Source organism: Tasmannia lanceolata, unplaced genomic scaffold, assembly GCF_043159265.1.
Source record: "Tasmannia lanceolata isolate RefF3 unplaced genomic scaffold, GAP_Taslan_0.1 ptg000015l, whole genome shotgun sequence".
Taxonomy (NCBI): Eukaryota; Viridiplantae; Streptophyta; class Magnoliopsida; order Canellales; family Winteraceae; genus Tasmannia; species Tasmannia lanceolata.
Genome location: NW_027518692.1, coordinates 39,574,181 through 39,718,359, shown reverse-complemented (window position 1 = coordinate 39,718,359; position 144,179 = coordinate 39,574,181). Strand labels below are relative to the sequence as shown.

Here is a 144,179-nt window from a genome sequence, read left to right as displayed (position 1 = left end):
ATGTGGGAAATGTATGGAAAACATGTGGGAAATGTATGGAAAATATTTTGCAAAAATCACACCCAAGAAAATTGTGGAGTACATACTAAAGGGGAAAACAAAAAAATCAATAGTAATTATAAATGCATGTATTTAAGCATAAAAACTTGTGGAAATTTGAAATTAGTTAATTCTTAATTTATAAATACACAAAAATTTGAAAACTCAAACACTAATGAAAATACAAATTAAAAAATTAAGGTAACAAGATAAAAAATAACTAAAATATAAACAAAAACATTTTAAGTCTATTTCTCTCGCATTTTGAAAGTGCTTCCCGTATGCATGGGAAGCATTTCCTACATGCTTCACTTGCGGCTCCTTTATGTTTCATGTGTCTATTGACGCTTCTGTGTCATTTCCCAAACATTTCTAATGTATTTCCAAAGACGTTTCTAAATGCATTTTCCCATTTCTCGTTTTCCTTCTTCTTCTTTTTCATGTTTTACGTTTCCGTTTCATGTTTCTCTTGCCGAATTCGTTTTGCAGTCTAATAACTATGAAATAAACCTTATTGTTCTAGACATCCGTGTCAACACATGTTACTAGGTGTTTGATCTTGTTAAGCTATTATGAATAGTTGCTTGCTTATGCAATGTTTTCTAGGTGTGTATTGTTCTCATTATAGTATTTCCTTTTTTTTTTAATGGTTCATTATATTCTTAAAGTTTTATCTTAAACCTCTATCGTTTCCATGGATTTTCATAAACTTGCATGATATTTACATGATTTCCATTGACTTCCATAAACTTAGCCGAAGCACTGCCACTTCAGTGGGGAACACAGTCTGGGTAGAAACTACAGTTTGATTCCTTGCTTCCCAAGAGCTCGCCTCATCAAATTTAAACTTTCCTAGTGAAGACCATCATCCTAGTCCTATGAATTTATGATTTCCGATGATCACTCCTGGAAGCTCATAGTGATCTCCCATTCTTTAAAGACCCATTATCATATCTATAATATGAATAGGCTATTTGTGTTTGTGTTTTCGTGAAATCAGAAAAAATCTAGTGGATGTTGGATGCTTAGTTAGGCTCTAAAACCTATATTTTAAGGCTCAATATAGTGGCCATAGTCGAGACCCTTATTTAACCTTCAAATTTCAGCTTTTTTGGCTTTCTATCAAAGCTGGCGGATGCTGGATGCTTAGTTAGGCTCTAGAACCTATATTTGAAGGCTCAATATAGCGGCCATAGTCAAGACTTAATGCCAGCCTTCAAATTTCATCCTTTTTGTCTCAGCCTTGTTGGAAAGCTGCTATGGTTCAAGAGATGCATGTTCTCAAGAGTAATCAAACCTTTGATCTTGCTTCTCTACGTCCTAGAAAGAAGGTGGTTGGGTGTTGAAATGCCCTAAAACTTGAGTTATCACTAACAAAGAGTGATTAAGAGCATTAATCATGCTTAGAGTGATCAAAGTGTAACTTATTAACTAATAAAGTATGAGAGGATATTTTGGTAAATTCATCGAGGGACGTGTGTGTCATTACCATGAAAGAACAAGGGTAAATTGGTGAATTCAACACAAAGGACAAACAAGCAATTCACAGCTGGTGGACCAGCTGTCAAGCTCTCTTCAGAGGAGCTTGCAATCAAAACAAGAAAAAGGAGAAATATTCAAAAGAAAATCATGGAAAAAATAGAAAAGAAAGAGAGAGAGAAGGAAAAGATGGAGGATTTTGATCAATCTCTAAGGTAAGAACAAGTTCTTGACAAGATTATGCTGGGAGGATAGAAGAAGAGAAGAAATAGTGAAAGAAACATCATAGGTAAATAAGAAATTTTGTGTAAAAATGTATTTTGTGCTTTAAATCTGAACTTTCATGTTTCTGAAATTTTCTGGCTATATTTGGCCGGAAAGTTCAACATGAAAGTTGTAGATATTTTTCCGCAGATCGAAATTCATATAATTTTTGCAAGATTTGGTTAAGCTTTGAGTGAGTTATATTAATTTAAGAATATCTAAAAAGAGAGTTTAAAATGGTGTTTTTCATGTTTTCCGGCCATCTTCGATGAGATTTCTTCGGATGTCTAAACATAAAAGTTTTAGATAATAATAAAATGAACGTCTTTCATGAGATTTCGTCGGATGTCTAAACTAATTTTCTTTTTTTATCTTGCTGTGGGAGCCAGTTTTTTCCAAAATTGGGTGTTTACACTTGCATGTATGTTTTTTGTCAGGCTCTCAGATGTGTATATATGATTCAATTTGATTATTTAGTTTTTCGCTCTAGATATTGATTTATATTTCTGTACCATTGATTTCTGATCTGATGTGATTCAGTTTCCGATTGGCCTTGCACGCGTGCGAGGTTCGCCCTAGCGCGTGCGGCGCCTACCACGTGTCCCGAGGGTCTTGGGGCGTGACAGGGGTCACTGGGTTTATACCATCAAGTATAACTCTAATGGGTCTACTGAGCGATATGGGGCTCATTTGGTGGCGTTGAGTTCACTCAATCCTTCGACCTTAATTTTAATAAGGCATATGCTCCGGTTTCGAAGAAGAATTCTACATGTATATTTCTGTCTCCTGTTGCTTTACATTACCGTCTTCCCCATCAACTCGATATGAAGAAAGCCTTCCTACATGGTGATCTCCAACAAGATATCTATATGGCTCATCTTCCTGATCTTCCTCTTGAGGGAGAGAAAGGACTTGTTTGCAGGCTTCGTAAAGCATTCCATGGTCCTAACTCCTAAACAATCTCCTAGAGCTTGGTTTGAAAAGTTCACCAATGCCATTCTTGCCGAGGGGTACACCAGAAGCACATTAGGTCATACATTAGTTGCGAAAAAGGATGAGCTGGTTATTATCCTTATTGAATATGTTGATGGTATTTTTGTTACAAGCAATGATAACCAAGATACTGCCAAGCTAAAACTTCACTTGGAGGTGGCCAGGTAGGCTTTGATATCAAAGATTTGAGACCGTTGAAGTACTTTCTGGGTATTGAGGTTGCCACATTTAGGGTATACCTATATATCATAGAGGAAATACACTTTGGACCTTCTAGATGAGACTGGCGTGTTAGGGGCTGGACTGACTATATCCCCTATGGAACAAAGTCTACATATGAGTGCAGAAGAGGGTGAGCCTCTTAAGGATGAAGACATATATATTGGCTTGTTGAAAAACTGATTTACTTTACCATGACTTACCCATACATATCCTACCAGTGGTTTCATGCACTATCCTAAGACTAGTTATCTTGAGGGTGTATGCATGATTCTTCGCTATCTACAGTCTAGTCTTGGGAAGGGGATAGTTTACAAAAATCATGATCACTCAAAGGTGGAGATATTTATTGACGTAGATTGGTTGGATTTTAGATGACATGAGATCTATCTCAGGCTATTTTTCCTTTGTGGATGAAAATTTAGTCTTGTGGAAGAGCAAAAAGCAGAATGTGCATCCTAGATCTAGTGCTTAAGCTGAGTATAGAGAGCTATGGCTAATAGCCCTTATGAGGTATTATGGATTTGCACTTTATTGGTTTCGTTAGCCAACCCCGTTAATCATGAAAGAACTAAGCACATAAAAGTTGATTGTCATTTTATTCATGAGAAAGTGGCTTCAAAAGTTGTTGTCACTTTTTTGAAGACTCAAGAACATTCAGCAAATCTTCTAACAAAGGCTCTTGGGAAAGCTAGACTATGTGAACTTGTATCCTTGTTGGGCATGGTGAATATCTATGCTCCAACTTTATGGGGAGTATCAGAGTTAGAAGTACAAGTGTGCAAATTACATTTATGATAGTTTAATGAATATCCATATCTTTGTTCTTTGACGTAGAGGTCGGAGGTTCAATCCCAACTTACCTATCAAAAAAAAAAAAAAGAATATCCATATTGTCTTTTTCTGATGTCAATGGCATGCTGTCCTTTATATCTATCTTGGTAATCCCTTAATATATGAATCATGTGTATGGCTTTCACAACACAACACTTTTGCTGAAGTTCCTTCTATTTCTCCTCCTTTTCTACCCTTCTTCGGTATCTCTTCTTCCTTCTTGCTTCCATAACAAAACTAACTCGTCCCATTTGAACTGTTGAAAAAGGCATCAGACCTATGCCTTGAGGCAAGGCATAGGAAAAACACCTCTTACACGGGTTATATAGACAGTACTCATATTTTGTTGAAATTAACTAGATTTTAAAATGATATTAGTAAAATGGTCGGTCTAAAATACTTGTGTTTCACATTAGTTTTTGCTATTGTTCTTATACTTTTCTGTTTTTTTTTTTTTTTCAACTATAAAATTTTAAACTTTTTAAAAATTCTGTTGCAACTTTTCCAAAATGGAACACAGAAATGGCGGAACACCACAACATTTTTTAGAAGAAGAATAAGAACGTCCATCAGAAAGGAATTGACAACCAAGATCTGAAAGTCCTGAATAGTTTTTTAGAATTGAAAAGCGAAAGAAAATAAAAATAAACTAAAAAATTAAGGTGTATACTTTTTTCTAAAAATGTTTATTGAATCATAATATTTGGAAACAGATCATACATAGTATTTAGAACCAACTCATACGATTTGCATAGTGATTCTTACTTTATGATTCAACTTTCCTTAATGTATTATTAATATTTTTTTCGATGGGCAAAGTGGGTTTTGGCAGGACCCCAACCAGACGTTCAATAAATAAATAAGAGGTTACAATCTGAGATAACAGACTCCCATGGAGTCTTTGAGTACAATTTCCTGAAGGGGGATGGGGATGGAGATGGGGTGAGTGGGAATGGATTATTATCATGAGGAAATAAATTTGGCCGATAATTGAGTAATAAATTGCAAGAATTCGACAGTATTGTCATAAATGAAATGAAGTATTTCTTGACCATTTGAATCTGTCAATATATTTAATAAGTTCTGCATTATTGAAACTAACATATTAATTATTTTTCTCTTGACTAATAGGCTAGAGACCTACTGGCACTGGAAAATTGCAATTGCGTCTACATTACATGCTTAACTTATTTATCTGCATTTCCTTTTTTTTTTAACGGCAATTTATCTTCATTACTTTCATGTGCATAGATATAACAAGAGAGAAGAAGACTTTCCATCCTTGAAAGAATACAATGATTACTTGGAAGAAGTGGAGGACATGGGTAAGTCTAACTTTCCTACTATGTTACCTGATATTCCAGACATAATAGTGGTTATTGAGAAGCCCAATTTGCTTTGCTCTCCAGTATTCAACTTAATTGAAGGTATAGATGTTGCTGCTATTGAAGCAAAAATTAAAATTTATGAAAAAGAAAATGCTGAGCAGATAATCAACGCTCAAGCTCGTAAGGTACTTTCTTTGAAAGGTCTCTATTTTATATGCTTCTTTTTTAAGTTCAATGAAGGTTTCACATTGTTAACCCCTGTTATCTGTTTTATCATCATCATATTACACGTTATAAGCTGTAACTCTACTAAACTGGTCTTAGTGGGTTCTAAGCTGTTTTTAGCTCAAGAGGAAGTCTAAATGGAAGGGCGCCCTTCCAAAAATCAGATGAAAGGGCAACCCCATTGGTTACTCATCAGCGAAGTGCATTTATGACAGCACCGGAAATTGTAAAATAAATGCAGTTTGGTGATGAGTAACCAATGGGGGCGCCCTTTCATCTGATATTTGGAAGGGTGCCCTTCAGTTTAGACTCTCTCTTAGCTCAATATTCCAAGTCTGTTATTTTAAATACAGTAATATTGCTTGTACAGGCTGAAGATCTTGCGGCAGCACTTAAGGCAAGTAAGGGAAAGCCTGAACAGATTGATTCTATTGATGGGGTGAGTTCAATGGTGATTTATTATTTTTGTCTGTGTACCATTAAGAATTAACGAAATGTGCGGTATGATTCTGCTTTTGAGCTCCTTTAATGTTCGAAGACAGTGATACAAACTCTATTACTTATTCATGGACTCAATAACTAGAACTTGCTCAAATGTGAGAGTATGTATACAATTCCATTCTTGTTCTGATATTCACTCTCCTTTTTATTTTTAACTTCTTCCAGTAGTTGTTACAAATCCCAGTAAGCTGTCAACTGCCGATGAGAGAAATTTAAAATATGTGGGAATGCATTTCATTTGTTGGGTCCCTCTACCATTGCCTTTCGCCATGTTAGAAGATCGGCTAATGAAGTAGCCGATAGTCTCGCAAGAGAGGGGGTGACTAAGTAGTCGTTAGAACTGTTTGATTTCTTGCCACCCTAACTTGGCTCCTCTTTTTGGTTATTTTTATTTGCTCCTGTCTCCTCTTTTCTGTCTTTGTATTGTCCATCTCAGTCCTTGTTGCTTTTAATAAAATTGCTGCCATTCAAAAAAAAAAGAAAAGATGTACATGTAGGAAGGATCCAAAGCTTTATCGGAAGATGTACATGTGAAAACATGTTCGGAAACCATGAGTTGTTTTTTCCATGGAACATTAGCTTACCAATGGTGAGGGAGGGCAGGAGATGGAGAGACCTGAGAGGGCATGAGTGAGCAGGGGTTAGAAAAGGCTGAAAACATTGGAAAAAAAAACTCCATTCATTTTTTTCCTATTTTTTCTTGTAAACGTAGGAAGGTTCTTGCAATTTGTAGTGTTTAATTTGTGAATATTTGTGTTGTAGGCTGTTGGACAAAGCTCTCAAGCAGGTGTTGGTGGTGGGCAAGGGCAATATGCACCCGCCATAGCTGGGGGTGCATTCACACAACCGCGACCCACAGGCATTGTACCGCAGGCACAACCTGTTCCGGTTGGAGGTGTGTTTGACATGATGGGTTATGCACCGGAGGATGAAGAAGCACAGAAACTGCGGGCCGAGAGAGGCGGAAGGGCTGGTGGGTGGACGGTGAATCTGAGCCGGAAGAGGGCATTGGAAGAAGCTTTTGGTAGCATGTGGGTATGATTTCTCATTTCTCAACAGTGTCTTCCTCAGTTGCTGGTCCATCACAGCCGTAGCATGTTCGTGTGGGGATTCAATGCTTAATCTTGTGGTTGTGGTAGCTGCGAGATTGTGCCAGAATATCCAGTTCCACACCCTTCGACAAAAGGAGACTGTTTCAAGCATTTTTTCTAAATTAAATTGGTCAGTATTATTTTCAGATCATGATCAAACTGATGAGATCTCTGTTGGATGGAGGACTCAATATTGTCTCCTGTAAGATCAATGATCCTGATCACTACACCCAGATGTTGAGTTGTTGATGGGCTCCACAATTAGGTTCTTGATCTTAGATGAGTAGTGACTAGTGACTGTTAGAAAAATGTTTGGGCAGGGGTCAGAAAAAAATTCAGAAATATGCATATTGATCGAAAAAAGATGGGAGGAATACATGTTCTTCTTTGTTTAAAACATGTATATTTATTGTGATATACCTATGTTTTTATATTTTCGAAATAAAATAACATTAAATTGGTGGAATAATTGTGCATATTGTTATTCTGTTTAAAACACGTATATTTATTATTTGGATTTGCTTGGCAATTTTGTGGAAATCCATTTTGCAGCTCACATTGGCAGGAGAGAACAGCCACACAAGCTAACATTTTAGCAGATTTTGTCTTATTCTTTTAATCCATCCGAAATTCCAAATGCCTTTCTGTGAAATAGCCTAACAAATGCCTTTATTACCATATATTTTTTAAATGAAATAAAATTAAAATTTTGGAATAATGGTTAAGTGCATGTGTTTATTAGAATAGTCAATAATTATGGATTTCTCAAATTTTACAAACTATTTTTTAATTTTGCGTTTAACTCGAAAATATTGTCTATACTAATGGTAAAAAAAATCTTATGAACTGTGGTAGATTCCCCTCCTCCCCATCCCATTTCGGAACTAGCTTGGCTTGATCAGTTTTTTTTTTTTTTATTCTTCTTCTTTTCGGAAGTACTTCCAAGAGCAGTTGGCTCTGTTAAAGACGGAATGAGAAGTGGGGTGGTTAGCGAGGTTTGCTGGCAGGGGTGCAACTTGGGTCTGGTTGGGTTTTTTTTTTTTTAACCTGAAATGTATCTAAGAAGTAGGGTCGGCACCTTAAATTTTATTAATAATAGAAAAACATAAGAGGGGCCGTGCCTCAAAACCCCCAACAGAGTAAAACTTAAATAGACTGAAAAGGGCTATAGAGTAAAAAGGCTAGAGTGAAAGCCGCCACAAAGTGGGCCATCGAAGAAGGCAGAAGTGAAAGTGTGGTGAAGTGTTATGGTCCTGAGTGGGTTTTTCTTAGATATGGGACTGGGTGGGACCTAGCCTGGCAGGGACATGTTTAAAAGGCCTAGCCTAACACAATCCATATAGTCCTGAAGCTTTTGGTGCATTGGTTAAGTACCTAACATAAAGTTAGATAGCTTTCACGAGATCATTCATCAATGGGAACATGAAATCAATCTCAGGGAAAATAGCAATCAATTGAAGCTTGTCAAAAGAAGAAGAAGAAGAAGTGCATACAACGGACATGAATTTTGGTTCAGTCATCAGTAGTTTCTCCAATCGAAAGAAAATGCGAATGTTGGCTGGGGGTGAATATTCAGAAGGCTTCCAACCTCTCTGGCATTGGGGTCTTAATTACCTGTAGTATCTGGACCACTTCAGCCATGGATGGTCTACTTGAAGGTATCTGAGAAGTACAGACCAAACCCAACTTGAGAACAGGCAACACTTCCTCCTCAGGGTACTCACTCATTCTCGAATCCACGCAATCCAACACATTCCCTTCTTCCAAATGTACCCTAACATGATCAGTCAATATAAACACCTCATCATCCCCACACTCCATTGGCCTTCTCCCTGTCACAAGCTCCAGAATCATCACTCCAAACGCGTAGACATCGCATTTTTCATTAATCCTTAAGCTCTGACAAGCTAATTCCGGTGCAACAGAGCCGGTCTGAAACCTAGTACTAAAAACATGCTTGTCTAGCTTTAGTAGAAGCCTTGCCAATCCGAAATCCGATATCATTGCATTGTAGTTCTCATCCAACAGGATATTACTTGGCTTTATGTTGTGATGTATGATCGGTGGACTGAATGATTGATGCAGATGGGTGAGGCCTTTTGCCGTCCCAAGTGCAATCTTAAACCGGTGGGCCCAAGAAAAAGGTGTAGATTCCGGCCTCTCATGAAGTTTGGCGTGTAAACTTCCTGTGGGAGCATAATCTGATATCAAGAACTTCAATTGAGGAGTCCAATAGTAACCCTTGAGTGTTAACAAATTTGGGTGCTTAACTTTCCCTAGAATTTGAACTTCTTTGTCAAAAATTTCTTGATTTTGAAGTATATTAGATGTTATGAGCTTCTTAATGACCACAATCCTCCCTCCCACAGATGTTTTGTAGACTGTTCCGAAGGCTCCTCTACCTATCTCAGAGGCCTTGTTGAGTAGCAATTCAGCATTGTTGATCCAATCTTCATATCTCAAGTCACTTCTCGGGCCGAAGAGAACGAGCTTCCCCATGGATGGGACCCGCGATCTTGGAGAACTTGAGCACATACTTTCCATTGCATTGTTGACAAATGCTAACCTCCTTCGAGCGGAAAAATTCAGTAGGGTGATCACTACAACCCCAATAACTATGAAAACAGAGGCAGAGATTGCAAGAATTGAAGAAATGCTGAGGAAGGTTGTGTGTCTGGTTTTTATGGAATTAGACTCAGATACTAAATTACCACCATTATTTCCCTTGCCATAAGCATATGGGTTGAGGACTAATGGTTTCGGAACGTTCATCTTACAGGGCCCTGTCAAGATTGGCGAGCAGAGGCCTAGATTTCCTTGTAATGAACTTTGATCTAAGCTTGGAAATATGCCTTCAATGGGAAGCCTGCCTGTGAGTCTGTTGTAGGAAATATTAACGGCAAGAAGATTATCCAAACTACCCAGCTGTTTTGGAATCTCTCCACTCAAATTGTTGAATTCCAATTTCAGAATCTTGAGCTTCTTTAAATTTGCTATGGCATTTGGAATGAATCCACTCAGGCTGTTATGAGACAAGCTCCTGCAATTGTAACAGCAGATTCAAGTAAACAATCTAAAGCATGATCATGAATCTGCTACTTCTCATCTGGAAAGAAAATTCTAAAGACCACCCAAATTTTTTGAATTGAATGAGATTATGTTTATAGCATAGTTGCCAGAGTGGGAAGCGAGTGCGAGAAGTGATGCAGGAAGCGAATGAGGGAAACGATGTATTTAGAAAAGTGAAAATGCGTGAAGCGAAAAGGTGGCTATGTCACGGGAGTGGCTCGGAGAGTAGTAGAATAAGAAATCAAAAGAGAGGAGACAAGCATTTGATTTGTCTAGAAGAATAGTTGAATAGTGGTAGGTTGGTAGTTGTGTTTGGTAGCGTGGCAATTCTCTCGGAGGTTGTGTGAAAAAGTAGGGGTGTCATTACCAAAAAAAGAAAGAGTGTGAACAGAGAGATAGGGAAGAGAGAGAACGAGAGAAAGATAGAAATGACAAGACCTTTCCACTATTCTTCTACCAAAATTTAACATTTTGGTAGAATTTGGTTGAAAGATGAGTGGAGGGGACATTAGTGCCCCATGGGCTTCAAGAGTGCAAAAAAGCAATAATGATGTCTGGAACATGCTGAGGAGTCAAATGGAACTTCAATGCAATATTGGCAACAAAACAAGGAATCGTCATTCATTGGAATTTAAAATTCCTATGAATGCCTAAAATTTCAATGAATGCCAAGCGTTTGTGCAACCAAACATAAAGAGAAAATGTGCAAGAAATGTCATTGAAAGTCAACATTGAGCATGCAAGAAACTTCATTCGAAGTGAACAAGAAGTACATAGAAAGAGTAGGATTGTAATAAGCTAGGGAGGAAGGGTTAATATAGTTATGGATTACAGGTAGAAAAGAAAACTTCCCAACTAATTAGAATCACAAATTTTAGGGAATTACAATTTCACATATTTTATTCATGTATACTTAATGTTATATTTTTGGAAAAAGATCCACATAATTTTCATTTGAAACTTAAAAAGAATTTTCAAGTTTTGAAGACGCTTTTTTTATGTACACTTCTTCAGCATTATCAAAAGGAGAAAATATACTTCTAGGAAGAAATAATCACCTAAATAGGAAGCACACTCTTAATTAAGAGGAAACGCGTAGGAAGTGTGCTTCCCCTAAATTTGGGAAGCCATAAAAACTTAGCTTCCGAAGTGAATGTCTAAGGAAGCGAGCTTCCCATCCAACTAGGAAGTTTACGATTACTATGGTTTATAGTCAGTGGAACTTACAGTAAGAACAGAGCAGAACAATTTCCGATCTCTTCTGGTATCGATCCAGTTAAAGAATTTCCATCCAATTGTAGGACAGTTAGGCTATTGGAGTTGCATAAATCATCTGGAATCGATCCATATAACCCACTGTTGCGAAGATCCAACACTGAAAGGTTTCGAAAATATCCGAGTTCCGAAGGCAACTTCAACTGTAGATTATTCCAGGATAGGTTCAAGTTTCTCAAATTGAAACAGTGACCCATCTCATGAGGCATTTCCCCGGTAAGATTATTTTTAGACAAATCCAGCAAACGAAGTGACTCGAACAGTTGGGTCGAACCAGATGGTATTGGACCGCTGAGCCCATTTGACGATAAATCGAGCTCTTCTAGTGCAAGATCAAACAGGCATTGTGGGATGGTTCCATTGAGACCATTGCCCCTCAATCTGATCACAGAAAGCCCAGTACAGTAAACAAGTGTTGTGGGAATATCTCCCACCAGTTTGTTGTGGGATAAGATCAAATAATTCAGCGATTTCAGATCACCCAGTGAAGAGGGTAGCTTCCCCGTGAATTCGTTGTTCTCAAAATCAATGAATTGGAGACTATTCATGTCACCAATCCATGGTGGGAAGTCACCCATCAATCTGTTATTTGATGAACTGATGGTTGTCAAAGCATTAAGCTTCTGCATTGAATTGGGCAAGGTTCCTGTGAACAAATTATTGCTAAAATCCAAGTTTTTCAAATGGGTGCACAATCCAAGATCTGTGGGTAATGGTCCTGAGAACTGATTTCCCTGTAAGTAGAGCTCCTTCAAGTATTTTAGACCTGCAATTCCTTCAGGAATAGAACCAGAGAACGCATTGTGCGAAAGGTCTAATGTAGTAAGCTTTGTCAGTAACCAAATTCCATTTCTGAAATTGGGATTACCAGAGAGATTATTATCAGACAGATTAAGACCGCCCAAGAAGCTGCATTTTTGAAGTGTAGTAGGAATGGGTCCTTCAAAGTAATTACCAGCTAAAGAAATGAACTGAAGTGAAGAATATTTCTTGAAAAGTTGTTCTGGGATTGGTCCAGAGAGAGAATTCTCTGAAAAATCAAGGAATTTGATGGAGGTCATGTTGTGAAGATCATCTGGGATCCGCCCAGAAAGGATGTTATGGCTAAGATTCAGTGTTTGAAGGCCGGAGATGAATGCTAATTCGGGGAGAATTTCGCCTGAGAAATTGTTTTGGGAAAGAGATAGGAACTCTAAATTTTGCAATCTTGCGAGGCCTTTTCCGATCTTTCCCGACAAGCCAAGACCGTCGAGGGAAAGTTGAGAGACTCGGCCGTTGATCGGGTTGCACTTAATGTATTTCCATGAACATGGGGCGGTGTCATCTTCCTTCCATGAACTTAGAGAAGAAGTGGGGTCTGAAAGTTCTGATTTGAAGCATATCAGACCCAAAACATCATCATTGAGTTGCACTGGAAGGTGTGTGCCTTTGCAAACTTGAAGAGAAGAAGCCATGAGGATGATAAAGAAGATGGATACCCATGAAGGCAATAAGAAGAAGAAAAGCCCACAAGAAGCCATATCCACAACCAGTCACTCACTCTCTCACTCTCATCTAAAATTCTCCATTTTATTTTTTCTACAGCAAAGGAAAAGCCATTACACCATGGATTGTTGCAGTGTTGCAATGCTACAGCAAAGGACAATCCATATCACACCTTCAAACGCAATGCTTCAACAAACAGTTTGGTTTTTGTGAATGATGGGTCTTCTTCTAACATTTTGTTTTCTTCCTTGAACATTATCACCAATTTGTGACCACCACGCTCTAGAAAGTAGAAAGCCAGTCCATTCAAAAATTACCATCATTGTGCCATCAAAGGACGACATAATGTGGTTCATTTTTTCCTTCACCTTCAGTTCCATATGTTGCCTCCATATGTTGCCTAAGAGTCTCTGTAAAATCCTTGGAAGGGTCCAAAACTTCGGCTACCCCTACTTGTACTACTACTATCTATATTTATCTACAGGACCATTCGTACTCCCTAGTTTCGAAATTTCTACCCATCTTTGTTTTCCCCATGGAAAACAGCCCAAACATGATTGCATTGTACAAAGTTCAATCGAAAATTAGCCCAACTTGTGCCATATGTAAAGAAGCAAAAGCCAAAAAACACACTGATTAGATGACCCTAGACATCAAACAACGGTTTTCTTCCTCTTTGAATGTGAATCATTGTTTTTTAATGATCATTTATCTATTTTTTATTGTTTTATGAAGTGTATTTTTCAATCTTTTTGCCTCGTAAAAAAAATCATATATAAGCCCATCTAGCCCCCAATTTGAAGGGTAATTTTTAACATTCTTAGCATTTTGAAGGCCCCAATTTGAAGGGTAATTTTTAACATTCTTAGCATTTTGAAGGCCCCAATTTGAAGGGTAATTTTTAACATTCTTAGCATTTTGAATTATTACTTTTTCTCAATCACAAGATGTATACTGCAATAAATTTGATGTTCTAAGCAATAAAATGTGTCTTTTTCTATAGCAAAGACAAAGCCATACACACCATAGAATGTCACCACCTCGAAGCTCAAAAGGAAAAGGATGAGAAAAAGCTCAAAAAAATTCTACAGATTTAAAAAAAAAAACAATAGCAAAAGGCAGGAGTGTACATACAATTTTTTAAAATTTTGGATGGGTAAGATCATGTATTTAAAGCTTCCAAATTTAAAAGAGAATTACATATGTTATACTTGGAAAATAAAGGAGAATTTGCTGATACACAATCGAGATATTATTCTAATAAGATAAAAAGGTCATTTTATAGGATTATTTAACCCTCACCCTCACCTATATAATCATACATATATAGTTATTTTGAGGCTACTGATATCTACACAACCATGTTTTGATAGTGGGACAACTCACCTTGTAATAGCCTATTGAGAGCTTTTTGGGAATTGTAATAGCCTCTGATAGCTGGTTAAACAATGTATTACAATGTGAGTTTGCCTCATTATCAAAACATGGTTCTTGTGGACATAATTAGCCTATTTTAAAACTGTTTTACCTGTATGAATAGTAAATACAAGTAGAGTTTTATTCTACTATTTAAGGGAAGATGCTATTTTCAACCCTTTTTTCCAGCAGCTTCCTCATTTTTTGTTCATTTTGTCTTGAAAATAATTAAATTTCTACACCTTTTATTTGACATTTCCCGATGAAATTACTAGTGGAAATGTTATTGTTCATTTTTTTTAATATATTTATTTCTTCTTTATTTCCACCTCATTCCCATCTATTCCCAAGTCCTTTTATTTGTCATTTTGCAAAATAACACCACTCGAATGGCACGCCTTTATTCATCAGCCTGCTAAAGGGGTGACACCGTCCTGCCAGGTTAGAAATAAACCTCCGGATGTATGCAAGCCGACCTTGCTCTTCAAGTCGTGGAGAGATCCCATTCTTCTTTCTTTGCTTGTCATTTTTTAGAATAAAAAAAACAAGAAATTACAAAACTTGTGAGAAAGGTTGGAAATATTATTTCTCTTAATATTAACTAGCGAAGTAAAGATATATAATCTATAAATTAATTTACCACAATTTATCATGCTGCCCATAAATTCCTGATGAACTTTTATGTCATAACGCGCAGAAGTCGTCGTGCTGCCCGTGATTTGTGTAGGCCCCCTTGATTTCCGCCGGAAGAAAAAGGGAACTGGCTAATGACAAGTGGAGTGGACGAGATGAAATCACGCTAAGGCCCTGTTCGTTTCAGATTATGACAACCGATTGTCAGCCCTAAACCTATTATTGGACTCAAATTTAACTGTAATTTTGGGTCCAATAATGGGTTTTGGGATTGCAAGAATTTTTTAGAAAATTTTGGAAAGGAAAAAATATTTCTAAAATTTCCTATTTTATTTGCACACAAAAAAATAACTTGAAATAACCCAATTGAATTTTATTTAAAGGGACCTTGTTGGATTTATGATGATATCCCTCTAAATTAACCCTAATAATAATATCATTTCCCTCTAAACCATGGAAAGAATAAATTTCTCCGTAACTTTTCAATACAAACACGGCTAGGGGTGTAAACGAGCCGAGCCGAGCCGAGTTTGGCCAGGCTCGGCTCGGCTCAAAAGCTCGGCTCGGTCAAGCTCGGCCAGGCTCGCGAGCCTTACCAAGCTCGGGTTATATTAAGTTCACACCCCTCATCTTCCCTGGACAGCCCTATCTAGTGTAATTTGACTACTTTTTTTACACTATGGGGGGTGGTCCAAGTAACAAATAGGGTTCCAAAAATGAAGTGACATATTTTGCCTCCCCCTTTCACTCCCTGGACAACCCTTTTAGTGTATATATTAATATATAATATATGTATTTAAATATATTAAATTCTTAACGAGCCGAGCCGAGTCGGGCCTAAATCGGGCTCGGCTTGGCTCGTTAAGGATTCGAACCGAGCTCGAGCGAGCTTCCGAGCCCGAGCCAAAATTGACACCCTTAAACACGGCCCGAAGGACATCTTTTGTTGTGGGAGAAGGGGAGAGAGAAAAAATGTGAAGCATTTTGAGTTTTGACGCGGGCGTTGTGAGTAAAACAAGATTGGGTGCAAACAAGGACTAAAGGACTCAATAAGATCCAAATAGGGTTCACGGATTGCTTGGACCCTAGCGTAAAAGGAGCTGTGGGTCCCTGCAATCTTTGTTTCTATTCTCCATTTCATATCTGTCATTCATACGCATTGTTCCCCACTTAGAGCCAAAAAGAAGAGAAAAGGTTCACTCGCACCCATAGCTCTTGTAGACTTGTAGTTATGGGTTTTGGTGGTCCACAACGCACCATCCCTGTTGTATTGCATGGTAGGGATGCAACTTGGGTCGGGCTCAACCCGGACCCAAACCGACAGGTTCAAACCCGATTTTGGCTCAGGTTGGGTTGGCATTTCCTTGGGTTGGGTTGGAAAAACCCAAACCCGTCCGCCATTTTTTTGGTAGGTAACCTGGGATTGAACCTACAACCTCAAGGTTGAGAAACAAAGTCTCAACCAATTAAGCTACAAGCCCAACCCTAATTTTTATCACCATTTTAATTCTTCTTCTTTTTTGAATTTTTTCTTTGTTTTAGCCATGGCCATCCTTAACCCAACCCGACTCAACATGACCCAACTTGAAAAAAAAAAAAAGGATTAGACAGATTGAGTTAGGGTTAAGAAATACGGATTAGACAGATTGAGTTGGAGTTAAGAAATTTAGAACCAGTTTGGGTTAGGATTGACCCTGCTTAGGTCTGGGGACGCTATCTTGGATTGAGCTAGGGTTGACCTCAACCCAACCCAAATCGGCCCAAGTTGCACCATAACTACATGATATTTACATGGGCTTTTGGGGGACCCAAATGTTGGAAAGCTCTCTCTCCCCAAACAAGAAGTCAACAACGGTTTAGACCTTTTAACAATGTATCGCAAATATTGAGGCCCCAACATAATAAAACCATCTCCATAGGATGATCCTAACCCTGGATTTATAGACATAAAGACGCAATATATAAGCTTTTTTTACGCATCAGCGAGTTACCTAATATGTCTAATGGAATCAAATTGATTCCTACTTCATGCATTTTATCTCCTGTATCAGTTTTAGAGGGGTCATAGAAAGAAAACCCATTTCATAATATAATGAGAGTTTCTGGAGTATTGGGTGTTGCGCTGCTGTGTGCTATCACAGCAAATAAGTGCAAATGCATTATTCGAAGATTGTGGTGGTGTAAATACATTCCGTGAAGGATCATCCTATGGAGATGATTTTCGGGGAAAAGCATGTTTACGTTAGGACCTGACAAATGAACATTTAGGATCTTCGAACGACATGGGCAGCAGCGAAGTTTCCAAATTGTGTTTGAATGCAGCTGCACGTATTTTTTAAATAGAGAGGGCCCGCCTTCTTCAAAGATATAAACTACTCAGCTGTCGGGCCCCCAAAATTCATCTCCATAGGATGATCCTAACCTTCCGATCATTAGAGATTTCTATTTGGTGTAATCAGTCTACATATTAGAGGGTTAGGATCATCCTATGGAAATGATTTTTGGGGGACAATCTATTTACATTTGGTCCAACCTATTGAATAGTTTTCGAACAAGGTTGGCACGCTTGTATTTAAAATAATAATAATAATATGCCATCTAAGCGCACAAAATATACAGCGGGCCCACATGCGCATACCCACATTTAAAAAAAAAAAAATACAATGAATTCAAAGATCTAAAGGACCTAGATTTTATATGGTGCGATCTAAAAGACGTAGATTTTGTATGGTGCCCGAGCAAGAAGAACAATATTTTTTGAAAGGTAGAGTGCGGCCCACTTCAAAGGATGATCCAAATCGTTCATTTGTTGGGCTATCTGAAAGTATAAAAGAGTAGAAGGGAGTGGGAAAGAAATAAGTAGAAGAAAATATAATGGACGATAATAGCATATGAGATTGCAAACAGAACTTGAGCAGGTAATGCCTCACTAGAATTCATGTCACAGAACGTGATAATGAGGCCGTTCAAAAAAAAAAAGATGAAAGTGATGGCGAGAAGAAGATTGTCACAAAAATGTGAGAGAAAATAAGATAGAATTGAGGAACTACCCATATGTAATATGGGGGATAGTGGATGAGTATTCCGGGGGTCTCATGTCTATTGGAAGATGCTAGTAGTTAAGTAGCTTTTCTTTTATTTTTATTTTTGTGTGTCTGTGTGTGAGTTTTTCCAGAAAATTGGTATATTCGTGTTCAGTATGCCAAACTGTTCATTTATTGATGTCCGGGTCATCATGCACTTGAGCTACATGAGCTGGTCAAGTGCCCAGTGTTTCTTCATCCAACAGTGCCCAATGATTGTTGTATGCAAAGTAAAACTTCGAAGTCTTCATTATTATATTAGCCATTGAGGCATGAGGCACATAATTGTGGAAGGGGACTTAGCGAATGCAATCAGTTGGGCATCAAATGCTTCAAGGGGCCCTTGGAGGATTCAAGGGTTAATTGCGGAAATTTTGGATCTAATACGAATCTTGGAGCCCAGGATTGAATATCGAAGGAGATCAGCTAATGAGGCAGCAGACGTCTAAGCAAATGAAGGAGTATCCAAGGAAAGCATGTTGATTGTTGTTTCTTGAGATTATCTAATGTGGTTGGTAGGCTCTGTAATTGATTTAAGTTCCACTTCTATGTACTTTGGTGTGGGACATCTTGTCCCTACGCTAATTATTAATGAAATTGTCATCTTTCAAAAAAATTATATTAGCCATTGAAATGTTTGTGATGCAGGAGCAGCCATAAAGAAAAATAAGGGGATCAAGATGGATTTAGTGGTGTCATTGTTTTATTTACATTAATAGTGGTGGTTTCTAACTGAATTTTATTATGATTTGTGTGGGTTTCGAGTTAGGCCTGTTTGGGAAGCGTGAACAATGATTTTTTGCTTTTTAATTGAGTTTTAGGTTTCTATTTGGCTAATATTCGGAAAGTGTTTTATTTATCATTCCTAGGGGCTTTATAATTTCGTATTGGAATTTAGATAGGCTTAGTAGGTTTTTGGGACTTGGGAGAGGGTGGGGATATAAAAAAATTATGAATAGGTAGAAACATATAATAAGGGGCGACGGGGGATAATAAAGGGTTGAGTTGAGGTTTAATGAGGGATATTATAAAGTTATCAGCTGAAATTATAGGCATTTCTCATTTTTTACAAATTTAAGCTATTGACGTTTTTCTCTTTATTGGACTGATTTAGAGCTGATGAAAGTTGAGCGATTGCCAACAAGATTTAAAGATCCACAATGAGTATATGGAAAGCTTGTGTACATCAGGCCATATGATGAAGAGAACTCAACTCAACTCAACTCAACTAAGCCTTTGTCCCAAACTAGTATGATGAAGAGAACTACTTGGAAAATTTCAAATGAACCCGTCAATGGTAATTTAGCATGGATGAAGAATATGTGGGAGAGGATGAAGATTGTACTGATGATGGAGCCTCAATAGTAGCTATGCAGGTTACATTCAACATCTAGAATTTTTTAGGACTATAGGAATCAAAATTTTTGAACAAATTCATCAAAGAGATTTGAATCCATTGTTCACAATGATTATATGAGCTTCATGAAAGGATCCATGAACAAAAACTTCCCAAGCATATGCATGAACAATTTGTAAATGTAAAGAGACCTAATTCATAGTACAAATAAAGTCAATATTTAGAAAATCTCGCAATATTATCATGATATTTCAATAAGACAAAAAAAAAACGACAATAGGACGAGATTTTCAGAATATTGCAAGGGTTTATTTGCACAAAATGATCATGATACTACCAATGTTATCCATGTTACATGGATTGTTCTAAATGGGCGAAGAATCCGTGTCGGACACGTCTCAGATTCCAATACTTTAGGTATCTTTGACTTTGAGACACTTCTAGATCGCTTTTATCTGTTTTTTCCGAATATTACTACCACAACTATACAATTACCGTGTATATAGAGTTTTAAAGTACTGGCGAAGAGGGAGAAGAATTGACCGGACTAAAAGACTCAACTCAGCTATTACGTTCGAAGGAACCCACTCTAATAGTAAGTTTCTTAAATGAAATAAAATATTATATTTACTTAATGTATTAAAATTTTCAATATATTACTTGCTATAGCAATATTATTATGTACAAAAAAATTGAGAATTGATTAAAATATTTTGGTGAATCCACAAATCGTTCTTTATGAGGTTTGCCAAATTCGACACTCGATATCCGTGTCGGATTCCGACACTCGTATCCGTACTGATGCAACATAGATTGCTATGGTTTTTAGTGAGTTTTCTTCTTTTCTAAAAATTCTTACACTTTGTGTTAAACATTTTAAATTGTGTTTAGATATATTAATCTTTTATTTTCCAAAAATAGACAAAGAAAAAGCAGAAAGTGATTAAAATCTAGCAAGAAATACACTTGTTGAGAAATCCCCAAGACAGAAATTTGTGCCCGTATTGGGCTAAAAATGCCTCATTAGATGAAAGGGATTCTCATGGTATCTACCGTGAAACTTAAAGATAATCGATCTCATAGGATCATCAAATCACCAGAGTACATATCTTTTTTCTTTTTTCCCTTTACGCGATTAATCAACCTAGATGCCTCTCCAATCAGGTGGAATTGAAGCAACACAAATTCAAGTGTCCTCAAACTGCATACTAGAAGCGCCCTTTGAGAAGATGGAAAAGAGCAGCAGTTCCAAATGTTCATGAATTATATTTTTTTGGGCATCACTAAAAAAGGAATGTTTTTTTTTTGAATGGTACTAAAAAAAATGAATGATGGTGGTTTTTAAGGAATCTTCAGGATATGATGATATATATTCTAAATATCAGAGGGAGGGGATCTGATCTTGTCAAGGTAAATGGGTGTCTGATGGTTCCCCTAGTTGGAATTCTTGGGCCATTGAATTTAATTTCCCTTCAAAATTATCATTTTCTGTTAGAAATGGGTTGAATAACCATTTTGGCTCGATAAGGTGCACTGAGCTTTCCGATTCAATATTTCCAAACTTATTCGTCAAAAATAATTCAATCCAAGAGCCTCAATTGTTGATTACGATGATAGAGAGGGCCCAGACATGTCACACCTATATTAAGAGAGCGCATGTCAATAAGAATCTCCAATGAGTTTATCTTGTTATCTAAAAGGTTAAAGAAACATTATTTCTCGCCTAGAGATCACTGATATGAGTTACTTGGTCCCTAGAGCAATGTGGGAAGTTTTCAATTAAGCATTTAGTACTCTTTCATTTGTGAACATCCCGAGTGGTTCCAAGTTCCCCAACATTTGAAACACTGTAGCTTCTCCTAGGTTTATCGTTTTCATGTGGTGTGTCCTGCATGGGAAGATCCTTACTGGTGGCTTATGGAAAATATCTTCTCCTCACGCCTTAGGATAATCTAGAAACTATTGTTTATTCAATGGGAACGGTAAAAATCTTGGTACGTTCAGTGACTGGGTCATTAATAAAGTTTTCAAGCGTGCATCAACAACCATATTTTTCAAGCATTGTTGTTATCATATAATTAATGATTGAATCTAAATTAGAAATGCCTCCTCTTAGGTGGTTTAAACTTAACTTAGTAATGCCTCCCTCCCTCTCGACAAGACATCCCTAGGTGTGGTCAATCCATCCCCTTAGGTGGTTTAAACTTAACTTGAACAGAAATAGCAAAGCTTCCTTTAGAGACAATGTTGATATTCATAGAGTGGGCATTAGAGCTTCTTTTCCGGTTTTGACGAATGAATTGTTCTGGCTGTGCAGGTCCCAGTGGCTAGAGTGATGCGACTAAGGCGAAAGTTAGGGAAATTAGGAGCGAGATTAAACTCGATCTTAGTATATCCGACAAAAAATAGGGTTAAAGAGGATTCCTTCCTGGAAGTTTAGACATTATTTTAGAGAGACGGACATTTTACTGCAGTATTACTGTTCCATCTATCATATTCATTGCAAGGGAAATTATATGATTAATTCTTCAACTAATTTCAATGTATAATGTACAAGCTTATTGATGTCTTTTTTTGGGTGTCATTCTTTTCTAGGCTCAGCTGACCTCGTGTTTCCTGCTTCTATTAATATAATGTGTCCAAAAAACACATTAAAGCAATGTGTATCATATAGGGGAACCCCTAACCTCATATCCATTGCAAAGGAAATGATCCGGCTGATTCTTTAGTTAATTTCAGTGTATCGTGTACAAACTTATTGGTGTAGCATGAACTGCCAATTTTGTAGTTTTATTGCTTTTTCTATTTTCTGCCGTATCTTTATATATATATATATATATATATATATATATATAGAGAGAGAGAGAGAGAGAGAGAGGAAAAGGATTGTGAGCTTGAAGCTCATATAGCTTATTTGAGCTTGAGGGCCCAAACACATGGGTCCCACATTTTTTGTGGTGATCCAAACCATTCATTTGCAAGGCCCCATCATAGATAGGGTGTGTACCAAAAATCAGCTCCATTGGATCATCCTAACCCCTCCAAAAGCGGAGGGCAAAAATGGGCAGATTTGTGGCAAACGGTGTCTGTCCATTTTGCCCTCTACTTTTGGATGGGTTAGGAGGATCCTAAGGAGCAGATTTTTTGTACACACCCTATCTTTGTAAGGGCCTTTCAAATGAATGCTTTGGATCATCCTAACAATGTAGGCCCACATGTGTTTGGACCCTCAAGCTCATATAAGCTATATGAGCTTCAAGCTCACAATCCTTTTCCTCATATATATATGTCCATGATAATGGACGTACACCATAGATACGTCATACATGCAATCATCAACTATGAAACTACTATTAATGCAACAGATCCTTTTATAAAGAACAGCATTTGAATACCCTCATTGTATATCTGCACACACTTTGTCAGGCAATGCACACAAATTCCAGTCAAGTAATGCCTTAATTCACCATGTTGCTCTTCAGCAATTTTAATATCAAACCATTATTCCGGAATTGTGACCATATTTGTCATGTCTCTCTTCGACGATCTGACAGTATAATTCAACAATGTATTGCTTCTTACTTTTATCGTTATTTCACTCTCTAGCAATTGACTAACTAATTCAACAAGTCATTACTTCTTACTTTCTATTCCTCTAAGAACTACCCTCACCTGGAATCATTGCCAACTAAGTTTACAATGGCTAATCTACATGTTAATTACGTTGTTGTAATATGCCCATTGAACATTTCACCAATCAGGTTGTTCTACCATTCCCATACTGCACTCACATCCAAAGATATGTTACTTTGACACCTATGCTCCAATTCAAACTTGAACTACTAAAGACAAACTTAAGACAATAATGATATTAGGAACCATAATTTTAGCAGCTACTAACAGACAACATTTTCACGGGTGAGATAACCTTTCCAAAATCAATATAACATCATAGAAAAAAAATATTACTAAAAATCTGACAACCGCTCCAAGGAATATCGCACATCCAAAATCAATATCATATCCGAGGAAAAATATTTCTAAAAAACCAGCCAGACATTCCAAGGAATATTGCACATCCAAAACCAATATCATATCATAGGAAAACTATTTCTAAGCTTCAAACATACAACACGATTTCATCCCAGATTACCATTATACAAATACAATGCTAAGTAAACCTAAAAATACAGGAACTAAACAAAAAGATATTAACAAAATGACTTAGATTGAAATGAACCTAAAAAATATCTCATCTGCTATATAAAGAAACAGACGTGTAACTACTTAAATTATAAGAAGATAATACAAATACCCCAATCCTCCTCTTAGTAAGTTCCCCTGCTGTTGTTCAGAATCGAACCAAGCGTCCCCAAAACTGCGAAAGCAAGAAGTGGGCTAACATCCAATGTATCGAAAATCGGAGGGATAATGTTTCTGAACAAATTCAAATACGGATCGCACAAATCACGAATCGCTGACAAAGGTTGACGATCCCATGGGATGTTTGGAAACCAACTGAGCAAAACCCTAACCATTAAAACCCCACTGTAAATGTCTAACCATTTTGACATTCCTGATGCGACTACAGTTAAGGGAGTGTTCAAGTCCCCACTGGGGCGGTCACGGAGAGCCGCGAAGAACAAAGGGCCGATGGTGCAAACTAGGTTTTCCTTTAGGGTTTGGATCTTTGTTAGTTCTTCTGGTGTGGGTTTGAATCCAATTGCCCTAATTTTGACGGAGGCTTTTTGAATTGCATTGAGAAAGAGCTTAGAAAGAGAGAAGGCGAGTGAGAAAATAGAGGAGACGGTGCGGGTGGAATCAGCTATTAGGGTTTTGGAATTAGGGTTTGGTATTGTGGGGGCGGAAGAGGAGGCTGAAACTCTAAATTTGGGAGTTTGGATGGAGGGTTTGGTTATGCGGGGAGGAGTTAAATTGAGAGATGGAATTAGGGTTTGGTTCTTGTTGAAGTAGAGGGCAGTGCGGATGTTTGTTCTGGTTGGAGAGAAGCTAGGGTTAGGGTTAGGATTAGGGTTTTGAAAGAAGAGGGTGGTTTGAGAAGCAACGAGAATCGCCATTTTCTCTGTGGGCGAATGCCTGTCGTTTCGAGAGAGAACGAAAAAGGAGTCGTCTTTCTCAAAGAAGAAAAGGGATAAGAAAAAACTGAAAAATGCGAGTTTTAAATTTTTAACGGTGTCTGAACGTATTGGGCCCATTTTATTCGATGATCCCAACCATCCATTTGGTGGGCCCCAACATAATTCCAAAAACCATCTCAGGATGATCTATTTAAGACTCCATAAGCAGAGATTTCTTATGATAATAGGCCACTGGTGTTAACCAGCTGTTAAAGGTTGTCACAATTCACCTTGTTTTGAAAATTTCACCAATTCACCTTGTCTTTGGTAATTGCACTAATTCACCTTGTCTTTTACTATTTAACCAGCTGTTAAAGGTTGTCACAATTTGCACAAAGCTCTTAGAAGCCAATTAAAAAAGAAAAGACAAGATGAAAGGGTCAGTTGTTTTAATGTGGGCTTTCGTGTATATATATATATATATATATATATGAGGAAAGTGAAGCTACACCGCCGGTGTAGCTAACTTAGCTACACCGCCGGCTTAAAATACAATAGGCCCACATTGTTTTGGTGATCCAAAGAATTCATTTGATTGGCCCTCACATAGATAGGGTGTCCACCAAAAATCAGCTCCATAGGATCATCCCAACCCTACGATTTGTGGAGGCAAAAATGAACGTATAAAAACCTTCACAAATTTGTCCATTTTTGCCTCCACAGTTTGAAGGGTTGGGATGATCCTATGGAGCTGATTTTTGGTGGACACCCTATCTATGTGAGGGCCAATCAAATGAATGGTTTGGATCACCAAAACAATGTGGGCCCATTGTATTTTAAGCCGGCGGTGTAGCTAAGTTAGCTACACCGGCGGTGTAGCTTCACTTTCCTCATATATATATATATATATATATATATATATATATATATATATATAAGTTAGCTACGATTTGTAGCTTCACAAATCGTAGGGTTGGGATGATCCTATGGAGCTGATTTTTGGTGGACACCCTATCTATGTGAGGGCCAATCAAATGAATTCTTTGGACCACCAAAACAATGTGGGCCCATTGTATTTTAAGCTGGCGGTGTAGCTTCACTTTCCTCTATATATATATATATATATATATATATATATATATATATATGAGGAAAAGGATTGTGAGCTTGAGCGTTGAAACATATTCGTGAGCTTGAGCTCAAAAACCATTGAGGCCCACATTGTTAGGATGATCCAAAGCATTCACTAGAAAGGGCCTTACATAGATAGGGTGTGTACAAAAAATCAGCTCCATAGGATCATCCTAACCCATCCATTTGTGGAGGTCAAAATGGACAGACCACAAATCTGCCCATTTTTGCCCTCCACTTTTGGAGGGGTTAATATATATAGAGGAATATGTTCGTGCGCTCAAGCTCTATTAAGGAATGGTGCGCTTGAGTGCACCAATCACATGAGTCCCACAATTTCTGTGAGGATCCAAACCATTCATTTGCAAGGGCTTATCATAGATAGGGTGTGTACCAAAAATCAGCTCCATTGAATCATGCTAACCCCTCCAAAAGTGGAGGGCAAAAATGGGCAGATTTGTGGTCTGTCCCTTTTGACCTCCACAAATGGATGGGTTAGGATGATCCTATTGAGCTGTTTTTTTGTACACACCCTATCTATGTAAGGCCCTTTCTAGTGAATGCTTTGAATCATCCTAACAATGTGGGCCTCAATGGTTTTTGAGTTCAAGCTCACGAATATGTTCCAACGCTCAAGCTCACAATCATTTTCCTCATATATATATATATGAGAAAAGTGTTTCTAAGCACATGCTCAAAAACACATATGGCCCACATTTTTTGGGGGATCCAAAGCATTCATTTGGAAGGCCCTTCCATGGATAGGGTGTGTACCAAAAATCAGCCATATAATCATCCTAACCCAATCAAAGTTGGAGTGGAAAATGGACAGACACTGCGTGTCCATGTTTCTGCCCATTTTCCCCTCCACAAATGGCAGGGTTAGGATGATCATATAAGTCTGATTTTTAGGATCAGGAATAACCAGAATCATGAATCAACATCCTTCTCTGATTCTGCCCTATCCATGCCAATTCCAATTCCCCATTCCGGCAATCCAACTGCATCCCTAGGGTGATTGTAAAGTGCAGGAAAATTAAGGGCACATTTGGTTGGCTGGCACGAATTTTTTTTCATAGTAAACTAGTGTCTCAAATAGTGAGAGAGGTGTAGGGCAGGTTAAGTGGCTTAAGATGAGGAAACAAAAAACTATACTCAAAATCGGATCTACCCTCTCAAATCTCTCTCCTTCTACCACCAACCCTACGTCTCTCACCATTTACAAACACTAAGGGCGTGTTAGGCAACCATTATTAAATGAGGTTTTCCGCTTTCATAGGTGCGAAGAATGCAAGAAACGAAAACCCACAAAAGGTGTTAAGCAATCACGACCCGCCAGGCCCATTTTCACCAAATTTGCTTTTAGCACCCTTGAGCCCCATTCATTTTAGATTGTGACAACAACCAGTTGAGAGCGCCAAACCTTTTGGACTCAAAATTTAACCTCCAATAATCAGTTTGGGGCTCTCAATCCGTTGACAGTCTCAAACAAACAGGGCCTAAAAGATGGGATTCTGCATAGCGACTAGGAGTTAGTTCTGCAAATTCTCATCAATCAGTTTCAGCCTGATTTTGTAGGAGGGAATGAGAATCATTCCCGAACACGCCCTAATTTATCATGAAAAAAAAATCTTGGTTGCCAGACATAGCCTAAGGGGCCGTTTGGATACGGGGATTTATAATCTTGGATTTCTTAAAAATCCTAGATGGGAGACAAGAGAAGGAGACAGTCTGTTTCACTTCTCTTTAGAATGTTGGATTTTAAGTAAGAAATCCAGGTTTTAGAAATCTCTCCCCCATCCTGAGATTTCTAAAACCTGGAAACATGGGATGTTCTCCTTCTCTCTTGCTGATGGAAAGAAGGGCGAGAGAAATCATAAACGACGGATGGTCTCCTCCTTTTGTCTCTCATCTACGATTTTGAGGAAATCTAAGATTCTAAAATCGGCGTATCCAAAGAGGGGTGTTTGCTATTCCTAACACCCTAAACAGACCCGTCTTAGAAAGTGTATGTAGATCCTTAGTTGCCTAGAAAATGATGGAACATCTGATCAGACTGCACGGCTTTGTCATATGGTTAAAGAGTTGAAGCTGCAACCTTTCAGTCCAGTGTCAAGCATTTTTTATTTATAAAATGGCATTCAAACTCCTTTATTTTGACAATGCTACTCTTCACATCACTAACACTATTTTGATAGAAGAGTAAAACAAAGCTTAGTGTCATCATTGAAAAAGGGAGTATGGAATCTTTTGACATTTTCCAACTATTCTACAGCAATTTTTAGATTTTAATTTACTAAAAACTACAAGTGCTGTATTTTCAGCACAATTAATCACAGTACTTGTTGATGAATTTATTGTTCAAACCGACAATGCCGCTTCAATCTCTAAAATTACAAAAGAAAAAAAAAAGGAATAATAAATAAATAATCTATACTATTTAATACAGAAAAAAGGCATGAAGAACCTTGAGCAAGAAAAGACCATCTCTGAATTGAATCTTCTTCTGGTCTTCTTTTCCATGGAAAAGAAAACTATTGTTGAATCTTGAGAACGGGGAACAGGATAACATCCCGGATACTAGCAGAGTTTGTCAGAAGCATCACTAACCTATCAATCCCCAAACCCTGCAATTTTTCACCACCTTTGGAGTATGATTCATAAATTAAAGAGATAAACACTACAATTTCATATCAAGTAAAGTGCTCTTCAACTAGTACTCTAAGCAAATCATATTGCTATGTGCATGCATATCCTCACTAGTCAATCCTGACAATAGGATTGTATACAACTAGTAAAACCATGTAATTAGTTTCCATTAAAATATCCAATCAGAAGCCTATGCTCCCGAATCTCCACTGAAGATATGTACAGCGAGCCAAAGGCGGAGAAACAATAATAAGAAATAGAATCCAACCTCATGAACTCATAATCAGATGAATCCATGTCAGTACAATAAATTCTCCCTTAAGATTAAGTTCAGGTTTGAAAATTAGATTGATTCATATAGACTACCATAGATTTACCTTGTGAAACTGAAAATTAACGTGGCAGACATTTTTTAAGTTTCCCATAGAAAGATAAGCAATCAAGAGAAATGATATCAGCACAACCATGTTTTGTTATTTGTACTAATGCATCTTGTCTTTTAGTAATTAAAGAGCTGTAAAAAGGTTATTACAGATCCCAAAAATCTCTTACAAGCCAATTAAAAAGAAAAGATAAGCTAGGACTGTGCAATTATTAAAACATGGTTGTGCTGAATTAGAATCCATCCTAATGAGCCCTAATCAGAGGAACCTGTGTCAGTACAATAAATTCTCCTCTAAGATTATGCTCAGGTTTGAAAATTAGATCTACATAACCATGCTCACTGAGCTTGTTTAAGAAATACAATATGCCTGATCTCTTGCTCTAGGTTCTCTTATTTTGTCTCTTACATTGATGATTCCTCAAGAGCAACATAGATTACCTTATCAAAGTGAAAATTAAAGCAGCAAACATTTTTAAGTTTCCCATAGAATGATAAGCAATCAATTTGATAAAAAAAACAATGTTTTGCACTACGATAATGTAGGAACATACATTGCATTATTTGCTAAAATTATTTGCAAGAACATGGCAGTGAGTTTTAGATGTCTTGTTCATAATGTTCCTCAACAAAATGGGGTAACAAAGTAGAAGAATTGTCACTTAAGTTACACGAGCTTTTTTTAGGAATTAGTCTGTTTCCATGTTCTTGTCGATTGGGGAAGTTCCAACATAGATGGGTTACTTAGGTGTCCATACATTTGTAGGAATTAGTCTGTTTCCATATTCTTGTAGATTGGGGAAGTTCCAACATAAATGGTCTACTTAGCTTTCCATACTGAAGGAAGGAATCTTGAAAAAGCTTAAAAGTAGTAATCATCCTCATGAGTCCCGCTCCTGCTCCTGCTCCTGATCCGTGATTCATTGCTCCTTAGGAAGGAGCAACCAAGGAACTTCAACTCTTCAAGAACCCCACGCTATTACTCCACCTGTCCTGCCATCACGATCTGCTCCTATTACTCCATCCGTCCCACCGTCACCAAAATTTTGAAAGATGCATACAAAGATGGTTATAAATTACTGTTTTATGATGCAATTGACTTTAGAAAGATAAATAAGAAAAATATTACAAAACGCTCCCATGGCATTTCCAGCCTTTGGACTCTTCTAGACCCCCACGCTTCCCCTCCCCGCCCTCACTTCGTGCTTTTAAGTGAAAAAAATAGTTCATTTCTGGAAGGTTAAGTATAGAAGCTGAGTATCAGGCAATAACATCACTTGTAGATGGTTTACCTTAAATCTTCCATCCGAGATACAAGTCTCCACTAGAGCTCCTATGAAATTGTATTGTGATTATCAGGAAATAATGAATATTGCCTCAAATCTTGAACCTCATGAAAGGACTAAACATAGTGAGCTGTATTATAACTTCGTCAAGGAGAGGGAAACATCCAAAGATATTAGTACTCCCTAGTTGAAGATCAATATGCAGATATTTTTCCTAAGGTAGTTAGAAAAAGAAGATAATTTAGATTCTCTTTCTAAGATAGGAATGTTTGACATCTATGCACCAACTTGAGAATGAGTTATGAGAAAGTTATTTTCTTTCTTTTTTTTCTTTTTACTTACGGAGGCACATCCTGATCTTTCAAATGCCATTTTTTTGTCCCAATGACAACTCTTCATCTTATCTAAATAACTTTCTCCACCTCCTTTCTTCACTTATTCATCGGGTTTAATCTAGAGGCCTCCAAGATGATTTATAATGCCCAGGGTAGGAACAATCGAGAGTATTTGACGCTTTCAAAAAGGGAAAAAATAAAAGTCATCGGTGAGCTTGATTGTCACCAACAAAGAGAGGATGGTGAGAGAGTAGCCATAGAAGGATAAAAAAAATAGGAAAGGAGGGAAAAGAGGCCATGAGAGTATATGAACAAAAATAGAGGACGGAAAGTAGAGAAATGAAGCGAGACAAAAGGGATAACACAAGAAAGACGGAGAAGAGATCTACCTAACAAATTAAATAGGGAAGGAGAAGGCCTAGGATTTTAAATTTGAGAAAAATGGGTTTTGGAGATTCAAATGGATAAGAAGTATGTTCTTTTTTTAAAAAAATAGTGGGGTTTTCAGACATTTATCATGGAAAGGGGTTAGCATGCACCTTTTCTTTCTAAAATGAACCTAACTTTAGTGAGGGGGTTCTGTCCTTGAGTTTTAAAGGCTCCTAACTAATATTAAATCCTTACACATCACAGGCCCTAGTAGATTTTGTTTAAGTTGGTTGGGTATAGCAAACAACCGAAGCTTTCCAGCCCCCTCAACCTTCCTTCCTATCAGTCCAAGAGATGTCAATAATCTAGAAGGGACGTAAGTCTTAAGTGGGTTGTACAAAAGGAAGATGGATAAGAAATTAGATCAAAGAGATAAGTCTAGCGAATTCGTGAGTTTAAGTATGGAGGCTTAAGTATACAGAAAATGAGACTTTGGATAAACAATTTGGAGAAAAATTAAGGTTTTAGAGGTGAGATGAAGAACAAATCTGATTTTGAAGAGAGAGGAAGAAAAATAGGGATTTAGATGGTAGGAAGAGACCGAATAGAGTAAAGAAGAACAAAGTGGCAAGGGAATGGAAATACCCCTTTAGAATGATAAATTTTAGCCTAGCATCCACTTTGATAGATCTCCTGTTCAGATATAACAGAGATTTAATGTGAAAGTGAGAGATGACGAGAAACAAAACAAGAGGGAGAAATTATGTTCTCATTAATTTTTGAAATTTTTGTATAAATAAAATATACAATACATCACAAATGACTAAAATACCCTCACATACACTCGAATTCTCTAACAATTAAAACTCCTTTTTAAGCCTCCACTGTTATCCGAGAAAGGTAATTTCATGCCCTCAATGGATTTTGATTCTTTGAGAGTGGAAGAGTTTGATCCAATCTAGAAAATTTGTAAATAAAATTCAAAAATTTTGATTTCTTTTTCAAGACTAGTGGGGGACATTTCATATGGCTGTAAAGAAATGAACAAAAAATGGATTTTTATTATAGGATAACAACATAAAGCTTGAAGAAAATTTCCGAATGAACAACGTCCAACTTGGTCGATGCAACCCTAAGAAGTTACAAACATTGTCACTTAAATTTTTGCGAAGATTATTGATTATCACGAGTCCAAAGGTGAAATATGTAACGAGCACTTTTCTTTATGTGTTATAATCACACCCTAATTAAAAACCACTTAAGCTTTTAAATAATGGCACCCTTTTTAGAAACCTTAAACCATATTGATAATGACACTCCTTTGTTTAAGTTAAAATCAAAAGGGCTCTTTCAAATAGGTATATGAGTTAGATTAGGAAACCCCTAATAAAAAAATAACCACGATTTGGGGGTTTTTATAAAAAACCAAAATCGTGGGTCCATTCCCACTTAACGCATGAAATAGCATGTGTGTGTGTGTGTGTGTGTGTGTGTGTGTGTGTGAGAGAGAGAGAGAGAGAGAGAGAGAGAGAGAGAGAGAGAGAGAGAGAGAGAGAGTTAGAGAGAGAGAGATCCGAGACCGAAAAGAGAAAAAGAGAGAGAAGGGAAGAGGAAGAAAGAAAAGGAGAAAAAGGAAAGAAATGGAAGAGAGAGAAAAGAGAGGGAGAAGAGGAGAAGAGATTTGGGTTACAAATAGGTTTTTCTTTTCCAAGTAAGTGATCCGACCCTTATTTTTTATTAATTTAGGGTAAGTAACCCATGTTGTATTTCGAATTAGATGATCTAATTAGGGTTTTGTGATTTTAATTGTCTATCTAAAAATAAAGAAGATTGCTTTTAAAATTCTTTTTCGAAATCTAGTGCCCTAATTTGCTTTCTATGTAATTATACATGTATAAAGTGCAGATTTTCATGTATTTTCGCACAAAGTAAAGTGTTGATTTATTGTATTTTTCGCACTAAATTAATGCATGTTTTTTGGTATTTTTCCTATGAATATAGTTGCAGATTTTTCAATAACTATGGTAATATATGTTGCTGATTTTTCAGTGTTTTAGGGTAAAAATAGTTGCAGATTTTTCAATAATTATGGCAATATATGTTGCTGATTTTTTTATAATTAGGGCAGTTAAAGTTGCTGATTTTCTCAGTATTTTAGATCAAAATAATTGCTGATTTTTCACCGAAATAGTTGCAGAATTTATGGTATTTTTTATTTTTATTTAAAATATATATATATATATATATATATATATATATATATAGGGGAAATGTTTTCTCCGCGATACCTCAGATAAGTTATCTGAGCAAGAGCTCAAAAAAACATATGCACCCACATTGTTTGGATGATCCAAAGCATTCATTTGGATAGTCCAAAGATAGATAGAGTGTGCACAAAAAATCTGCTCCACAGGATTATCCTAATCGTTCGATTTGTGGAGGTTAAAGTGGATGGGTATAAACCTCCACAAATCTGTCCATTTTTAACCTCCAAAAATCGAAGGGTTAGGATGATCCTATGGAGCTGATTTTTTGGGCACACCCTATCAAATGAATGCTTTGGATCATCCAAACAATGTGGGCCCACATGATTTTTTGAGCTCTTGCTCAGATAACTTATCTGAGGTATCGCGCAGAAACGTTTCCCCATATATGTATTATGTGTATAAAAAAATAGGATTTTTGAGGAACTGTAATGAGAGTAGTTTGGGCTAATAAATAGGACGTAGACCATAAGTAATATAAACATAGGTGGGAAGGGCAGGGGGGGGCAGGGTGGCTAAATAATAATATTGATAAAATTGGAAAATTAACATGTTTTAAAGAACCTTAGAAAGAGAATTGACACCGTTTACTCATTAAATTGGAGTTCAGGACCATAGCCTTCGAGATCATCGTCAGGACTTCTTTCTGTCACTTACACTTACAAAGAAACTCAAGGCAAGTGATAGTTGGCTCATTCTATAAAAGCATTTTCGTCGGTTGATATTATAATTCAACAACATACATTCTTTCGTTGTACATGTTTAGTTGCCAAAAGTGAAATTTGAGACCGATCTGTGATGATTCTTGATCATATGTATATATGTGGGTCTTCCAATATTACTTCGTAATACTAAGGCCTATATATATATATATATATATATATATATATATATATATATAGTAAACTTTCCACATGCGACGGTGTGTGAGAACAAAATAATTAAATATAACACTGTATATACATATGATGAATTTTCTTTGAGATAGTAATGTGATGAGACCTTTGGATTCACATCTCCTTTGCCATGTTATGTTTCATTCATATGATGTTCGCCTTATTAGTTATATTACTTTGCCATGACCTGCATGGTATTCTTTCTTCTCTTATTTTTATGACTTGCGGATATCATGCTTTCTCTTTTAACGATTCTTACATTCACCTCCATGCTTTGATTATCTATTTGTTTCGTACATGGATCGTGTTATAATACAATCTCAGTAAACAACTAATTATTGTATGAGTCCACTATAGGATTCTGTTCAGTTTTCTGACTCCATTGCCTCTCCCAGGTAACATTGAAGAGAAAGAAGACGGTGCCTTTGCAAATGAACGACTTTGAACCACAGTAGGACGGGGAGTGAGCAACAGGTTTTGTGAATGACAATGTCGTCATCCCACCGGTTGAAAATCTTAGTTTGAGTTATTTGAATTCAGTTAGACATTTACTTATGAATTTAGACATTTTATTTAGGGTAGTTGAACATTGTAATAGACCTTTAAAATTTTATGGAATAAGATTGCTTATGTTAGTTCTTTTATTTGAATGCTTCTCAAGTATTATGATATAAAAAAAATTCCTTGTGTTTTTACTTGTCTTTTTCCTATAGCGACCCGAATTGGGTCGTTACAAAATATAAATGAATAAGACATCAATCAAAGGTCTATGGTTTCAAAAGATTACTCATGGAAGTTGAACTACTATAAGTTGTTGACACTAAGGGTATGTTTTTTCCAACCTAGGGGAAACTAATACAAGCAAAATGCATCCAAAACATCAAGCTAACATTAATAGTAAGCATTGCAAAGCTCTATTCGTCACGAAAAATTGGCAAACTCAATTATAATAATTAATAGTGGTTTTTAGTTTTAAATTTTTAGGCAATGTTTAAGCAGGTTTTGGTGGACCCTGTGTAATGAAAACGTAAATAGAGCTTTCAGAAAAACAGTATGTAAAACAATTTCAATTTTTATTATGGGTTGCTACTTGCTACAAAATAAAACTGAGCTCCATTTAGGATTAAACTAGGTTTTAAGGGTTTTGAGCTTATATGTGCATGAAGTTTTGTTAGTTTTCAGGAGGTAAATGAATAGTTATGGAGTATCCCTTTTTGTTTTTGGTTTAACATATGCTGGCCATATTTCGATAAAATATACTATCAATTTATCTCTCTATAGCATTATTTGTAAAGATCTATTGGATTGTTTGTGTGCTTGATCAATTCACTAGCAAATTTGATACTTCGGTCGACTCCTATCAGTTTAGTTGCATCAGATACTTCTGTAGTGCATAAGTTAAATTAGTTGCAAAGAGTAGAAAGAAAAGAGAGAAAATGGCAGTTAGAATCCTTCCAATATGAAAACTTCTAAACCTCGGAGAGGAGAATTCCAATCCCAGAGGCTAAAATTAGGTGCGTAAATATTGACTTCAAATCTCATTGCAAAGTCTTCTATAAGGAAAAAAAAAAAGAGTTCAAATCTACTACCTACAAAATACCAAAACTGCACAAAATCAATTAAGAGACACAGAAAAGTGTGGTAAAAAAACTAATAGCGCAAAAAAAAATCAAGATCAAATCTCATTACTGCCTACAAAATACCAAAACTGCACAAAATCAATTAAGAGACACAGGAAAGTGTGGTAAAAAACTAACAGTGCTGAAAAATCAATATGCAAATAGATAAATCAAATAAAACCATAAAAAACTAAAATAACATAATAGTGTATTTAGCAAAGAATATATTATATAAGAAGAAACTATGTCACTCCGTGCACATAAAACATCATGGGTGCCACGAAAACACACAAAAAATAAATTACATGATATTAATGGAGATATCAGACCATCATCTGACTACAGAGATGGACAGATAAAGAGAACAATAAAGAAAAAGAACCCACTTAGAGATTGACTCTACTTCCATTTATGAAAATTACTAAAAAACATTAATTTGGGAAAGACTTGCATGCTTGATGTTCAATTGGTTAGTGCTAATTGTCAGCATGGACAGAGAGAGAGAGAGAGAGTCTTTCAGTTTTTGTAATGATAAATTAATTAGTATATATTATATGGGGAAAAGGGAATTGTTCAAGGTAGCACAATAATAGAAACTGATATGATTGCATCATTGATCCCAGTTTAGGTAGTGTCAAAACGAATGATGTCACATTCACATGGTACTTGTAGGAGCTGAGCTTATATGGCACAGAAGGGGTGCATGATTTGGCAAAACAACGATTCATGATACAAGGGAAGCTACGTATAAATGCTAGGGATCTCAACGAGGGTGTGTATTCTGTAGGAGAGTAATGTACATACTAGCCTAAACTTGAGAAAAATGCCCTCAAATTGTAGAAGGCTCCACAAGACATGCATATTAGCTTGCCACATAAGAAAGTATGTTTAACCAAGGTCGCTTACCCTTTACAAGACAAGCATGCTTGAAAAAAGTTTTCAAGCCCAGCCAAATTACCCATGCAGCAATAGTTGAATAAGTTATCCGAAAGAGTAACTACGAATTTCTACAGATGCAACTTGATGTCTACTTGCTATTTGAAGCTAGTCACATCCACAATGTAAGAAAACAAATAATCATACCATTCCTGAAGCTGGTGGCATTCCATACTCCAAAGCTGTTAGAAAGTCCTCATCTAGAGTTACTTCATAGGATTCATCATCGCCTTTATTTCCCTTTGCAGAATCTGTTTCTGAACCAACTGAGGTTCTCTTGGCATTATGTTGTTTTATTTGCTCTTCCAGCCGTGCTCTCTGCAATATAAATGCTTGCAAGTTTGTTAGTAAAGCTGCATCAATAAAACACGATAACATCAATTTATCTGATTAGTGACAAAAGTATTGGGATTCTTTTCAATGTTAAGAAATGCACAAAGATAGAAAAATGCATGCGTAGAGCTCTTGATGGTACATAAGTATTGGGATTCTTTTCATGGTAAGAAATGAACAACGAGCACTTTTGGTAAATATCTGAAATGTGAAATGACTGAGTTTGAGAAATGAAAAGATGCCGAAGCTAATCATAAATGTGAAAGCAAATTAATCAGAAAATTCAAATAAATGAAACGAGATTACATGAGATGCTAACGAAAACAAGCATCCCGAGTTAGATTATTGGAAGACTATTGTTGAAGAAGAGAGAAGAGAAGAGAAAAATGAAGGAAAAGAGATTGAGTTGGAGACTTCTCCCCCTCACTTATGTATTTATATAAAGAGGGAAGTTACAATGACCACTATGCCCTTGGGCAACATATACACACATAAAACACATCTAACACTCCCCCTCAAGTTAGAATGTAAATATTGAGCATTCCAAGCTTGGTACAAATATCACTAAGTCTAGCCTTGCTTAGGGGCTTAGTGAGAACATCAACAAGTCGGTCTACCGATCGAGTGAAAGTAGTGCATATATCTCTCCGCTAAATCCTGTGACGTATGAAGTGACAGTCCACCTCTATACGCTTCGTACGCTCATGGAAGACCGGATTGGTAGCAATGTGGATAGCGGCCTTGTTGTCACAGTATAGCTGAGCAGGGGATGAGGAAGGAAATCCGATTTCAGACAGAAGTGATCGTAGCCAGATAAACTCACTGCCAGTATGTGACATGGCTCTATACTCAGCTTCAGCACTAGACTTGGCTACAACATTGTGCTTCTTACTGCGCCAGAACACTAGGTTACCTCCCACAAAGGTACAATAGCCAGTAGTGAAGCGTTCATCTGCTGGAGAGCCTGCCCAATCAGCATCACTGCATCACTCAATTCTCTGATGGCCATGTCTTTTGAAAAGCAGCCCTTTCCCTGTGGCGCTTTTCAAATATCGAAGAATCTGACTCACAGCTGCTAAGTGGGATGTACGAGGAGCGCTCATAAACTGGCTAACAACTCCCACAGCATAAGAAATATCAGGTCGAGTCACCGGTATATGAGCTTCCCCACAAGTCTCTTATATCTACCAGGGTCATGTAACAAGTCACCTTCTTCTGGATGGAGCTTTGTATTTGGGTCCATGGGGGTAGTGGCTGGTTTCATACCCGACGACCCTGTCTCATTTAGAAGATCCAACACATACTTCCTCTGTGAGAAAGAGAGAGAGACTAGTATCAGAGTACGCTACATCAATCCCTAAAAAGTATCGAAGACGGCCAAGATCTTTTGTGGAGAACTCTTTATGCAGAAAAGTCTTCAACTGCTGAATACCAACTGTGTCACTCCCTGTGATAATAATGTCATCCACATACACTATAAGAAGGACATGACTAGCAACTGACTGATAGCTGAAAACTGAATGATCAACTGCACACTGCCTCATGTCATATCTCATGAGGGCCTCACTGAACAGTCCAAACCAGGCTCAAGGAGATTGCTTGAGACCATACAAGGATTTGCGAAGCCGACATACTGAGGAGGACATCTCCCCCTAAGCAACATAACCAGACGGTTGCTCCATATACACCTCCTCAACCAAATCACCATGGAGTAAGGCATTTTTGACGTCTAGCTGATATAATGGCCAGCCATGATTGACTGCAAGAAAAATAAAAACGCGCACTGATGGAATCTTAGCAATAGGAGAGAAGGTCTCACGGTAGTCAATCCCATAGGTCTGCATATACCCTTTGGCAACCAAGTGCGCCTTAAGGCGCTCAACCGTCCCATCTGGAAAATATTTGATGGCATACACCCATCAACAGCCAACAGGAGGAGCACCAGGAGGAGGGGAAACTATATCCCAAGTATGATTGGCCTGGAGAGCGGCCATCTCACTGTCCATAGCAGCACACTACCAGGGTGAGTAAGAGCCTCCTGCACAGACTTAGGCAAAGAAACAAAAGACAAAGAAGAGATAAAAGTACGAAATGACGGGATAAGATGATCATAAGAAACATAAGATCAAATAGGATGAGCAGTAGTGCGAAAACGAGTGCGGGAGGCAATAGGGGCATCTACAGCTACATCAGAAGGAGAAGAAGATACCTGAGAGGTAGAAGTCGGAAGCTCCGACTGAAGAGCCGACGCCTCGAGAGGAGGTGGAGTAGGGGCTGCTCGTGGACGTCGTTGATAGAATCTCGTAATAACAAGCGGAAGAGGAACGACTGAAACCGGAGGAGGAGAGTCCGAGAAAGGTGGAAGTACATGGAGATCTAAAGAAGGAAGAGGTGGGGAAACCAGGTCGGAAAGAACCGGAACAGGAAGAGGAAGACATAAAGGAGACGAAGGAGGTCCAGGTGCAGGAGGAGAGAAAAAGGGAAGAGACTCAAAGAACGTAACATCTGCAAAAACAAAAAGGCGACGAAGGATAGGGTTGTAACATTTGTAACCTTTCTGGGTACGAGAGTACCCCAGAAAGACACAGCCCGTGGGTCTAACTTATCCAAACCCGGGGTAAGTTTGTGAACAAAGGAGACGCAACCAAATACCCGTGGAGTAAGGGGAAAGGGGTCACCCTGAGGGTGTAGAACCGAGAAGGGAGACCGACCATCGAGAACTGAAGAGGGAAGACGGTTGGCTAAGAAAGAAGCTGTAAGTATAGCGTCGCTACAATACAATTTAGGAACATGCATCTGAAATAGTATGGTGCGAGCCATATCCAGTAAATATCTCAACTTCCTCTCAGCATTATCGTTCTGTTGGGAGGTGTAAGCACAAGAGGAATGATGGAAGATGCCATGAGAGGCGAGGAAATCCTGAAGAGCATGGGAGGTGTACTCCCTAGCATTATATGCGCGTAAACATTTAATAGGAAAAGAATAATGGGTAAAAATCTCAGCATAAAAGTGTGAACAACAGTAAAGACTTCATATCTATCTTTTAATAAATACAACCATGTCATTCGGGAATAATCATCCACAAAAACAATAAAGTATCTGTAGCCAACAAGAGAGGTGGTCTTCGAGGGACCCCATACATCGGATGAACTAACTCAAAAGGACTGGACTCTACAAACAAGTCGAGAGGGAAAAGACACACGATGGTGTTTCCCGAGTTCACATGACTCGCACTGAAAGGGCTGAAGCGAAGAAGAGATAACAGAAGTCTGCTGGAGTCGCTGAAGAGACGGATGACCAAGACGGCAATGCCACTGGTAGGCGTCTACCGAAGTATGCAAAATAGTGGGCAGTGGTGTGCACTGAAAGCTGGTAGAGACCATCCACCTCACATCCCGAGCCAATTGTCCTCCCAGGAGAGAGGTCCTGAAACACAGTAAGAAGGGGAAAATGAGACATAGCAATTATGGGCTTTAGTAATCTGACTAACAAAAAGTAAGTTAAAAGGGGACTTGGGAACACAAAGGACAAAAGATGAGGTGAAGCCCTAATGGGGAGTAAGAATCCCAACCCCAGAGATGGGAGCTGTAGTATCAGCTAGAGTAACAGACCGAAACAGGTTGTGAAAAGGACGAAAAGAACTAAGTGAGGAGGAGTTACCAGTCAAGTGATTGGAGGCCCCAGAATCAATAATCCAGGGACTCGACCGAGCAGCAAGAGTAGTAGGTTATCTACCTGCCTGTGCAAAACCAGCAGTGGGTGGATGGCTGCTCAGGCGAAGGCGCTACAACTCCTCATAGTCTGCCATGGTAAGGTATCACTCGGGACGGCGGATGGAGCACTGCCAAGGATGGAAGGAGGCGTTGAAGCGTCAATGGGATCAGATGTAGCAAGGTGGGCCGATCGAGGGGGGAGGAGCTCTAGATGAAGAATGTAGCAAATATCAACATGATGGCCCTCCCGTCGACAATGAGTGCAGTAAGAACGGCCTAGACCACCAGAGCCTCTTCCACTAGCAAAATCAAGGCCACCGCCACCATGGCCAACTTGGCCACCACCACAGCCAGACCGAAAGCTACCATCAGAGGCAACGAGGGCGGATCCCTCTATAGGAAGAACAATAGAAGAGCCAACTGGGGCGCACTGCTGGGCTCGTGAATAGATCTCAGTAAGAGAAGGAAGAGACCCTGATCAAAGTAGCTGCTGGCGAAAAGGCAAGAAGTCTGGACCCAAGGAGTGGAGGTAATGAATAGCCCGGAGTTGGTCTCGCTGACGAGCGAGGACCTTGACATCAGAGCTAAGAGGCATGAAGGCATCCAACTAATGGCAAAGAGAGACGAAGCGGCTGTAGTGGGAGGGAGAGTCATCCCCATGCTCAAGCCGAATCCACTCGGAATAAGTAGCAAAGACGCGTGTGAGGTTATCAACTCCGGAGTAAATGAGAGCAGTGTGATCCAAACAGCCTTGGCTGAGGACAGACTCATCATCGGTCGTGCAACAGCAGGAACCATACTCTGCCAGAGGAGAGTGCGGATCATAGCATCATCCTGTCACCAGCGGTCAGAAGATGGATCTGAAGGAGGAGGATCGCACTCAATAAGGGACATTCAACCCTTAGCAAGAAGGTATGTCTCGACAGTCCGGCGCCCACTGAGATAATTAGAGCCATCGAGTTTTTCAAAGGTCATCTAAGGAAAAGACTGGTCCAAGGAGGGAGAATAAGAAGAAGGGGTGTAGCTAGACAAAGGAGACGTGGGTAAAGTGGAGACATTGTCAGTAGGATATGGGCTGACAGGAGGATCCAAAACAACAGGAAGATCCATTAGGACAGAAAAGAAATAGAGAGAGACTCGTAACCACCACAGCAAGGTCGGATAGAAGAAGATAGATCACAGGATGGAATCTGCGTGGAGACCGCGGCCCCGATAGAAATACATATGAGAAGGATAGCGAGAGCACTAGCAAACAAATATGAATAGGTGCTCGGAGAAAACATCGGAGCCACGGAGATAGAGAAAGAGGCTAACAAAGGGAATTTAGGCCATGAGAAGGGAGAAAAAAAAGGAGAGAAGATAAGGGTTTAGGGTATGAACTGAATAAAAAGAAGGGGTGGCAAGGTGAGGGAGGAGGGAGGTGGCGGGAAGGTTGAAGAGCTGCTAGGGTGAGAGGAAGTTGCGGGTGGGGGGCTAGGGGTGAAGAGGCAGGAGCGGGTGCGGTGGGCGAATGAGAAAGGAGGTGGTGAGTGGGCTGGGAAGGAATATGAAATAACCAAATGTGAAATCAAAACAATAAGAAATAACATAAAATGTTTTACATGAGATATCAATGTAGATGAGCATACACAAATTGTGACAAGAAAAGTCGGGATGAACCATTAAAAAAAATAGAGTACAGATAAGGGAATGAAAAAGAGGGGAGTACTGAATTTATTTCTTTAGTTAAATTAAATAAATAGGACAAAACCTACTGCCAGGTGACAGTTCTCTCCTGAAAAAGTGAGCCGTGAAATGGCTTTTTGCGAAATTGCCTAATAAATCCCTATGTATAAATATCTATCTATCTATCTGTCTCTATACATATATATATATAGAATCTGCTAGGGACTTTTGAAGAAAGGTATTTTGATAAAGGATCTGCTAGGGACTTTTGCAGAAAGGCATTTTGAGGTTGACTGTTTCATGAGAGAGCAACCACACAGGCTCCCTTTTCAGCGGATTTTGTCTTATTCATTTAATTCATCTGAGGTGGCTGCTCTCGTGCAACAGCCAGCCGCGAAATGCCTTTCCGCAAGAATCCCTAGCAAATCCCTATATGTATATATGAGAATAGAGTTCCTGAGGTTAACCTCATATAAGCTTATATGAGGTGGCACTCACAAAACATAATGCGCCCACTTTGTTTGGATGATCCAAACCATTCATTTGCAAGGCCCCATCATAGATAGGGTGTGTACCAAAAATCAGCTCCATTGGATCATCCTAACCCCTCCAAAAGTGGAGGCAAAAATGAGCAGATTTATGGGCAAAAAGTGTCTATCCATTTTGCCCTCCACTTTTGGATGGGTTAGGATGATCCAATGGAGCTGATTTTTTGTACACACCCTATCTATGATGGGGCCTTTCAAATGAATGCTTTGGATCATCCTAACAATGTGGGCCCCTTATGTTTTGTGAGCGCCACCTCATATAAGCTATATGAGGTTAACCTCAGGAACCCTTTTTTCTCTCTCTCTCTCTCTCTCTCTCTCTCTCTCTCTCTCTCTCTCTCTCTCTATATATATATATATATATATATATATATATATATATATGAATTACGTATGAAAACCTAATTGTATTTGTGCTTATTCTAGCATAACCAAAATCGGAATTTAAAACCTTGATAAAAATCTATCCTGCAATCAAAAAATTCCTTAATATTCCAAAATGAGCCTCAAATGTGCTATAGACTATAGTTCCTCTCTTCTGAAAACCATTGCCCCTCACTCAGGCTAACTCTCTTGTTCTTTTTTCTTGCAATTGCTTAGAATATCATCTCTTTTTTAAGTTCTTTTGAATGAAAGCTGGTTAAGCAATCGGGTAGAGAACATCAATTGTCAAGCCGTACATTGAGGATTTTTTTTTTATATGAAGGTCACTTAAACACTTCAAAACAATATTTCGCCAAGACACCATTTTGAATGGTTTCTTCTACCATAGTAAGCTTCCTATTAATTTCCAATTAAGCGGAAGCAAATTAGATTCAACTGTAGGTAAGTAAGGATTCAATTGAAAATATTTTTTGCAATAAGCTAGGGGAAATAGTCGTGAATATGAAAGGTACACTCTAATTTTTTATCACCTTAAATAGAGTTTAGTGTGTCAAAGCTAGAAGCTTTATGTGACAATGAAATACCCGGCTCGTAAATGTAGCTCTGGAAAACTTGAAAATCTCTTTGGCCTACATTTTATAGTGATGATGTGCCCTTGGAATACTTAAGCTGCTTTGTCAACCGATATACGAGTGATCGTGCACTTTTCTCGCAACGGAGAATGGATGGAAGCTGAGAATTCCATTTGGAAGCTTCCGTAAATTCCTGATTCCTGAATGGGATTTTGGCCAAAAATCATGAAGCAAAAGCAGCCATTTCACCCAGTTCCGAGAATCCGTGCCCCGTCCAATTCTACCACTAAGAATCAGGAACTGAGAATGGTTGCCAACCACACCCTTAATTGTCCAAGTGCAACTCAATAGGTCCTATAAGAACCATCTAATGTGAATAGGATGCAGAAAGGCTTAAGAGTGGTAACCCTGCAGGACACTTGGTGGCACTAAAGCTCAAATAACTACACAAGTATCCATCCAATAATAGTACAGGGATGGACATGGAGTGTGGCATAACAAAATGGACTAATAATTAACTTAACAGACTTACAAGAAAAGTGTTGGCCTCATAATTCAAATAGGGAGCTATACCAAGGTTAAGATGTGTGAGCTGGGGATATTATTAGTAAGGTTCAGATAGGGAAGTGTACCTTTTGAAAGTAAACCTAAAATTGATTATAAATCATTACAAGCATTGTCGGAAAAGAAATACATTCAGGAAGACGTTGAAAAGGATTATACAGTTTAACAACTTTCCGGTACTCTTTTAGTCATATATTTGATAAAATAAATATGTTTTGGATTATCAATCAATGAAATATTTGTAATTTGGATATATTGTCATAATTCAATAAATATCCGATTCATTACTTACGGAGTTAATTTAGAATTAAGTTACTGAAGGGGTTCACTTAGTCTACTGGTATGAAGGTTACTTAATTCACAAAAGTTAACTAGAATTTAATTGAACAGGTTTACCTAGTCCACAGTACTTTTAACCACGGAAGTTAAGTAGCTATTCACTTGTGTCTGCTAGATTCATGGAGTAAAATGACTTTATCACTATGAATCACTAGGCTATCAGATAATATCACGTGCATTACACTGAAAGTTGTTGCAATTTTATAACCACCCTCGGATGCAACGAAAAGGTAAGATAGAGTAGAACATAATTTTAAATTCCGGCCGAAATATTTCGGTTTCGGCGACAAACCGAAACCGAAAGTACATTGAATCGGATTTTTACAGGATTTCCCCGAAATTTTCCCGAAATATCGCCGAAATCCAAAATTTCGTTTTTCAACCTTATTTAACAAATTCCGACCGAAATGTTAAAGACATCCACCAACTCAACTCAACTCAACACAACAAAGCCTTCGTCCCAAACTAGTTGAGGTCGGCTAAATGAATCCTTTAGAAAAATTTCATGAAGAAGGTGAAAGGAATCTGCCCCGGCTCTAATCATGGCTCTAGTTGGGTTCTTCTACGTGGATCATTTTCTTCCATTCTATCCTATCCAAGGTCATGTTCTGTGTTATGTTCCTAGCCATCAAGTCTTTCCTCACTGTTTCTACCCAAGTCGTTTTTGGTCTGCCCCGACCTCTTTTTACTCCATCAATTTGGCACGAGTCGCCTTTTCTCACTGGAGCATCAAAAGGCCTACGTTGGATATGCCCAAACCATCTTAAACGGTGCTCTCTCATCTTCTCCTCAATTGGTGCCACCCCCACCTTTTTACGAATGTCTTCATTTTTAATTCTATCTAACCTTGTATGGCCGCACATCCATCTAAGCATTCGCATCTCTGCTACACTCATCTTATGCACATGCTGCTTCTTGGTGGCCCAACATTCTGAGCCGTACAGCATGGCTGGCCTCACAGCTGTCTTATAAAACTTTCCCTTCAACTTGGTAGGGATTTTACGGTCGCACAAAACTCCTGAGGCAAGCTTCCACTTAAACCAACCTGCTCTTATTCTATGGGTAACATCATCTTCAATCTCTCCTTCCTTATGTAGAATTGAACCAAGATAGCGAAAGATATGCCTCTTAGGTACCTCCTGTCCGGTCATATTTACTACATCCTCGTCCCGCCTCCTTACATTACTAAAGACATCCACCAAAATTTTAAAAAAAAAAAAAAAACACTGAAATTTAAAGATTTCCACCGAAATTACAGAAATTTCCACGGAAAAGGCCAAAATTTCCACCAAAATTTTATACATTTCGGTGGAAATTAAAAAAAAACGAAATTTCATCAAAGTTATACACGATTTCGGCCGAAATTTCCACCGAAACCGAAATATTCCGGTTTCCGTGGTGGCCGAAACCGACATTTAAAACCTTGGGGTTGAATATCATCCAAAATCACAACTGATTACTGAAGAGAGAAAGGTCTGTACAGCCTTTTCCCCACATGATTGAAGTATGTTCTCTAGGAATATCCATACATCATTCCAAGTTGACATTTTTTAGGCTATTAAGTCAATTAGATACAATAACTAACTCCAAATTTCAGCTTAAGATTCATTATGAGTTATGATGTTTAGTCAAGTTATACTTCTGTCACGTTTTAATATGATGTATTGTATGATTTTCAAATTTGCTTTGATTATAACACTTTCTACCCAGATATCAAATTGATGCAGCTCTTGAAGCAAGGAAAGCTTGTTCCATCACTGTCAGAAGAGTACTTTTAATAGTACAGGTATGTGCATGGGTCAGGAGCAGAAGTCTTCAAAATTGATACTATTTGCACCAATTCTCAAAGTTAACCATGGCCTGGACTAGGTTTTGGACTTTCACAAATTATGATACACTAGATTGGTTGACTATATCAAACTTAGCTTTAACCAACTTAGTCCCACAATTTGGAATCACCACTTAATTAGAGATGAAGTGCGAAGTAGATCCTTATGTTTAGTATTTATGAAGAGATTCAAGTAAAATTTAACAAAGGAGTGCAACCTAATAAAAAAAACCATTACTTTAGAGCTTACCTGATCCAGGGGATCTGTCAATTCAGAGAATGCATTGGCAAGTTCACGACCACAAATGAATAGTTCAAATCGTTCTGTCAAGCCTACATGCCTACAATGAAAGGTTTGGGATCAGAATAATGGAAGTTTCACCACTCAAGAAAAGCCTTATACAATGTTTGGTATGTATGTAATTTAGTAAATCACCTAAACTTCCATCTTCGGACAATTGGATTGGTTCTGGTAAAAATTCAAATGCATAAGAAAATTTGAAATTTTAGACATCGTCATAACAACATAACATATGAAAACGTGGTTTTGGATGATTCCAATATGTATCTACGCTCCCTCCCTCACTGACAAACCCAACCTACTCCTATTAATCTGGTTCCATGGGAAAAACAAACTATTTGAGAATGGGTGTTTTACTACAAATTTCATTTACTTGTATCTATGATGGCATTGTAATTATCCTGTAAGTAGTGAGGATGACATTTATATATATATCTTAATGGGTTGATATATCCTTCATATTGTATTATTGCAGTGTATATAGGAACGCAACTAATGGAAGTGCGGAAAAGATGAAATAAATTTTGTGGCATAAAGAAAAGAAAAGGAAAGTAAACAACGGTGTACAACAAAAAGATTCCAAAATGAAATGAAGAAACCACCGACAAAAAAAAAAGAAAAAAGAAAAGAATAAAAAAACATCAGATCATTGCAAAATATGTTCAACATTCAACATGATATAATACCATAGCTACAGAACCAAATTTAACAAGAAATCTGCCTTTGAGTTGCCTTCCGTTTGAAGATGAGGCATGAGTACCTCCCAAGCAAAACAACATCAAAACAATTTGTGACTTCCTAGATCTCTAAGAAATAAGAGAACTCTCAATAGGTAAACCAAAGGCAATATTTGAGCACATGTCCAAAACTTTTCCCATTTGCATCCTTAGAAGAGGAATCTTCCCTCATGGGTACCGTTCCCGCTCGGACCAGAGATTCGGCGCTCCTTAGGAAGGAGCTTCAAGGGAGTGCGACCCGAAGAGACAGAAACCGCTCCCATGACGCTCCTAACGTCTCCTATTACTTCATCAGTCCCACCATCACCAACTTTCCTTGCATCAAACTCCTCCAACTCTTCAAAGCACTTCATTGGAGCAAGCAAAAAAGCATCTTTACAAGGCACGAGGAAAGAGAGGCACGGAAATAAAGATGGTTAGAAATTCCTGCATTTTGACGTACTTTAATTTTGAAAGATATATATAGGAAGATAGTTAGAAATTACTATTCTTTTGATGTACTTGAATTTTGAAAGAAATAAAGAAAAAATATTACATACATGCTCCCATGGCGCTCCCAAACTTAGACTCTTCTAGACCCCAACTTCCCCGCCCCCTCATCAGCACCCGCTTCGTGCTTCTAAGTTTGCGTCATTGGAAGAAGCTTCACACCATCACATAGTTCCTCTGATGGATTGTAGTGTATCATGTAAGTAGTGATGATGATACTTATAGATCTTTAACAAAACCAAATTTACTGAGTGACTCCCAAGCAAGACAACATCAAAACAATTTGTGACTACCTAGATATCTTAACTGCCTTTGAGTTGCCTTCCATTTGAATAAGAGGCCTGCGTACCTCCCAAGTAAGAAAACATCATAACAATTTGTGACTACCTAGATATCTAAGAAATAAGACTCTTATTAAGTCAACCAAAGGCAATATTTGAGCACATGTTTAAAACTTTTCCCGTTTGCATCATTTGAAGAAGCTTTACACCATCGCATAGTTTTTTTTTTTTTTTTTGAAAGGTGGTAATTTCATTAAAACAGACCGAGATGGTCCAACAAAAATGCGTTCCTATGATGTGATTTTGTACTTTAAATAAAGATATGTTCCAGCAAAGATACTTTCCTATAATTTCATTGAAACTATACACCATCGCATAGTTTGTACTCTAAATTTCATTTGTCCATTCCTAATATGCGATTGCAGTGTATCTTTTAAGTAGTGATGATGGTATTTATATATCTTTATGGGTCTATAGATCTTCAGATTGTAACACTACTAATGGACACACCTATCTTAATGTGGAAGTGAGGCCACTCTCTGTGAGATTAGGTTGATCTGTCTCCTCTCTCTCTCTCTCACACACACACACACTCAAGGTTTTAAATTTTGGTTTCGGTTTCGGTTGCCACAGAAATGGGAGCGTTTCGGCTTCGGATGGAAATTTCGGTGGAAATCCTTAACATCACAGAAACGTATAGAAACACATGCAAATGATTTAAGTTTAAGATGAAACTTCAGGAAATGCTAGAAAAAACACAAATATATAGAAACCATCACATAAGCAAGACAACCATCCATAGGGATTTAACAACATCGAACGCCTAGTGACATGTGTTGTCGCAAAAGTTCGAAAACTCAGTATATACCACATTTCACATGTAATTCATATTCATATACATACCTATACAAAATACATACAGCATATTTCACATGCAATTCATACAAATAAAATTATGTAATACATGTTAGAATGGAGAATGGATAACAGAAGTGAGGAGGAAGAAGAAGAGTGAGAGAGAAGATGATGAGATTCTCCACTAAGGAGCTCTCCCATGTAATGATGTATATAGAGACCAAAATAGGGCAACATAGTACAAAGACTATAATACCCCTCACTTATACACGTAATGACCAAAATGCCCTTACACTCTTCAACACTCCCCCTCAAGCTGGAGTGTATATACTATGGAACTCCAGCTTGCTACAAAGAAAACTACAACCAACAACTAAAACAGACCATACAACAGAAAAGGTACAATAAGCTCATACACAGCCACAGTAAATAGAATGGCATGCTCAATGGCCACCAAAGATAACAGCTCCCCCCGAATCAGCACGACGGCGAGAGCGATCACAACAGGGCCTCCCCCTAAATCAAAGCACGACGAACAAATCCGCATACCAACGAGCAATGGAGGCGCCTCGGCAGGAAATAACAATGATCCTCGAACAAAATAAGCACGCCAAAGGCGCGCACACGAGCAACGACGAAGCACCACGAGTAGATATCAGCTGAACAACACATCGTCATGAGAAGAACCACCAACCAACGACGATCAACCAACCAACAGGGCGATATAAAGATTAGCCCACCACAACAACCAACCAACGACGGCCACATAGCACGTCGCCCGGAAGAAACAACAACAAGGCCAAAAGCAACGCTAACGATAGGGCATATAGCCCCAACAACGCCAAGGCCGAAAGCAACGCTAACGACCGGACATATAGCCCCAACAACGACAAGACCGAAAGCAATACTAACGACTGAGCATATAGCCCCAACAAATGGATTGCAACGCAAACCACTGCAACCACAACAAAGGCGTAAAACTACGCCTAGCAACTACACTCACTATGTAGAAGCATCAACAACATGACTCGCAAAGCGAGTCCACCAACAACCAACAACCAACCACAACAACCAACAACAAACCAACCAACCCAACCAATGAACCAACCAAGAACCAACATCCAACTACAACCAACCAAACACTAACCAATCACCAACAACAAGCCAACCAACTCAACCAACGATGATAACAAACCGACCACAACCAACTAACCAACAACTAAACAACAACCACTATGATATCAACCACGATCAATCCAACCGACAAACCAACAACAAAGGCACAAACACAACCAACCAACAATGAACACACACCAACAAACAACCAAACAACCCTTGTCCACCAACAAACCAACAACCAAACAACCAACTAAAAGACTACTAACAAAGACAACACCAAGACAACAAGAAGCCAACACCAACACCTATATACTAACACAACTACATGATAACACTCCCCCTCAATTACCTCTTAAAAAAACACTCCCCCTCAAGTTGAAGATCGAATGCCTTCAACTTGCAACGAGGAAAAAAAAAGGACTTTCAACGTACGACACCTCTCCTAGAAAATTTATCAAACACTTAGTGTGCACCTTTGACATCAACACAAAGGATTTTCAAGGCTAGACACCTCTCTTAGACAATTAATCAAACACTTGGTGCGCACCTTTGACATCAACACAAAAGACATAGAAAACTATGGAAAGAACAAGACAACAACAAAACAAGGATGCAACACACTCCATCCATGGAACTACATGAGGGCTACAACACTCCCCCTCAAGTTGAGGCCGAAGGCCTTCAACTTGCAATAAAAAGACAACCTTAAACACTCAATATCCCTCTTGGACATTTTAACAAACACTTGCGTGGGCCTTTGATATAAGTACAAACGCCATAAGAAACAACGAATATAGAGGGATAGAACAAGAATTGGGATGGAGTAGAAGGGGGATGGGACTCAAAACATGAAAGAAAGAAAGAAATGATTTAAACCATAAAGAGAGGATAAAGAAACTAGAAAGAACCCAACAAGGAGATTTAGGGATTGAGAACTAAAAAAGAGAGAGATTTATGGATTTGGGACAAAAGAAAGAACAAGAAAGGAGCTTATGAATAAAAAAAAGGAAAAAAAAAATAATAGATAAAAGGGGAATCTTCTTTGGTTTTTTGTTCTTTTCTTTTTTTATTTTTTTTCTTTGAGAAATGGATGGATCTACAAATGGTACTGACAAGAGGATAGCGGTTCACAAGGTTGGGGTTTGAAGGTTATGGAGTTAGGGTTTAGAGAGGAGAAACCAAAAAAATGATTTTGGGTTTTACGGCAAATGAGAGGAGATGAGAATGGTTTAGGGTTTGGCGTAAGACGAGACGAGACGAGGGAGAGATGGCAGCGAGAGAGACGAGAGAGATGAAGATTGAAACTTGAAACTCTTCTTCTTCTTTCTTCCCTAAGGATCTTACTATTATACCATGTTACAAACTTACCGACTTCTCCAACTCCAAAAGCTAAGTTGTTGGAGAAAGGCATAATGTAACTTTTATACTTTAACATGTTAGAAACGTACCGACTTATCCAAAAGCTTAAGCTGTTGGAGAAAGGCATTATTTATCTTTGTACTTTAACACTCCCATGCACGTGTGGCCCACTTGGATGGTCCCACTTTGAGCTGACCATCGCATGTGGATTTTTGCTATCCGGGAGTTTTGAACTCGAGACCTTTGGCTCTGATACCATGTTAGAATGGAGAATGGATAAGAGAAGTAATAAGAAGAAGAGAGTGAGGGAGAAGATGGTGAGATTCTCCACTAAGGAGCTCTCCCATGTAATGATGTATATAGATCCTAAAATAGGGCAACATAATACAAAGACTACAATAACCCTCACTTATACACGTAATGACCAAAATGCCCTTACACTCTTCAACAATACATTGATATAGTATACCACAATACATTTATGATTTTGGTTTCGATATGCACTTCGGTTTCGAATGTGTTTGGGTGGGGATGGAAATGAAAACATTTTGGTCGTTTCGTGTCAGTTTCCGTGAAATTTAAAGTCATGCATACATTGTCTCTCACTGGAAAGATGAAATAAATTCTAAATAACAAAACGGGGGCAAAAAGAAACAGATACATACAATAAACTCTTAATTCAAGGTGTAAATAGAGAATCCGATGAAGGCATTGTTAAGGAACACATTTCTTTGGGAAGGATTGCTACCTTCTATGTGGTTTAGCCAGTGGAGATATCTCAATAGGATAGTCTAGAACAAAAGTAGGCTGAACAAGCCTTGGCTCAACAATAGTCTCAAACACCTAGTTTAAGATAGAAAACAAAGTTAACAAAGCAGCATATTTGAAAACAATAGTCTCAAACACCTAGATTAAGATAGAAAATAAAGCTAAGAAAGCAGCATATTTGAGCTAATCATGCTGGCATCACCAAATGGACAAGAAATTAAAAGATAACAATCAGCATATAATATCGTAAATAAATGTGGTGTATTTCAAGCAATCGGCTTTGAAATAGCATATGAAAATTGGATAACTAATTGAAATTTTTGTTTTGAAACTTTTAGTTAATATAACATGGATATAATAAAAACATATAAGAAAAAACAAAATGATAATTTCAATATGACAATGCCCTGTAGTGACGAAGAATCTACACATCAAAAAAGTTAACATAATCTGATAAATTAGCATGGAAGGAGTTACAGATAAAGGAAATGCCAAAAAAATTCTGTTATAAACTGCTTGAAAGATGGAAAGAGACAAAAAACATTTAAAAGGCATCTATGTGGCTGAAAACAGATTATTTGGGTCTACAAGCATGTATTTGATGAAGTAAAGTAAAATCACTTGAAGCAATTGCAGAAAAAGAAACGGAGGTACCTCTAAAATGCATGAAATTGTGAAATAAAAGAACACTGTAGTAATGGAAGGCAGAAAAACCAGAAAATAAAAAAGACAAAAAGTAAGTTCGTGAAGCATTCAAATACCTCAATCTTGCCCAAAATGGGTCTACAAAACATGCAGCAAAAGAAATAAAAAAACTTAGGAGAAAAGTTGTATCCTCAATCAAACTTCAAAATGCCTTAAATACGAACGTAGTTTGATCTGTAAAATGAGGCTTTGATCCTTGTTAGCTGGATCTGGATTTCGAGTGCCAAATAATCGAAATGCCCTTTTCCCCAGCATGTAAAAAGCCACAAATCTTGGATTTCTTTTTCTTGATCTTCCCCATCCTCACAGTTGATAAAAGAAGCACCATCCTTGTTCAGATGATCATTGCCTGCAAGATCTAAATCATCCTTCTCCACCTGATTTGGCCACACATCCACACCATCCTATTGTTTCTTATCAACTTTAACCCATCTCGACCCAGCTTGCATTGGTCCCTGTCATGGCCAATCTTGAAGCACTGTTTGCAATATATAGGGAGGTTTTCATATATTACCTACCGACACATTCCTTTGTTATTAGAAATCCCCACCCCAACACTATCAGGCAGATTCAACAATAGATCAACCCCCACAAACAGCCTTGCTACATCGATTCTCGTCCCCTGAATCATGCCAGTGGATATGTAGCAAATTTCCGATCAGACCCTGATGGATTTGATCATATCTTCATTGTAAAAAAATAGAGGCAAGGCAGACAGAGAAATCAAACAAGGGACCAGTGACGATTCATGGCCTGCCTAAAAAACTGGACTCCATCTCATGAATCTGAAGAGATAGCCATCAATATAGCATAAATATTTCAACCAAACTGTTAGGAAGTCTCTTTTGTTGATAGAAGTAGGTAGATGTCTCTGATCAAAAGAGCTAATCACGAAATCATCATGGAGATGGATACACTTCCTCATCTTCCCTTTAATCGCAAACATATGAGGTCCATCGTAAGAGCATTTGGCAATGGTTGCCAATCTGAAAGGATCCTCTCCTTTTCAGATTTCTTCATAGCTGAAGAACACCATCGGTTCACCAAGAGTTTCTTAACCCAAATCTACACCTCATGGAGGAACAAATGTGTTGTCAACAGCTACATAGCTTAACCCCAGATAGGGGAGACTCCTTTGGAGGATCCATGGACAAACGGACAAGAAAGCAGATCCAAAACGAAGAAGATTGAAAGGAACCTTAGACTTCCAACGCCTTTTTCCTTTTGCTACCACCTAAATCAAGACGCCCAAATCTACACTTAAAAAGTCATTATCTATCAAAGAAAATAATAGACAAAACCATAGTTTCCAGTGCAGCAAGCGAAGGCTCACGGCAAGGTGAGACGCAGTTAGTGTGAATGGTCGGGGAAGGACGATGGGAAGCAATAGGGGAAAGCAATGGGGAAGTGTGAAGGGAAGCAACGCGAAAGATAAATAACGCCTTTCTCCAACACCTTAAGCTTTTGGAGAAGTTGGTAAGTTAACATGGCATCAGAGCCGAAGGTCTCAAGTCCAAACCTCCCGGATAGCAAATATCCACATGCGATGGTTGGCCCAAAGTGGGACCCCATGTGCCACGTGTTTGCCAAGTGGGCCATACATGCGGGGGAGTGTTAAAGTATAAAAGATAAATAACGCCTTTCTCCAACAGCTTAAGCTTTTGGAGAAGTTGGTAAGTTAACAGGCATGATATAATTTCTGAATTTTTAAATTTGGCAAAAACCCCCATCATTTGGAAGTTACGATTATGACCCCGACCGAAATGACCAAGGTCGGATTTTGTATTAGAACCGGAAAGTTGACTTTTCATCCTTTTAGACTTGGCTCTTGAAAATATTTTTAATAAGGGTTTTACTAACAGGTGCCCTTAGGGCACTCGTTAAGGTGCATTGGGAAAGGAATTTTACATGTGTTTTGATGAAAATGACTCGAAACATTTGTAAAATTTTCAAACGATGTGAAAAATGATTGAAAAATATTTGAAAAATGACTCAAAACATTTGTAAAATTCCTTTCTCAATGCACCTTAACGTAAGGGCACTCGTTAGCAAAACCATATTAATAAATCCAAATGGGGGGTATTTCCCTATTTACGTGTAAATCTTAAAGTAAATGGACATCTACTTAAATGACTTTACAGGTAAATACCCCGTTCCCTGTATTACTCGTGTTCTTTATTAGAGAACTAAAGAGGTAAAAGGAAGAGAAGAATGGAATGAAATCCTGAACAATTCCAAAAAGCCTGAAATGTGAATCCCTAAGGACCCGAAACGCCCTTCCCCAAACACGGAAACTGGTTTCCCAGTGTTGAATAATGTATCAGGGTAGTTTAGACATTACTTGTAGTAGTTAGGGGTATTGTAGTCATTATACTTTGTTGCCCTAGTTTGGGCCTATATATACATCATATTCATGAGGAGCTCCCTAGTGGAGACTCTCCATCCTTCACTCCTCAACATGGTATCAGAGCAAAGATTCTAAGAAAGAGGAAAGAAAAAAGAGTCCATCTCTCTCTCTCTCTCTCTCTCTCTCTCTCTCTCTCTCTCTCTCTCTCTCTCTCTAAGCCACTAAATCCAGTTTTGGGTTACCTCAAACCCCAAATCTCAATCCAACTCTCTCCCTTTCGAAGAAATCTTCTTCCCAAATTCCTTTTTGGCTCTCCACTCAAAACTCTCAATCCCAACTCACAATCCCAAATCCCCTTCTGGGCCATACTTTCTGCCACCATCCCATTTGGGGAAGCCAAATGGCTCCCAATACACCCAATCTCACCTCCAAATCTCTGTTTTTCTCTCTTTTCTATATTGTTTGGCTTCTATTCTTTTGTATTTGTGTAGATCTACTTCCCAAAAAACGTGTTGTGTGGTTTTCTTGTTCTTGTCTTGTTGTCATCTCTTTGTTTTTCTCTCTCTTTCTTTGCTTTCATGGCCTTTGGGTTGTTCTTCAAGTCGCACACCAAGTGTTCGATGAAATGTCTGAGGGAGTAGTGGTGCCTTGATTGTCTTCTTTTAGTTGCAAGTTGAAGGTATTTGACCTTCAACTTGAGGGGGAGTGTTCTTATGATGTTCTCATGTAGTTCTTTGTGCCTTTTCTTGGTGGAGTGTTGTTATGTTATTGTCTTCTTGGGGACTGTTGCTATGTTGTTATGTTGTCTTTTCTTGAGGGAGAGTATTATCGTCTTCTTTATGTCTTCTCTTTATGTTATTTGTTCGTCCCCTTGGTGATTATTATCTTCTTTCTTGTTTTCATGTCTTGTTTTTATGTCTTTTCGTGTTGTCTGGCTTTATACCATATTTCTTCGTTTGTCTTGATATTGTCCTCCTTGTCTTGTCATCTCCGGGCTCATGTAGTTTCGCTCGAGAGGAAGTGTTATTGTGCTTCCTAGTCGGTCTTTGTCTTCTTGGTTTTATGCCTTATCCCCTCTTTTCCGAGCGATGGCGTCCCCATCGTTGGTCGGCTCCTTTTTCAGGCGACGATGTTCATGCCGTCGACCTTGTCTCCAGACGATAGTTTCCCCATCGTTGGTTGGTTATCTTCTCCCTCCTTTTCCGGGCGATAGCTTCCATATCCATCGTTGGTCGGCTCTCTTACAGGCGACGGTCTTTTCCCGTCGACCTCTCTTTTTCGGACGATAGTTTCCCCATCGTTAATCGGCTCTTTTCAAGCGACGATGTTCGTGCCATCGACCTAGTCTCCAAACAATGGTTTCCCCATCGTTGGTTAGTCTATCTTTTCCCTCATTTTCTTCTTGTCTTCAGGCGATGATGTTCATGCTATCGACCTTGTCACAGACGATGGTTTCCCCATCGTTGGTTGGTTATCTTCTCTATCTCTTCTTCTCTCCAAGCGACGGTTTCCTCGTTGACCTTGCCTCCGATAGTTTCCCCATCAGTGGTTATCTTCTATTGGCGTGGTGCTGCTTAGCTGGTGTTCCTGCTCGTGGAGTTTCGCCATTGCTCACATGCACACATTTGGTGTGCCTTTTTTGCTCGATGGATTGTTGTTATTCCCCTGCCGATGTGCACAGTTCAATCCTTTGTGGTTCTAGACTTATATACCGGGTTCTCATCCAGAAGGAGACCCGGTTGTGACTGCTCTCGTCGTAGTGCTACCTCAGGGGGAGTTGTTCCTTTTTTGTGGCCGCTGATCTCGAGGACCGTACTCTCATGGTGGCTATTATCTTTTGTTATGCCTTCCTTATGTATTCACCACACCAGCTTGATGAGTGTTATACCAAGCTGGCTGTGTGTATGAGATTATGTACTTTTTATTATTTTTAGTTGTTTGTTGTAGTTTTCTTTGTACCAAGCTGGACTTCCATATCATATACACTTTAGCCTGAGGGGGAGAGTTTTTTTTTTTTTTTTTTTTTGAACGGTAGCAGGTTTCATTAATAATAGGCGAACTGAGTAAGTACACCCCAAGGAAAAACATTAGAAACCAAAAATACAAAGCAAAAGAAGAAAAAATTACACCCCACTTGTGGAGGAAGGAAATCAAAGAGCTCTAGACTCTGTTTGTCCACTCCCTCCTTAGCTAATCTATCTGCACTTCCATTTGCCGATCTTCTTACATGCATGAAAGGTAAGGAAACACCATTCATCCTATCACGGATCTCATCAAAAAATTGTGTGAATCTCCAAGTGGAGGTAGGAGAGCCTCTAAGCTATCTGATGACATTAAGATTCTCTCCCTCTACTATTACTTTACCCAGGAGATCCCTATGAAGTTGAAGAATCCCCTGGTGAGCAGCTCTAACTTCTGCTTCGCTCGCATCTGTTACCCCAATAGATCCAAAAAAGGCCCAAATGACTTCACACCCTTGTAATCCCTTAGAATACCACCTATACCTACTGGCCCCGGATTTCCCATACTAGCCCCATCAAAATTGAGCTTTAGCAAACCTTGAGATGGAACCTACCACTATTGCACGATAGAGGGTCTATTCTCTGTACTGAAACAAATCTCCTTCCACCCCTCCCATAATGAATAAGCAGGAACAAATTGAAACAAGGTAAGGGATTTAGCCCAAGCTATAGTTAAAGCGGTGACTTTGATAAAGAGAAAGTGTGATGGTTTAGAGACCCCCTCAAAAACTCCAGCATTCCTTTCTTTCCATAGAGACCAAAGAACTTTCCCTCTTTTCTTCCATGGGACCACTGACCAATTTTCGAATAACCCTTCAATTGTGAATGGGAATACCCATGAGATACCAAATCTGGACAGGATGCCACTCCACACCTCTCTGACCACACTGCAATGCATAAAAATATGATCCACAGATTCCCCAGCCGCTATGCATAGTGCACAATGGTCAACTATCAACATCCTGCGACCTCTATGAAAGTCCATCGTCTGGATCCAGTTTCGCAGAGCAGCCCAACTGAAAGTACAAACACTTGGCAGGGCTTGGATCTTCCAAACCTTAGCTTCAATAGGAGACACAAGACTAGGCACCAGATGATTGTAGAAAGATTTAGCTAAAAAGACCCCGGTAGAATCCCAAATCCATACTCTCTTATCCACCCCTGGGAAACTGATGTAGCAACCCTCAAGCATTTCCAACAATCTTCCCACTGAATTCAATTCCCTGTCAAAGAAATTCCTTCTAAAAGTCGGCTTCAAGATTACCCTCCCGCCTTATCTCTCAAAAGACTCCTTTACCATGGCATCCTTACAGGCAGCAGCTACAAACAGATTCGAGAAAATCTCTTTTAGAGGAACAAGAGAGCACCAACTCACATGCCAAAAACTAATTATGTCGCCCGATTAAACTCTGTATCTGATTCCTTGATTAAAGCTATGACTTATTTGCATTATATCCCGTCAAATAGTTGCTCCTTTTTTGCTAAAAGAATCTTTAGGTTTCCAATTACCAGGCTCTGCTCCATACTTGTTCATAATTACCTTTGCCCATAATGTGATTGCTCTTTCCCAAACCTCCACGGCCATTTTCCCAGCAAAGACTGGTTAACTACCTTTATCTTTCTAATGCCCAAACCACCACCTTTGATAGATCTACAAACATCATCCCACCTTACTAATGGAATTCCTTTTTTCCTTCCTTCCGACCCTCCTCCCCACAAAAATCTCTTTTGAATCTTTTCTACGCATTTCAAAACACTTCTAGGGCATTTGAACAAAGACAACTGGTAAATCGGAATATTCGACAAAACAGCTTGAGGGGGAGTGTTGAATAATGTATTAGGGTTGTTTAGACATTACTTGTAGTAGTTGGGGGTATTGTGGTCATTGTACATTGTTGCCCTAGTTTGGGCCTATATATACATCATATTCATGAGGAGCTCCCTAGTGGAGACTCTCCATCCTTCCCTCATCTTATTCTTCCTATCCTCTAACCATAATCTCATTTCTAACACCCAAGAAATGGGAAGCGTGCTTCCCCACATTTTGGGAATCGTTCCGTTTCCCGTTGCAGAAACGCACTTCCCAAGAAGTTGGATAAAACATTATACTGGTAGTGTCACTAAATTATATTAAAATGTATTAGATCCTATGACATTGTTTTTAGTTTGCATCTCGCACAAAGATGTGATGAGTCTAAATGAGGGATGAGTCCTGGCTCAAACATTAATCTGTCGATGACCATGAAGAGTCTAAAAGTGGCAGCAAGGCGAAGTTTTTGAATCAAAGGTAAGCCAAAAGAAGCAATGGATATATTTTATTCATAACATCTCAGGTTCAAATATCCACACTAGCAAGAGATCGAAATATTGATGACTAAGGTGCAGCTATTGGAGGGGGTTGAGCCTCTAGCTCAATTGGTAAAGACGTATGTTCTTTCACCTTGAGGTCGGGGGTTCGATCCCAGTTTACCAATAAAAAAACTATTGTTTAGTTACTTGTACATTTCAGGAGTCCTTAGATGAACAACAATGTAATTCTATAAATGTTGTCTAGTAGCTGTGCAGCTTCAGCATGTTTGAGCAGTGTAAATAATAATGCAGACACACAGTAACCATAGCCCACTTAACCTAGTTGCAGGTATAGATGTATAGTACTCTTTCAGGAAAAAGCAAGCATACATTGGAACTAATATTGACAAAGAAAGTACCTAGTCCAGGAGTAATATGATATATGCAACATTAAAATAGAGAGGAGATTGAACTAAGATGAACAAAAATTGAAGCACGTTACCTTAAAAATTACTGAAAATGCAATGATCAAGAAGTGTTACCTCATTAAGGACATGGCCTACAGATGGGCATGTTTCAATGGAAAAGTTATCCTTGTTGTCCTGATCATTCCCAAGTATCTTAAAAGCAATATCTTTAGCGGCTTTGACATCGGTGCCCAGATCACTAAAGTTGACTCCAGTGGCTTCTTTGACCAGATTATGCATGGTTTCTCTCCTCCATGGTCTTTCAAGACATATTTCCGTTCCCTGAAAGTCAAACAATAGGGTCCAGTTTAACAGGTGACAAGCACAGAACATCCCAGATTTTCAGATACATAGAAGAATTAACCATAATGTTATGACAATTAAAGCTTTATGGAGTAATATTAGTGAAATTGAACTCTTAATCATATTATTGCTTGTGTGTTTCTGAAGTATACTGATCTGTGCTGTCGACATTAAGAAGCCATCATAAGCCATGCACTTGAAAATAAGCTCGTATGTTGTTTGTATTTAGTGATATCATGTCCCAAGCCTGGCCCATGACAGCTCTATGACTTACTACTGAACCATATAGGCATTCATTCATTCCCACATACATCAGTACTTAACTCATGTATAATGAAAAACAGATGCACTTGACGAGCTAGTACCCACAGTAATATCTCCACATTACGAACATAGGTATATAACTATATATAGTACATATACAAGGACCGGATGGCAAAGAAGGTATAACTCAAGCATAAAAGCAATCATTTTATTTCAGGACTCAAAATTACAAAGAAATTAAAAATAATGGGACCCCTCCCTCATGTGTGTGTGCGTGGGTGTGTCGGGGGGAGGAGGGATTTGCTAGGGACCATCACAGAAGACATTTCATGGCTGGGCTGTTGCATGTGAGAGCAGCCACCTCAAGCGCACAACCATGCTTTTGATAATGGGACGACTCACTAGTAATTTGATATGCATTGAATTATAATACATGTGTGATAGTGCATACAACTAGGTTTTTGATGTTGTTAAACCATTATGGGTTTTTTTTTTTTTTTTTTTTTTTTTTGCTTATGTGATCATTTTTAGTGTGTAGTTGTGCTTATTCTAAGCCCTTATCTTTTTACGCTAGTTATGGATGAGCTTACGGAGGGTATCCAGGATGAGGTGTCGTGGTGTATGTCATTTGCAGATGACATAGTATTAAGTGACGAAACCAAAGCAGGAGTAAATGCTAAGTTAGAGTTATGGAGAACTACTTTGGAATCCAAAGGTTTTAGACTGAGTACGACTGAGACAGAGTATATGGAGTGCAACTTTAGTAATGTAAGGAGGCGGGACGATGATGTAGTAAATATGACTGGACAGGAGGTACCTAAGAGGGATATCTTTCACTATCTTGGTTCAATTCTACATAAGGAAGGAGAGACTGAAGAGGATGTTAGCCATAGAATAAGAGCAGGTTGGTTGAATTGGAAGCTCGTCTCAGGAGTTCTATGTGACCGTAAAATCCCTACCAAGTTGAAGGGAAAGTTTTATAAGACAGTTGTGAGGCCAGCAATGGTTGTACGGCTCAGAATGTTGGGCCACCAAGAAGCAGCATGTGTATAAGATGAGTGTAGCAGAGATGCGAATGCTTAGATGGATGTGCGGCCACATAAGGTAGATAGAATTCAAAATGAAGACATTCGTAAAAAGGTGGGGGTGGCACTAATTGAGGAGAAGATGAGAGAGCACCGCCTAAGATGGTTTGGACATATCCAACGTAGGCCTTTGGATGCTCCGGTGAGAAGAGGCGACGTGCCAAGTTGATGGAGTAAAAAGAGGTCGGGGCAGACCGAAAACAACTTGGGTAGAAACAGTGAGGAAAGACTTGATAGCTAGGAATATAACAGAGAAGATGACCTTGGATAGGATAGAATGGAAGAAAATGATCCATGTAGAAGAACCCAACTAGAGCCAGGATTAGAGCCGGGTAGATTCCTTTCACCTTCTTCATGAAATTTTTCTAAAGGATTCATTTAGCCGACCCCAACTAGTTTGGGACAAAGGCTTTGTTAAGTTGAGTTGAGTTGAGTTGTGCTTATTCTAGCACTTTGAGAAGTTTCATCTTAAATGTCTATCATGTGCATACGTTTTCATAATTTTACAAGATTTCCACCAAAATTTTCATTTGAATTAGAAATGTTTACAATTCTATGCCAACCAAAACCAAAATTTAAAATATTGTACTGGGCTGGTCCACATATAGATCGACAATCCACTAGTGGCCGTCACAGATTTGTTAGAGGTAAACTTATTATTGGAAGAGAATGAAGCAATCTAATTTTCATAAGATTGAGTACAGAAGCATAACATCGCCCCAAAGCACGACAAGCTTATGAGGTTCTTTTGCTTCAAACTCTTCTTGTGGTGATGGGGGTGGACGTGAAGTACCTATGAAGTTACACTGTGACGGTCAAACATGGATTCGCATCACTTCTAGGCTAGTGTTTCAAAAGAGAACCTAGAATATTAAAGTGGGCTTCCATTCTGTATGAGAGAAGGACTACAAAGATGATTAATGTTCTATATGTCATCTGAAAAAGATCTTGCAAACATTTTCATAAGGATTCATGGGATTCCTTGCAAGTTGGGAGCATCATTGCCTTCTATGCTCCACCAAATTGTGTTGGTTTATATCATTTTAAGTTAAACGACTGACTGGAAAGAAATAGTATGATATTGTTTTCAGTAACACAACTTGCCAATTGTATGGGCATCTTGGAAAGAAGATGGGCAACGTTGATCAGGTAGGCAGCCACTAGTCACACCATTATGTGTCCCACCATGATCAAATGATCGACCCACTAATCATCACCTTGATCAAGAAGTTCCGAAGTCCAGTCAAGAAGTCTTACAATCATCTCTATATTATCACGGTGAGGACCAAAGAGCACAGTTTTATAATTCCACCGACATGTCGATTTCGGCTCGACTTTCTTGGGGACCAAAACTCAGACCGTCAAAGTTGGACCAAAGTTCGAAGATCGATTCCTTGCAGTGCACCGACATAACTAAAAATCCCATATATCCAGGAAATATTAATGTCATTGCAATAATAAAAAGGGTAAGTTGAAAAATAAAAGAAATAGCATGATCATCAACTTCCAAAACATTTGAAATATTTTTTTTAAAGGTAAAACATGTGAAATATCTATTGTTAGAATGAAACTTATTGTTCCAAATATGCACATCGTACATTACTAAGTGTTCGATCTTGTTAAACAATTATGGATGGTTGCCTTACGTGATTGAACACCGTAGGACATCAGCGAATGAAATGGCGGATCAACTTGCTAAAGGAGGTGTAGTACGAGATGAAATGCTTATTACCTTTTCAGCTGCAGCACTTGTTCAAGGTTCTCCACAGCCTTCTTAGGCCGGTTTTTTATACTCTAAATTACATGTAAATCCATCAGGATTGTTCTCTGTGTATTTGGGGACACCTTGTCCCCGTGGATGTATCTTCTTGGTTTTGGTTAATGAAATGTCAACTTTCAACTCAACTCAACAAAGCCTTTGTCCCAAACTAGTTGGGGTCGGTTAAATGAATCCTTTAGAAAAAATTTATAAAGAAGGTACAAGGAATCTACCCGGCTCTAATCCTGGTTCTAGTTGGGTTCTTCTACGTGGATCATTTTCTTCCATTCTATCATATCCAAGGTCATGTTCTCTGTTATGTTCCTAGCTATCAAGTCTTTCCCCAATGTTTCTACCAAAGTTGTTTTCGGTCTGCCCCTACCACTTTTTACTCCATCAATTTGGCACGAGTCGCCTCTTCTCACCGGAGCATCCAAAGGCCTACGTTGGATATGTCCAACCCATCTTAAGCGGTGCTCTCTCATCTTCTCATCAATTGGAGCCACCCCCACCTTTTTACGAATGTTTTCATTTTTAATTCTATCTAGCCTTGTGTGGCCGCACATCCATCTAAGCATTCGCATCTCCGCTACACTCATCTTATGCACATGCTGCTTCTTCGTGGCCCAACATTCTAAGCCGTACAGCATAGCTGGCCTCACAGATGTCTTATAAAACTTTCCCTTCAACTTGGTAGGGATTTTACAGTCGCACAGAACTCCAAATGTCATCTTTCAAAAACAAAAACAAAAAAAGGGTGTGTATTTGTGCTTATTCTAGTATTTCCTGAAATTACATATTAAATTTCCATCACTTTCATAGACTTACATGATTTTTATTGGATTTCCATGGACTTCCATATACTTCCACAAAGTACTTCCACTTCTGTGGGGACTGAAGTTCATACCAAAACTGACATTTGAAACCTTGTCAAAGAGTGGTGGGCAAAAGTCGTGGGAGCCCATCTAGGGCACAGATATTTTACCAAAAATGATGATACACCACGTCTCCTAGCCCAACTCCTTTTGTTAATGTGATTGTTGGGGATATGTTTCTCTTGTTATTTTGTAACCCATTTAAGGGAATAAAGAAGAGAGTTGGTTGTGTGGGCCTCAACATCTTTTCTTTTCTTATTTCTTCATGTAGATGTATCTAGGAAGAGACAACATGGAGATATTCCTTGTGCTCATAACTAAGAAGCACTCCGTTTAACATCAAGGAATATCAAAGATGAGAGGTTGAAGCTGTCATATCAGATCAAATATTGTTTCTGAAATGGGTACACTCTGAGATAAAGAAAAGGATTTTGTGAGTTCAGAACTCAAAATAACTTCACTCCATAGCTTTGTTGGCTAGTAACAAACAAAAATCTTCTCCACATAGAAGGTATAAGAAATGCTACAAACTTTAGCTTCACTTGAAATAGGGTAAGTTGGAAAACATAAGTATTCTTTGGAGGGAAATAAGCATTATCTAAGAAAACTTCACCGTCATTATAATTTACAGTTCATTTGCCATCACATTAGTTATAATTTGATAACTGAAAATTACACTTAAAATAATGTTTTCGAGCACTACTTAAACTGAACACTCAAAAATATAAAACCTAAATAAGTAGGGAATAATTCAACGCCATAAACAAGAACCAGATGCATATATCTTACTATCTAATTATCATTTTTGCACCATCACACCACCATACAAATAGGGTGCCACAACTAAAGTTGTTCCTACGCATTCACCCAGATGACCTAGGACAAACTATCTGCTGTTCTGCATGAGAAATAATAAGATTGGAATCAAAACATGATATAAACACCATACATATAAAAAAGGATATGTTCTTAAATTCTAATCAGCATATGATGCATTTATACCACTAAAGCTTCTGGCTCTGAACATTTGTTATCTGAAAGAGAAGTGTATCAACGTTTTGAAAGAAAGGCATAAATTAACATATTTCAGCACTTTTTTACCTGATAATCAATAGTAAGCTTCCCATGAACTGCCAGAGCACATTTGGTAACAATTTCCTCCGCCATGTCCATCATGCTATGATAGTCCGAAAATGCTTCATACATCTAAACCTTACGCTAAGATTAGTAGTGATCAGGGTGTTTGTCATTGAAAAAAAAAAAATTGGGCCTTAAGAAATAACATAAATATAGCACACAGTAATCTCAGTACGGAAATAAAAATAAAAACAAATGTTACCTCAATAGTCGTAAATTCGGGATTGTGGCGAGTGGAAATGCCTTCATTTCTAAATATCCGGCCCATCTCGTAAACTTTTTCAAACCCCCCAACCTGTCACTTGCAAATATGAGACGTTACAAAAAGATATCTATCAACACTAGAAACTCATGGCAGTAAAATACTGCAGAATATTACATCAAAAACCCCCCTGGAGATTTGATAGATGGTTCGACGAACTGTTCGATTGCTTTAAAAATAATTTGAGGTTGTGTTTCATCGTGTGCAGTGTTCTGCTAATCAGGTGCCGGATGGTTTAGCTAAAGTAGGATTTTCCAAGGACTCTCTAGCACTCTTTGATTCTCTCCCGCTGCGATCCCATATTTTTGTATTGTTATGTGATGTTCTCTCTTTTCTATGTTGTACTCTGACCATCTCGGTCTCTCTTTTAATATATAAAGCTATCATTTTCAAAAAAAAACATATGGTGGGGATAAAGGACGGTCGTGATAATACTATCCAACTGCATCGATACAAATGTATGAATCAGTGTTTTCAAAGGCATTCAAGGCACCTTCAAGAGTGAGGCAAGGCACACCAAAAACACCTCAAGGTGCATAGAAAAAAATTAACACCATAATGGCGTAGTCCCATGGGCAAAGGTGTAAAAAAATGTTTCAAGGCGTACATGCCTTTCCTTCATCAATTTTTCATTGTCCTCGTCAGATATAAATTTAGGAATGATATCCATAGTTTTAAATTTCCCCCTGACCCTGGCACAAAACGATCAAAATATTTCCGCTTTCCTCCCCACCAAAACAGATAATGAAACCGAAGTGCATATCAAAACCAAAAATCGTAAGTGTATTGGAGGCATGTTGTATCATTATGTGTCATATATGTACTTATTTATATGAATTGAATGTGGAATGTAATATATGTACATATTTATATGAATTGCATCTGAAATGTGGTATTTATTAAGTTAAAATACATGTGAACAACATATGTCACTAGGTGTTCGATGTTGTTAAACCATTATGGACAGTTGGCTTGCTCATGCTGTAGTTTCTATGTGTGTATTGGTGCTCATTCTAGCATTTCCTTAAGTTTTATTTTAAAATTCTATCATTTGAATAAGTTTCCAAGCGTTTCTGTGATTTTATAGGATTTCCATCGGAATTTCCATCTGAAACCAAACCGTTTCTTTTCCGTGGCAACCAAGAGACCTGTCTCGAACCTAAGCATTATGAGCATGCCAATAAGAAGGAAATTTTATTTTGTCGATAGCAAGTACCCGTTTGCTTTGTAAATACTGGTGTCAATATCTATAAGACGTGATGCTGACTAACAAATCATACATCCTAAAAGTAGCCATGTTTAATTGTGATCTACTTTCTTAGTTTTACAAGCCACCCAAAACCAAATCGTTTCTTTTCCGTGGAGACCAAGAGACCTGTCTCGAACCTAAGCATTCTTATGAGCATGCCAATAAGTAGGAAATTTCCAATCAAAAAAAAAAGTAGTAAATTTCATTTTGTCGATAGCAAGTACTCATTTGATTTGTAAATGCTGGTGTCAATATCTATAAGACGTGATGCTGCCTAAAAATCATACATCCTAAAAGTGGCCATGTTTAATTATGATCTACTTAGTTTTACAAGCCGCGGACCACACAGTACACTTCACTCCACCTATTCAATTGTTATACCACCCATTTGGAAGCACAATATATTTTGTCATATTTTTCATATCCATCAAAAGTAAAAAAAATATAAATTTTGCAAAAACGAAGGCACATAACAAAATTGAAGTGTGCGTTTGCAACAAGAAAATGTGACATAAATAATTGCTTCCATTTGCAGTTTCTTACATTTTGAAATGAAAAGGTATAACATAAAAGTATTGTAGTGTGCGTCCAAATGGGAGAAAGTGGTAACAACAAACCATGGAGAAATCATTAAAAACAAAAAAAACAAACAAACAAACCATGGAGAAAAGGATTCGATAGGAAAACATCCGTAAATGTTGAGGCAATAGACAAACTTACCAGCATCCTCTTTAAGTGGAGCTCTGTCGCGATTCTCAAATAAAGATACCTTCTAAGTGAGTTATGGTACGTAACAAATGGTCTAGCTTCTGCACCACCAACAGCTCCCTAGATGACAAAATACCCATCTCCTTAAGATGAATACATATTGTATGCAAGTCATAGCTAGTTAACGCAAACATATAGTTGTCTCAACTATAAGAATATACAGAAGCGTAAAAAAATAAAAAAAATAAAAAAAGAATATACAGAAGCACTTCCATGTTAGGATTGAATGGAAGACAATGATGGCTTTTTAAAAAAACAAATAAAATCCACATGCTCATTGGTCATTATAGTCATATACTCTAAAAAATGTATCTCTGAGTACAACAATAAAATTAACTATAATTACCGTACAGGAAATTTGATTTGAAATCCAAGCATCATTCATATACAACCAAGAAACGAGGAGAAAGTTCAGATACTGAAAGAGAAGCAAAGGCAACCATCCGCCGAGAAGAGAGGGACTCCAGACAACAAAAATACCAAGACCAAAAGTCAATGCAAAAAGAAAAATGAAAAAATAGTCAGTATTTTAATATGGTTCAGGTGCTTCAGCCATTGTGTTTGTTTATAAATATGTGTATGGTGAGAAGTGAAACCCCATTTAATGAGGACCTAGTACTCAAGGTTCTGAAATCGGAATCGAATCGTAAATCGTAATAGGGTTCGAACCCTATCAAATCGTAAATCGGATCATATTGAAATGAATTCCATATTAAAATCACAATGAGTTCTCAAAATCCAAAACAAACAGAACCTAAATAATTTAAACATGGGAAAAGAGAAAGGGGATGGGAGGGGGGGCTGTTAAATCATTTGATAGATTTCCATAACAAGGCCCTGTTTGGTTTGGATTAAAACCCATATGCCCCATATTAAGTATGTTAATTATATGAAGATTATAGTTCTCAAAATCTAAAAGAAAAAGGGCCTAAATCATTTAAATGATTTCCATATTGAAATCACAATCAGCTCTCAAAATACAAAACAAGCCTAAATCATTGAAATCACAATCAGTTCATAAAATTCAAAATAAACAGAAAAAAAAAAATCATTAAAAAGGGAGAAAAAACACCCCGGAATAGACAAAAATAACTTGGAAAAAGATATGCTGAAGCAACCATCAAATGTCCCTATTTGTTTTGGATTTTGAGAATCGATTGTGACTCCAATCATTTTTCAGAATACATAACAAACAGCACCCAGATCGTTGTTCAAATAGGAAAAAAACGCTGCAACAGAAGAAAAAAACTGCGTCCGGTATTGGTAATAAGTGGGAAGGATGAGAAGCAGAAGAAGGAAAGAAGAGGAGAAGAATAGAGTTAGGGTTTTCTTTACTTGTTTTTAGGTTATAAGTTGGGGCGAGGGGTTTATATACGATTTATTTCTAATCGTAAAGGGACGATCACAGAAAAATAAGCAAAAAAAAAAAAATAGAATCATAAAAATCGCACTCGAATCGTACGATTCAATTTTAAATTGCACATTTTTTACGGAAAATGATTTCTCCTTCCGATTTGAATCGGTCAGCCCTCGATTCGATTTGAATCGTACGATTTTAACAACTATACTAGAACTAAAGGAGGCCTTGAGCAGTTCTCTACCGCCAGTAATCAACCAGCACTCTTGCTTGAAATTGGAGGCATTCGGCGGAGCCCATGAGCTCCAATCATACTCGATGGTAAGAACATATCCCTCGGTAGCAGTCGCAGCAAGTGCACTTGCAGATAGATTATTGGAATTTTCCCCATAGGTTTTTTATGCCCAAAGTGCAACACTTCCTTCTCTAGAGATGTTATGTTTCGTCGCCTTTGCAGCCTAGCTAACATAAAAACTACCTCCCATCCACAACTACCATTCTTATTGGATCAAAAAATAAATGCCATAACTGACCTTTTAGGAACTATGCATGAATGAAGTTGTTTCATAGCCCTCTGGAATGAGTGGAGAAGTATGTGTGGCATGGCGGACACGTATCATGACTTGGTGGGGCCCCAAATATGGCACTTTTGCTTGGATTCGACACAAGTAGGCTACTGGGTAATGTCATGGGGAATGGGGATGGATAGCATAGAACGGATATGTAAGCCACTTCTAGTGTATGTAGGGGGCGATCCTGTTGTAGCCGTTTAGGGGACAACTTATTCCTTATTTGGCAGTTTTTGGAATAATAAATGTCAATTTTATTTAAAAAAAAAAATAGCCGATTAGCCCTCTTCTTACTCTCATTCTAAAGATACCTATAAACTTCACATGACGCTTCCAGACACGTTCAAGAGGTACACCTGGAGAAAGGCGCATAAGACAAGCAATGATGCACACACAAAAAAGAATGCAAGACCTGTGAGAGGCGTACGCCTTGGGGCGTAAGGGGTATTGAGGCGCACTAAGGTGTACGCCTTCAACGTGTTTTGGGGGCATATAATACCCATTACATGAATCAAAAAAAATTATTGCTTGATTTTCAAGAGATTTAAAGAAATCCTGATTTCCTCATTACTCCCCAATCATTCAACAAAATCAATATCAATCACGTCCGATGAATTTAGTGGTGGATTTGTTGGTTATTGACCATTTATTCGAAAGGTGAGTAAATATCCCTATTTTCTACCTTTTTCAATTCTACCTACAGTCCTTAGATTTTTTATTTTTTACTTTACTTTGCATTTGTTGTTTGTCGAGTATTTTGGATTTGTGGAGTTGTGAGATGGCTGAGAAAAGAGATTTTGCATATATGTATGCACGTGAAAAGTCGAGGATCATCTTAGGGGATATTATATACGAGTTTTGTGATTAAAGACACAAGGGGGTATTAACCGCCTCAAAGATCACTGGCGATAACAAATCATGCACCAACTGTCCTGTTGTGCAGGTATCTTGTATTCTGGCAGAGATTTCATCACCAAGGTTTCAAGTTTCAGTTTCAACATGTGTTTCGATCATGATGGAAATGGAAACATGCCGGTTTCAGATGGAATGTTGGTTTCAGATGGAATGTCGGTGGAAAGAGTGTAAAATCATAGATATGTATGAAAACATAGGCAAATGATGGACATTTAAGATGAAACTTCAAGTGATATAATAAGCACAAATAATTACTAAAAACCCATCACATCAGTGAAAACACACACAATGGTTTAACAACATCGAACACCATTACAAATACTTGATACAATGTTTAGGAACGTTGTGGTGAAGTCAGCCATAATGTCGTAGGATTGGCTAGAAACATTTTACAACGCCAAACATTACCACATACCATGAAAATGGCATTGACACCCTTCAATTATAAAGATGTAGCACTGAGCATCATAGTGGCCTCAGAACTTTCAACCAATTATGTTACTCCATAATTCACTCATTAAAATCTCAGAAAAAAAAACTGTCAATAAGTATTTACGGTTTAAAAAAAAACGGTGAATAATTATTTAGGGAACTTCCTAGCTGGAGATATATGACAATTGTTACCTAGATTTATTATGATTTCCATAAGGGCCTTTTCTACTTCTAAGGAAGGGTTCAGAAAATCTATTCACCACATCATAAGGCCATTATTGGCTTTGTTCACAGTTCTTCTAAAGCATTTATGTTTGAAAAGACTAGAAGTTGAATAAGGCTTGTTTAGGATCAAAAAAAAGTTCCTTTCCATAATAAAAGCACCATCTCCGGGAGAGCAAAACTAATATATTTATCACTTTATTGCAGTTAATGGTTCAGTTTTACCTAGGAAAACACTAAATGGAAAATGGTAAACTATAGGTGAAGCAATACATTCAAAACCACTTCAGATGAAGAAGGATCATGAATCAGCCCATGCAACTGAAGAAGACTGATCAATTGATTTTGATATAACAACATCTATACATGTGGAATAGATAAACAAAAAAATGTTTTCTGACATTTAGATTGTAGACGACACAAATATACATAACATTTAGATTGTAGACGATACAAATATACATAGCAGTATTCAGCAAGTTGGTAATGCTAGGAAAGCCATTTTTAGAAATCCCACGAGTCAATCACTGATGAGTGAGTTGATTCAGTTTTTGCCCTACCAAATCAATGAAAAAAATGATTTGGCTCAGCTGATTCAATAAAAAACCCATCACATCAACACTGGCTCGCCCTAGTCGAATCACTTTTACCTTTGGCAAGTTTTTGTCTGAGTACAAGTTTCTAAACATTGGATGTATTGCTGTAAAGAGTAGAAACAGTTCATCAAGTATGAGAAAGAGTAGATGCAAGAAATAATGTCGATGAAATTGGCAAACCTGAAGAACTGGACTGTCAACTTCGGTAAACTTTAACGATTCCATCGTTTTTCGTATCTCCGACACAATCTAAATGAACAATGGAGAAAGTTAGCACAAAATGCTACAAATGTAAAAAATAAGTATAAAATGAAATAATGAAACCAATAAAAAATATAGACCAAGAGTTCCAGATGAGTGGTTGACCATTAGTTAACTATAACTTCGATCACATCGTACTGTTTTCCAATCGGAATACAGACATGTAGGTTGATTAATATGTATGTCTCGGCTGAGATTGGTGTTATCTTTTTTTTAACCTGGAAAAGAATGTGGCCCCAGGGCAGACATCAAAATATTATAGATAATAGGAAGGAGCCAAGAGGAGGACTGACTAATTTACCTAGAGAAAAACAGAAGGGGAAATACAAAGGCCTAAAAAACAAACAAAAATCTTGGGGAGTCCCGTCTCCCGCCCTTACTCTCCAAGCCCTGAAGAATGAGAGATAACAAGGCAAACAAGGCCTGAGCACCTACTCACAGCCTGGAGATCGTCACGAAGAAAGTATCCTGAAGACTTCCCCAACCGGGTTCTGACACCAGAAATCTGCCCACCTCTAGGCGAACTGTGATTGATTTCTGAAAGGAGGCCTGGTGAGGGCTTTTCAGGTTCCTCGATGAATATATCTTCCAACAGGATCCTGCCCGACAGCATGGCCTAGTCATGGGCTCTGTCACATCGGGTGGGGCTCCCCCTACTCTCCCACGAAGAGGGTCGGGAGTAGCTAGTTTGGATGAGAGAATAAAGGATATTCTGGATAGATCGAGGACAGAAATTGGTGTTATCTTCCTGCCCCAACTAGTGAATGTGTCGCTGCATGTCGTATAGCTAGCGTGCTGCCCTTATTTGTGACTTATTGTGCAGAAGCTAGTTACCCGCCTATTCAACGAGTGTGCCTCATTAATTTGTGAGGATTGGGTTGTTGTGTTGTCCCATGTGGACTGTGGTGATGCTTTGTGTGTGTGTTTCTTCGGACTATTGTGTAGCCTTTATGAGCGCTATTGTGGGATATTTTGTAGGCTTTTGTGTGGGTTGTGGTAAGAGTATCATTTGGTTCATGAGCAGAGGTGATTGTAGAAGAGGATGTGGTCTTACTGGTAGGGTACATGGTCCTGAGTTGGGGGAGATCGTGATAGTAGTAGATGTGCAGAGTTTCATGTGATGTCTGAAATTGGGTGCAAATTGATGTGGTTAAGGGTGTCAATTTCGGCTCGGGCTCGGAAGCTCGCTCGAGCTCGGCTCGAAAAAAGCTCGGCTCGAGGTCGGCTCGAATCCTTAACGAGCCGAGCCGAGCCGGCTTGCTAGGCTCGTTAAGCTTAACGAGCCGAGCCCGAATTAGGCCAGGCTCGGCTCGGCTCGGCTCGTTAAGGCTCGTCAAGAAAAACCCGTATAAAAGTATTCCAAATATAATATAAATAGTCGTAAATATAATATAAATATAATACAGCTGTAGGTATAATCATGACTTTTTTTCTGTAATCATGACTTTTTTCCGTAATTGTAATAACTTCCTACCTTTTAGTTGTATTTTTTTTGTAATTGTCATAACTCTCTACCATTTTTTGGTAATTTTTCATTTAAAACTTTATACATTCACTGCTATTTTACTTTTTCTCGTAATGATTACTTTTTTTATTATTATTTCGCTTTGCTGTGATAATCCAAACCGTCCATTTGATATATATTCGAGAATATAACCCAAGCTCGATAGGCTCGCGAGCGGCTCGCGAGCCCAGCCGAACCTGACCGAGCCGAGCCTGGTTCGAGCCCGAGCCGAGCCCGAGCCTAGCCTTTGAGCTTAACGAGCCGAGCCGAGCCTGGCCAAGCTCGGCTCGGCTCGGCTCGTTTACACCCCTAGATGTGGTTGAAGACTTTTATCAAAGAGATGTGTTCCACTGTTGACAAGCACAATGAAGTGAATTTCGCATTGTTCTTGAGCAGGTCAAATGCAACCTAATATCTATTCTGTTTGTGATGTCATAGGATCAGCTAGTGGACATGTTTACGAAGGATCTTGATCGAAGTTAGTTTAGTAATGTGTTCCAAGCTGAGCATGGATGACATCTATGCTCTAGCTTGAATGGGGTTAAGAGTTAAGTTAGTTTAGGCTAATTTATGTTTATATTTTGGTATAATTCTGTTTTTAACTGTACATTTTATTTACATTATTAGGATGTGACCCATCATTAATTGGCTCCTTGGCATTTTATGTAATATGTAAACTTTATAATTATAGGGGGTGGGTCTGTAGCTCAATTGGCCTGAGGCTTTATAGTTTATACCTCAACCTTGAGGTCGTAGGTTCAACCCCAACTTACATACCGAAAAAGAGAAATTTAGATCAGAATATACAAGTAGTCATGGGGTAGAATTTGAATCTCCACATCTCCCACGAATTCTATCGCCTTTCTTTTATTGATCTTCTCTCTTCTTTCATAGGAAGTGCTTGTGGATGGATTATTAAAAGTTCAGCAGTTCTATAGATACACTCTCAAGGAGGAGAAATAGGCATGGACAAAAGAGGGTTTGATCCAATCTTCTTGTCACACATGGAGTCCAACAATGAATAAATAACTAAAAAGGATAAAGCTGTGCTTCTAGAGGACACATCATGGATGGACATAGGATTGTGGAGGAAGTAGGATTAGATGAGAAAGGTGTCAAGCTCAAGAACTTGACGCAAACAAAAGTAAATTTTCAATTCATAAAGGATCATGCTAACAATACTATTTTTAATTCACTAGGAATAAAATGGAAGAGGAAGATGGTCACTTGTAATTATAAATTCAAATTAAAAGGCAGATAGCAATTATATTACAACCTTAGCTCTTGTTCGAAATACATCAGCAACCTCAGGATTTGCTATCATGTCTAAGTATCTGAAAAATCAAATAAAAACAGAATAAGTTATCAAAATAGGAAAAATAAAAATGACTATACTCAAACTAAAGAACACAAAATTTTTACATCAAATCTAAAACAAAAAATAGATAAAAAAAGGAGAGGGAGAGAGAGAGAGAGAGAGAGAGAGAGAGAGAGAGATTGAAATGATGGTATACATAATTTCATGAACATTAAAGCAAGATTTAGAATGGGCAAATAAACGTCACACAACTTGATCATTATAATCCCGATTTTGAATTTCCACTGAAACCGACACAAAACGACTCCACAGAAACGCATACCGAAACAAAAAACCAAAACCGTAAGTGTATTAGTGGTATACTACACCAATATGTGTTGCATAATTATATTCATATGAATTGCATGTTAAATATGATGTATGTAGTAAGCATAAATATTAATAAAAATCACATGTGAAATGTGGTATGTACTAAATCGTGGGATGTTAGATGTTGTTAAACTATTATTTTGGGTTGTTCCGCTTATGTAATGGTTTTTTAGTGTATATTTGTGCTTATTTAGCATTTCCTGAAGTTTCATCTAAAATGTCCATCATTTGCATATGTCTCCATGTGTTTTCGTGATTTTATAGGAAATTTAACAAAAATTTCATCCAAAACTAACATGTTTCCATTTCCATCATGACCGAAACAAATACCGAAAACCATGATAGTAATATGAAGGCATAAAATGTCTAGCGATTGACTTCTTGGGCAAGTCTTGACCATACTTAACTTCAAACTATCAATTAAATACCACTAAGAATGCAAGATAGAGTTAATAATCCGTTTGCATTTTTCAATACATAACAAATCATACTAGAAGACAGTTTTGAGCCTAGAGAGTATAGCTACATGGACAGTGGGACCTCACGGGTCACCTAAAAATTCAAAAAAAAAAAAAAAAAAAAAAACTATTTATTTATACATTGTGGAACAGCGAGAACCATTTGGGGCCAGATCCTCATAAGATTTGGCACTGCATGAGTATTCCCGCTCTGCTTATCCCAGCTTCTTGATAGTTGAGTGTTGGGAGTTTGTGCCTTGGCCTCCTAGGGTCGGTTCCTTTTTCAATAAGAAGAGGGGTGTAGGAAGACAACCGGACACGCGCAAAAAGAAAAAAAGCAACTCGTCTCCAAGCTGATTGCAATGCTAGAAAGCTACGACTCGTCCGGGGATTCTTCCTTTTCAGATGAAGGGGAGCCCCATGACCTCAAAGGAAAAAGGAAAGGTGCCCGAGACGAGGGCCTGGGTATAGGTGAAAAGCAAGCTTTCAAGAGAGTGGGCTACAATAAGAAGAGGAGGCCTCGAAGGGGGAAGTGGCCATAGAATACCTGAAACTTCAATGGAAGAAGCTTCAGAAGGAGGCCAAAGAAAAGGAGAAAGAGATCGAAGAGCTCACTGGAAAGAAATCGATAGAAGAGTGTTGTATACCAGTCTACGAATTACCAAACTTCAAGAAAGCTTTGGAAGGGGAAAGAAAAGCTTTAGACACTGAGTCTAAAAGAGATGATCTCCAAATGGAAGAGACAAGTGAGAGCCACTACAAGGGGTCGGCCCTCCCTCGAGATTCCTTGGATGCAGACCTTAGTGGCAAAATTAAGTCGTGCTTATTTAGGGTTGAGCAAGGCTCTGAGGAGGAGGCAAAAGTGAGCCCAGGGGAAGAGGAAAAGGCTATGTCAGAGGAGTTTGAGGAGATGTAAAAGGTGAGAAGTGCCTTGGGGATTGGTTTCAAAGAAAATGTGGAGAAGACCTAGAAAATGTTCTTGGAAATTGAGAAGAGGGATGAGATAGAAAAAAGGGGAAAACGTCGGGACGTGGTAGTAAAGAGCTTAAGGCTCTTATGGAGTGATAAGGAATTTTGGGTCTTTCAACTTTTTCGTGGGTGGTGGTGTGAATAGAAGTGCATGGGGTTTTTTGTTGTTTTGTGTGTTGGCTGTTATTATAGGCTTGGTGACGAACCTCGCTGGGAGGTAAATTAGGAAAATAGATTTTGGTAATCTATCTGATGTTCTGGATATAGGAGTCAATTATGAGGTTGACAGGGCTGTGCGTTACTGCTATCCAAGAGGTTCTGGATATAGGAGTCAATTATGAGGTTGACAGGGCTGTGCATTACTGCTATCCAAGAGGTGCTTGAGGGACCTTGGTCCTTCACTGCTCGTGATCTTTCTTGATCCCTCGATGATCAACATATGATGTTATCAAATGGTCTGGAATTTTCTAATGCTGGGTGTGTTGGTGGAGATAGTTCCGAGTGGTACTGACTTTAGGGGCTCTAAATCTAGGAATGGATACAACTCCAATATCTCTACTGGAGGAGCATTTTGAGGTTACAATTGGGAGTTTCAAGATGATGGTGCTTTACTTTTTCTTTTTCTTTTTTATGGGCATTGGAGCACCCTTTGGGTGCGTTTGAATTGTTGGAATCGGTATCGGTATTTGATACCAATTTACGCGATTCCGCCATTTGGCTACGTTTTCCGAATGTAATGGTAAACGATATTTGATACCGGACGGAAAAAACTAGGGAATAATCGGCGTGTTTTGTTACCCGCACAAGGGGGTGGTATTCTGATTCCCGGAATGAGAAAGGCGTCAACCCAGATAAGGTGGTCTCTCTCTCTCTCTCTCTCTCTCTCTCTCTCTCTCTCTCTCTCTCTCTCTCTCTCTCTCTCTCTCCATTCTGAAATTCTAATCACTTCTGCCATGGATGTTAACATGGATTTGAACATGGATCGCCTTGCTCTCATCAACGTTTCTTCTGAGGTCGATTGTCTCAACGCTTCTCCTTCCTGCTCCTTCGAAAATCTGCAATCTTATGGTACTGTTACAATGATGCCGATCTAGGGTTTGGTCCTATATGACAGATAACGTTTTCGTTGTTTGTGAAGATTTAGGGTTTCTGTGTTTTCATTGCTGCTTCAGCTGATGTGTATGTCATGGTTCTGATTGTCACTGATGATTAGCACTTGTTTCAATTGATTGTTATAATTTCTTTTATGATTTCTTTTCCTTTTGATTAATTCCCGATGGTCAATGGAGGAAAATTTCTTGGTGTTCTGTTTGGCATTTAGATGGCATATCCCAATTTCCCCATTCTGCTATTTAGATTGAAAGTTCAGTAGAAGGCAAGAGAAATGCCCAGTGGCTTGCTTGCAAAGGTGTTTATGAACCAGTTTGCTTCGATTCCCCATCTCAAGCAATCTGTCAAATTTCAAGAGATGAAGATGCGTCTGCTTTTCTCCTGAGATACCCTAATTTTTCATAATGCCTAAAAAATAATACAAGACAAATTATAAAAGCAAGTGTTATTAATTGTTAAAAAATTTGATTCCATTCCAACGATGTTGTCACGTTACCAAACGCTAGAATCGGAATCACTATTAATTCCCTAGATAAATTCAAGTACATACACAAACGCTAGAATCGGAGTCCTTATCCGTTTACAGAGGGAATTTGAATTGGATTGGAATGTGATACCAACACCAATTCCCGATTCCGGCAATCCAAATTCACCCTTTTTGGTATCCTTTGTTATTATGTAAAAGGGTGGGACTTCTTGTCCCCAACTCTTGTAAATCTTCTGACTACGAATAGATTTGCCAATTTTCAAAAGAAAAAATCTCAACATATATCAAACACAACTTTCTCATGCATATAGGGAAAAAGCAATGTTCTTAAAAATGAACTCACCGCTGACGATAGCGCTTATCCACATCAGTTAGGCCATGATATTTATCGGGTAATGGGAGAAGGGATTTTGTAAGGATTTTAAAAGATTGGACGAGAACAGAAAGCTCCCCTGAAAAAGCAAAAAAAAAAATGAAAATTGTTAATCCAAAAACTCAGGCAACAAAAGAAAATCATATTATCTTATAGCAATGAATCTCCATAAGAAACAATTTATCAGGTTCACATTAAGATAAAATAAAAATAAGTGGAATAGCATATCCAGTTATGAATACAATTAATGATGGTACAAAAGAAGCAGATGACAGGCTACAATATTAATATTGATCATCAAAATATTCTCTCACACCTTTCTCAGTCCTCTTCATAGATCCCCTTGCACCTAGTATATCACCAATATCAACTAGCCTCTTCAACTGATCAAATTGATCAGGTAGAAGCCTCTCTTCCTCGCAGTAGAGCTAGAATGAGGTAGGTAGACATTAGTATAGTGCCTTGCTAAATAGAAAAGGTGCATAATATATTCCAAATATTACAATTTCCGAGAGCTGGAGAAATTTTTTTACCGGCGTTAAGCAAATTCAAAATTGCAAAAGTCAATCAATCAAGAGAAATGAAATCATCCAAAATTTGTAAGATTGCATGCGGACAAATGAGCTCCTAACAATGTGAGGTAAAATCAAAATTCCAAATTCCAACAGCCAACAAAACAACATAAGCCAAACAAACAACTAAGAAATCCAGATACTAAAGAGCAAGAACTGCTTAATGTGCATGAGTCTTTTCAAATGGATTCATAGAATTTGGTTATTAGCTACTACATGTGGCAGTAGCTATTCTCATCAATGTCCCAGTTTCTTTGAGCCAGATGTTCAAACAGAAGGAAAATCGCAACAAGCAATTAATTTAATAGATCATAGAGAATCATATTTCATTCAGCATTAAGGGTGTTATGAAAGAACAAAATGCTAAGAACTATTAATCATCAGAACTCTAAATGATTGGCTGAAACAAACTTGCTTATGCAGGAATCTCATCCCTAAAAGGCATTGTATATTTATAAATTTTAGCTCAATATTATATATGATACCATAAAACAATACTCTCTTTTTTTAACAAATGAAGCTTTATTAATCGAAAAACACCAAGCTAGCCAAGACTGGTGAAAGCAAAACAAAAAAGAACAGCTGAAAAAACAAGTCTACAATCTTTGCATCTCATGTCAAATCTTCAAACCCGAGCAATAAACCCCAAAAATTAGCCAACAAATTGACAGAATTGTTTCATTCCCTATGAATATGAGAGGAGCACATGGGATCCTGCAAAATATCAAACATCTCCCTAACATAACATCTGAATCCTTGATGCTTCGTTTGGTTGCCATTGGGTTTTTATTTTCCACGAAGTTTGTTGGAGAATAGCTGCCACGTAGGACAAATTCCTTTTTTGGTTGCCAAAATAGCATTGGACTTCCCTTTTACTCCCTTGGATGTCTCCCATATAATAATTGCTTGTCTGGTGACATGGACTCCTTGTCCCCTCTTTATGACTTTTGGTTGAATTTTCTAGGGAATTGTGCTCTCTCTCTTCCTTCTCTCTCTCCTCTCTCCCTATATTGGTAATGACACCCCTAGTTATTCTCCTACTCTCAGAGTATATGCCGTGCAACCAAACACTACTTACACTATTCTCCGAGTTAATTCTAGACAGATCAAAATGCTTGCCTCCTCCCTTTTGACTTCATAATCCACTACTCTCCGAGCCATCCCGAGCAACCAAAGCACGGAGGAGGACTCCTCGCTAAGCCCCTGGAATATGTTGAGGGAGTCGCCTTCCACCCACAGCTTTGCCACGCCCAACTGAGGGACAAGCTTCACACCACACAAAACCACCCACACTTCCTCCTCAGCCACATCACAATCACCACATGAGCCTGTGTAAAATATGACAATCCTGGTATTAAGATTAGAAAACATAGCCTCAATGCCCACCATTCAAGTAGTAGAATTACTCCGGGTAGGAAGTTTACTGCTGCCATAAAAAATCATCGTAATTCATCATCACTTAGTCGGGGGAGCCCAAACCTCAGGGGTACTGATGAGGAGGGAGGGGGGAAGAACTTTGCGGTAATCTGCATCCAATTGCTTATAATGTCTTGGACCACGACGCCAGTAAACCACTTAGCTTTAGAAGTGTTATGACACTTCAACAATGACCTAATTAATTATTCTACCAAGAAGATTAGATTTATATTTGAATATCAGCTCGTTTCTATTCTTCAACATGATCCATAATGTTGATGGAAAGAATTTTCAACAAACATTCAAGAATTGCCCATCAGTATGTGCCACCAGAACAAAGAGAGTTCATGGACGAAAATGTTGATATGTCAAGACATGCATTAAATGGGCTGCAGAAGTAACTGAATTACTAGATGTGTGGGATTCTCCAGAGGTCATCCACAAAAATATGCAATCACAGGAGTCACATGTACGCCTCTTATTTAGTTGGTCCCATGGTCCCTAGAAGGATTTTACCACAAATAACGAACCACAATAATGTTGTTGCACTGGAAGAAGTAGGGCAGGTCCAAATATTGGGGGACCTTGAGCCATCATGGGTGCCAGCCAATGAATAATATAATTTAATAGAGAATATGCCAGTACACTCCAGGGACCAAACGCGTTCATCAGGATACTCAACAATAGGGGAATAATGATCACCAACCAATGTGAATATCCTACAGAAATCATTGGAGATTCTCAGGAACATCCCTGCACACAGAAGCGGTGTAATAAGCCTACGGGAGCTCTCAACATCAATGTAATCGGCAATCAAGGCCCCTGAGTCGTTGGCATGAGCATTTAGGTTACGGAAGGATGTGACGAGTGCTTCTCCACACCAATTGACCAACCAAAAGAAAGTATTCACACCAGTGCCCACACAGAAAGAAAGGTGAGAAGAGAATGTACGATATTCAAATATCCAAGATTTGGCCATGGGAGATCCGTCGGCCACCCACTCTTCAACCCCAAGACAAGGTTTCCAATTTCAGTTTCAGTCTCCACGAAAAATGGAAACGTTTCAGTTTCAGTGGGAAATTTGGGTGAAAATCTTGTAAAATCACGAAAATATAAGAAAACATATGCAAATTAGAAAATTTAAAGATGAAACTTCAGGAAATGCTATGATAAGCACATATACACACTTGGAAACGAATTAAATGCACAAAACCAATATATATATATATGGGAAAGGTGTGCGTACTCGGTCGAGTAGATAAGCTTATCTACTCGGTCGGGTTAAAAACAGTGGGGGCCCACATTTTTGGGGTGATCCAAACCATTCATTTGAAAGGCCCTTACCTAGATAGGGTGTCCACAAAAAATCAGCCCCATAGGATTATCCTAACCCATCCAACAGTGGAGGGAAAAATGGGCAGATTTGTGGACAAGCTGTGTTTGTCCATTTTTCCCCATTTTCCCCTCCACTGTTGCATGGGTTAGGATGATCCTATGGGGCCGATTTTTTGTGGACACCCTATCTAGGTAAGGGCCTTTCAAATGAATGGTTTGGATCACCCCAAAAATGTGGGCCCCCACTGTTTTTAACTCAACCGAGTAGATAAGCTTATCTACTCGACCGAGTACGCACACCTTTCCCTATATATATATATGAGGAAAGTGAAGCTACACCGCCGGCTTAAAATACAATTGGCCCACATTGTTTTGGTGATCCAAAGAATTCATTTGATTGGCCCTCACATAGATAGGGTGTCCACCAAAAATCAGCTCCATAGGATCATCCCAACCCTTCAAACTGTGGAGGCAAAAATGGACAAATTTGTGAAGGTTTTTACACGTTCATTTTTGCCTCCACAAATCGTAGGGTTGGGATGATCCTATGGAGCTGATTTTTGGTGGACACCCTATCTATGTGAGGGCCAATCAAATGAATTCTTTGGATCACCAAAACAATGTGGGCCCATTGTATTTTAAGCCGGCGGTGTAGCTAAGTTAGCTACACCGGCGGTGTAGCTTCACTTTCCTCTATATATATATATATATATATATATATATATATATATATATATATATATATATATATATATAATGGTTTAAAATCATCGAACACCTAGTGACATGTGTTGTTGTGCAGGTCTGATAATCTAGTACATACCAAATTTCACTTATAATTCATATAAATATTTATACGCCATATTTCACAATCAATTCATATAAATATAATTATGTAATACATTCTGATATAACATACCACTATTACACTTACGATTTTGGTATATGCACTTCGGTCGTTTCGGTTTTGGTGGGGATGGAAACGGAAACATTTCAATCGTTTCATGTCAGTTTCGGTGGAAATTAAAAACCATGGCCAAAGGCACATTCCAACTTTTTTCACACTTGGAGTATATCATCTTAGCCCATAGCTCCTCTCTGTTGGTGAGACGTCAGTCCGTCACCATCACTATTTAGCCAGAAGGGTCGCATATTGGGTTCTAATAATTTTTATGTTGATACCACCATCCGACTTTGGTTTATACACTCTCTGCCAATCAACCAGGCAAAACCTCTTAAAGGTGGTATCAGCATTCCACAAGAACTTACAATAGACCTTGTTGGTCCTCCCCGTCACAGAAGGAATTCTATGACAAAGACGATTTCAATGTACCTATCAATTTCCTCAACCTACATACCTTACCTCGTCATAGAAGGAATTCTATGAGGGAGACTGTTTCAACCTACCTATCAATTTCCTCATCCTACATACCTTACCACAACTTTGATGAATTAATGATTTGAGAACACATATTTCTCCCCTATCTCTCTTCTTGTTCCTTCCCTCTTCCTCTATTCTTCCTCCTCTCTTCCTCCCTTATTCTTATTCTTCTGCTATTATTGTTCTTATCTCCCCCTTCTTCTTCCATTTTCCCCTCTATCTTCTATTTCTCCTCCCCTGGGCCACATCAGATCTTTTCCGAAAAAAGGGGGCTAAAATTTTAGGGAGAAATCCCCAACATTCCCACAATAAATCTCGGAAATGCATGAGATAAAATATGACCATTTTCTGCGAAAGATCCTTTGCTAAGAAATTATTGATCGCTTCGCCAAAAATCTACCAAGAGAAACTTTTGAAGCACTGGAGCCAAAAACAGAATTTTTTCTCGAATTTTCAATGTGAACTCAACGAAAACACGACAACGCAACCTCAGACAATCACCAAAAATTACTCATAAATCACATAATCTATGTGATCAAGAGTCTAGGGTTGGTCAAAAGTCCGGTCGTACGAGTGCTGAAATTAGTCAGAGGGCCCTATGATGATACCTAAAAGTTCAAAACTCGAACTTACAGGAGCAGCGGTCCTATTGTCGTAGGATGAATGATTGAAGATCCGTGGATATGTAGCTTTAATACCAACTGACGTAGGACAGAAGGTTGATCAATGATAAAGGTCCATGAAAGGTTCTTGAATTATTGAAAAGTATCTGGAAAGTTCTTGAAAAGGTTTACAAAAAGGGTCAAGGGAGTTAAGATTTGATAAGGAATAGGTAAAGAACATAAAGAAATGGCAAAGATCGATCAAGATTGGTTATATGGGGGGAGATTGATAAATTTTGGTTCTCGAGCAGTTTGGTGGTTTATAGGTTTTGTAAGGGAAGAGATCATGGAGTGGTTTGGGTTGAAAGGGACATGGAAGGAGGAAATGGGAAGGGGAAAGGGGATGAGGAAGGAAAAAAGGGAAGGTAGAAGAAAATGTGGAAAAGGGGAAAGGTAAAGTCAAAAGAGAATGTGGAAAAGGGAAAATAGGAAGCTGAAAGAGAATGAGGAAAAGGGAAGGTGAAAGAATGTGGAAAAGGGTGAAGGCAAAGAGTAGATTGGTACAAACACATGGATTCGTTGGTAATTTTGGAGAAACTTTAGGAGCTCAATGTATCAATCTTCAGGTTTTAAAGAACTACAACCAAACCCCAAACAGATTAAGCGTTCAAAAGGCCAATGGCTGTCGGTGAATCAAAATATCAAATCCAAATGCGATGAAAAGCATAAACAATCTGATCTCACCGGTGGATATGCGCATCGGCCTCAAACCTCGCGTGAAGGATGCCAAGAGAAGTGGCAGAACAGCCGGAAAGTCGTTCAATCGAAGTAGATAGCCGTCGTCACTAACATATAGAGCCGAGGAGGGGAAAATATGATGTAGAGATGATCGTGCAAACCCAAGACAGCAAGGAATAGATGAGGATCAAGAGGAATAGATGAGGATCAAGAAGAGAGAAGAAACAAAGAGAAAGATAGGGAAAAGGGGAATGTTGTGATGAATAGTCCCTAAATCAATCTATAAGAGTACCTAAAAGCTGACGGGACAGCATGAAGTGATGGAGATCTTAGAAGAACGAAGCGGGGGCGGGGGCGGGGAAGCGTGGGGTCTAGAAGAGTCTAAGCTTGGGAGCGCCATGGGAGCGTGTATGTAATATTTTATTTATATATCTTTCAAAATTCAAGTACATCAAAAAATAATAGTTTCTAACCATTTTCATATGTATCTTTCAAAATTTAAGTACATCAAAAAGCAGTAATTTCTAACTATCTTCACCATTTTCATTTACGTGTACTCGTTCCTCGCGCTTTCTGAAGATGCGCAAGCCTTTGTGCTTGCTCCAAGGAAGTACTTTGAAGAGTTGGAGAAGTTTGATGTAAGGAAATTGGAGATGGTGGGACTTATGGAGTAATAGAAGCAGGTGGGAGCGTCGTGGGAGCGTCATGGGAGTGGTTCCTATCTCTTTGGGGTCGCGGTCCCTGGAAGCTCCTTTCTAAGGAGCGCCGAATCGAGGTTCCGAAGTGGGAGCGGCACCCCGAGGGAAGATTCCTACTTCTAAGATGGAGATAATCAAGAAGAAAAGGGAAAAGAGATGTAGAAGAATAATGGGGGAAAGAGGGGGAGAAGAAGGGGAGAAAGGAGGGCTGGTGTAACCGTATGTTGCAACCAGTCACACGGTTTGGGAAGAGGATCGGACCGTAGGGAATAGTAGGGAAAGAGGGAAAGAGGAAGAAGAAAAGAGCTAAGGAAAGAAGAGATGGGAGAGAAGTAAGGAGATGGGAGGAAAATATAAGAGAGAAAAAGAGGGAGGAAGGGAAAACAAGGAGGAGAGTTAAAAAAGACAGAGAGAAGAAGTGGAGGAGTAAAGGGAGAATGGAGGAAAGAAGATAAGACGGGGAGAAACCAACCTTGCGCAACAGAAGTTTCTCCTTAACGCTAAGGAGTTGGAGATTTTTCTCCACTTCCAAAACCATGATAGGGGATAGTGCACGACTAATCTCAAATCTAGGGTTTTTCCCTTCCCTTGACTCTATTTATATATGGATAACTAAGAGCAAAGTGGGCCCTTCTAAATGCGAATAAGTTATATCATAACTTAAGTGAGTGGTCCCACCCTATGAACCAATAGGATATAATTTAAGTCATTATACATGAGTTAAATACCCTCACTTAATAGCAAAAGATAAAATAATCACTCGAGGGTAAAATGATCAAGCTAGGGGATGAGATGAGGTAGATGTGGGCCCTATATGATGTGGACAACCCCCACATCTAGGCTCCCAAAATAGCAACAAGCTAAAATAATGAGTGCTGAAACTACTGCTCTATTATGGCGTGCGCCTTGATGCGAATTCATTTTATTAAATATAAATATACAGATGTGAGGGCATGCATGTCACTAAAATAAGAGTTGTAGACATGTATGGAGAAGACCTCAAGTCCTCAAATATACAAATTTGAACACAAAACAAAATGCATTGCTACTCCCTATAAATATAGATGATTCAAGAAGAAAAGTATACGATAAATTAATATTTGTATGTCTTTGCAAGAATCTAAACGGTGGAGAAACAAAACGTACCTGAATTGTCCCTGAATTATCTCTTAGAGGTAAGAAAGCGAGTTTACCAAACACCTTACGAGCAACAATTCTTCCAGCCACTGATACCAAATCCTCCTCACTACTTGACTCTTCGCCATTTCCCAAATGTCTATACAAATCTTGCAACTCATTTGCAGTATGCGTCCTGTCCCATTTATAAGCATACGGCTCGTGACCCATGCTCTTCAATTCTTCCACCTGGAAGGCATGGTAAGATCACTGTCCAAAGAGACAAAAAGGATTTCTAGAAAGCGTAATAAAATCACTCTCAAGGATACAAAAGAATTTCCAAGTCATGGATATTGCAGAAAATATGAAGTCCATCTAAAAAAATGAAGCAATCGACTAGGAGAAAAGACAACAATGAAGAAAATATGGTCAAAGATTCCTCTACTTCTGATAACTGTTAAAGAGTTTAATATAGGTAGATTTATCTTAATGTTTTAGTGTTACTTTGCTGGTTATTTCTACTGTAATTACATTAGTGGGGTGAGGCTCATCATGGATGGCCCTAATGGCACTTTATTTACATTAGTAGGAAGGAACCCATCAATTGTTCCCTTTTTCTTATTATTTCTTCTCCACTCTTCCTCTCTCTCTTCTTAATTTTCCTTTCTCCATATGAATTGGGTGTGGAGGTGATCTATCATGAAGTTTAGCATTTTATTAAAGTCATTCTAGATCTTGTCCAAGATATAGAAGAGGTAAATTCTCCACTTTGAAACCCTAATGACTACCATTTGGGTACTTGACTCTAATCCAAGTCCAAATCCAAAACAATCCAAACCATAATCCTCTTTCTTTTATTTTGAAACCAAAATCCACCAATTAACCCTAATTTCAACCCCATCTTCTAATCTTATTTGCGTTTGAAACCCTAATATCCTAGCCATGTTCTTTCAACTGATTCCTTCAAGTACCGTAATATCCTAGCATGTTTTAGTGACTTTCATCATCTTTATTCTGTCATTATGTTACATATTAATGGGCACTTACGTAATCATGTTTATACAAATTTGATTAATATAACATTATAACCAAATGATGGTTCTTCATTTTCCAAAAAACCAATTGGTGCTTTGTTGATTTTGTCTCAGTCCCCAGTAGGCTGAAGGTTTTTGCTTCTCAGAATATGACATAAAACTTAGTTGAAGAAGCTAAAGGCATCACTCCAGATCAGCTTATAGCCATGGAGAAAGTCGATAAAGGACTAGGAGGAGGGATTGATCTTCAGGCTTTTCCGGATGCTTCAACTAGAGGAATCTGGGGAAAATTAGCGAATAGATGGTCCATGTTGGGGTCCACGCAAAAGCAAATCATCCCACATCAGAAAAAACGGGTGGATGAGGATGGGTTATAAGGGAATGGGCACCCTCCCTCTAACAGCTAGCTTTTAAGAGTGAGTTCTACCAGAGTCCCAACAAGTAGTATCAGAGCTCAAGGCGTGTTAACCCACGTTTTGCCTCCGAGGGCGGAAATGTCCCTCGGGGAAGATCTTGAAAACCCCGGTGTAGTTATCTTGTGGTTCCCACGTTGCCGCCGCATGAAGAGGCGAGATTGTCCACGTTGCTTCCACGTGGAGGGCAAGATTGTTGGGGTTCCACACAAAAGCAAATCATCCCACATCGGAAAAACAGGTGGATGTGGATGGGTTATAAGGGAATGGGCACCCTCCCTCTAATGGATAGCTTTTAAGGGTGAGTTCTACTCGGGGCCCAACATGAGTCTAGTACCCCTGAAATTCTTTTGACTTGGTTGCATCGAACATCTGGTCTTCTTTCCAGGTTGCAAATATACCCATCGACAATTTTGAGGTTATAATCCTGCTGCTGATGAACTCAAATGTGGAACGGTTTATACAGGTGTGGATCGATAAATCAGCTGCCATTCAAATATATATAGAGAAAAGTGTATCTACTCGATCGAGTAGATAACTTTCCCACTCCGTCGGCTTAAAATACAGTGGGGGCCCACATTGTTTGGGTGATGCAAACCATTCATTTGATGGGCCCTCACATAGATAGGGTGTACCCAAAAAATCAACTCCATAGGACCATCCCAACCCTTCGATTTCTGGAGGATAAAATGGATGGATACCTTCACAAATCTGTCCATCTTTTACCTCCACGGTTCGAAGGGTTAGGATAATCCTAAGGAGCTAATTTTTTTGGGCACACTCTATATATGTGAGGGCCGATCAAATGAATGCTTTGGATCATCCAACCAATGTGGGCCCACTGTGTTTATGGCCGAAGGAGTAGATAAGTTATCTGCTCGATCGAGTAGTTACACTAATCCCATATATATATATATATATATATATATATATATATATATCAATATCTTCAAATCATTTAAGGGTGGTTAAGAAGGATTTTGTGAAGGAAATCGGGAATCCTGTAATTTGATTCAGGTAGTTAGTGGTGAGGATCGTAAGCATGTGGAGCCCAATAACTGGGATATTTGCCCAATGGGATTTTTAGTGATTTTATTTCCATATTATTTTTTTAATGGTAGTTCCATGTTGTTTAGCTTTGGGGATTTTATTTTCCATGTTATTTCAATTGCCTATATAAGGGCCTCATGTATAATGTATTAGACAGTTTAGCTTTTTTGGAATAATATTGATTACAAATTCTCCCCTCTTATTTCTCCTCTTCCCCTTACTCCTTCCCCTTCTTTTATTTTAGTGGTTCCTTCCCCTTCTTCTTCCCCTCGTCTTCTCTTCTTCTCTTCTTCTTCCCCTTTTCTCCGCTTTCTTCTATTTCTCTTCTCCTAGCCTAAATCAGATAGTGTGTTCTCGATCTTGAATCTTTAGATTTGAAACCACTTCGGATTGTAAGAGGACTGGATTTAATTTGGGATTAGGATGACTTGATCCCCTTGAGATTTGAAATTAGAATGACAATTTACGCAATTGGCATCACTCCCAAGCTTCTGAAAATCGGAATCGAATCGTAAATCGTAATAGGGTTCGAATCGTATCGGATTGTAAATCGGATCGTAAATCGTAAGATTTTTTCAGATTTATATATATAAATGAGAAAAAATATTAAAAAATATACAAGGTAAAAAATAAGAATAAAATGAGTAAGTATCTATTTTCCATTTGAAACTATTAAATTAAATATAAAATTCTATGATTAGTAATCCGAAGCACAAACCATATTCATCGCACAATAGACTACTAAACAAGGCACAAACTATATTCATCATATAATAAATCATTATATAATTTATCACAACAGTAAACAAAGCACATACTCAAATCTATAATAATCATCATACAAAGAAATGTCAGCAATAAACAAAGCATTATGAAATTATTTCCATTTTGAAATCACGATCAATTCTCAAAATCCAAAACGGACACAATCATAAAAATCGTAAAAAGAATCGTTAAAATCGTAAAAAACGCACGATTCAAAGTCAAATCGTACTTGAATCATAAGATTTTTACGAAAAAAGACTCTTCGTCCGATTAGAATCGCTCAACCCACGAATCGATTTGAATCATAAGATTCAAATCGTAAATCGTAAGATTTTAAAAAATGAGATCACTCCACCTATTCATATATTTTTAAATTTCCAACCGTAATCGTCAATGTTTCGATTTCATTTTGTAGGATCTTTGAGCCCTCTATGTCAAGTTTGGAGGTTATGAGCACAGAATAGCTAATTGCACCAGGCATTGGGGTTTTTGGCTCAATTTCACTCACTCTCACTCGTGATAGGACATCTCCCACCGACTTTGGTTTGTTACAGATTGAAAATATATAGTTAGTACATGTGTGACTTTACACGCAATTGTGCCAATAGTCCAATCTACTTTTGCACAAACTTTTTTTTCCTAGGAAAAGTAGTCCCTTTCATGAATTAAAGCACCGATGTAAAAACATTTTCAATATAAAAAACACCGATGTAAAAACAATGCAGATAAAGAAGCATCCACACACATTTATGCAGGAGTTAGCACTTAATATAATGCAACAAATGTGTTACGAACCCAAATCGGTTCACAACGTGATTGATCTTCTTAGAGGTAAGAGAAACCTCTTGACCCACTTCGAGGGACGGGTCAGTCTTCCTTCACAGTCTTCCTTCACGTGCAAAGACACAATTTTGGGGATAAATTTCTTCATTGATTTGAAAAATCCTAATTAAATGTTATTTATACCAAGTAGAGAACTCACTTGCCACTTCCTATAAAACTCATACCCAAGCTAATCTAGACATCTTAACCCTTATCTATCTAAGACTCCTACGCATACCAAACAACTAGAGAGAAATCTCCACAAACTACAAATGTCTAGACTAATTTATTAATTCCACTCTAAGTGGGACCCATCTAGGCATGTAACAAAATGAGACTCGCCAATGGCAGTACAATGTACAAAGAAATTGCATATGCCTCCTAACCACAGATGTCCAAGCCAAAAACACAAAACAACCCTTGTGAAGAAAATTGTTATGAACCCAAATCGGTTTGCAACGTGATTGATCTTCTTAGAGGGAAGATCAGCCTCCCGACCCACTTTGAGGGAACGGTCAGTCCTCTTTTGTGTGCAAAAAACACAGTTTTGAGTTTGAAATTCTTCATCGATTTGAGAAAAAGACTACTTACACGTTATTTATACCAAATGGAAAACCTACTTGACCACTTCCTCTAAAATTCCTACCAAAGCTAATCTAGAAACCCTAACCCTCATCTCCAAGAATCCTACCCAAACCAAAAAACTAAGAAAGCAAACTCCAAAAGCTAAAAAATCTAAATTAATTTATTCCACCCCAAGTGGCACCCATCTAGGCATGTAACAAAAATAATTCAGCAAAATATGCCAGTAAAACAGAATTCAAGTAGTAATAAGATGGAAAAGAATTTCAATCAAATGGGAATGGTCTGGGCAACTAAAAAATTTTGGGTTTTCTTTATATAGGAGAGAAATAAAGAAACAATGCAGATAGAGCGATTTTATTACCTTCTTGATACGAATGGCACGAATGGAGTCTCTGTCAGAGGTGGAAGAAGATGAAGGCGAGGATCTGAGCCTCCTTTGGGTAGGGGTTTTAGTGGGGGTGGAGCAGCACCTTACCAGACTGAGCCTCGTAGTGGTGGAGGGCAAAAAGACAAAGCGCTTCAAAGGGTATGAAGAAGCTCTCCACGCTTTCAGAGCCTCCATGGTTGGCCTTCTCAACTATCAATCGAGGGTTGGGTTTAGGTTGAAAGGAGATAACAAGAGTGACGGATTTTCAACCTTCAAATGTCAGTACTCTGCGGCTTTGCCTCGTCTCGCTCCCTCTCTCTAAAACATGTTTTGCCTTATCGCTCCCCCTCCGTCCCTCTCTCCATCTCTCCTCTTCTATTAGGGGTAGTTTTGGAAAGTGATATATTCGGGGGGATGATATTTTCACCCCTGCATTACGTGCACACCCCCTAGTAACCTGATTTGACATGAAAAGTAGGCAACTTTATGTCAGATCACGTTATAAATGGGTTGTGCAAGTACCGTAGGGGGGGTGAAAATATCATCACCCGAGGGTTGATCCTAAGTTGCTAACACAAATTTTCTTCCCATCTTCTTTTTTCCCAGACCACTTTTTACGACTCTTTCTACGGTGGTCTGGGAAAAAAAAGAGATGGGAAGAAAAGAGTGTTAGGATCCTCTAATATGCAGTCCCTCTATAGATCGAATGGTTAGGGTCAACCTATGGAAATGATTTTTGAGGCACAACTTATTTAGGCTGTGGTCCATCTAATGGACGGTTTGGATCATCCTTTGGTGTGGGCCATACCGTACATTTTAATAAAGTAAGGAGTGCGATCATCATAATAACATTTCCCTTCCCTTTTTTATATGAAATGAAAAAGAGAGTTACTTCTACCCACTTGCTAAAAGACACATTTTAGGGCACTGTTGGGATAAAGATCCGACCTCCAGTAAGGGGTTGACACATGGCGCCGAAGTGTTTGGAGGTGCCCAAACGACCAAAATGAACCCTAAGGTTAGAAGAGTCACTTCACACCTCTTATAGAAACTCTAATCTTAGATACTGAGCCCAAAAATGCAACCTCATTGGCTGCGAGGATAAACATAGAAACAGGCAAGTTTTTTAAACTATGGAGGACTCCAAGTCTATATAAAGGGACCAAAGTCCAGAGTACATGACTCTATAACCACCCCCATTCCTTAGCTCTTCCAAGCCTTTGTTCAGCCAATACTATTGAGTTGTGTTCTGACTTGAGCGTCGAAGGGTTCCCAAGGAGTCCAAACTCAAGGATCTCCCTGGTGAATCTTTTATGTACACATGTCGTCTTCAACATCCAAGCTCGGTACCAGCCGTTCCTCGAGTCTCCCGTTCGAATTTCAGCATCAATAGGCCCCACTCTACCTTGTTTTTGTGATCGTGACCAGATCCTTTGATTTGATATCAACCATAAGGCTGGCCAAATGCCGTTGGGAGCACCTTAGTCGGAAGGTGGACTTTGAAGGCGTGCTTTGAGTCCAATTTCAACTGAGCTGATAAGGTGTGCTTTGGGTGACATTTCCCTTATCTAAAATTTCGTTAGTGAGCTGCTTCGGTCGCTCATTAATGCTCTGTTTGGTTGCCGGGTTTTTTTTGTTCCTAGGAGTTATGTGGGAGAGTAAGTTAAATTTTGGTCCCATCCCATGTTTGGTTGCCTTTTAGCACTAGGTTTTTTTTAATCCCACTCTTGTAATGATTACTTGTGGGGTGAATTTTTTAATCCCACTTTTGTAATGATTGCCTTTTCATCCCATCCCAAGATAACCCCAGGAACAAAAATAAAATCAGGAGCCAAAAATAAGCTTGAGAAGAATTTTTTTCTACCCAACAGTTCAAGCAACCAAACAAAGGTTTTTTTTTTTCCCACCATATCTCCCAGGGTATTTTTTTCTCCCACATAACCAAACATGGGATTTTTTTTTTACCAGGATACTTCTAGGACTTTTTTTTTCCCACCTATCTCCCAGGGTATTTTTTTCTCCCACATAACTCCCAGGAACAAAAAAAACCCGGCAACCATACAGGGCATTGGTTCCGCTAAGAAAAGCTAAAGCATTCTTTTTTTGTGGTGTTTTATCTACACATGGGATGAGCGGTCGGGATGGGACCCACATTATATGGGTTATCTCGCGATGTTCTACAGCATCAACAACGGTCTTGATCTCAGATACACTTCCACATTCACCATTATAGGACCCAAAATGGCTTTAACCTGAAAAAAAATGCTAAAAATAAAGTTACTTTATTTGAAAGTTACAATGGCAATCGTGTGAGATATTTTAGGTGAGTCGGAATAATGGCTTTAATTGGAAAAAGTACATATCAACAGAGATCTAAGAGATGGAACCCCCGAGATCGGGTATAACACTTCCAAAAAGAATATAGAAAGAGAGAGATACAGAGAAATACCCATACTATGTTTAGTTAATACTCAAATCCTATTGGCTTATTTGTGTTCAATTCCTATTGGATGGAATTATTCTAATGTCCTACTAGTTGAAATTCTAAGGAAGCAGAGTTGTGGAGAGAGTTTATAATTTAGAGGAATCCTTTTAGAATTTGGAAACAATCCATGTGCAAAAGTATTTTTCAGAAATAAAATAATAAAAGGAGTGTTAGGAATTAACAACGCAGCAGAATAACGATGCAAAAGATAAACGAAAAAATCACACAAACAGAACACACAGATTTACGTGGTTCACCCGACCAGTTTGGTATGGGCAACGTCCACGGCAGGGCGACAAGCCAACGATTCCACTATTTTGAAGATGAGATTACAAAACCCTCACAACTCTCCGGGGCGGCTTCTGATATCACACCCTTTTATATGGTGTTCTTAGACGCATTACAATAAAGGGAAAAACCCTAATTCATGAAAGTACAATCTACCGCTAGTATAAAAATACCTTAAAAAATCCGGGTCCATGCCTTCGGGCAATTGTCCCTAGTCGCATAAGCCTTTGATTAGTAAGGGGCAGACAAGTCCCAAGTACGAAGTCTGAAGCCAGGAGTCGTAAGTCCCCCCGGCCCACTCAGTGGTGAGCGGGACGGCTGGAATCGGAGAAAAGTGTGCAGTACTTTCTAGATTAGACTGAGATCAGGCTTCACCAATAACAAGGAGTTTATATTAAAACTAAAATTCCAAATTCTAGAGGATTCCTACGAGGAAATTAAATTAGCTTGGAGCTCTATATAAAATGATCTGATGGTGGACGAATCTTCAAGAACCCAATTTGGAAAATTCCCCCAACGAAATCTGTCCAACCCTCTCCCTAGGATTTTGGTTCCTCCCTATTCTACTTTCTCTCTTTTCTCTTCTAATTTGATTTCTAGTTCCTCGGAGGAACAATTATCCGGAGGGAGGGATTTCAGTTTTGTGCTAGGATTGGATCCCACCAAGGTCATCTCTTCTTCCACCATCTATGCAACAAGAGGGGCCACTACTTCAACTTCTGGAGCGACACAGATTTGGGAATCGCCAAGCACCTAGCCAGGAGTAGATCAAGCAGAGATTGACGGTGACAATTAATCAATTGGTATATTTTATTCTTATGTAATTCAATTCATCACCATGGATTCATCTAGTAACTGTGCTCTTGGTTTGGATGGTGGAATCAAAACGTTTTTATTTTTAGCGCAGTCTTGCTTCCACCTCACATATCGATTCCACCACTGTCTTTCATGCAATACACCAAAAGAAGATTTGACAATATGCTAATTACTAGTAAGCAACCCTGTGCGATGCACAGGCAGAAGAAAATCAAGACTAGGGGACAGTGAGGGTAGAGAAGAAGCCGAAGAGAAAGAGGCAAGGAGTGGTGCACATACCATTCGTGCACACCATCCCATTTCTGAGTGGAGATTTTGAATTTATATGCTATTTTTCAAAGTATTGTATGGCTCACACCATAGGATCACCCAAACTGTCCATTTGATGGGCCACACAGTAAATAGGTTGTGCCCCAAAATCATTTCCCATAGGATGATCCCAACCCTCCGATATGTTGTGGTCCATCAAATGGACGGTTGGTATCATCCTTCAAATGAGCGGTTGGTATCATCCTATGGCATAAGCCGTATAGTAAGGGCTTACATCATATAAAACCCAAGCGGGAGAGAAAAAAAGAAGACACCACATAAGAAACGGCTATAGCTCTCCATGCATGGAGTGAAGTAAGGGCCCACTCTATCAAAACATGAAGTGTAAAATAGTAGGCCCCACATTATGAGTGGGTTTGGGTGAAGATGGTGGAACCAAAGATGTAAAATGGAGGTCCCCACCTTAAGAACGGGTCTGGACGGAAATGGTGGCCCAATCAGGGGTGCAACTCAGGTCATGTTGAGGCCAGCCCGACCCAAGAAACCCTTTTTCCAACCTAAACCCGACCTGATCTGATTTCCAACTTGATGAGGTTCAACCCTACACAACTTGAGGAACCCTTTTTTTCCAACCCGTAGCCGTATTTTTAAGCTTACAAAAAAAAAATTGATAAAAAAAATGTCGGGTTTCACTCTGGTCGGGTTGCCCAAACTCTTAATGCAAACTCAACCCAGGTTGGGAGAACTCAACCTGAACCCGACCCGAGCTGAACTCAACCAGACCTCGACCACGAGTCAATTTTTTTTTGGGTTGAACCCGATCCGAGTTGCCCCCCTAGGCCCAATGAACCATCAAAACATGAAGTGTTTAATGGTGTGCCCCATGCATGGGTTTAGGTTGGGATAATGGAGCCCACCACATCAAAACATGATGTTCGAATGGTGGGTCCCATTTTACTTACCTTTTGCCTATTTAACTGCACATTCGCATATTATTTTTTGTTTATCTTAAAAAAAATAGATATATTTGAGATTATTGTAAACTCGGGGTTCCATTTCAGCAATAATATCGCATTTGAGATTTTATATGGTGCACCACCTTATAGTCCCGTATTTTTCAAAAGGTACTGTATGGACCACACTATAGGATGATACAAACCGTCCACGTGATGGGCCACAACGTAAATAGGTTGTGCCCTGGACATCATTTCCGTAAGATGATCCCAGCCCTTTGATCATTAGAGGTTTCCATAATATGCATTTACTCTACAATACGGACCACACTATAGAATGATCTAAAATGTCCATGTGATGGGCTACACCGTAAATTACAGTAGATTTAAGCTGATTATGGTTTTATGAGAATGATTTGGAATAAAAAAGCAAGCTGATTTTTTGCAAAAGAATTCTGCTTCACAGACATTTTTGCTGCTTCCTACGCAGTTTGTGAAAAAAGGAGTGATTCCACATAGATCGAAAGCTGTATGGGGAGCTGTCCATGTCAGCGTGAAAAGTGAAACCCCCATCCTGCTATATTATAATAGAAGATTTTGTTTGAGAGATTTTATTGTAATTAATTAGGGGCATTTTATTGTACACATCATTTCTCCACGGTTGGATAGAGTGTGTGGTAGATTAGGAAGTTTAGATAGATTAGCAACTAAGCCCTTCCTATCTTTATCCCTTTGTGTTCTATATAATTTATAGAGAAATTATATAATGCCCGACCGACAAGTCACGTGATGGTGGTACTTCAAAAGTATTACCCTTGATATTTGATCCAACAGCAGCCTCTTAAAAAGTGGGTAGCTGTTGGATCAAATATCAAGGGGGGTACCGGTCGGCCACCATATAAAAACTCTAATTTATAAACACTCATTAAGGTTAATTGTAAGTTTATCAAGAACTAATAGAAAATCTCACATTTTATCAATCTATAGATGCGAGGCTTACATTGAAAATGGAAGGTAATGACTCTTGCACAAAGATCTAAGCATCGGAAATTAAAAGCTACATAGGAAATTAGAAAAACCTAATGCTCTGTTTGGATGCCGAGTTTTTTTTTTTCCTGGGATTTATGTGGGTAAAGGTAGGAGACAAAAGAGGGGACAAGCATTAATTAGAGAAAGATATTATGATGAGCGGAGAGAGAGGGTAGAGAGAGAAAGAGAGAACACCCTTTTCAAGACAAGATTTTGCTGATGTCAGCAAGAAAAAGCTGATGTGACCACTAAACCTTTACCCATATAAATCCTGGGAACAAAAAAAACCCAGCAACCAAACAGAGCATAAAACTTTTAAAAATCTAAGACTACGGCGGACCCATTGGAGACCACGATGTGAAGAAAACAGGAGATAAAATGGAGGGCCTCTCCTGTTGGCTTGGAAAAGTCAGGAATGCCCTCTACTTTCTTTCTAACGCTAGACTAAGACATTTCTCAGACTTTTGCCAAAATTACTAGTTATCTAACACCCACGCCTATGCTAGGGTGTCATTATCAAGATTTGGAGATGCATCACAATTTAACTATAGAAAGTAAAAGCTTAACCATGAGAAATCCTTCTACACTATACTATCGATCTTCTTCCTTGGACAAAGTCTCTACATAGTTTTGATTTATCCATGACCCCACATGTGCCGTGTATATGTGATCAGGTCATTTGATTTGATGGGGACCACTAGTCTAATCTATTGTACCCCATCAAGATTGGATGATCCTAGCCCTTGGATCAATCACATATATGACCTCGCTATTAATTAGTTTTGCAATGCATAGCTTTCTCACGTGTTGTTCGTGCCATACATGTGCTTTATTTCTTGTACAAATTACAAACATATTAGATTTAGTTAGTACTTAAATACTAAAATTTAAGTTTATGTTTGGTGAATGAAGGAGATTCTAAAACACGCGGAACATATGGTTGATGGTTAAAATAATTGATCTATATCTATATATCTGGGAATGTGCACTGCCGATCCAACTTGATTAGACATGTAAGGCATGTTTGGCAACCATGAAAAATTATTCCATGGAATATTTGTGGGCACAATTGTGAAAGAGGAGTTGGGGAGGAGGGTCGGAAAGAGAATTGTGAGGGAGTGGAGAGAGCATGGAGACCGGAGAGAGCAAGAGAAATCCCTAAGAAGCAGTGAAAAACAATAGCCTACTTCAAACTGCTCCCCCCCTTCCCCCCTGTTTTTAACGTGTTTTCAGGCTCTCTCTCTCTCTCTCTCTCAGCCCATCTCTCACAAATAGCCCCACTAATATTCCATGAGATATCTTTTCATGATTGCCAAAATGCCCATAGAGTTCTTCCCATTGTAGATGCAATTTTCATTAAGATACTCAACCTTAAAGTTGGTGTTTCAATCATAATTTTTTCTACAAAAAAGAAAATAGGGGTATAAATAGGACCTATTTGGGTGGTCTATCACCTTTTGAATTGATTTGGACAAGTCCCTCTGATTAAATAAAGCTACCCCAGTTAGTGAAAACCATGTGAATGGCGATGGATGAACTGTTTGAAACTATTTGAATTCTAAGGTTCTTAGAAAATCGATGGTAGGTTCTTTAAATTCTGTGGGTGGTTTAGCTACAGAGATCAGGCTTGCCTGAAGGTTATCTTATTGATGATATAGTCCTTGTTTACCAATCACACATTGTTTAACCAAATCAAATTATCTCTCTAATCCAACCCCTCCCCCTGTTTCATATTATAGAACACCTAGGCAGTATTTTTTGAGTCTCTCCTTTCTAAGGGGAGCCACATATGGAATGATTTAAGGGTATTAAATGAATAACTTAAACTCAGCTGTGAGGTGGCACTTCTCTCTTGAAAAGAGGGACTTCAAAATTTGCTTACTTTTGCGAGAGAGAACAGCCAGTCAGGCTCACTTTTCAGCGGATTTTGTCTTATTCATTTAATTCATAGGTGGCTGTTCTATCGTGCAAAGGTCAACTGCAAAATGGCTTTCCTCGAAATTGCCTAGCAAGTGCCCCTAGATAAACATCCCTGTAACATCTAGATATGAAAATAGAAAAGCCCAAATAGCAAGTCTCTCAGTCTAGGATCTTGAAAATTTAGTAGGGAAAACACTTCCAAAAATCGGATTTCGTTTGGAAAGTTAAGACGAGAGCGAATTCGATTTTCCACATCGTTTTTTAACATTTTGTGGGCATTCAAGCTCACTTCCTCCTTGTCTCCTGCATGCGTGAAGACGTTGAGTTTCATCTTTATTTTCCAAATGAAATCCTACCTTTGGGCCTGCACGTGGGTTGATTGTGACCGAATTTGTTGGTCCCGCTGATAACTACAAATTGACGAAATTTCGTCAAAAGGACATTGTCTTGATCTAATGTTCTAGAAAAGGTATAGTGTTTAATTTTGTAGTCCTCTATCTCACACATTAGACGTTCGTATAGGACCGACAGCATAAGTCACCTCATGATGCTTTACAGGATAAATGGTCTCGACTGCACATATATGTCCTTTCGTGGAACATAAAAATTGATCCTAATAGTAATTGTGGCCCAAAGGTTGGTAAAGTCTAAATTTAGGGCAAAAAATGATATTGCTTTACCTCAAGGAAATGAAAGTAAAAAAAATGATTGTTGGGATTTAAGAGTTTTTATATGGGGTTCCCACGTTGTGCTTTACCTCATAAAAAAATGATTGTGGTTCCCACGTTGTCGCCGCATGAAGGGGCGAGATTGTAAACGTTGCAAATCATCCCACATCGGCAAAACAGGTGGATGTGGATGGGTTATAAGGGAATGGGCACCCTCCCTCTAATGGATAGCTTTTAAGGGTGAGTTCTACTCGGGTCCCAACAAGAGTCTAGTACCCTTGAAATTCTTTTGACTTTGTTGCATCGAACATCTGGTCTTCTTTCCAGGTTGCAAATATACGCCATCGACAATTTTGAGGTTATAATCCTGCTGCTGATGAACTCAAATGTGGAACGGTTTATACAGGTGTGGATCGATAAATCAGCTGCCATTCAAATATATATAGAGAGAACTGTATCTACTCGATCGAGTAGATAACTTTCCCACTCCGTCGGCTTAAAATACAGTGGGGGCGCACATTGTTTGGGTGATGCAAACCATTTATTTGATGGGCCCTCACATAGATAGGGTGTACCAAAAAAATCAACTGCATAGGACCATCCCAACCCTTCGATTTTTTGAGGGTAAAATGGACGGATACCTTCACAAATCTGTCCATCTTTTACCTCCACGGTTCGAAGGGTTAGGATAATCCTAAGGAGCTAATTTTTTTGGGCACACTCTATCTATGTGAGGGCCGATCAAATGAATGCTTTGGATCATCCAACCAATGTGGGTCCACTGTTTTTATGGCCGAAGGAGTAGATAAGTTATCTGCTCGATCGAGTAGTTACACTAATCCCATATATATATATATATGAGAATAGAGTTCCTAAGGTGTCACCTCATATAGCTTATATGAGGTGGCGCTCACAAAACATAAGGGGCCCACATTTTTTGGGTGATCCAAACCACTCATTTGAAAGGCCCTTAGATGGATATGGTGCCTACAAAAAATCAGGTCCATAGGATCATCCTAACCCTTCCATTTATGGAGGTTAAAAATGGGCAGATTTATGGAGGTTTATACCCATCCATTTCAACCTGCACAAATGGAAGGGTTAGGATGATCCTATGAAGTTGATTTTTTGGGCACACCCTATCTATGTGAAGGCCTATCATATGAATGCTTTGGATCATTCAAACAAAGTGGGCCCCTTATGTTTTTAAGCGCCACCTCATATAAGCTATATGAGGTGACACCTTAGGAACTCTATTCTCTCTCTCTATATATATATATATATTAAGAAGGATTTTGTGAAGAAAATCGGGAATCCTGTAATTTGATTCAGGTAGTCAGTGGTGAGGATCGTAAGCATGTGGAGTCCAATAACTGGCATATTTGCCCAATGGGATTTTTAGTGATTTTATTTTCATATTATTTTTTTAATGGTAGTTCCATGTTATTTAGCTTTGGGGATTTTATTTTCCATGTTATTTCAATTGCCTATATAAGGGCCTCATGTATAATGTATTAGACAGTTTAGCTTTTTTGGAATAATATTAATTACAAATTCTCCCCTCTTATTTCTCCTCTTCCCCTTTCTCCTTCCCCTTCTTTTTTTTAAGTGGTTCCTTCCCCTTCTTCCTCCCCTCGTCTTCTCTTCTTCTCTTCTTCTCTTCTTCTTCCCTTTTTCTCCGTTTTCTTCTATTTCTTTTCTCCTAGCCTGAATCAGATAGTGTGTTCTCGATCTTGAATCTTTAGATTTGAAACCACTTCGGATTGTAAGAGGACTGGATTTAATTTGGGATTAGGATGACTTGATCCCCTTGAGATTTGAAATTAGAATGACAATTTACGCCATTGGCATCACTCCCTAGCTTCTGAAAATCGGAATCGAATCGTAAATCGTAATAGGGTTCGAATCGTATCGAATTGTAAATCGGATCGTAAATCGTAAGATTTTTCCAGATTTATATATAAAAATGAGAAAAAATATTAAAAAATATACAAGGTAAAAAATAAGAATAAAATGAGTAAGTATTTATTTTCCATTTGAAACTATTAAATTAAATATAAAATTCTATGATTAGTAATCCGAAGCACAAACCATATTCATCGCACAATAGACTACTAAACAAGGCACAAACTATATTCATCATATAATAAATCATTATATAATTTACCACAACACTAAACAAAGCACATACTCAAATCTATAATAATCAGCATACAAATAAATGTCAGCAATAAACAAAGCATTATGAAATTATTTCCATTTTGAAATCACGATCAATTCTCAAAATCCAAAACGGACACAATCATAAAAATCGTAAAAAGAATCGTTAAAATCGTAAAAAACGCACGATTCAATGTCAAATCGTACTTGAATCGTAAATTTTTTACGAAAAAAAGACTCTTCGTCCGATTAGAATCGCTCAACCCACGAATCGATTTGAATCGTAAGATTTTAAAAAATGAGATCACTCCACCTATCATGGTTTTAAATTTCGGTTTAGGTATTCGTTTTGGCCCTCACCGAAACCGATATTTTGTTGAAATTCAATGAAACTTTAAAAGGTAATATTTTATTTAACACAAAATTTTGGTAATTTCGGCTGAAATTTCAGGGAAATTATTTAATTTAAAAAATCAAGATTTTTGGGCTGAATTTCCGTAAATTTCTTAAATTTCGGCCGAAAAAGAAGAAGTGACGTTTATGGTATTGAATTCCGGTCCGAAATTTTGATTTGGGTCAAAATTTAAAACCATGGCTGCGATGGAGGTGAAACGATGTATAATCAGGACCCTAGATCTGGTAGAGCATCATCATAAGAGGAGAACTATATATAGTAGAGAAAAGTAATTAAGGCCTATGCAGTCAAGTCCTTTCAATTAATTAAGGCCTACCGAACTCGAGAACCATATGCCAGGCTTGTCACAATAAAAAACAGATAAGAGGCCCACGTCGACGATCAATGATTTTCGGCCGCGTATCAATATCACTTTTAAAGAACCTCAATTGAGAGACGTGGCAGTATATCATTGTCTGTTCCAAGGTTGAATCACGATTTTACGTCCTTCTTATAAATACACACCCCCTACTTCTTATATCCACACCCTCCTACTTCCCTCCCTCTTACCATGAAAACGACACCTCAAGAGAGAATCCTTCTCGACTCGCGAAAACTTAGCGCGTTTTTTTACCCCATTTTCGTCTTCTTCAACCTCTCCTCATTTTCTGATTCTAGGGTTTCAAATCTCAACCTCTAATGGCTTGCCACGTGATTCACACCTGGACTTTCCCCACTCTAATCGGAGCCTTTCTCGATCTAGCCCTAGCTTACCTCTTACTCTGTGGATCTGCTCTCGCCTTCTTCGCCTCAAAATTCTTAGGGTTTTTTGGTCTCTACTTACCTTGCCCTTGTAACGGTCTTTTCGGAGATCCAAACAACAACGAATCCACATGCCTTCAGAGATTTCTCGTAGATCGCCCTGCGGGAAAAATCTCAGCCGTACAAATGTCGGTAAAGACCAAATTCCCCTTTGATTCGATCTGGATGAACCATTTTAATGTTAAATTACTTAGAGATAAAACCTCTGATGGAGTTCTTCAAGTTGAAATGGAGAAAGAAGGAGAAGAATCTTTTACTGGCAGTAGTAGTAAAGGTAAAGGGGTTTTGAATCAGAAGCCGATGTATGGTGTTCGCAGGCGTAAAAAATCCTCTGGTGTTTTGTCCCGCGGTTCGGCTCCTCGGACTGGGGTTGTTACAGAGACTCTGTATGGTGGCGCGGATCAAAAGGAGGAAGTGGTCTGTGAAGCAAGATCTTTTGGGGTGAATTCTGGAGGCAATCTCCTTCAATGTGAGTATGAATTGTGCAGGTGATCTTTCTCATTTAGGTTGTTTGGAAACAAGGATTTTATAATCAGGATTGTAAAATGCTGGATTTTATAAGCTATATAAAAACCTAGGGGCCTGTTTGGATACAAGGATTTTATAACCACGATTGTAAGCTAAAACCTTGATTTTAGAAGCTAAAACCTGGATTTTATGAGCTAAAACCTTGATTTTATAAGCTAAAACCTGGATTTTGTATACAATCCAGGTCTTAGCGTGCAAAATCCAGGTTTTAGCTACTAAAATCCTGGGTTTAGCAAGAGTTCTGGGAAGCAATATCTTTCCTGGTGAATTCCGGAGGCAATTTCCTTCAATGTGAGTAAGAATTGCGCTGATGATTCTGTTTATAGTTTGATTAATAAAACTGTCTTCTTTCAAAAAGAAAAGGGAAAATTGCGCAGATGATCTTTTTCATGTAGTCTTTGTTTTTTTTTTGCCAGTTGCCCATTTTTTATCCTGCAATTGTATTCATGACTTTTTTTTCCCATTCTTTTAGCAGATATTTACATCTTGACACTATTGGTCTGTTTGGATACATGGATATTTTAATCCAGGATCGTAATATCCTGGATTTTACAATCCAAAAGCTGGATTTTATAAGCCAAAATGTGGATTTTGTAAGTTAAAAGCTAGATTTTACATTTTGAGCACGTTTGGCTACCATGAATATATTTTCCTGGAATATTGGCTTACCCAATGGTGATGAAGGGTGGGACTGGGGAGATGGATAGATACAAGAGGTGCTCGGTGAGAGGAGGAGGGTAGGAGAAGCCTTAAAAACAAGGAAACAAAAACTCCACCCAAAATACAATTGACCAAAAGGAGCAAGAGGTGTGTCAAGCAAGATCTTTTCCGGTGAATTCTGGAGGCAATCTCCTTCAATATGAGTAAGAGTTGCGCCAAGGATCTTTGTGATGGATGCGGTTTGGATACAAGGATTTTATAAGCAGAATTGTAAAATGCTGGATTTGACAAGCTAAAACCTGGATTTTATAAGCTATATAAAAACCTAAGGGGCCGTTTGGATACAAGGATTTTGTAACTCCAGATTGTAAAATCGTAGATTTCAAAAGCTAAAACCATGATTTTATAAGCTAAAATCGTAGGGTCTACATGACTTTCCTTTCCATTCTTTTAGCTGAAATTTACATCTTGACGTTATGTATGTATGGAATTATGCTTCTGGGTTACTGCTCAATTATGACGCTTGCTAACAAATCATGGTTATAAGGTCTCAGATGGTGTGGCGGAAGGTTCTACAGGCATTGGTTTGGTTGCAGGTGATCCGCCTGCTGTTGAATCAAATGGATTGCTTGGTGGAAATATTATCGCGGATAGAGATACATCTTTCATTGAAGAATTGGTACGCAGTGCTCGAGATAGTAAGCCGGGCATTGAAGGGAGTGATGCCAATACCATTAGAGTCTTAGAACAGGCGCTTGAAGAGGAACATGCGGCTTGTGTCGCTCTGTACCTTGAGTTGGAGAAAGAGAGGAATGCTGCTGCCACTGCTGCGGATGAGGCCATGGCGATGATACTGCGTCTCCAGAAGGAGAAAGCATCGATAGAAATGGAAGCTCGGCAGTATCAGAGGATGATTGAAGAAAAATCTGCTTATGATGAAGAAGAGATGAATATTCTTAAAGAGATCCTTTTGAGGCGTGAAAGGGAGAAGCATGTTTTGGAAAAGGAAGTCGAGGCTTATAGGAACATGATGATTTCTGGTGAAAAAAACCAGCAGTCAGATGATGGTCTTAATGATGTGGTGGACTTATCGAGACAAAGGAATTTTTCTTCATTTGATTCAACTGATAATCCGGTACTAATGCTGCAACAGATCAGTGAGTCCATTCGAAAGAAGGAACTGATGAAAGATATGAACATGTATTCTGAAGAGAATCAAAGTAGTTCATATGTTCGGGGAAAAGAATCAGAGTCACATGTACCTGAATGTATGGATGATTGCAACCTGGAATTTCAGGAGAAAGGTGTGGTATCCATGTATGAATATCCATCTGTGCCAGAATTCCTGCTGGGATTAGAGAATGATGCTGTCTTATCTAAGTTGAATGAGTCTCAAGCACATAAATTGCATGGTAAAACTGATAATTTGGTAGATGAATACAAAGACCACACCAGGATTCACCAGGCAGCAACACAAAGTGGTGATCAAACTCATAGTGGGACTGAAACCAGTTTTTTATGTGGTGGTTCAAATAAATATGCTGGTCAAAGAGGCACTGATTCTCAAATTTCACAGTTGGAGATGGACTTAAATGTTCATGATGTTCATGTTGTGGATGATAAATTTAAGATATGTAACAAAGGAACTGGAAAGGAAAGTGAAGTACTTCTGAAGGATTCTGCTTCAAATGGGTCCCACAAATGTGTTCTTCCATTTGAAACTTCTGGGGTGAGCAAGGTTGATGTTTTGTACAATCACTCTAGTACGAGCATGGAAGAATATGAACCAAACATCCACAGAAGCAGTTCAGACACAACAACAGGCTTTCTAGTGCCAGGTAGCTCACGGGGCAATTCATATTTACGGTGGAATTCCTTATCCGCTGTTGACAATGAAAGGTTAAAACTTGAAACTGAAGTCGGGTGGTTAAGAGAACGGTTAAAGATTGTGCAAGAGGGAAAAGAGAAGCTGAGCTTTGCTTTAGGGCACAGGGAAAGTGAAAACTTCCAGTTGCAACTTCTGGAGGAAATAGCGGGCCAGCTTCGGGAGATCCGGTCACTAACCGAACGAGGAAAGGCTTTGCGCAGGGTTTCATTACCTCCTCCATCATCAAAGGTTAGATGTAAGAGTGTGTGACTGAATATTTTCATCAAATTAAATATCAACTTTGGCATTTCTATAATAAGTTCTTGTTACCATCCAAAATATTCCAACTTTGGCATTTCTTGTTAGCATAACTGTTGCAATGACCCATGGTCAGTCAATTTCTCTGTTGATGGGTGTTAAGTAGTGTCGTATGTAATCTGTCTGTTTTAAACCTCAATTTAGAGACGATGCAAATCTTTGAAATATCAGATTATTTTAAATATAGACAAGTTCAAGGAATGCTAAACATGGAATGATATCTTGGGAGATGTCACTGGATCTTTAACTTATACTTTCTTTATATATAATTCTAAAATTGTATATGGGCCGGAAATATGTTGTATTGCATCATCAGATTCAATTGCTTGAAATTTTATCTTGGGAGACATCACCTTGGAGTACCAGTTGGATAATAGACTTGAAAGTTGAAACAATCCACAGTCTTGCATGAGGAACTCAAATATTATTCATGCTATATAGGAACACTGAAAGAAAAGTTGAAGGAGAAATGCTTGTGTACGACTAAATCAAGTATTCTGAATGGTCATGTTCCATTGTCACGATGGTCTATTTATCTTTTGCTTTATGTTAAAAAACTTCTACTCTTGCTGAATATTGTCATGCCTAATAGTTCCTCCTGTTTGTGATCTGATTTTGAGATTTTGATGCCTGGCAATTTCCTTTTATATTCATTAGGCACATCTATAGATATATTGCTGTGAGATTTAGCAATTTCCTTTTTTATAAATAACAGGTATATTTCCTATTTAGGCTTTATATCAATTAGTCTGAACCATTGCTACCAGGTTAGGAAACAAATTTCGGAAGGCAAGTTCTGCTTATCTAGAGGGGGTGCAGAAATCATTCCTATGGGGTCGTGCATGACAACTGGTATACATGAATTAAGACATTGCTGAGCTGTCAATCTTAAGGCTAGGCCAAAAGAATCTGTCTTCGACGATTGCATTGGTCTTCTAACGACCGAAGCTTCCTGCAACATGTCGGAGTGCAATTCCCACACAATTTAGTGTTTGAGCGATGTGTCATGAAGACAAAGGCGAGTGTCTCAAAAGAGGTACCTGTCATGCATTGTATAGTCATTGGTGCTCTCTTATCGTCCCGCTACAAGGTCTTCATAGATGGTTCCGAAGTTATTGCATGCAGAATAGTGCTTTTTTGGTTGGTCGAAACCAATAACATGTATGTCCATAGAATGTAAGATGTATATAACTCGGCTTAGAGCATCCTCCGCCTTGTTCTCGACTCCTGCACGGAGTTTGATGACGAAGGTGTACTCTTATAAGAATTCCACCCACTTGCCTTGCTTGTGACTGATTAACTTTTGGGAGCTTTTCCCTTTCAAAAAAAACTTTTGGGAGCTTAAGTTACGTAGTGCTTGATGATCTGCATAGGGCATGTACTCCTTAGAGATTAAGTAATGCCGCCAGTGTCACGGAGTCTAAACTTTGAACTACGACATGCAACTCAACTCTTTGTCATCTGTAGAAAACTTCTTGGCCTCGTTCAGTTTCTCGCTGTGGTTTTTTTTTTTTTTTTTTGAAAATGGTAGCCAACTTATTTATAAAAAAGCAAAAGGGGACCGAGATGGTCGATACATATGAAGTCAAATACATCGTCAGAAAGGAGAATCAAAAGATAAAAACAAAAAATCAAGGAGGGAGAGATTCGAGAGAATCATAAAGAGCCAATGATTCCTATAGAACGTCCCTCTGGCAAGAGTATCCGCTACCGAGTTAGCCGATCTTCTCACTTACTGAAACTTCACAGGAAAGGATTTCAGCCAATCAAACATTTCATCAAATTCTCCATGGCGGTTTTTGAGATCCACTTAACCAGGGGATGACGTTTAGCGAGTCCCCTTCAACCACCACGTTCTTGAACCACCAGTTTCAACCCTTGATGGACTGCACGCACCTCTGCTTACGTAGAATCCGCCACACCTATGGGACCCGAGTAGGCCCAAATGACCTCCCCTGATTCAGTTTCTCGTTGTGTTAAGCGATAGGGAGATCTTCTTTCATAAAGAATGCTTCTGAACCCAATGTTCGATGCATCACATTTTACTTCAAAGACCTTGGAGAAGTCAGGAAGTTGAAGCACTGACATCTTTGTCATCTGCTTTATGGTTTCAATGACTTTGGTAGCCTCTTTTGGTTACCCGTACTAGCCTTTCTTCATGGCATCTATGATAGGGCCATGATGGTGCTAAAGTTTCTCATGATTCGCCAGTAGAAAATAGCCAAACTATGGAAACTTTGTACTTCGTGCAAGTTAGTAGGTACTGGCCAATTTAAAATAGCTTTCACCATTTTAGTATCAGCTTTTACACCGTCAATGGATACAACAAAGCCTGAAAATATTACATTCGTAGTCATGAAAGAACACTTCTTCGTATTAGCATAAAGTTTCTCCTTGCGAAGAATCCTTAATACTTGTTTAAAATTTGAGTATTCTTCCTTACATTTTCTATAAACAAGAATATCATCAAAATTTTCTACCAGAAATTTACCAATGACAGGCTGCAAGACTTACGTCATAACCCTCATGAAGGGTGCTTGGGGCATTGGAAAGGCCAAATGGCATGATGAGCCACTTGTAAAGTCTGTCCTTCGTTTTGAACGCTATCTTCCATCTCGTCATTCGGTCTAACCTGGATCTGTTATTAGCCACTACGAAGATCAATCTTGGTGAAGATGGATGGTCCCTCCATCATGTCTAGCATGTTGTCAAGCCGCAGGATTGGAAATTGGTACTTGATTGCAATCAAATGGAGCGACTATCAATGCACATTCTCCTACTAACTTCTTTCTTTGGAGTAAGGCTGGAGTGGCGGATGTGCTAAGGCTTCCACGGACGAAGCATTTTATAAGAAGCTCGTCCACTTGATGCTTATGCTCGGCGTGCTCAGTTGGGTTCATTTGATATGTCGGAAGGTTAGGTAACTGCGACCCTGGAATAAGGTCGATGGCATGCTGGACATCCTTCACGGGAGGAAGCTCATCAGCTTTATGTTGTTATTTAGCTTGTGGATTACAACATTACAAAAAATTTGAATGGCAGCTGATTGACTTTAGGTGCTTCTTTAGCTCGTGGGTTACAATATTAGAAAAAAATTGAATGGAAGCTGCTTGTTGCAACGCATACGAATGAGAAGGGGAGTCTATATGTCAATATCATTCGTTCCTTTATCCAGACTATCTCCCAAGCTATATGGGTGCATATTTTGCCTTTAAGTCTTGCTAGAATCAATTGCTTTTTGCTCTTCGGGGTCTCCATGTCCCCACCAGTTTTATGCAGACCATTTGCCTGGTAGAGGGTCAGCTCAATCAGCATTAAGAATAAAAAACATAAAAAATGTGGAGGTGTCTATTTATGGTTTTGGAACCTCAAGTGGAAGATGATGGAACAATGGGGCTACGAAGGTAAGAAAGGGCTAGGGGCAGAGCAGAAAGGCGAAGCCCATCACTCTAAAATAAAGCGTCCCTAGCTAGGATGGGTTTGGGCTACAAAAGGTCGGAAGTTGAGGAATCTAAGAATCAGATGCAAAATGAATGGAGTTGAGAGGTATATTAGGCTTATTAGCTACATTAAGCAAGCCATGTACTCATTTTAAGCTCCAACAGTCCGCAAGTTGTAGCGCGACCCTGAATTTGTTTCTTTGGGTTTTTTCCCATTGATTAGTGGATAAAATAAATCGATATTTACCATAGATTTTAGTTGTACTCATCTTTATGGAACACATTTTATATGGAAAACAAAGTTTGTATTGATATTAATTATTAAAATTTCCATTATAGACATTTTCCGTAGATTTTAGCTGTACTCATCTTCATGGAACACTTTTTATATGGAAAACAAAGTGTGTATTCATTGAAATTGTTTAGTTGTACCCATCTTCATGGAACACTTTTTATATGGAAAACAAAGTGTGTATTCATATAAATTATTTAATTTCCATTTTAGAACCTATTTTAACATTATTATACTATAAAAGAACATTAAAAAGTTTCAAGTTTGAAATATTAATGTTGAATCCATAAATTGTGATTTTGGCATAAAAAACATGTTTACTTGCAGGTGATTTCTATCATGTCATTTGATACATAGTTACTTGATGAGGGACTTAAGCATGCATAAATAAGCTCACAATCTCTATTATGTATTCCAAATAAAGTCTAGTTACATATATTATCTTACCTAACAATCTCCCATTCATACTTGCATCACTTGGGACTTTTCCTTCATCGGGCTGATGCTGATGAATTTGCTTTCTATCTGCTTCACTTCCATGTTTCCAATTCTTGAATAAGGCCAATAGCATAATTTCATCCGGAAACGAAGACCTTATTGGTGCAATGTGCTTAATGTACGCATAGATATCCTTTTCTACATAGAAATGTGCTTAGTTTCATCTCTAATAGAAACAAGATCATTAACATATGCTAAAAAATAGTCGACCCTTTCCTCCTATGTATGCAAATTTATTGGTATTACACTTGCGGAACCCAATTTCCAATATAGCACTACGTAACCTCTTATAATTGTCTTACGGAAATTATTGGACTCAAAGTTAATGTAAATTTGAGTCCATAATCGGTTTGGGGGCTCACAATCAGTTGTCATAATCTCAGATGAACAGGCCTTAAGTGGAAGGAAATAATTAATCAGGTCGAAATTTTGGAAAAAAAAAAAAATTCAAAAATGGCAAGAATATTAAAAAATCATCAAATGTTGACAAACCATTTCAAAAAGAAAAAATAAATCGTCTTACAGAGTCTATTTTGAGCCTATAAAACTAGAAAACCTCACCTTTCTATTACCTTCTCTCTTCCAAGCATTCATTGGGAATGAGAACACCATCCAAGACCTGATGGAGTGATGGCCTTCACAAAAGTGCCCCTGGGCCTGGTAAAAGTGAAATAGTAGTGATTAGAGTTCTTCCTATCCTCATAATTTTTATTTACGTGATAAAAGATCTTCTCTGTGGTCTTTTTAAAATTTTCAATTCGGTGAAATAAACTGAAAGGACAGCACAAATGACCAATTCTGCCAATTGAGCTACTAATACGGGGGACTGGGACTCAGTACATGAACCCATCATGTTAATTCCAGGTTTCAGGGTTTAACTATGCCTGTAGCTACAATTCCTCCAAACCCTTCCATGGTATGTGGTAGGATAAAATTATTATGTAGATAGTTCTTTTAGATCCCTGACTGCAACCGTAGCAGTCCCCAGCAGTTGCCTTATAAATACTCCTAAAAGTCATTTCAATATTTGTAATTTGTGGCTTTATTAATAAATTTGTACTTTGGTACCTGGTCACAACTTCAAGACCTCTCGTAAACCATCTTTCAGAAATTCCACTTTAAATCCTTCCAGAAACCTTTAATTCTTTTTAGAACAATTGCAGATCCGTTAAAGTTTGCTCCTCTGTGGGCCTTGTTATCTGAGAGCTTTAATGGAGTTTATGATGCTGTTTAACCTTTATGCAGAGACTGTAGTCAACCTGCTGATTTATGTTTCCATTTGAAACATTTTAAGAACATTAAGTTTTGGTGTTTCTTATGTAGTAAATCACGTTAATAGTTAGTTGATAGAAGTAAAACAGAGACACACCTGGTCTATTTCACTGGACCCTAGTAAAACAAAGGGATCTGTAGAATAAGACTATTGGACTTGTTGGGTTTAGTCTTAGTAATTCATTGCATGCAAAATAAAACCTTTATTCGTATTTTTTTACAATAAAAATTGGAAAAAAAGACACCATGTCGATGGGAATTAGAAAAAAATATGAAGTGGTAGAACTAAAACATTAAGTGATGGAGTTTTTACTAAAAAAATGTTTTAAGAGAAGTACATTGAAATACCTGAACTTAGTGTATTTTGTTCAATCATATGCATATATTTCATACTGCATTACCTCGTGGCAGCCATGTTACATATTTATTAGTTTTGCTAATCCTTTATGTTGTTGTTATTTCCCCAAATAAGCATTGCTAATTAGCTGATATTTCATTGCCAGGTTAACACAAAGAAACGACGTTGCCGAAGTGTATCATGTGGGGTCCACGAATGTAAGGACTAACATGCCGGAACTTGTTTATGTATCAAGGGTATACTAGATGGGAACTACGCGCAATTATGTTCCACATACTACCTTTTGCTTGAGAATGGTATTGGTGCTATTTCTATTATCACATCGCTACGAGGACACAAATATCCAGTTTGCTATGATTTGGCCCTGCGGTCCTGCCCAAATTCCCGAAACCAGAACCTCTAATGGGGAAATGGCCTCAGATGACTCTCTGCGAAGATCCTCTGAACCCGCCTGAGATTGGGGTAAGTCCTTTATATCCCATGACAAGAATACCATGTTGTCTAAACTATAAACTTCAATTTTAGTAGTCTGTCTGTGAATAATAGGGGTATGAACTATGAAACTGTAAATTTGGAACTCTTGTATATCCATCTTCTCATCATGTCATTGTCATCCAAATGACCTCACAAAATAAAGAATGCTGTTGTTTCATCCCCGATTCCTTCAGTTGTGCCGTGTAGATGTGTGATCCGGTCCATTCATTGGCATCCATTAATCCAATCTTATACCATAAAGTGTGGCCCTTTGCTGTTAACCCCACCTCGATTAGATGATCCTTGCCCTTTGATTTATCAATCCTCGTTCAGAGTTCTGCCAAGAAAAGCTAATTTTTTGATTTTTTAGGTCTTTATCTTACAGGTGTGATGTCCATTCGGCATGGGACCAGGACCCTGTGGGTCTCCCCATGATGGTCTACAAGATCAAAGGTCTCTATTACGCATGCATATTTGCACGTGGGACCCAAAAATTGATGGTTAATATTGATGGTAGACTCTTGTTCTATATGATCTGCCAGTTTGAGCTGCAGATCTCACTTTTTTATTTGAGAGGATAACAAAACTTTTCTTATTGTGAAAGCCTAGGGACAATTTGTCTACCATTACAACAGTTCTACAATGTATTCCCAAAAATAGACCCAACATAAGCAGCTTAACAGACTCCATTTTATAGGTGATCAAGAATGAAAGAGATGCCCCTCCCAAATAAGCTTGTGCTAGCTTCCAGTATAACATCCAGCAGGTTTGCATAAATCCAGCAACTAGAGGTTCCCTCCCCCTCTTGAATTTGACCAGTAAGCTTAAGATCCAAACAGTGGCAGCCCTGAACCCTAAATTGCACATTCATTTCTTCTCGGTTTTGCTTCTATTGCTGATTGATAAGCCCATATGTATGTATGCCCTTTGTCATGCTGCAGAGCTCATAGAGGCACTGCTTTGATCTAGATCACGCTCCAACCTGCCATAGATTTTGGGAGACAATAAGGGCAGTCCCATTCCATACCTCTGTCCCTTACTGCCTCCTTTCACTATCATCTAGATTGTATCAATGTCTCCTCCCTTTCTACTCCATTTTTAGCCAACTCATTCGGTCTCATTTGCCGAACGCCTTCGATGTTGGAATCCAGGTGAAATCACCTTGTCCATATACCCAAGGTCCCGTTTGGATTGCAAGAAAAATATTTTTGGTGGGAAATTTTTTTTTGTTAGGCCCTGTTTGGACTGCAAGAAAAACATTTCTCATGGAAAAAATTTCTTGGGAAAATATTTTCCTTCCACGATTTAGAGGGAAATGATGTGATTATGGTAATTTACAGTGATATCATCATAAATTGAAGGTCCCTCTAAATAAAAATTGAATAGGGTTGGTTCCAATTATCTCTTCCGGTGTGTACAAAAAGTATGACATTTTAGAAGTATTTTTCCTTTCTAAACTTTTTCACAAAATTCTTGCAATCCAAACTAGGCCTTAGGAATTATTTTCTTTCTATAATTTAGAAGGAAACAATAAATTGAAGGCCCCTCTAAATAAAAATTGAATAGGGTTCAAATTATTTCCTCCTGTTTGGACATTTAATTGTAGAAGATGATTCTTCCAATGTTCATATCCTGGCCTTGTAACAAAGCGGTTGGGCCGAGGAAATGGCTAAATTGTGGACGAAATTAAGCCCTTTTGGATTGCATGAAAACACTTCCGACTGAATTTAGGAAATGATATAAGTACGGTTAAATTAGAGATTAAAAAATAGCGGTGCCATGGCGAAGAACAACAGGAACAACTAATTTTTGTCAAAAAGAAAAAAAGCAACGTGGAAAAGAAACTAATTTTTCTATAAAAAACAGCAACAGCATGATAACAACCAACAGAAACAACTCATTTAGTCAAAAATCGACAGATACTATTAAAAAATGGTTGAAAATTTTACAGAATCTTGAAAATTGGCCAAAATAGGAAAAACTTCAGGTCGAATTGACAAAAAATCAGTTTGAACTGAACAAAAATTAGGTCGAGCAAACAAAAAAAACCAGGTCAACTCATGACAAAAATCGGGTCGACCCAACAATGCATCAGGTTAAAGCGAAAAATTGGGATCCATCTAATGTTTTGCTGGGTCGATCCATTTTTTACTGGTTCGGTCCATTTTGGGCTGGTTCTACCTTAATCATTCCATTTTCACCAATTTTTTGGCTTTTTTTGTCTAAATTTGATGATTTTTCAATATTCTTGCCATTTTTTATTTTTTTTCCAAAATTTTGACCTGATAAATTATTTCCTTTTACTTAAGGCCTGTTCGTTTGAGATTATGACAACTGATTGTGAGCCCCCAAACCAATTATGGACTCAAATTTACATTAAGGCACTGTTTGTTTAAGATTATAGCAACCGATCGTGAGTCCAAATTTAAACATAATTTTGAGTCCAATAGTCAGTTTGGCACTCACAATCGGTTTTCATAATCTTAAACAAACGCCTAAATTTGAGTCAAATAATTGGTTTGGGTGCTCACCATTGATTGCCATAATCTGAAACGAAAAGGGCCTTACTCTGTTATTAATTCTTTTTTTCCCTTTTCCTATTCTTGCTCTCCTCCTCTTCTTTTTCTTCTTCTTGTCTTCTTTTTCCTAGTGATGAAGTGGGGTCTATGGTGCAATGAATAAGGCAGAGATAAAATACTTTAAAAAAAGGAAATGATATCAGCACTACCACGTTTTGATATTTCTACAAAGCATCTTGTCTTTCGGTGTTTAAAGAGCTATCAAAAGCTTATTACAGTTCTCAAAAACACTCTCACAGGCCAATTAAAAAAGAAAAAAAAAAACAAGCTGGGACCCTCCAGCTACAAAAATATGGTTGTGCTGATATCATTTCCCAAAAAATTAATAAAGGAGTATGAGACGGCAAAATGGTCTTTTTCGCGGCTCCACTGCAGGGTCAATAGAGTTGAAACTACCATCCATTGGTAAATTGAGACTCAAAATCTAATTATTCCATCTTTTGTTGAAAAGATGTTCATATTAACAAAAAGTAGTTGCTTGTTGCTTGTTGCTTGTTGGCCATTATTTCTGACATATCGGCCTATAACTTAACCCAAACTTGTTACAGAGATAAGGACTTAATTTCACGTTTTTCTTTCTCACATTGTTTTATATACTGATTAGATTCCATCCATGGCAAGAGGAGAAGAAAGCTCCTCCATTCCTTTCTGTGTAATTTAATAAAGTAAATGTACGTAAAGCAGACATAGATAGGTCTGATAATCATCACCTATGTTGGTGGGTCGGTGAGTACTGAGTAGTGCTACTTTCTTTTTTCTCTTCTCCTCCCACCATTAAAAAAAAAAAAAAAACAAAAAAACTCGTCTTTTCCTCTGCAACTGGGAATCATAGCCAACACCTTGTGAGTTTCTACTTCTCCCCCATTGCATTTCTCTTTGGGGTTTTGCCATTTTTACATTTTATTTTCTTGTTTTAGACTGTTGTATCTAAACCAGTGCCTTTGGGTCAGTTTTGTTCTGTAACCCACTTGCATTTGGGTGTATTTTGGCAACCTGAAAAATTACCCCTAAAATGGCAACTGGGTTTTTTTAGGACTGCAAATTTATACACAACTTGCACCCAAAATGGATGCAATTGGACTGTACACCTAAATGGGCTCTTTCTCTGCTATTTTTAGGATCTTGATGACCCATCCCACTTGAAATGGTATAATCCACCATGTCTTTTATTTAACATGCAATCTTCATTTGAATGTCTCTGTTCAACCAAATATCATGTGACTTGTTGAAGAAATGATTATTTACAGCACTTTTCTTTCTTTGTATGTGTTAGCATTGACATTCCTACATAAATTATTTGATTATTAGTTGTTGATTTTGTGAGTTCGTTGATAGCCTGATACTGACTATTTGAAAACATCATATGTTGTTCCTGACATGATGGAACCAAATAGTTAGATTCTATGACATACCAAAGCTCAGAAAATTCAACCCATCAAACCTTACTCTCTTCTAGTATGTATATTGCTAGGTCATTGTTTTCTTTCAAGTGGGTCAATGTAGGATGCCTACTAAGTCATTGATGTTGAATTAAGAACTTGCATATGCTGATAATCTCTTTTGGATCTTGCAAGGCCATTGTTTTCTTTGAGTAGGTCAGATGGGATTTGGTAGAATGCCTACAAGGTCATTGAGGTTGAATTAAGAAATTGCATATGTTCATCTTCTCTTTTGGGTATTGCAAGGTCCATTGTCTTCTTTGAGTAGGTCTGATGGGATTTGGGATTTGGTAGGATGCCTACTGGGTCATTTGATGTTGAATAAGGTCATTGTGTTCTTTGAGTAAATCAGATGGGATTTGAGATTTGGTAGAATGCCTAAATTAGGGTCATTGTTTTCTTTGAGTAAGTCAGATGCTACTTGGGATTAGGTAGGATGCCTACTGGGTGGGTCATTGATGTTGAATTTTACAGATGCTCATGTTCTCTTATGGATCTAGAAGCTTCAATGATATTTGATATCTCGATGGAAATTATGAAGAAAAGTTAATGCTTGGTTCCCTTTTAGATAGGAAGTTTCATGAATCATTTGCTTCATAGAATGGGCAGGGGAAGGAATTATGTTTTGGGAGGATATAAGATGAGATAATGAGCCATTTTGACATAATTTCTTAAGCACAGATAGATTACTCTCTTGGAGGGATATAGTCATGAAAGAGTGTTCTGAGATAGTAGTGGGTAGGGCGTGAGGGACTAGGTCTTTCTAGTTAACCGTAAAGATTGATGAATCAAATCTTAATAATTTTCTTAGATTCCTTGTAGGAACATTGAGGTATCTTCTCGGTGAAGTCATTTTTGATTCCCTTTTGGGGAAGGCGACAACGTGATGGATCTCTGTTGGACAACTTTAGCAAACAAAATTTATGCACATAACATTCAAGAAAAACAGAAGTTTAGACTGGCTAACATGTGTATGGTGGAGAGGGAGATGCTAACCAACTATTTATCCATCGCATGTTGCTTTAAGTATATTTAGAATTCCAATTTGGCAGTTTGACATGAAATGGTTCTTTTTCTGCCATCATAAGTGGTCCTTTATGGCAAATGGCAAGACATACCAGTCGGCAAAAAGGGAAAATATGATGAAAAATCTACCCACCTGATGTGTACCAAATCAAGTTCAATTTTGTGGATCATCATTAGGTGATCCTGGACCTAGCCCTATTGAGGTAAGAGACTAGTGTGGGCAGGTGACTTCGCTTCTCCAAGATATGAAAGTGGCCGGTCTAGTGCTAGTTTGCTGGAAAAAATTATCTAAATTTCTGCAGAAACTTCTGATCTGATCTTTACATGAGTCAGATCCAATTCAACAGGATCTAAATGGTTAGTGAAATTTAATCTAGCATCTAGTTGAAGGAAATTCAGAATTCTAACTATTCAAACTGAAAGTAATGGAGTACTGAAGTGAAAATGCTTGAAATCTTGATGACCCCAAAAATCTTCTAGTTCCCTATAAATGCCCTATGCTATCTCCACTTCTAGCAATCCTTAGAGAATCTCTTAATTTTTTCCTTCATTTTCTCTAAGTTTTTTTTAGCTTCTTTTCCTTTAGAAATTTAGAAACCCGATGGCAATTCGTAGGTTAGAAAATTGTTGGGGTCAGTTTGGTTGCACTTAGTTGCCTTGTAGCGTAATGGTGAATTAGTAATGATGTAGTCAACACGTGAAATATCAGTGAAGTAGTCTCCTCGTAGAGTAGTGGTAAGCATGACTTTAAATTTCCACCGAAACTGACATGAAACAAACAAAATGTTTCTATTTCCATCCCCACGGAAACGCATACCAAAATCGAAATGAATATTGGAACCAATCATAATTGATTTGTGGTATACTATATCAATATGTGTTACATAATTTATTATATGAATTACATGTGAAATGTGATTTATGGGAGACAAAAGTCAAGTAGTTTGGTGGGAGACAAAAGTCATGCCACATGGGCAAACAAGGGAGAGACAAGGCAAGTAGTCTCCTAGTAGTTTGAATCAAAACATTGAACCAAACATCACTAGTAGATGACATGGCACCCAAAAACCAACCAAAACACCTAGTAAACACCAGAAATTGAGCAACCAAACTAGGATACCCGCAAAAAAATTAAAGAAGAAAACACCCAAAATCCCTGAACAATGCCGATATTTTCTAGGACTCTAGGCGATATGTTAAAACTCACTTGGATCCCCTTTCAAAATCAATCTGGGAACAAGTTATAAAAATCAACAAGATTCCTCGTGCTTTGGCGGATCATACCTTAAGACTTCTCAAAAACCTTATTCAAGAAGACAGAGGGCTAAATCTCTTCCTCTTTCTTCATTTCATTCCTTTAGAATTGTGATTAGTGTTAGGGTTAAGGTTAGTAACCCTAACAATGCTGAAGCAAAGAGCTTAGTACTCTGCTTTAGCTGCCTAATTTTCCGTGTTTAGTATAACCATCGTTATTTTTCTCATCATTTTATATTAGCTTCTTTCAACAGACTCCATACCTTAATTCTTAAAATCTAAATTGATTTCCTAAATGAACACGCGAGGCAATTTTTCCGGGCATCTTGCATGCCTGCATGGATCTGCTAATGTGCAAAACGATTGGCGACTCATAATTACAACCTTTGGATCAGCCTTCATGAGGATTGTCATCCACATTCCCGTTGGCAGACATTACGTCTTAGCATAAGTGGAGAGAGGCTAATGACGTTGCTGATATGCTGGCAAAAGAAGGCATTTTGCACAATCTGTTAGTTGCGGGATACCATATTCCTTCATAGTTCATTTGTTTGCCATCTTGTGGTCCATGTGATTTGTATTGAGCTTCAGCTGACCATCTTGGTTGCTTCTTGTGTTTGCTTCTTTTAGTAAATCTATACCCACTATTAAAAAAGATAAAATAAAATTTATCCATTTCCTGTTCTTTGGGGAATTTGGAAGAAATGAAACAAATCATCTTTGAATGTAAAGCCACATCAATTTGGAAACTTATAGAAGTTCTTATGGGAAGTGAGTTTTGGGATGTATAGGTGCAAGATCAACAATGGAATTGTAGAGGAGATGCCCTCAAGTAATTGCGGGACGAAGAGTATCAGCAAGGTGGGCCACTCCTCCAAGTAACACAATCAAGCTATACTTTAATTATACCTCCCTCTCCCTCTCCCAAGGCCATTTCATACCGTCTTCTACATCCTTAGAAGGAAGCTTGTGGGGAGACTTTGGGGGGACGATGATCCTTCAAATGTGGTGGGCGACAAGCCAATCTGTCCTTGCAAATAACAGCTAACCACATGTTGTTTTGAGGGCCTCAAAACTTATAAAGATCTGGATGTTTATTTGGAGATGTGAAGTATAGCTTGTTGTCTATTTTATAACACCTTTTGTGGGTCTCAGGAGGTTGAAATTTGTGAATGTGGATATAGAAAGGTCTGTATGCTGTTCATAAGTTTGATTCATTTGGCTGTATCTTGAAGTCATGATTGGCAGCTGCAATAGACTAATAGTGAAATGAAAAATCTAGTTTCTTGGTTTTTTGTTCCTGGTTCGCATGGTTTTCGTACTGAAGTTCATATCAGTGTCCTCGGTAGTGGTTGAAATGGCTGCAAAATGTGGTTCAACAGTACATGAATCTCTAGATGCCTCTCAGAACGTTTAATTTAGGGAGATGATATTTTCACCCCTCCTGCATTACGCGCACGCTCCCCTTACAACATGATTTGACGTGAAAAGGGTGCTTTTTGACATCAAATCACGTGATAAGGGGGGCGCATGCGTAATGCAGGGGGGGTGAAAATATCATTGCCCTTAATTTATGATCAGCACAGTTTGACTATCTCCTGCAAAAGTCTATTGATTGAATTTTATAGGCAGCATAATGTCTGGGTCGGGGGTCTTGCTATCTAAGTAATATTTTTTGAACATTATGCTAAACTTTAGATAGGTAAATTTATCCTACCCTTCAAAAGTATTCTTTCTTGCCGCTTCGAAACTCAAAATTCTATGACAGATTTGAAGCATCTTAAAGATTGCTCAGTGGGTCTTTCGGGTACTTGTTGTAGATGGGATAAGGGTGGAAGTTTGGAGGTGCATTTAGAGGTATATCTGCGGGGAGTTGATGTTTTCATTATTACCAGTGGTTGTTATAGAATACAAAAACAATTGTTCTCTATTGGCCCACTTTGCAAGCTTTTTCTTTGTAATTTTCAAAAGTGCCTGCTTTTAATGAAGAACAAATGCACCAACTTTTGGGTGCATGAATGCTTCGATTTTAGCCTAGTGAACTTAATCCAGTGGTGTAGATGGTTTGAGTGTTGCTTCTAATGAAAAAACTTTGTAACTGGCAAAATGATACGACATGCCTTCAAATCATTTAACAGCATAATCATGAGAAAGAAGAGCTGAGGAATATCAAGATTCTGTTCGACAATATGGTGAGTTTGGTAACTTTGGTAGGTTATATTCTTATTTAATCTCATTTTCACACAATGTCAAAAAAATGTCCCCACATTTAGTATTAGACATCATCATATTGTACAGTTTCAGAAACATTCTGAGTTCATCTGTACATCAATTCACTTGCCAATGCTTCTTACAGATGATGACTCAAATGCAACTACCAACCAGAAAAACTGAAGAAATGCTTACGGAAAATAACAAGTCCATCTCACAAAGAAGGAAATAGCTGATCTAAATGATTCCTGTTACTTGGATGGAAATGAAGGGATTCACTTCAATGAGTTCATCGTTCTCCTCAGCCTTATTATCTTCTGATGAAGCCTACCTCTACTGCTATCCATAACATGTTTACTATATCGCCTTGATATCATAAAGTAAATCATTTGCAATTGAGGTACATGCTGGATTCCTATGACAACTTTGAACTGTTTCAGACATCAAGGATGGGATCGCCACAGGTTGAGGCCACATTCAATACAATAGTCAAAGCATTTTTATTTCTAGACAATAATAGTGATGGTAAACTGAACAAGAAAGATATGATCTGGGCACTAAGCGAGGCTACCTCTTGGGAGAAGTCCCCTGGGCATCTTACCACAACAAGATTATCTGTGTGTGTGTGTGTGTGTGTGTGTGTGTGTGTGTGTGTGTGTGTGTTGTTGTTGTTGTTGTTCCGTGTAAATACATGCAGGAACAAGAGTGGGAAGATCGGTTTCAATGAGTTCCTCTCAACCTTAAAAAATTGTGTTGGGTTTGATATAGACGACCAAAGAGAAATCTCTTCCTTTCTAAGTGAATGTCACAGTGATAGAGTGAGAAATACTCTGGGTGAGATCCAGATGATGGAACTTGTTAATAAAAATGTTTGATACTGGCATGTTAGGTCTACATTTCCTAACATTTTCAAATTAGTTGCAAAGAACACTCTTCATCCAACGTTAACTGTACTTCCCATATTTTATTCCGTGGAATTGGCATGTAGATACCTTCTTTATTTGGAGAATCTTCTGATCTGGTGATATGAGGAGATGTTAAGCATTTACTTACAAGTTACAACCCTAATGGAGAAGTCTTGCCAATGTTCTGCACTGCAGGATTTGGAACTTACTGGAGCTGTGGCATATCAGAGCCACGCGCAAGAGTTCAAGCCTATTGCTCTTTATTTATCTACCAAGTTCGAAAGTTATGCAGATAGAAAGGTAATCCTCTCAATTGTCATTTCTCTAACATAGAAGTCAAGTATACATGGGTTTGATGCAGAGTTACAACATAAACTAAAGATAGCACATCTAGAGACATAACTCTTCCCTATTTACACTAAATAATACCTGAAAACAGTAAACCAAAAGAAAGAAGAAGAAGAAACCCATCACCTTATCTATCTATTTATCTAGACTAGAGAATCCCAAGGGCTTGAATTCTTTTGATTGAGGACAAAGAAGAAGCATTCCTCTCATTCCACTCCTCCCATCTCTCCTCTCTTCGACCTTCCGATGTCACCGGATCCAGTAAGTAGTCCTTCCCGTCGAGTGCACTTATGATCTGCCTCATAGTTGGTCTCGACTCTGGATCCGAACGTATGCAAGCCAAGCCCAATCTAACCAGCCTCAACATCTCCCTTTGGTCATAATTCCCATCCAAGCTACAATCCGCCAGCTCCACGAATGGCCTCTTCCTCGCATGAAATTGATGGATTTTCCTTACCAAAAGCACCTCAGGCCCCCGAAAATCAACCGCCTTTCGCCCGCTCAACACCTCGAGCACTACCACACCGAAGCTATAAACATCGGCCATGGTAGTCGCCTTACCTGACTCCATGTACTCTGGTGCCATATATCCAAAGATCCCTTGTGGAGAAGTGCTCTTGCTAGTTGCAATGTGATGGCCATGTTCATTTCGTGTAAGAAATTCGGCAAGGGCGAATGAACCCAGACGCGGATTCATGTCGGCATCGAGGAAGACCGATGAGGAAGTTATGTTCCTATGGATCACTTGCTCGTCCCATTCCTCGTGGAGATAAAGAATGGCGGAGGCAAGTGATTTGATTATGTTGTAACGGTGGCGCCACTGTAAAACAGGGTGTTTGCCCTGGTGGTTAAACAGGAGGTGACTGAGGGAGCGGTGTGACAAGTAGTCATAGATTACAAGCATCTCCCCTTGCTCGGTGCACCACCCGCGGAGCTGCACGAGGTTTCGGTGGCGGAGACTTCCCATGTTTCGGAGCTCATCGGAGAATCGAGCTCGCAATGCGGGACATGTCTTGAATCCGAGTCGCTTCACTACGACATGGAGATTGTTGTTGTTGAGGTAGCCATGGTACGCAGTACCAAAGTCCAACTCTGCAACTAACTGATCTTCGGAGAAATTGTTTGTGGCATCGACAATTTCCTTGAACGATATTTCCCGTGGTGTGTCCACAGAAGGGAAAGCCGTGGGACGGTGATGGCGGCTCTCGTCGGAATGACCATCACTGCTTTTATCCTCATTAGCAGTGAGAAAGATGGTGTTTCCATTGGCAGTGACATAACTAGACAAACCAGCAGAACCTCTTGAGGTAGTAGTGGTGGCTGTGGTGGCGCTAGTGGTGGTGGAGGACAAGGAGATGTAAAGTGGGTGTGCTTGAAAAGATGGTAACCCCGGCAATTCACTGATGTTTTTGGAGGAAAGTGTTTCCATCACCCATTTCATGGTTGGACGAGATTGGGGATCGTTGAGCGAGCAAAGTAGGCCAAGATGGATAAGCCTTTGCATATCGGAAAGCGTGTAAGATCCATCCGGGAGTCGATTATCACTGGCGTTCAAGAATTTCCCCTCATCGGACAATCGACGGACCCAATCGAGCAACACAATCTGCTCATCTGGGTATGTCAGATCAACCGCACGGCGACCCGATACCACCTCCAACACAACAATCCCAAAGCTAAAAACATCAGATTTCGCTGTTGTGAGACTCCGTTTCTGAAAGCTCTCAGGCGGCAAATACCCAATTGTTCCCCCAATTCTACTCGTATTCGCCAACCTAAACTGATAATTATTCCCCCGGGACAAAGATGAAGCCGAAGAAAACGAGGACATTACAGCAATGGTGGGTGACTCAATCTCGTGTTCGACCCACCGGGCCAATCCAAAATCACCCAAACGCGCGTTGTAGTTCGAATCAAGCATCACATTACTAGTCTTAACATCTCTATGAATGATCTGGGTCTCAAGCTGCTCATGAAGATAGAATAGGGCCGCGGCCAAGCCAAAGACAATGGATTGTCTACGTTCCCAAGCGAGCAGAGAGGGAGTACCATTACCACCGCGGAATAGGATACGATCAAGGCTACGATTGGGCATGTAATCATAGACAAGTAGGAGTTGATCTTCATGTACACACCAACCTCTTAACCGTACCAAATTCCGGTGCCGGAGCTGAGCCACGGCGGCCAACTCCGCCGCGAAAGTCTTCTCAAACTGCTCTCCCTTATTAGCAACACATTTGACGGCGACCACGGTCCCATCACTAGGGAGGACTGCTTTGTAAACGCGGCCGAACCCGCCACTCCCAAGAATCTCATCCTCACTGAATCCATTTGAACCTATATATAACTCGGTGTAGCTAAAGATATGTGGATGGTTAGTTCCTAGTTTCCTAGAAGCTAAAATCCCATCTATATCCTGAAACTGATTCTTCTGATTCTGTTGATTCTTGGCTTCGGCTTCGGGAATAGGGCGCAATAAACAAAAGGTGATATGATCAAAGACGCAGCAAAAGGAGTCGGTAATCCGACTCGGGCAACAGCCATATCTCTTCTTATTCTTCTTCTTCTTCTTCTTATTCTTGATTGATGAGTTGGTTTCTGGGTTGGATTGGGTTGGTTGGTTTTCGATGCGTAGGATTGAACAGAGACTATGAAACAGCTTCATGACTATGGTGTTTGTTAGTTACTGTTTCTCAAGGTCTTCCTCCGGCCACGTTACATATTGGGTTTCGCTCTCTATCCTTGAGGATTACTACCAAGAAATTTGGGATGGTTTGGTTTGGTTTGGTTTGTTTTGAAAGCTCTTTCTGTTTTAACTCGTTTTCAACCTTTGTATCTATTGGTTATCTGGTTTGACTATGGGGGAATAAAAGGACGGCCAACCAACTCCCACCTATACAATTTACAGGCTCTGTGACGCTCTTCTGCCTTTAATTCTTTGTCTTTTTAGATTTTGTTGTGATTCTAGAACGATTTGAACCGGCATTTACGCACACGCGCGCGGATACGCGGCTTCTTATTTTGAAGAATTTTCCAGCCTTTGCCGCCTGGCCCAGTGCCCTGTCTTTTTCATAAGAGTGCAACTTGGGCCGGACCCGACGGATTCAACCCGATTCCGGGTTAGTGCTAGAAAGCCAACCCGATTTAAGTTAGGATTGAGGCCTTGGCCAACCCCACCCAACCCAGTCCCCTTAAATATATCATAATTTTATTGGTACTAGAAGAACTCAACGTGATCCTATTTTGGAAAATTGGGTCAGAAGGGTTGGGTCAGGGTTGAGAGAGAGAGAGAGAGAGAGTTAAAGAAGCTTTCGGTTTAGGGCTGCAATTTGGGCTGGGTCGGGCTGAGCTTTTACTAAAAAATGAATTGGAATCAATCCAAACAGGCCCCATTTTATGGTAAAAGCTCGGCCCAAGTTGCACCCCCAGTTAGGTGGGGTCGGGTTAGGGTTGAAGTAATGCTACCTCAAGTTGGGTTAGGGTTGGCCTCAACCCAACCCAACCCGCTCCTTAGTACTTTTTTCAAAAACGGGGACTGGGGCCCAAAACAAAATCACGTGCAAATCGGGAGTAATCACGCCACAAATCTTGGTAGATTATATGTTTAATTTTCTTTTACAAATTACTGCTAGGAAGAATCCCCTTGATTCTAGATAGATTTGGGATGTCCCAAAATTCCAATTCTTCACATAGAATGAGAAAAGTCCGCCATGATTATTTGATTTTGAATTCGTTGGATTTGAGAGGACTTGGAAGAGAATTAGATCAACTGTCTAGAAAGTTTTGACTAGGAAAAAAATAAAGTATTTCGGAGTCAGTTGAAGAAAAAAAAAAATCCTAAATCTAAAGATGTAAATCATAGATGATTAGATCTACACCATTGATTGTAAATGTAAATAACACCAATTCTCTCAGGCCAAACAATTATTTTTTTTATTTTTTAATTGGTTGACATTTTTTCGTTAATATATAAAGTTGGTGGAAGATAAACTCATCCAATTAATTATTTTCCGTCTCACCATAGTCTCAAATGAGATAATTAGGGGTGTGTTTGGATTGCCAGAATATGGAATTAGAATCGTCATCCTATTCTGGTTTCCCAGTAAACAGAATGAAAAAATTAATTAATTAGAAAAAATTCATTCCAATCGAGGCCGAATCAGAATTCTACCTCGTGGGGGCAAGAATCAGTTTTCGGCATTTTTTTTCGTCCTTTAATTTTGCCGATGTGAAAATTTTGCCCTTGATTCGGAATCGAGCATATTGGAATAGGATTTCGATTTCGATCCGTAATTTCAGTAATCGAAATGCACTTTTAGTTGTATTTGGATTGTCGGAATCAGTAGTTGGAATTGACATCCTATTCCAATTATTTATTCTGAATTTCTGATCCTGATTCTTATTCCAATTCCCCTATAAACAGAATGAAAATTTTAAAATAAAAAATTAACGGCTTATAGTGTCCCTACCATGTTTTAATAATTGCACTAACTCATCTCGTCTTTTCTTTTTCAATAGGCTTTTGATAGCTTTTTGGGAATTTTAATAATCTTTGACAGCTTGTTAAATTATAAAGGACAAGATGATTTACTATAATTATCAAAGCATAGTAGTGCCCATACCACTAGACAAAAAAAAAAAACTTTAAAAATTTTCATTGGCATTGGGGCCGAACCCGAATATCACCGCTTGGGGCGAGAAACATATGAGAGAGAGAGAGAGAGAGAGTTAACTTTAGGTTTCATAATTAGTTTATATTTTTATCGGTTTCCAAACTAGTTTCTAATTTAAGTTAGATTTCTTCTTGAATAAAGGTTAAATTAGTTTTGGGAAATGTTATCAGCACTGTATTCTGATGAGGGCACTCTTAATCCTAACCCTCCGATCTATATAGGGTTATCAGATCGGAGGGTTAGGATCAACATATGTAAATGAATTTTAGGGCACAACCTATTTTGACTGTGGCCCATCTAATGGACGGTTTGGATCATCCTATGGTGCGGTCCATACCGTACTTTGAATAAAGCGAGGAGTGCCCTCATCAAAATACAGTAGTGCTGATAACATTTCCCTTAGGCTCTGTTCACTTGTTTTTCCGGGAAAGGAAAAGAAAATGTTTCCCGGGAGTCTGACGTGGCATTAGGAAAAGAAATCCAGGGAATCTGTGCAGCAAAAGGTTTCCCTGGATTGTTTCTAGACCGTTCACTGGCGCATGAAAATGTTTCCACGGAAACTGCTTGCCCTTCTTTTTGCACTAGTTTCTCAGGGAAACGAAATCCGTGTGTTTTTGGTCGGAAATGAAATCCCTAAGGCTCTGTTCACTTGCGTTCCCTGGAAAGCAAATCCCTGGAAAACAGCTTATTTTTTCCTTGACAAGACCTTGATAAGACAGAATTTTGGTGTTCACTTGCTTTCTAGGGAAAATAGAATTACACATGTGGAATATTTGCAAAAAAGCAAAAAATGACACGGAAAAGCCCATTTTCCCACCCTTTAGGGATTTAATTTCCTACAAAAAACACACGGATTTCGTTTCCCTGAAAACCTAGTGCAAAAAGAAGGGCAAGCAGTTTCCTTGGAAACCTTTTCCAATGCAAGTGAATAGTCTAGGAAAACTTTTTCCTGCACAGATTCCTTGGATTTCTTTTCATAATTCCACGTCAGATTCTTGGGAAACATTTTCTTTTCCTTTCTTGGGAAAACAAGTGAACAGAGCCTAAAGGGGAGGGAAAATGGGCTTTTCCATGTCATTTTTTGACTTATTACAGAAATTCCACATGTGTAATTCTATTTTCAATGGAAAGCAAGTGAACACTAGAATTATGTCTTGTCAAGGAAAAAAGAGGCTGTTTTCCAGGGATTTGCTCTCCATGGAACGCAAGTGAACATAGCCTTAGCTTTCATCTTACCTTGTGGATTCAAGTTTTTTGCTTGATCTTTCCCTTTCACATCAAAGAGGGAGCAGTTATCATATGATTTCATTAATAATCAATCAATAGTATTTATATAAAAATGGATGACAGTTGATCCATCTAATGAAAATCGAAACTCAGATATTTCTATTTTAATGTTCCACCGAAAGTCGGAGGGTGGACTTTGCTTTTAGATATTAATATTAATATTATAGTATAGATAAAGATAGACATTCTCAGTTTGTCTTATTTGATTTTTTCATTTAGTTTTTTCACATGTATGAACATGTAGAATTTTATTGGTGTCTATACCTGCCCCGTGTTAAAATTTATACATGGGAAAAATGAGAAGACACGTAATCCTTATTTCAAGTATTGTTCATTTAATTCTTTCACATGTATGAACAATTCTAATTTTATTGGTATCAATACCTGCCCCATATTAAAATTTAGGGTTTTTTGCAAAAGCAGTCTTCTACTTTGTTTTATTTGCAAAAAGAGTCTTCTTGTTCGATAATTTGCAAATAGAGTCATAACGTTTGAGTGAATTTTGCAAATGAGGTCATGTCATTGGTTTGTGACCAAAATGCCCGTGGTAGATTTCTTTACTCATAAAAAGACCAAAATTCCTTCTGTATATACTAGCATTCTTATACATGAAAAGACAAAAATTACAGGGCCTACTCTATACATGGGCTCGTGTGGAGATCGTGGGACCTACCCAATCATAGCAATTTTGGCCTATGCTATGCATAGGTGTAAAAAATATGAGCCCACCCTATCACAACATAATCTGTAAAATTGTGAACCCTACGCTGTACATGGGCTCTACGCCTCTACCCCATAAAAACATAAGTCAACTTAGTGGGCCCGACCTGATGCATGGGTTTGAATTGACTTGGTGTGACCGGCATGCCCTATCAAAACATATCCGTGAGCATCATGGGTATTTTGGTCTTTTTCAAAAGAAAATTTTCATCTTTTCAGACGCAAAAACATTTTGGCCTAGTTGAGAATAAAAAAAATAAAATTCTACGGTGAGCATTTTGGTCATAAACTGATGGCATGATCTGATTTGCAAAATTGACCCAAAAGTGATGACTCTATTTGCAAATTATGGAACTAGAAGACTCTTTTCGCAAATAAAGCAAAGTAGAAGACTTCATTTGCAAAAACCCCTAAAATTTATCGATTGAAAAAATCAGAATACGCAGTCCATGTTTCAAGTATATCTCTCTATTGAATTTTATTGAAAACATGGTAGTTGACCGTTTAATCTGACAGAAATATTATATAGACAGAAATTATATGATGAAAGGCCTTATGAACACATAGAGGTGGTACCAGAAATTTGATTAAATTAATGAAAATGTTTGATACCAACATTGTTCCTTTTGCTAAATTATTGAATTAAATGTCTTATGATTTAATAATTTCCTTGGCTAGATGCTATTTTATCTATAAAATATTTGATTTAGAATATTTTTGAGGATATACTCTCTCCCTCCCTCTCTCTTGGTTTTATTGGTGAACTAGCATTCATGGCCCATGCCCATGCTATGCATGGGTGTTAAATGATGGGCCCACCCTGTCAGATCAAGAGGTGTAAAATGGTGGCTCCACCCTATGCATGGGTTTGGGTGGAGATGGTAGGCCCCACACCATCAAACACATGAAGTGTAAAATGGTGGGTCCCACTCTATCAAAAGATGATGAGTAAATGGTGGGCCGCACCCTATGCATGGTTTGGGGTGGAGATTGTGGAGATGTTTCGATCTATGTAAAAAAATTACAGAAAAAATTCTACAAAAAATAATATTCTATGGGAAAATTCCAACGTAAAAGACAAAAATGCCCTTTATTTTATTAATCGACAAGAATACCTTATGGTGTAAGATTGTGGGCGTGCAAAGGGTGTGCCCATAATAACATGTTGTTTAATGCTAAACATTATAAAAATGGACAGCATGGATCGTACTGCGAGAAGGGCTGAATCCTAAAGATCATCATCGGTCCCATATGGGACATGAGTGTTTAATATGGACGGTTGATCTAGTGGCCCATTACAAGTCGCCTCACACGGTCGTGTTCACAATGCAATTAGACAAAGCATCACGACAATTGAACGGTCATCATCATATGAAGTGGGCCCGAAAGTGCTTTTTGAAAAATATTGGATTGGCGGGCACAGAGAATATAATATCTCCATACTTTTACACCTCGTTTTGATGTGGTGGGCCCTACTAACTCCCCTTAAGTACATGAATAGGGTGGGTCACACCCTTTACGTGCCCACAATCTTACAACATAAAGGATATTTTTGTCTTTTTATAAAAAAAAAAAAAAAAAAAAAAAAAAAAAAAAAAAAAAAAAAAGACAATTTTTGGGTCTTATTGCGGGCATCAAGAGACATCGAATTTAGAGAGAAGAACCAGAGAAAGAGTGTTTAACCACAGTAGCTTTACTGTAGCGGTGGCCGACAAGGAGAATCAAACAAGGAAAGTGGGTGGAGCCACCACCGTGATTCAAGGAAGAAAAGGAAGAGGTGGGTGGAGCCACCACCGTGATTCCTGGTTCAAGGAAGAAAAGGTAGGGGTGGGTGGAGCCACCACCGTGAGAAAAGGTAGAGGTGGGTGGGTTGATGGAGTCCACCTCCGATCCTGGTTCTGGCACTCTTCGAGAGAGCTTTCTTCCTCCTTGGGATCCTCCGGATCCAGGTATACCTTCGGCTGAAGAGATTCGAGGACGACTTTGGTCTTCGCCCTCCATTTCTCCCCTTTCTGAGTCTTCCTCCTCCCTCCCTGGAAAAGTGCCCCAAGATCCTTTGGGCCTTGAGGAGGATATTGGGTTTGATAATCTTAAGGGTACGGATTCCCTGCAGGAAGTATCTGTAGGTTGGCCGATGCTAGCTTCTCCGGTTCCAAGCGTCCCTAAATCCTCCGCTTCCTCTGGAGATTACCCGTCTCTTGCTGGTCGTCATCTTGGCTTGGAGTTTTCCCCCTCCCGTTCTCCCCTCCCCCTTCTTCCTCCAGTTCTCCCCCCTGCAAAAAGACCTTCCCTTTTTTCCCCCTCAGACTTTGAGTTTGCCATCCCCACTCATGCCAAAAAGGGTACCCGTACTCACAAAATCTTTCCTAAATCTCCCCGCTTGGCTCCCCTAGCAGAAAAAAAGAAAAAGAAAAGTCTACCTGCTTCATTGGGAAAACCTCCCCTCCCTCATGATCCAAAACTTCTGATTGAATTCAAACCTCCCCCACCGCCTTCCCTAGGCCATCTCCTCCCCCCTGTTACCTCTCTCTGCTCCATCAGAGAAGAAGACTTCCCTTCTAGTTTTCCTCTTTTGGAAATTCGAAATATCCCCTTTGAACCCGTAACTGCAAATGATAATCTCGGTTCGTCCTCTTACCCTTCGATCATTAACCAGGAAAAAGTCTCTTCCTTTCCTACCCTGTCAGCTGAAAGGTCTCCATCCACTCTGAAGAGTCAGGACTTTCCCCATCTTCGTCTATCTTCTGACCCCCCGCATCCTTCGGGTCATAGTCCGCCTCAAAGCCCGAGTCCCCCTCTTAATCTCAAACTTGCAGCAGCAGGAAAAATTGAAAAATATCTTGGCCCCTCTCTGAAAATTCAATATTCAAATCCCGTCTTTCTCAGAGAAACGGGATCTGCCTCCTCTCTTGCAGTCTCTTCCTTGAACCCCTCCTCATTTCATAATTCAATTTCGGAATCTCCCGACCTTCCCGCCCTCCGCCCCATTGCTGGCCCATTCTTATGCCCCCATCCCCTTCAAGAAGCTTCAACCCCTTCTCAGGCATTCCCGTCAGCCACTTCCCAAAGCCCCTTTCCAGAAAGCCGTGACAGCCTTAAGAGCTGGAGAGGTCTTTTCAATGAGAATAAATCCTCGAATTTAGCTGAAAGCACTGAGCTCGACCATTTCCCAGAATGTCTCTCTGAAGATCCTAATTTCACGAAAGTTCACCTCCAGGAAGAAGACCTTCAAGAAGCAAAATCAAAATGGACGAATTGCCTTCTAGGCTACCTCCTGGGAAAAAAACCGTACTTCAAAGCTCTCCATGATCATCTCGTCAGAAGCTGGAAAACAAAAGGCTCCCTCCACATCCTCCCCATGGCAAAAAATTTCTTCCTCATCAAGTTTTCCTGTGCTGAAGACTGTAAAAATGCTCTTGAAAGTCAGGTTCTGAATGTAAGTGGTAGACCCCTAATACTTCAGAAATGGGTTCCTGGATGTTCTCTGGAGAAGCTCAAACTCTCAAATATACCTCTCTGGATTAAGCTCCCAGGTCTCCAACTTCAATTCTGGTCCAGAAGAGGTCTCAGTAAAATCGTAAGTTCTATAGGGAAACCCCTCTACATGGATTCCAAAACAGCCGAAGGGACAAGACTGGGCTTCGCCAGAGTATGTGTGGAAGTTGATGCAGCGACGAAGCTCCCCGATTTTATCCATATTCACACCCCCCTAGATTCCTATCCCCAACTGGTGGAATACGATTGGAAGCCGATAGCCTGCCAAACCTGCAAAGATTATTCTCACTCCCCTGATAGATGTCCGATTGTCCATCTAGCCCCTGGTCATATTCCGCCCCCTTTGATCTCTCAGAAACCTCTGGCCAAAAGATGGGTTGCCAAACTCACCCCTTCTGCAGACCTGCCAGCAACCCAAGAAAATCCCATTCCTTCTGAACCTGAAATCTTAGATCCCTCTTCAGTTGTTAATGCAACCTTATCCATTGATTCTTCATTTCTTAGAACCTCCGCCCTCTTCCCTGCTGCTAACTCAGATCCCCCCATAGTTGCCCTCTCTCCTCCATCTCCACTACCCCCCCCTCCATCATCCAATTCCATTACCCTTGATCTTTCTTTGATTTCCACAAATAACAAATTTTCAGTCTTAGAATTTGACTCTGAACCTCCTCCTATAGAAGCTGATATTGATTCCATAACCATTGATAATTCTGATATTGATTCCGTTGCTTCATTTTTTTCCCCAGACCCGGGTCTCTCCTTACCTAATTCAGCAAGGAATTCTGAGTCCCTTCCTCAGATTTTTCTGGAATCCTTATCAGAAACCCATTCTGATCCCCTTCCTCTCCTTAGAACTACTGTGGATGTAGCCCCTGTTTCTCCTTCCACCTTGTCAAATGATTAAACTCGGTATGTGGAATATCAGAGGCCTTGGTACCTCAAACAAGAGAAAAGAGGTACGAGAATTGATTCAAAAAGAAAATTTTCCTTTCTTAGGCCTCATCGAAACCCATGCCCCTGAGAATAAAATGCAGAAATATGTTAATGAAATTTGTGATGGCTGGGATCATTTCTCCAACTATTCCTCTTCCATTAGAGGAAGAATTTGGCTTCTTTGGAATCCGCTGGTGATCAAGGTTACAGTTCTTCAGGAAAACGAGCAATTTATCCTCTCTCAAATCAGATGCCTTCAAACCAACACCAGCTGCTCTGTCATCACTGTTTATGCTCTGAACAAAGGTATTGATCGTAGATCTCTATGGTCTCATCTCTCCCAAATAGCTTCGAACATTTCACACCCCTTGCTCATATTTGGAGATTTCAATATCATTCGATATGAAGAGGAAAAATGGGGCGGGGTTGGGCCCTCCAGAAGTGATATGGCAGACTTCAACAGTTGTATAGATGATAACTCCCTTTCCGACCTGCGATCCTTTGGCCAACCCTTATCTTGGAACAACAAATCCTTAACTGGAAATCTGAAACTTAGAAGGCTGGATAGAGCTTTAGTAAATGAAGAATGGCTATTCAATTTCCCTGCTTCTTTTGTTACTTACCTCCTCCCTGGCCTCTCTGATCATGCCCCAATTGTTGCCCAACTCTTTAGACCAACTCCAAACCTGAAAAAACCTTTCAAATTCTTTTCAATGTGGCTTGAAGATCTATCATTATATCCAGTGGTGGAAAATGCCTGGAAAAAGGAGGTTGTTGGTACCCCCCTTTTCAGAGTTACACAAAAACTCAAAGAAGTCAAAGCTTGTATCAGAATATGGAATCAAAATGTCTTTGGGAGGATCGATATCCAAGCCCCTATGAAGAGGCAGAATCTAGCTTCTATTCAATCCCTTATTGCAGCCTCTCCTATGGATCTATCTCTCCGAAATGCAGAACAACTCCTGAAAGATGAATATGTCAAGACTGCTAACAAAGAGGAGCAATTTTACAGGCAGAAATCCAGAAATAGCTGGCTGAATTTGGGTGACTCCAATACCTCCTACTTTCATTCCGCAGTAAAAGCTAGATTCAATAAGCTTAGTATCCAAGGTTCTACCTATCCTGATGGGAGTACCACCACCAATCCGGATGAAGTCGCTCGTCTCATGACTACTTTCTTTGATAATCTGCTCAATAATCAAAATTGCTCGAGAATCATCGATCCTGACCAGATTCCCAATCCTCTTAGAGTTCTTTCCCAAAATGAAGCATCTTCCTTAATCAGAGAGTGTTCCCCTGAGGAAATTTGGCAGACTATCAATATCGCTGATGGTAATAAGGCCCCCGGCCCTGATGGATTTAATGGAGACTTCTTCAAAGCTTTCTGGTACTTAGTAGGCAATGATGTTACAACTGCAATCCAATCTTTTTTCCTTAAAGATAAAATTCTTCCGCAGCTCAATACCACCTTCATTTGTCTAATCCCGAAATGCCCCGAAGCCTCCACCCCGGAAAATTACAGGCCCATAGCCCTCTGCAATTTTCTTTATAAAACCATCACCAAAATCATGGCTAATAGACTCAAACCCCTTATGAACTCTCTCATTTCGCCTTTCCAATCAGCCTTCATCTCTGGTAGGAGCATTCACGATAACATTCTGATAGCTCATGACCTATGCCACAATTTCCATAGGAAGAATCCAGTAAAAGCAATGTGCATCAAAATGGATCTGAAAAAAGCTTTTGATAGTGTAAACCATTCCTCCCTTCTCCTCTTTATGGAAAAAATGGGCTTTCCTAGTAAATGGTGTAAATGGGTCCATCAGTGCATCTCTACTGCATCTTTTTCTGTCATCTTAAATGGCTCTCCCCATGGCTTCTTTAAATCCACTAATGGTCTCCGACAAGGAGATCCCCTCTCTCCCCTTCTGTTTTGTTTTGTCATGGATATGCTCTCCTCTCTCATTCAATCCCATCTAGCAAAAGGCTCTATTTCCTCCCCTTTCTCTAAGGGAGACTTATCCATCTCTCACACTTTCTTCGCTGACGATGTCATGATATATGCTAACCCAAACCCTAGCTCTGCCACAGGTATTTTGAAGTGTCTGGAGTCATTCAAACTCTGTTCGGGGCTGGAATTCAACCCAGCCAAAAGTGCCGTATTCTTTGCAGGGGTTCAGAATAGTGTGAGAAGAGCCATCTGCAACATTTTACATATTGAAGAAGGAACCCTCCCTATCAAATATTTGGGCCTCCCTTTGATTACATCAAGGCTAAATTCTCATGATTGTCAACCAATCATAGACAAAATAAAACAGAGGATTTCCAGCTGGACGAATCGACATCTATCCAGAGTGGGAAGAGTAGAACTAGTAAAGTCAGTTCTTTCATCTTTTCAGGTTTATTGGTCTACTGCTTTCCACCTGCCATCTGCTGTTCTCCTCTCCATTGAAAAAGTGTTTAGAGATTTCATCTGGTCGGGTCAGAACCTGGAAAGAAAGCATCATCCCATTTCCTGGGATACTATTTGTAAGCCTATATCTGAGGGGGGGCTTGGAATTCGAAGACTTAAAGACCTCAACATTGCAGCTCAAATCAATCAACTTTGGAAAATTGTGTCTGATCAGATAAGCCCTTGGGTCACCTGGTTCCACCGTAAGTATCTTCGGAACAGAAGTTTTTGGTTCTCTCCTATGCCTAGCAATCCTTCTTGGGCCGTTAGAAGCATTTTCAAGGCTAGAGAGGTTGCGAAGAAACACATATGCTACATCGTTGGCCCGGATTCTTCTCTTCTGTTTTGGAAGGACCCTTGGCATCCCAAGGGCCCTCTTGAATCCCAATCCTCCCTCGGATCCTTTTCCAACTTCATCCCCCCGCTTGCCTCTATTCGAGGCTCCATCCAAGCTGGAGGTTGGGATGAATTACTTGAGCTCCCTCTCTTCCAGGAGTTGAAACCAATATTAAATTCTGGGCTTTTTTCATCTTTTTCTCCTTCGTATCCCATCTGGAAACCTCAACTAGATGGTATTTGTTCGTTTAAAAGTGTTTGGAATTCTGTTAGAGCAAAAGATTCGCCCCCCTGTTGGGTTTCCTCCATTTGGTTCCCGGGCCATATCCCAAAATTCAGTTTCTCTGCTTGGTTGGCCATTCAAAACCATCTTTCCACCAAAGATAACCTCCATTTCCTTGGTCCCTCGGTTGATAAATCTTGTCTCCTTTGTAACTGCGCGACTGAGAGCGTTAACCATCTCTTCTTCTCCTGTTCCTTCTCGGCTTGGATATGGAGGACGATTCTCAAGAATATCTCAGATAGGAAAAAGCAGAAGAATTCAGTGGCGGAGGAGGAGCTATGGATTCGTCGAAATTTTAATCTCAAAGGTCAGTCGAGCATCCTCGTAAGACTCCTTTTCACTGCTTCTATCTTCTTTATCTGGTCCGAACGAAATAGCAGGCTTCACAACCAGGTAAAAACCCATAAAAGAATTATTCTTAACAGAATTATTTGTGCTGCACGGAACCGAGCTATATTCCTGAAGCTGGATGATGATCATAATGAAGATAATGCCCGGATAGCCCGGATATGGAACCTTTCCCTTTTTCGTTTTGCCCCAGAGCTTAAATATTGTGTTTGGACTCCCCCGCAGCCCAATGAAGTCAAGCTTAATACTGATGCCTCGTTGTCCAGTGATTCCGCCTCCATCGGAGGCATTCTCAGAGGCAGCTGCGGCGATGCCCGATTTATGTTTTCCATTGATGCCGATCGAGGAACCATTTCAGACCTTGAATTAGAAGCAATCATCCAAGGAGTTCATTTGCTTGACAAAGCCGCAAATCCAAATCTATGGATTGAATCTGATTCCCTCCTGGCAGTGAAGATAATTAGAAAAGAATGTCCTTGCCCTTGGAAGCTAATTCCCGCATTAGAGAACCTTCTCATCGTTCTCAATCGATTGGAATCTTGGAAAATTTCTCATATTTGGAGAGAGGGTAACAGAGCTGCTGATTACCTCTCAAAAAGCAACTGTTTATGTAAAGGGAACCCGATCCCTCTTAACCTCATGCCTTCTGATCTTTCTGTGATTCTCTCAGAGGATTTTTCTGGAAAATCCTACCTTCGGTTGTAATCTCCCCTTTCTCTTCGAATTCAATGTGTGCAAATCCCTGCGGCCTTCTCTCTTGCCCACTCATGGCAAGAAGCAACAGAGGTGCAGATTTCATATCAAATCATGACAGATCGATGTAAGGAGAAGACATTCACCTACACTGCTTGCCGCAAGATCTGGTCGCAATCACTTCCGACGACGACTCGGGTACAATTTCTTATTTTGTTATCTGGGTATTGTCCATTTTCTTTTGTCCCTTCCAGGCTGTGGATTGCCCCCTATTTTGTAGGCCCACTTTTTTCAACGCTGATGGGTGCTTAACTGTAATCCCAAGGGAGTTTGTTCCCTGTGGTGTGGCCTTCGAGCCCCCCTATCTTTGTACTCTTTTCCTTTTATGATATCTGGTTGGGGTCCTGCCTAACCCCATCTTACCAATCACAAAAAAAAAAAAAAAAAAAAAAAAAAAAAAAGATTTAATTCCCTAATTAATAGTAGTTAATGCCAGCTAGGAAGCTTAAAGCTAGCGTAAAAAATACGTGAAAAAAGAGCTTTTAATGCTTCCTTAACAATTCCTAAAAAGCTCCCAGCAGCCCTTTAAATTTATTAATAAAAGACAAGGTGAGTTCGTGCAATTATCAAACTATGGTAGTGGGAATATGGTTGATATTTTTGGTTTTGCCGCTGAGTATCAATGGAGCTATAGGCCCGACCCCTGGGTGTTAATATTTTGTCGTTAATATATAGGGTTTTGCTGAGGTGTAGCTCTGTTTGGTTGCCAGTAAAATTTTTGTCCCATAAAGTTTTAGTAAAATTTTGGTCTCATCCCATGTTTGGTTGCCTTTTAGCACTAGAATTTTTTTAATCCCACTCTTGTAATGATTGCTTATGTGGTGAATTTTTTTAATCCCACTTTTGTAATGATTGCCTTTTCAACCCATCCCAGAACCAAAATGATCCTAGGAACCAAAAATAAGCTTGAGAAGAATTTTTTTCTTCCCAACAGTTCAAGCAACAAAACAAAGTTTTTTTCCTCCCACCATAATCCGGTCAACCAAACATGAGATTTTACTTTACCGGGATGCTTCTGGGACTTTTTTTTTCCCACCAATCTACTCGGATTTTTTTTCTCCCACATAAATCCCAGGAACCAAAAAAAACCCGGCAACCAAACAGAGAAAATTTCATTTTGCAATCATTTTACACATGTTTTGATAATAAAAACAAAAGTCTCAAAACATGTACAAAATGAAGTTCCCAATGCACCTTAACGAGTTTATTATGATGAAGTTGGAGAAGGATGAGAAGGTTAGAATACCGATAATCCCACTACCATGTTTTGATAATGGGGCAAAATCACCTTCTTGTATTATTTAGCTAGTTGTCAATGGCTATTAGAATTCCTAAAATGCTCTCAGCAGCAAATTAAAAGAAAACACCAAGTGAGTTTGTCCCATTATTAAAAGATGGTAGTAGGAATACCAATAGCCAAAGGTTATTAAAAAGCCTTCGATGTCCATCCTGCTAATTAATTAGGTTGTGTTTGGCAACCATTTTCTCGATTTTTACTTTGGAATCAAGAATCAGAATGAATTTTTTTAGTGACAAGAGAATCGTGTTCCGCAAGCAGCTCACATCCAAGAATCAAATTTTCTATTTTTTTTTAGCAGAATGACGTTCGATTGTACAAAAAAAAAATGGATTCTGGATTTTTTTGTAGGCTACCCTGATAAACGCATTTTAGTTGCTCCACGTAATTGTGATTAAGAATCTTAATTAACGATTGAACGCATTTCTCTAATTAATTTTTAGGATGTTTTAAATAGAAAATGCACCTCACTAATGGTTGCCGAACACGGTTCGACTAAAAAAATCTCAATTCCGTTTGGTTGCTGGAATTTTTTTGGTTCTTTAGACTTTTGTGGAATTTCCACAGGAAACCCACGTTTGGTTGCTGGTTACATAGTGGGCCCAAAATAATCCCAGAAACTAAAATAACCCCGCAGGAAACCCTAGGAACCAAAATAATTCCACACGAAATCCCAGGAATTTAATTAGGCATTTAATTGGCAGACAGTATGGAGTTGTCAAAATCAAACAAAGCAACACTTAGCCTGCTTTTGGTTTCCAAATCAGGAATTGGAATTGACATATCCTCTTCCAGTTCTTATTCTAATTCTCTTATCAACAGAATGGAAAATAATTAAAATAAAAAATTTAACGTGAATTGTGGGCGGACTTTAACGTTTTTTGACATCAAAATCACGTTAAAACGGGGGCGCATTATCCTAAAAGTGGGCGAAAAAATCATATAAAAAAAATCATTCCGACTCGAGTGTAATCCGAATAGTACCACCTCTTCGGGCAAGAAACCAATTTTGGCACCTCCTTCTTCTGATTGGACCTAAAATGCTTATTGTGGGGAATCTCTAATCATCTATTAGTAAAATGCACGCCATGATGATATATAGAGAGAGAGAGAGAGAGTAGTTAAAAAAGAGTAGCTATCCTTTGATTTTATTAATAAAAAATGATTGTTAGCTGCATTCGTTTGTCTTATTTGATTCGTTCATTTAGTTTTCTCACATGTATGACAAACATGCGGATGCCATGTCTATTTACATCGGTGTCCATACCTGTCCCCATGTTAAGAATTTATCTGGCGAAAAAATCAGAATACGCAATCCTTATTTCAAGCAAAGTGCATTGTTCTATTCAAGTTTATTTAACACATGTAATTGGACCGCGTAAGCGGATGGACAAAAACAAGTCTATACAAGTATAGGTGAACAATAATATATCTACATAAGATTAAAAAAAAATTGATTAAATTAATAAAATATTTGATCCAGACATTGTCCCTTTTTCTAAATTATTGACTTCAATGCCTTATTATTTGATCCTTTTGGGATATGGGAACTTTACAAAACTCAGTTCGCCCTTGCAAAATTGGTGAAAGGGTGCCCACATTGGTAGCAGGTCACCAAAGCAGATTTAATGTTCTTTGACATTTACATTTTATAAATGCACTCTGATGACGTGCAAGTGCAACCAATGGGCAAGGTCATCACGCTTAATGGTTGATTTGCTAAGCAATTTTGCGGAAAGCCATTTGGGCAAAATATATGAGCCCATTTAGCTCTTCTCTTCTGCAAGGTGTCAACGGATCCACCTATGTCACGGCACGATCCATTCAAATTCCTTATTGGTCAGATCGGATTCGGATTATTCTTCGGATCCTACTTTCCACGTCACAGTCACGATCCATTTTAAATCGGACCGTCCATCTGAGTGTCCTATTATGTCTTACTAATCTTAGTACACAATTAATTTTTTTTTTTTTTTAAAGAGTTAAAATGTCACTCCACCATAATGAAAAGTAGTGATCGACTTCAAAGAAGTGACTAAAAACCGGGAAAAATATGTATCCACTATTTAGTATTCTAAGAAGATAATAGAAACAAAAAACTTAGCAGGAGTTTTCCGTGCTTACTGCTCGGATGCTGGGAAGGCAAGGTTGCTGCGATGGTGAGGGTGAGAGCAATGACTAGGGATAGAATATGGAGTAGATGGATTATGGTTACAGATAGGAAGATGAGATGTTTGTTCCACAAATGGGTAGGGGTTACTTACACGGGAAGGAATAGGAGAATTATTTTGAAAATGAGATTTCATTCAATAAAGATGGAAATCGGTGACTACTAAAAGAATATGACTATTTTGATGAGAATACCCCCACTTAACATTGATGTTGTAATGATTTTGAGGGTATTACTGTAAGATGATTTCGAATCGTGATTGTCCCTAAGGACTTTCGCAGCATGCCCGGATCCGATCCAAAAAATTTCGGATCATATGATTGGGAATCTGAAATATGCCCATGGATGCTCTTGGTATGCTTATATCCCGTTCATTAAAGTTTCGATTCGGATGGTCCATCGGACCGTCTGGATCCATTGACACCCCATTGCAAACCTGAGTTGCAAAATTGCCTAGCAAATCCCATATTATAGATATCCATTTTCCCAGGACCACGACCGCAATAAAGTGGCCGGGATTAAGCAACCTTGCATTTTCTGGTGAGATCCCAAATCTTCAAGTGGGCCGTGCCTACCCACCACCTATCTATTTTCCACGGCCACAACTGCAACAAGGTGGAACCTTTTCAATCAAATCCCACTTTCTTATGACATTGACCTCTACTGCAAATATTTGAAATGGAAATCTCAATCAAAAGGATGATGACTTCCCACACGATTGTGATATGAGTGGTGGCAACCCCATCAAAAAATACCTCATTAGGGACGTGACATATTGCCCCCCTTTTTCTTTGTTTTTTACTTGGGACAGCCCCGTCTAGAGTATCTATCACTACTCGTATACACTAGCGGTGCTTCCCCAAGTTAAAAAAAGAAGGGACGAATATATCATGGGAAATGTTATCAGCACTACTCTATAATGATGAGGGCACTCCTCACTTTACTAAAAGTACAATATGGCCCGCACCATAGGATGATCCAAACCGTCCATTAGATGGACCACAGCCTAAATAGGTCGTGCCCTAAAAAATCATTTCCATAGGTTGGTCCTAACCCTCCGATCTATAGACAGTTAGGGTCAACCCTCTAACATTCAAATCGGAGAGTTAGGATCAACCTATGGAAATGATTTTTGGAGCACGACCTATTTAGGCTGTGGCCCATCTAATAGACGGTTTGGATCATCCTATGGTGCGGGCCATACCTACTTTTAATAAAGTGAGGGGTGGCCTCATCAAAATACAGTAGTGCTGATAACATTTCCCTATATCATTTCCCCCTCTTTATTACTTCAACTAGGAGCAATTCGAATATATACATAGAATTTTAAAGATCTAATAAGTGGGTAATTGAAATTGATACAAAAATTGGCGAGGTTAGTTTGAAGTGATTATTACAAAACCAGGATTCCTCGCCTGAGCGAGGTCTATGAAGGTTGTTGGAGTTGATATCCAAATTGATGATTGTGCAATCTATGAGATGCAAAGTTTTTGAATCAGAAAATCGCCAGCCTTGGGATTCTATTGATGCTGGTGAATGAGGAAAGGTTGGCTGGACAACCAAAAGTGAGGTTGTTGGGTTGGAGGCACAATTGATAGAGGATTTATCATACAAGTGTTCGCATTCTTGAAGCTATCGTCCATCCCTATTTGGGTTTGTTTCCCAGGCCTCCACTTTAAATTCTGGACGAACAAAAATCTCAAGGAGATAGCTAGTCATATTGGAAAGCCTCTTTACATGGATACACAGATGGCCGAAGGTTCTAGATTGAACTACGCTCGGATTTGTGTTGAAATCTGTGCTGGAAACCCTCTCCCTGATACTATCCGATTCAACACCCCAACCGGCCCTGTCATTCAACCGGTTGTGTATGACTGGGAACCTAATGATTGAATGGGTTATTTTGACTCCAGTCATTCGACTGATGGATGTGAATTAAAACGACCCGTTCAGCCCAAAGAACCAAGGCAAGAATGGAGGCCAAAATCACAGGTGAGGAATGAAGTGGCAAAAATGGACTCACAAAGAAATTCACCATCAAAGGAAGGCAATCCAAAGCAAATGGAGTCCCATGTAGAAGTTTCAAAGAGACAACTCCTCAAGAGTCAAAGAAATAGATTCTCGCCTTCAGATACCTTGGAGGAAGGGACATCCGACATTGAAGCAGGAAACCAAAACATCCTTCCAATTGGAATCCAATCTCAAAGAAGAAGACTCATGGCAAAAAGTGTTATAAAATTTGTTGAGGGTACTGTTGATGATAGAAAACAGAAACTTGTTGCTTCAAGGCGTGATATCACTTTCCTTAAGACAAGATTCGCCTCCACTAGGAGTGTGCAAAGGGGATCCGCGAATTGCCTCCAAGATACAATGAAGCCTAGTAAGGAAGCCCTACTAATGTTTGATGACGCGTAGCACTAGCGGAATCAAACCCGAAATGCCCTTCCGAAATTTCAAGCCTTAGAGAAATCTCTAGATTCTGTTTCTGCAGAAAAACAGTATCTAGAATAGTAAACAAAAGAAAAACAGTATGTAGAAATACTTGGGGATTTTTGTAGGAGTGTAGAAGAGAGTGTAAAGTCTGTCAGAATTGCCAATTCGATTTCTATCTGAAATGACTGAAGTTTGCACATTTTTTATAGACCATCTGGTGTCTTTTCAGTGTGAAAAACACCTCTACAGGGCACCTTTCCAGAATGTTTGAA

At 38.8% G+C, this 144,179-nt stretch overlaps 5 protein-coding genes, 1 long non-coding RNA gene and 1 pseudogene across 14 annotated transcripts in view; 3 read left to right on the top strand and 4 right to left on the bottom strand.

Moving 5' to 3' along the window:
- LOC143847212 (cyclin-dependent kinase-activating kinase assembly factor-related / CDK-activating kinase assembly factor-like protein) overlaps positions 1–7,490 on the top strand; it is a 12,730-nt gene extending 5,240 nt beyond the window's left edge. For both annotated transcript variants that reach the window (XM_077355957.1, XM_077355956.1), the window contains exons 3-6: positions 5,080–5,153; positions 5,238–5,341; positions 5,752–5,820; positions 6,645–7,490. In XM_077355957.1, the coding sequence (XP_077212072.1) occupies positions 5,080–5,153; positions 5,238–5,341; positions 5,752–5,820; positions 6,645–6,923 (526 nt within the window). In that variant the 3' untranslated portion in view covers positions 6,924–7,490. The remainder of the gene's footprint in view (positions 1–5,079; positions 5,154–5,237; positions 5,342–5,751; positions 5,821–6,644) is intronic.
- Positions 7,491–8,407: 917 nt separating this feature from the next.
- On the bottom strand, positions 8,408–13,035 carry LOC143847211 (probably inactive leucine-rich repeat receptor-like protein kinase At3g28040). The gene is made up of 2 exons (XM_077355955.1): positions 11,270–13,035; positions 8,408–10,013 (listed from the first exon to the last, which is right to left on the bottom strand). The coding sequence occupies exons 1-2, from the start codon at positions 12,835–12,837 to the stop codon at positions 8,546–8,548; spliced, it is 3,036 nt and encodes a 1,011-aa protein (XP_077212070.1). The 5' UTR covers positions 12,838–13,035; the 3' UTR covers positions 8,408–8,545.
- Positions 13,036–17,467: 4,432 nt separating this feature from the next.
- LOC143847210 (ylmG homolog protein 1-2, chloroplastic pseudogene) lies at positions 17,468–24,448 on the bottom strand (annotated as a pseudogene). The gene is made up of 2 exons (XR_013234979.1): positions 23,607–24,448; positions 17,468–17,669 (listed from the first exon to the last, which is right to left on the bottom strand). The product of XR_013234979.1 is annotated as a ylmG homolog protein 1-2, chloroplastic pseudogene (transcript).
- A 3,319-nt stretch (positions 24,449–27,767) lies between these two features.
- On the bottom strand, positions 27,768–91,842 carry OVA5 (Lysyl-tRNA synthetase, class II). 3 transcript variants are annotated; one of them, XM_077355952.1, is made up of 14 exons: positions 91,451–91,842; positions 86,451–86,669; positions 78,879–78,990; positions 78,533–78,641; positions 74,755–74,812; positions 71,894–71,962; positions 67,575–67,682; positions 65,546–65,638; positions 65,308–65,412; positions 59,996–60,202; positions 52,072–52,166; positions 46,433–46,523; positions 36,384–36,554; positions 27,768–28,127 (listed from the first exon to the last, which is right to left on the bottom strand). In XM_077355952.1, the coding sequence occupies exons 1-14, from the start codon at positions 91,649–91,651 to the stop codon at positions 28,035–28,037; spliced, it is 1,731 nt and encodes a 576-aa protein (XP_077212067.1). In that variant the 5' UTR covers positions 91,652–91,842; the 3' UTR covers positions 27,768–28,034. The 3 variants fall into 3 exon arrangements, with proteins under 3 accessions (XP_077212067.1, XP_077212068.1, XP_077212069.1); XM_077355953.1 differs by lacking the exon at positions 27,768–28,127 and adding an exon at positions 29,443–29,524; XM_077355954.1 differs by lacking the exons at positions 27,768–28,127; positions 46,433–46,523 and having other exon boundaries at positions 36,390–36,554.
- Positions 91,843–102,998: 11,156 nt separating this feature from the next.
- LOC143847202 (uncharacterized) lies at positions 102,999–113,146 on the top strand. 4 transcript variants are annotated; one of them, XR_013234971.1, is made up of 4 exons: positions 102,999–103,730; positions 105,004–106,565; positions 107,402–107,670; positions 112,640–113,146. XR_013234971.1 is itself a non-coding variant. In XM_077355943.1 (3 exons), the coding sequence occupies exons 1-3, from the start codon at positions 103,139–103,141 to the stop codon at positions 112,642–112,644; spliced, it is 2,166 nt and encodes a 721-aa protein (XP_077212058.1). In that variant the 5' UTR covers positions 103,000–103,138; the 3' UTR covers positions 112,645–113,146. The 4 variants fall into 4 exon arrangements, 3 of the variants coding, with proteins under 3 accessions (XP_077212058.1, XP_077212059.1, XP_077212057.1); XM_077355943.1 differs by lacking the exon at positions 107,402–107,670 and having other exon boundaries at positions 103,000–103,730; positions 105,004–106,572; XM_077355944.1 differs by lacking the exon at positions 112,640–113,146 and having other exon boundaries at positions 103,000–103,730; positions 105,004–106,572; positions 107,402–107,506.
- A 2,977-nt stretch (positions 113,147–116,123) lies between these two features.
- Positions 116,124–122,110, top strand: LOC143847200 (uncharacterized). Of its 2 annotated transcripts, XR_013234969.1 has the most exons (4): positions 116,124–116,389; positions 116,581–116,694; positions 121,405–121,458; positions 121,623–122,110. It is a non-coding gene; the product is annotated as an uncharacterized LOC143847200 (long non-coding RNA). The 2 variants fall into 2 exon arrangements; XR_013234970.1 differs by lacking the exon at positions 116,581–116,694 and having other exon boundaries at positions 116,130–116,389.
- A 567-nt stretch (positions 122,111–122,677) lies between these two features.
- On the bottom strand, positions 122,678–125,524 carry AP4.3A (protein kinase family protein). Its single transcript, XM_077355939.1, has one exon. The coding sequence runs from the start codon at positions 125,390–125,392 to the stop codon at positions 122,879–122,881; it is 2,514 nt and encodes an 837-aa protein (XP_077212054.1). The 5' UTR covers positions 125,393–125,524; the 3' UTR covers positions 122,678–122,878.
- Between the last annotated feature and the right edge of the window lie 18,655 nt (positions 125,525–144,179).

Bases quoted from the DNA above. Each gene is read 5' to 3' on its own strand.
- LOC143847211 (XM_077355955.1), bottom strand. From the start codon at position 12,837: ATGGCTTCTTGTGGGCTTTTCTTCTTCTTATTGCCTTCATGGGTATCC. The intron at 10,014-11,269 runs GTAAGTTCCACT...TTACAATTGCAG, and splicing joins TGTTCTGCTCTGTTCTTACT to GAGCTTGTCTCATAACAGCC.
- OVA5 (XM_077355952.1), bottom strand. From the start codon at position 91,651: ATGGAGGCTCTGAAAGCGTGGAGAGCTTCTTCATACCCTTTGAAGCGC. The intron at 78,991-86,450 runs GTACGTTTTGTT...ACCTCATTCTAG, and splicing joins ATAATTCAGGGACAATTCAG to CTCTACTGCGAGGAAGAGAG. The intron at 67,683-71,893 runs GTTTGCCAATTT...TTTGTCATCTAG, and splicing joins TTGACAGTCCAGTTCTTCAG to GGAGCTGTTGGTGGTGCAGA.
- LOC143847202 (XM_077355942.1), top strand. From the start codon at position 103,139: ATGGCTTGCCACGTGATTCACACCTGGACTTTCCCCACTCTAATCGGA. The intron at 103,731-105,003 runs GTGAGTATGAAT...ATAAGGTCTCAG, and splicing joins TGGAGGCAATCTCCTTCAAT to ATGGTGTGGCGGAAGGTTCT. The intron at 106,566-112,639 runs GTTAGATGTAAG...TTTCATTGCCAG, and splicing joins TACCTCCTCCATCATCAAAG to GTTAACACAAAGAAACGACG.
- AP4.3A (XM_077355939.1), bottom strand. From the start codon at position 125,392: ATGAAGCTGTTTCATAGTCTCTGTTCAATCCTACGCATCGAAAACCAA.